This window comes from Poecile atricapillus, chromosome 2, assembly GCF_030490865.1.
Source record: "Poecile atricapillus isolate bPoeAtr1 chromosome 2, bPoeAtr1.hap1, whole genome shotgun sequence".
NCBI classification, from domain to species: domain Eukaryota; kingdom Metazoa; phylum Chordata; class Aves; order Passeriformes; family Paridae; genus Poecile; species Poecile atricapillus.
The window spans coordinates 131,642,622-131,786,800 of NC_081250.1; the positions used below are offsets into that span (position 1 = coordinate 131,642,622).

General features: G+C 39.5%; 4 protein-coding genes and 1 non-coding gene across 10 annotated transcripts; 2 read left to right on the plus strand and 3 right to left on the minus strand.

Annotated features, from left to right (window-relative positions):
• Positions 1-11,864: 11,864 nt before the first annotated feature.
• MATN2 (matrilin 2) lies at positions 11,865-81,759 on the plus strand. 5 transcript variants are annotated; one of them, XM_058833241.1, is made up of 27 exons: positions 11,865-12,073; positions 22,049-22,210; positions 36,636-37,205; positions 41,224-41,346; positions 44,678-44,800; positions 50,714-50,836; positions 54,859-54,981; positions 58,866-58,988; positions 61,185-61,307; positions 62,198-62,320; positions 62,487-62,609; positions 62,983-63,105; positions 63,193-63,315; positions 63,525-63,647; positions 66,781-66,903; positions 66,998-67,120; positions 67,214-67,336; positions 67,504-67,626; positions 67,831-67,953; positions 68,093-68,215; positions 68,381-68,503; positions 70,463-70,876; positions 73,364-73,516; positions 77,536-77,607; positions 78,153-78,257; positions 78,500-78,595; positions 81,422-81,759. In XM_058833241.1, the coding sequence occupies exons 2-27, from the start codon at positions 22,084-22,086 to the stop codon at positions 81,472-81,474; spliced, it is 3,804 nt and encodes a 1,267-aa protein (XP_058689224.1). In that variant the 5' UTR covers positions 11,865-12,073; positions 22,049-22,083; the 3' UTR covers positions 81,475-81,759. The 5 variants fall into 5 exon arrangements, with proteins under 5 accessions (XP_058689224.1, XP_058689220.1, XP_058689221.1 ...); XM_058833237.1 differs by lacking the exon at positions 11,865-12,073 and adding an exon at positions 12,776-12,843; XM_058833238.1 differs by lacking the exons at positions 11,865-12,073; positions 67,831-67,953 and adding an exon at positions 12,776-12,843.
• A 1,002-nt stretch (positions 81,760-82,761) lies between these two features.
• On the minus strand, positions 82,762-86,660 carry RPL30 (ribosomal protein L30). Of its 2 annotated transcripts, none has more exons than XM_058833250.1 (5): positions 86,558-86,660; positions 86,406-86,456; positions 85,371-85,516; positions 84,131-84,261; positions 82,762-82,869 (listed from the first exon to the last, which is right to left on the minus strand). In XM_058833250.1, the coding sequence occupies exons 2-5, from the start codon at positions 86,424-86,426 to the stop codon at positions 82,820-82,822; spliced, it is 348 nt and encodes a 115-aa protein (XP_058689233.1). In that variant the 5' UTR covers positions 86,427-86,456; positions 86,558-86,660; the 3' UTR covers positions 82,762-82,819. The 2 variants fall into 2 exon arrangements, with proteins under 2 accessions (XP_058689233.1, XP_058689234.1); XM_058833251.1 differs by having other exon boundaries at positions 86,569-86,636.
• LOC131576802 (small nucleolar RNA SNORA72) lies at positions 83,107-83,241 on the minus strand. Its single transcript, XR_009277080.1, has one exon. It is a non-coding gene; the product is annotated as a small nucleolar RNA SNORA72 (small nucleolar RNA).
• A 24,612-nt stretch (positions 86,661-111,272) lies between the features above and the next one.
• Positions 111,273-120,084, minus strand: RIDA (reactive intermediate imine deaminase A homolog). Its single transcript, XM_058833249.1, has 6 exons — positions 119,929-120,084; positions 115,600-115,705; positions 114,995-115,049; positions 114,083-114,151; positions 112,500-112,555; positions 111,273-112,070 (listed from the first exon to the last, which is right to left on the minus strand). Exons 1-6 carry the CDS (start codon positions 119,988-119,990, stop codon positions 112,008-112,010), a joined length of 411 nt encoding a protein of 136 aa, XP_058689232.1. The 5' UTR covers positions 119,991-120,084; the 3' UTR covers positions 111,273-112,007.
• Positions 120,085-120,187: 103 nt separating this feature from the next.
• On the plus strand, positions 120,188-142,139 carry POP1 (POP1 homolog, ribonuclease P/MRP subunit). The gene is made up of 15 exons (XM_058833242.1): positions 120,188-120,426; positions 123,079-123,246; positions 124,077-124,252; positions 126,605-126,853; positions 127,432-127,519; positions 127,811-127,986; positions 128,607-128,857; positions 128,987-129,080; positions 129,841-129,952; positions 130,908-131,027; positions 136,019-136,134; positions 137,418-137,609; positions 138,462-138,616; positions 139,360-139,701; positions 140,502-142,139. Exons 1-15 carry the CDS (start codon positions 120,306-120,308, stop codon positions 141,160-141,162), a joined length of 3,021 nt encoding a protein of 1,006 aa, XP_058689225.1. The 5' UTR covers positions 120,188-120,305; the 3' UTR covers positions 141,163-142,139.
• Positions 142,140-144,179: the final 2,040 nt, after the last annotated feature.

Below are 144,179 nucleotides of genomic sequence, written 5' to 3' on the forward strand. Positions count from 1 at the left end.
AAAGAGGGCAGGAAGGTTATGGTATCAAAACCATGGCATTCTTGCACACAGAGTAAATAGCTGGGTAAGAGGTAACAGATAATGTAATACAAGTTCAGTTCTGGTGACGTATCAGAGGATCCCCATGAGAGATTAGTTCCATGGCTCCCAAACAAAAATGAGATTCTGTGGGTTACATGAAGAGATATGAACTCCAGCTGAAGGAGTTTTATCCTCAGATGTTGAGTTAATTCTCCATTTCCATGTATAATTCGGGGGAATTTACACCACAGCTTTTCTGTAATTCATTTTTTAATAGTCATCTGTGACACAGAAAACCCATTAAAAAGCTGGCTTCTTAAGTCTCTGTGTTTTGGGAATTGCTTACTCCTAACAGTTTTTTCCAATATTCCTTGCATTTTTTCCTTTCTCACAGATATTAGGAGCATCTGCTTACTCAAATGCTCTCCTGGTTTTGTATCTGAAACTCTAACATAGCAGCTTTTTATTAATAGTTTTTAGTAACTTACTAGTGGAAAGAACATACTTTGAAGAAATGTTGACATGAAATGTCAAAAATACCAAATTTCAAAAGCAGCAAACAGGAATCTAAACTTCGATAGTACCAGAAATATAAGTAGATTTTTTGCTGAAATCTCTTCTGGGTTGTTGTTTTGTTTCTTTTATGTGTGTTACAAGGTATTGCAGGCATCACAAATCCTACACATGCTAAGGCACAAATCTAACTTTTCTCATATGTGCCTGACCCTTTTATTCCTGATTGAACAATGCAGCAATGCAGCTTTCCTTCATTCTACACTCATCCATGCATCATATTGGAGAAAGCAGTAAGGAATTTGTAGTGGTGACCAAGCAGTGTGGCACTTGTGCTTTTAAGCACATGAAGTTTTCCAAAACTATTACTAATGAGCATCATTTTAGGTGTTAACTGGTCTGTACTTCTTTAAGAAAGTGTCTGGTTGGTAAAAAGAATCCAGTATGTTAACAAAGGCCACATCGAATCTATATACAGCCAGATAAAATCTTGGCAGAAGGAAGCAGAGCAAATGATATCCAGTCAACAAGTTCCAAACAAATTCCAAATTGTTTCAAATTAGGGCATTCCTCACCACTACCCTGTTGGCTAGGGACACCATGGACAGTTGCTAAGTCTGTGCACACTGGTGCTTGGAATGTGCAAAATGGAAGACTTGGCTACTGCTAAGGGCAGAAGGGAAAGAGGAACGGGAGCAGAACATGGGAGGGCAGCATTCATATACATCTTTTAAACAGCACAAAAACAAGGTTCACTTCTGCAATATTGGTTGACTTATGTGTCCTTTCTTCTCTGCTATGGTCAGGAGGAAATATAATTGCTCATGTAACCTCTTATATTAGCTGTTACACAAACTCTATTCCAGAATTCTATCACTGAAGTGGATTATACCTTTGTCTTACCTGTTTTAATGCAAGGACATCTACAGGTGAATATTTGTAAACCAAAAGAAGTATTGGTTAAATGCCTGCCAAACTATCTAGGCAGACAGAGGACTCCAAACTGCTCCTCTGGAGCTGGGTTTTATCCTTATAGACTTCTTAGATATTCTCTCCATAGAGACTGCTCTCCTTAGATGCTGCTTCTCTGGAGCCAGGTTGTATTTTTCCCATTTAACTGTCTCTATTAGCTGTAGAAACTGCAGTCAAAGACCACAAAAAAGCATTTCTGGCAAATTCACTATGGAGATGTTTCAACACTATCTCAGTTCCCAGCTCTGAGAAATCCAAAACAGCAGCTATAGCTATCTAAAGGGAGACTTGGCTCTGATAAATGAGGATTAGTGTTCTTCCAGAGAAAAGACTCTGGTATTTCTAAATGATGGCTCCACACCCATGGGTTTGACCCGGAATCATTCTGCAATGTGGCCAGTTTTTCAGCTGAATAGCTCAGCAGGGTGTGGAATACAGATCTGTGACCTTCTGCCTGCAGCCTGTGTCTACCTCCAGCAGAAGAGGATATTCTAGCATTGGGAGTCAAAGCCTCATTGTCACCCAGCCAGCAGATACAACGATATTTCAAAGCAAAAAGGCAGTTCTACAGCTATACCCTGGACAATGAGTTACAACAGTAGTTTATTTTAGTAAAGAACCTTAGTGAAATTTCATGCAGTAAATTATTTTCTTTTTCTTCAGAGAAATTAACTCTGTCACAGCTGAAATTAGGACACAGATTATTCAAATGTTTTAGACAGGAGAGTTTTCGGGAAATAATGGAATGTTCTCATTTGTAGCCAGAGCTGGACTTAACTAATTAATCTGAGTGGAGGACACAGGGTCACTTGAAAAGCTGAATAAACAGCAAGGAGATGAATCAGGCCTGCAGCAGGGCTGGCTACTTGGCTTCCATGAGAAGCTTGGCTAGCCAGCAGAGACAAAAGAGCTGTGAAGCTGCTCTGAGGGAGGGAGCTGCAGCACTGCAGAGTCTCTGCAGGCATTTCAGAGGACTTCTGTTTGCTCTTTGAGGTCGACATGAACAGCAATAGGAGGGATGAGCCACATACAGATTTTTAGCCTGGGCTCCATCACAATACCTATGTACACCCTGGTAATAACTCTAACAAGGCTTCTGTTTCATATAAACTTTCCCTATGTATGTAAATACTTCTGGTTTTTGAAGGTGTTGGGGATTTTTTAGATTTATTTTTTTAAATGTAATATTGATTGTGTTTCCCTCTCCAAAACTCTCCATTTCAGGACCCTTCATGACAGTAGAGGAAAGCATGAAATTAGAGGTCAAACATGAGTAAACTTTTAGTATCAAACCTGATCCCATTCAATGCCAGGATGGTCAAGGTGTCCTTCAAAATCCAGATACCATCTTAATAAGATATGTTCTACTTTATGGATGGAAGATATTTCAGCCTTCATTCTGTGCCAGAGGCAAGCACAACACAGGCATCCTCTCTCTTTTGGAGAAAAAGTGCCTGGATAGGCAAGTACTTTTACAGTTTTATATTATCTATCACCAACACACCAGTTTAAGATCAACAGATAAAAAATAAATCAATGGGACACTCTGGAAGATTGATACAATTTATATGAATATGGTCATTCTTGGCAATATCAGATACATTCACCTGGGGCAGCAAAGACAATAAAAATAAAGGAACAAAGGCAAGAGCTGGCAATTAGTTAAAAATATTTATCTTTTGGGAATTTATAAGTCTTCTGCCCATTAAATCATTAGAAAAATGGGATGACTTTTTTTCTCTTTCATTGCATTAGAGCAAAGGATGAAATTAGCTTTATCAGTTGGACAGAACAGCTTAAATTTCCTGCTATTGTGTGATCCTGCTGCTTTGCTTCTCATTAAAAAGAACAGCTAAGGAAGTTCAAAAGACTCTTAAAACCAGACTATTTGATCCACTAGTTTTGGAGATTTTTTTCTTTGAAAAGTATTGAACTTTGCCTATTTTTTAATGCAATTATTTTCCTTTTAAATACATAGATATTTAGCTACTGTATCTGTGGCCATATGTTTATCTAGAACTGACAGGTTTCTGTTTTAAATTTATATTTTCATTGTGGTTTTTCTCTTGTGAATTGTCAGGAAAAAAAAAAAAAGCCCAAAGCACGACATAGTATATTGTTTTTTGGTTTATAAAATTTTGATTACTTATTCCTCTCTGTACTTCAATTTTTCAGCCTGGATAAAAACATAGTAATGTTTTTTTTTCCCTAACATAGCAACTGGGACAAATAAAGCTCAAATAAAGGTAATGTGTCATTACACTCAACAGACACTGTAAGCACTCCAGGGGAGTTTGCTTCAAATTTTATTCTGAAGTATTTAGTATTATTTGGATCAGAATAGAAGCTGAGATGGTATTTGTACAAATCATGAGGGTCCGAGTTTTTTATTGCTTTTCAATTTGGTATACCTGTGTTGGGATGGAAATAGTCTCCTACCCTTGATGTGAATGTGTTTTAAGGTTCATGTCTCCCTTGTTTGTAGTTGCTGCAACCCTCACTTATTTTCCTGCCTTTGTCTGTGTTAACTGTAATAAAATATTTATAGATAGCAAAGTCTTAAGAACAGCATAGACAAACAGAAGCAAGATGGATTTCTTAAGGACACAGAATTTTTATTAGTTTCTATTGCCAACAGGAAAAATTGAGAATTTAGTAAAAAGTAGTTCAAAATAAATAAATAAATTTAAATGGTTGTTAGTGCAATAAAAAGTCTATGTCTTTTACCAGTGGAAGAATTCAGCTTCTTTTCTATTGACATGCAAGATTTGAAATGCTTATCAATAAGATCATAATGCGTTGTATTAAATGTGTTTATTAGTCAACAGAGAAATCAAACCATAGTTTTTAAATAGTTTAAAAATTTGTATCTGACAGCCTTATAACTGGAAATCTAGAATGTATGTGTAATACTAGGTCATAGAGTTTATAAACCACACTGTACTGCTATTAATCAAGCAGAATTTGCAATGTATATGCAAATTTGAGTCTATCAGTGGAAACATCAGTCTTAATTGTATAATTAGAAGAGACACCCTTTCCTGGGGCCAGTGCTTACTGAAATCAAACTGTCTTGGTTGACTCCTGAAGTGCCAGATCATCAGATGTTTGGTATCTTAAAAAAAAATAAATAATGCAAGTTCTTGCTAGTTACAGTGAGTTTTTTTATTTCCTACAATATCTCAAAAGTAAAACTTTATCAATCTTTTCTTTCTCTACTACTCTTTTGAAATAAAGACCTTTTTCGTTTGGTTGGGGTTTTTTTCTTTGTTTGTTTGTTTGTTTTTGCTTAGATGTCTACTATGGTTCAAACTACCATATCCACTACATATACCACTACATATGGTTCAAACTACTGTCATATAAAGCAGGTATGTTACATTTGGTCAGAAACACTCTAACCAACCATTACTGGTAGTTTGTCAATTACCTTATGTTTCTCCATTTTTATCACTTAAAAATCACTTAAAAGATAATGATACAGGGTTCGAGGCTAAATCTAATCTGTTTTCCTGAAGTAAATAGATCATTTGCTCTATCTCATCATCCCTCTAAAAACATCATCCTTTTGCTATAACCACAAGTTCTGCTTTGGATGTGCACTTCACTTTTTTGTTTGCTGTTTTGAGCATCTCTTCCTATAGCTAGACATCTGCTTGACACTTACATGATTCTAATTTGTACATGGTACATTATATCACCTCTAAAAGGAAACAGATATTTTCTGTTCTGTAAAAAGACAGATATTTTGCAAATCCATACTGTTTTCTTACTTGAATCCTTTGCATTCAGCTGACATTTTCTTTAATTCCAGGAACATGCTGCTGGTTAAAAAGAAATTCAGTAAAGACTCCAACATGGATGTAATGAGAAGTGTTTATTTCTCACTTGTGGTAAAAAGGACTATCTTGAGTGTTAGTGATAGGTCAATGATACATGAACTTCACAGTTTGTTCACAATTCACTGTTTGTAAACTTCATTATATACATATATATAATGAACTGAAACAGATCAAAGGGTTTGAAGGAGAATAAATATAAATATAAAAGTAAAGAGCTTGCACTTCTCTCCCACATTTCTGTGGTCATCTTGCTGTGTTTCATTTTCAGATGTTTGAGAATTAGAATCTTGACATGCTTGAATCTAAGAACCATTTCACATTCTGAAAGTAAATGAAAAAGGCAAGTAACTCCCTGGTGTACACGGCTGGACATACAGGCTCGGATCCCTTTTGCCTTGCTGTCTCTGAACCACTGCATCTTTCTGGGTCCCATGGATAGCAGCTGGCCACAAGGGCTCGGAGAAATGAACAGGAGGCAAAATTTTGATTGTTGAGGCCCACATATTGCAATTAACTAAGTTCTTCCTACTGAAACTCTCTTGGAATCTCCATTTGACTCTTCAAAATGTTTTGGAACAAGAAAATCAGAACTCTGGAAGATGGTAACTGAAAAGCAAGCATTTGCCTTATATGTAGGTTACATCTTTTCTTAATTTTCTTCAGAACTGTATGGCAGCTTATGATTACCATCCAGACTGGATAATGTTTTCTGTGAAAAAAATTTGATATATGATATCATCACAGGCAGGACTCAATGAAGTTATATACTGTTGATAAAATGTATACTGAATTCATCCACAGACAGCATTCACTGACTTTAGCCAGCTGAAAAATTGTCCTGGGATTGCTACTCTGCCAAGTATATTCATAAACTTTACTTCTGCTTAGCTGTGATCAGGAAAACTGCATTTTCAGCATTTCCCTTGGTAATTTAAGCCATGCCATGCTTGAATTCAACTCTCCTTCAGAATCCAAGACAATGTTTTCTTACTCAGTTCTGGGACAAAATTGACATCACATACACAAGAAGCTCAACTTAGATCTTACAGCGTTATCCAGAAAGCACGCAAATTGCTAGCTCTAAATCAGTCCTTGCACAATGAAGAATATTCTAAATGTAGTAATGTACTAATGTCTTTGTGTCTGGATCTTAAATGAAATAACAAGGTTCTTCATGAATCTTATGTAATGTCTATCTATGTTGTGCTCAAATAAGCATGCAAATATCATCTGAATTACAACTTTGGTAGAATTTAGGCAGTATGGCAGTATGGTCTTCATACAGAATTATATAGATCAAAGAATAAAAAAATAAAATTATATCAACATTTAAAATGTGGTGTTTCAGATGCCCAGCAGCCAAAGGTTAGCCAGTCCAAACAGATCCCTGGGGGCTTTTGTGGCAATATGTGCAGCAGAAATACCTGCCTAATCTGTCATTGCATTGTCCTGGCTTGAGGTGTCCTCTGATTTCCTCTTTAGTGATGATAATACTTTTAAAAGGAAAGAGACTGTCTTGTAGCACATATCAACAAGAGTGTGGTACTTAAACTCATAACTACATATTTAAAAAAAAAATTAAAACAAGAAGTATAATTAATGAATATTGTCTGGCTCTGCATGTCTCAGATGAAATATGTTCTGTTAAAAAGCCATTATAATTTATTAATATACATTATAGATTTATTATCTATATTATATGTATTAATAAACAGAATATATGTGTGCATATATATGCATATATACAAAAGCTTTGGTGTTGATTTGGTGGTGTTGTGTACTGGAAGTGGCTTTTCTTTTGGCTATGGTACAGCTGTTGCTGAGCCACAGTTAAGTCTGACTCATGAACCGTTTTGAGGAGATAACAGGAGACACCAAACTCTGTACTGAATTTATATTTAAAAGAGATTTCTCATGATCTTCAAATAAAGTATATGTTCAGAGGCTTGGGTGGTTCCTCAAAAAAAATCACAACCTTAAAAAAATATTTGACCAAACTGGAAGTTTGGTCCTGCAATGCCTAAGTTTGTGGAAATCGCCCCAGTAACTTGGTCTTTCATGAAGTTCATAATGAAATGTAAATGTTAATCCCTTTGTTGCCAGTTGTATTCTAACATCCAGAAGACAAGGAGTCTGGATTTGCTGCCAGGGCTGTGCAGAGAACCTTGGGAGCCAAGGAGGGTTGGCAGGTCTGTCCAGCTCTCTGTGAGACCTTGTGCTGGACACCCTGTGCTTGCTCTTGTGGACAGATGCTCCAAGCCTCTGTGTAAATAGCAGTTAGCAGCAGCCAAGCCTCACCTGCACCTCAGACTGTCCTGCAAAAGACATTAGGAGACACCTCTGCATTTTGTGAGGAGTAGATTTCAGCTGGTTTGTGCTGGCTGTGATGTAGGAGCACACAGGGGAACTCAAGCGGCCAAACAGCTGCAGGGAGCTTGTGCATGAGCTGGGCACCAGCCGGCTCAACCTTGTCCAAATTGGTGTCTTTCTCCATACCAAATTTCCCTCGGGTCAAGGCAGGAGGTGAGTGCCAAGCTCCATGGGCTGGAGAAAACGATCTGCAACGCAGAACTGCAGGCACCAAGGGAGCAGTGAAACAAAGCAAGATGAAGAAGGTTGGACAACCATTGAATATGCTGTCTAGGCATCACATTTGGAATTAAAATACAAGATCTTTTTTGAGCCTTCAATATACAAAAAGATAAAGAATTACCCCAAACTGCTTATTTTCTGCATTAATTTATGGATTGCCTTACAACAGCAGTTCTTTATTAGTCAAAAAATTGCAAAAGAGAAAAAAAAATCCTTATAAAATGTTATCAAATATGAAGGATGGAGATATAGATAAACCAGCCTGTTTCTAGTCTGATTTTTCTATCTGCAGGTTTCTATCATTAAGTGATATTGCATTTCTATTGGCTGCATTGAAGACACCTTTACTCAAGTTTTGTCCTTTATATACTAACTTATATGATGTCCTTAAGTCACCTCCTAAATCTGGGTTATTAAAGGCATTGCATTTCCTGAGTTTTTCACTGGATGGCATGCTTTCCAGTTCTCTAATGTTTCTTTCAGTTCTTTGCCATCCCACTCCAAGGTTTTTTAAACATTCTGCTTGAATTTTTCTGAGGTGTAGCCAACATAGAATATGTTTTCTTTAATGTTGTGGATAAGGAATTTAAAGCACTATGGAGTCAAAAATTTATCCTTGCAGAGTTTCTCTTGAAACACACTTACTTAATAAGTATTCTTCGCTCACATACAGCTGAGATTTATCATCTATTTGGCAATTTATTTCATATGTGCAAAGCTGTTGCTGCAGCATTATAGCTCCCTAGTCAAAATATTGTATTATGTGAGTGCCTAAGAAATGTCCAAGTGTATAATGTTTACACTCAACCCCATATTGATCCATTTCATAGCCCATTAAAAAGAAAGAAAAAAATGGTATTTCCCTAAGCAGTCCTGTCTTCTATTACCAGTTATGTGGGTAATGCACTGAATGAGAGTATTATGGAAATATTTATGTAGGAAGTGACCAAAAAAAATTCCCCAAGGATGGTGTCCAGCATCTCTAAGTTATAGCCTCATATGATGAATCTTCTGTTTTACCTGAAGTCAATAAACTTTACCTTAGGAATTCTCCAAAACTTGTTTTTTTTAGTGCAGTCACTGATGGTGGTGGTGGTGGTGGTGGCATTTGCCAATATTTTGGCTCTGCACCAATCACTGTGTTTTAAAAGACTGAAGAGAAAGAAAACTTTGAAAAAGAAGTTGTAGTGAAAAGATGAAGGATGAAAGGCTTCTTGATAATGCTACTAGATACTAGTAGATATGATATTGTAGGTATAGAATATCTTAATTTAATGTGTACCGGGTAATGTTGGGGGAAAAAAACCAACTCTCCCTGCCCCTAAATATCTGCAAAATCCATTCAAATGTAAGATGATATTTCGCAGAAAAATGCTTAAAAGCAAAACTGAGTAAAAGAAAAGGTATGAGACACTACAAAAGATCTGTAGTAATCTTGGTATGGTTTATTGACAAGTTAAACCTGGTTAGGTAGTGAAAGGATACTTCTAATACTGCCACTGAATCCAACCCAAAGGAAAAGTTCAAATCTTTTTTCTTCAAAAGATAGAAAATTTAGTCATCTACTTTGTTATCTGCAATAAGTACAATTAGGAATGATAGTTAGAAACAAACAAACAAACAAACAAATTAAAGAACTAGAAGAGAGATTAAATACCATAGCAAAAAACCACAGAATTACTGAATCATCAAGGTTGGAAGAGAGACCCTCAAGATCATGTACTAGAGAGGATTAATAGACTGGAAAAGAGGTGCAGCTGCAGATATAAATTGAATGCAAAGGTGACCATCAGATATCAGTGGTGCTGTGGCCACTGAAAATGATAATGAAATCCTTGACCACATCAGGAGAAGTATTTTAAATAAACAGAAATTATGTGGACAGGGTTTGCATGGTGTATCATGTTTAGTTTTGTCACACACCCTTCTCAGGAGCCACATGCACAGCAAGAAATTGCTGAGTGAAACAAGAGTGAAAGCCGAAAAAGAAAATGATTGCTGTCACTAAATGCCCTAGGTAGACAAGCCTTAGAGAACAAAATTATTTCTTTAGGTTAAAAGACAATGTTGATACTAGGAAACAAATACAAAATGGCTATAAATACATTTAGACTGGAAATTAACTACCATGAAGGTCTGAAACAGCAGGAGGAAAATCAATTCACTGCTGTTTTACTTAAAGCACCTGCTTATAATGTGAAACCCACTTTCTGAAATGTGGTTTTTATATTAAGTGATTGCCTGTGATAACTGAGAAGCAGCCTACATCACTGGGAGCTTCTTCCAGATTAAGAGTAATCCTTCCAGGCACTAAGAGAAGGCAGGAAATGAACAAAAGGACTCAAAGCCTCAGGTATCTAGTTAGCAAACTTCAAGAAGCTTAATAATTGCTTGGGGGGTTTTTTTGTCAGATTTTTGATTCTTTGCATATAAAAGCATGGCTTGATAGAAGCCTCCAGATCTTTCTTACTTTACATTTTCCAATCTTCCTCTACCCATGGTCTCAAATGTTGACAGACTGAACAAAGGCTCTCCCAAATCAAAAACAAGTGACACAATAGGAGTGGAGGACAGAAGCTCATCATTTAAGAAAGGACAAGTGGCAAAGAGACTGAGACTTTGAAATGTGGGGATTACACAGTATTTCTGGTGCGATATTAAATAAATACCAAAGTAAAATAAAGTGAAATAAAAATCCTCCATCTTCTGTGCTTTCTCTTATGAAGAAAAGAAATGCTTTGTACTGGCTTGCTGCCATCATCCTTTCCTCCAGTCTCCCGCTCATCAATCTCCACCTTCCATGTGCTCAACCTGCCAACAGCAGCAGGCTGCACGGCCTCTGGGAAGAGCACTAGTGATGGGCTCTCTTATGCATAAACTGGAGCTAAAGCCACCAGAGTTACTCTGGGCACTCACATGACCTTGTCACTACAACATTTTCTCCTCCTGACTTTTGTCTTCCTCTGGCAAATCAGCTGATGCCTCAAGCCACAGCACAGTGAAATGGAAGCATGGTTTCTGTATTTTAAGACAGCAGAGCATTAATTAGGACCGTGACTGGGGCCTCATCCTATGCTACATTACAAGGATGAAACAGAATGGGTGAATTGTTCTGCACTTGGCTCTGCTGGGTTTGCTACGTCTACCAGTGCTCAGTCGCATTTTTATTTTCTGCCTTTTCTCTGGCTGCAGGAAAAGTTCAGGAGACAGTGCTCAGAATTAAAGATAAGGTGAATCCAGCAGCCACTTTCAGTTTGAGATTTGCTTGTTATCTATATGCTTCCTTTTAGAGATTAGATTTTGTACACCCACATCACAGACAATTGTGCCTTACAAAACTTACACAAAGTAGCTTTGCTGATTGCCAGACTCACAGCAACTCTGAGGGGTACAAGTCTCCTCTGTCAGACTCCTCTGGCATCTGATGTACTGCAATTGGCATGGTTTGGCGATTTATGTCTTTCCTATTGGACCGTGACAGTGAGTCCGGATCACCTCTGCCATTTAAATGGTTTCCACTGTTGTGGTGTGGTTTTTTGTTGATTTTTTTTGGTTTGTTTTTTTTTTGTTTGTTTGGTTTTGCCATGAAACAGAAATAACAATTGCTTGGGAACAAAGCAGATATTTTATTTTTCCTTCTTCATACATATACCGTAAGTGTTGCTATAAACCCCACACTTAGTTTTTCCCCCTGGACTATTGACCGCGCCGCTGCTGTGTCAGCTAAGAAACGACGGTCCCTGCTACTGGGCCAGCTTATTTCACACTTCCCTCAGCGCTTTCCCCGACGGAGACTCCCACCGGCTCGCCGCGGTGGCAGACACCGCATGAATCACCAGGGACTGTTTGCCTTGGCCCGCGGGTCCTGCGCGCGGGAATGGGATTTCCATTCCCCGACGTTTCCCTTGGTCGGTTTCCCTGGAAGGCTGCGGCCCGGGGAGCACGGCGCTGGCCGGGGAAGGATGCGCTGAGCCGCCAGACAGAAACCGCACCGCTTTTCCTCACCCACGGCCCCCTCGGGAGAGCCCGCTCGGCCGGAGCAGGCGCTGCTCCTGGGGCTGCGGGAGCTCCCCTCGCCGCCCGCCACAGCACAGGGACAGCTCTGGCAGGGAGGAGCCAGCAGAGGGGCCGAGGTGCGCGGGGCGGCGGGGCCGGGCCGGGGCCGCTGGGGCCGGGAGCCCGGAGGGGCCGGCAGGCCCTGTCCCTGACGGGGCAGGCGGGAGGGAGTGGGCACGACCCTCGGGACCCGGCGGGAACGCCTAGGGCCGACGGCCTGTGTCCCGCGGGAGCCGTCGATTCCCTCTCTTTCCTCCGGGAAGGCGGGAGGCATCGGGAGAGCAGCCCGGGTCCCATACACGGGGCAGGCGGGAGGCAGCGGGAGAGCAGCCCGGGTCCCTTACACGGGGCAGGCGGGAGGCAGCGGGAGAGCAGCCCACGGAAAGCAGCGGGACCGCGTCCCTCACACGGGACGGGCGGGAAGGAGCGGGTCGGCAGCTCGTGCCCCTTAGCGGGTTGTGCTGGGATACAAATATCATAAAGTCACCCCAGGACAGGGGGAAGGAGGGAAGGACCAGGATCGCGTCCCTGACGGCAAGGGCGGCTGAGGAGAGAGGAACGCCGCTCTCCGTCGCTCCTCCCGCGGCCTCCCGCGGTGCCGCTCCGGCTCTGGAGGTCTGGGCAGGGCAGTCGGTGTCGCCATAGCGGGAGTCCCCCCTTTTCCCTCCCCTCGGTAGGGCTGAGCCGGGCTCCTGCCGCCGGGGACGGGGCTGGCGGGAGGCGGCTGCTCCCGGGGGGCGGGCGGGGGAGCGCCGTCCGGGGCCGCACCGAGGGGAGGAGGCTCCGCGCTCGCTCCCGGCCGCCGCCGCTGCCCGCGCCGAGCGGAGCGGCGCCGCCAGCCCCTCAGGTAAGCCCGGCTCTGCCGCCTGCCCTGCCCCGCCTCGTCTCGCCTCTCCCGCCCGCCAGGCGGGTTCGCGGCGCCCCGCCCGGGGACACCGCACCCTGCCGCGACCCGTGCCGCCCGGCGGGGCTCGGCATCGCTGCCACTCCGCCTCGTCTCTGCACTGCCGGCGGCCCCCCCCCCCGCCCCAGGCCCCGGCTCCGCGCAGGGACGGCCCTGCCCCGGGGGCCCCTCCGGGTGGGGGGCGGCCGGGAAGGCCCCGCGGGCGGCGGGGGCTGCAGCGCGGGCGGCGGGGGCCCGGCGGGGAGCGGGAGGCCGAGGCGAGGGGCCGCGGCGGCATCTGGGGCTGGGTTGGATGTTCGCTTGCTGGGTCCCGCTGGAGAGGTTTGCTGGTGGTGGTGCAGCCCGCAGGAGAAGGGTTTCCCTTTCCTTTGGACTGCGTGGGTCTGAGCAAACTCTTGCCGCAGTAATACATTTAACAGTGTATCTGCTGTAAGGAGCCCCCTCCCGCTGTATTGTAAGGTCAGTGTAGCATCGGAACCAAACTTTGCTTAGAAAGGTGTTCGAGAGTAGCCGGCAGGTGTCTTCACCAGTTCGCAGCAGCGCGGGCTGCGGCTGCTCCCCGTGCCAGGGTACAGCCCACAGGTAGCTCTAGGCAGCTTTAGGGGTCACCTGGGACATGCAGGGTAGGGGCTGCCCGCGGTTCCTGAGAGCCCGGGTTTGCTGGAGGTGGTCCCAGAGCTGGGGACGGTTTGATGAGTGTAATATACTTACCCGGGAAACCCTACTGAGACGGTGCTCAGCAATCTGGTAAAAATGATCACGACATCTTTAATGACCACATGAAGCTGGCCTGCTAAACTGTAGAATATTGACTGACAGACAAGAATGCAAACTGCTGACTTATGTAGTACTTCCTAAATGCTTGGGTTTGCTTTGTGGGACCATCATTCAAAGGGTGGATAATCCTGACTGAGGTCTGAAAAGGTGACGCTGTGTTACATGTTATAGCTGTGCTTCTGTCAGACAGCTGACTACTTCAGAAGAAATTACCAAACCGCATCTCATAAAAAATTCTCCTTAAATCAAGAGCTAAGTAAAATACACATACGGCTTTCCCATTAAATCCTACAAAATCTAAAGAATAATTTTGGAGTATTATGCTTTTCATGTAGATGTCTCAGCTTTAAGCACAAGATTTTCTAAACTTTTCCTCATGTACTGTGTATCGCTGTGCTTTTCATCAAATTAAATTTGATTTATTTTATATCTTCAGAAAATGCAGCACTCAGTTACACAAAGCTGCAGTTAAGATCCTTAATCCTGCACTCTATTCACACCTAATTATGTGAGTCTGTCCATTGACTTCGCTGGGATTTCTCATGAACAAGGGAATGTACATTCTACTGCTTATGGGCTGGGACTCAGGGGCCCAGCTGTGATGGTAAAAGATGTTTTAGTCAGTCCAGGCAAACTAGGGAAAGGCTAATCAAATCTAAATACTCTCTCATGACTTATAAACCATCTCCATAGGAGGGTTAAACAGTAAGCACTATTTAATTATATTGTGGGTATCATTAACAAGCTCTTTTTATACAGTTTACTCATTGTTAGCATTTCCTTTATGAGCAAAGGGTATTTGGAATGGAGTGAGTTTAATCCCCAAATTATTGATTTACAGTGGTGCTGGTTCTGAGGTCAGTGTGACTTGCAAATAAGTTTCAGAACTGTTGCGTCCTTTTTTTTTCCAAACCTTTCTGTTTGCAGTAAACAGTTATGGTTTGTGACTACTTCAGAGACAAAACTAAGCAGCCTACATGTGTATCATATGTCATATAATATATGCTTTCATTTAAATACCTAGTCTGCATGGTAAAAGTGAATTTTCTCTGTTTTCCCATGCTACTCTTCTGGGCACATTATGGAAATTCTGATGTCTAGATGAGATTCAGTACCAGAAAGTGCAAATGAGTCTTTCTCAACAGAACAAGATAATGAAAAGGTCTATTGTCCAATTGGCAACTGAAGAAAATCATGGCATGGGGATTGATGCTGTCATAAAATAAGAATTCCCACTGCTTGCTGTCTGACCACTGGAAACTATGCAGAGTAAACCATACTATGGATGTACTGTTCTATAGCACCACCATTAACTTTAATGTGGTGAGTTTTTGGAAGTTACTGAAATGGTCCTCAACGTCACCTCTGAGCAGAATTTGGACCTGATAGCTTACAGAGGTCCTTTCTGACCTAAATCATTCTATCATTATATGATTTAGTAGTTACTCATTTCACAACAGTGATATCAGGAAGTCTGTCATTCAGATGGATGACTTTAAATTAAGCAACAGATCCCTTAGTATTCTTCATTTCATTAGAGCTGTAGAAAATTAGGTTATATATGTGGTACATATACTCTAAACCCATTAAATAACAGAGTCTCTTGTGTAGAAGTCTTCTTATGGTATTTACACCTGACAATAAAATTGAATGCTGATGTCTCCTCTTTCTGATATGCTGTATGTTTAAGTGTCTGAACTCATCAATTCATGTGTGTGCTTCTCTGGCCTCTGTGCTTGGACAGGCAAGTTGTCCTTTCCCCATCCCAGCGCTCTTTGGGCAGCTTCCAGAATGTGGTTGCCCTCCTGTATCCTGTAGCACCTTCGGTTATGCTCTGCACATGGGTATCATGTACAGGGTTGTGTTTGTGGGCACATTTGGCTGATTACCAAAAGTCATTCACCTCCCCTTCTAGGAACTGCTCTGTAATGTATTTTGGGTCTTCCCTGTACTGTTTCAAAATCTAAGTTAATTTACTCTGCTGTCACATTTGATTTTATTAATCCAATTTACAACTCCGCTGTGGGATTTTGCAGCAGCAGATGGAATAAATAGGTACTGGTGGAGATTCAGCTGCAGCCCAACTCCTATGCAAGGCAGGGGCATCTCTCAGTACAGAAAGCACTGGAATATCTTTTAGTTACCAAGGTAGGGATATGTGCTGGATGAGGAGGACTGTGTGGACGCATATGAGAGAAAGGTGGGAGACTTTGTGAGTCTGTGGTTGTCACCCTGTCCCCACCACTGTGCAGACATATCTGGAACAGACATTGCTATCACATTCTAGGATTGTGCCCTACTGCGAACACAAAACAGCAGCCTGTGGCCATGAAGCTTCATGGACCCATGCAAAGAATTTGTCCCAGTCTTCTCACACTGGAGTATGCAACTTCTGGTCCTAAATCCACTGCAGATTCAGGTTACTCATACTGCCTGGACATTCATTATTTTAGATTGATGGAAGACTGATGTTGCCAAGTCAACAGTTCCTTTTGTTATTGTGGTGGCTTGCTGCACTACTGTGAAAGCTGTTTGCAATTGGGTTTGCTGTCTCAGAATACACCAGAATTTCTAATTGACTTTCAGATAATGAGTTTCCCAGATTTATCTCATACTAGTGACAAGATGAATGGTCCAAGGTACCCTCTTAAAAGGAGCTAAAGAATATTTTAACAAATGAGTACTGCTCTGCCGCTTTGCAGGACATGGTGCAGTTGTGGGTAGGTTCATGGGCACCTAGTGCCTGCCATCAGGGTTGAGCAGCATGTGAGGAATTTACAAACTTACAGAATCTGCAACCTCGTTTCTTCTTAGTGATTTAACTCTATTGGTGAAATGCAGTTGATAGTCATGATTTAGAATAGGTGTCTACCTATCCTGTGCTGCTAAACTTAGTGAAGCCTTCCTTGTGCAGCAAGGAGTTACAGAAAATCCAGTCCATCACTTGGTGAAACAGGATGACAGTAGATGCTCCTTTGTAATGATGAAGGCAAGATGGTGCTTCTTACTGATGTGCTAAATATCACCCTCCCACCTGCCCCCACGCAACACCTGTGTGGCTAGGGACAGATGTTTTGTGATGTTGGACTCTATGGGTCTCTACATCTCTGTTTTAGAGCTGGCAAATGCCTGTATCTGTAGCTGGTCCAGAAAGAGGAAATTATTAATATTCTATGTCCTGATGCCCATGCTGCACAGTGATTTTAATGAGTAGTGAACTAGTAATGCATGTGCTGGCTTTTGGATAGTGAAGTGCTTTGGAATATATTGTAACTGATAGTTAAAAGGGCTTTGCAGTGCCTGCCATCTATTTTTTTTTTTTTTAATTTCTGAGATGGTGGGATTGAGAAAGAGGTATTTTGTGGCTTTCATGTAATAAGACCTCATTTATTTTTCCAAGTAACTCACCATGTTTGCTAATTTAGGGATCCAGACTCTGATTTTATTGACTCACATAGATTGCTTACAGTTCATTTACCTTCAGTGAAAGTTTTTGATTTGATCACAGTTTCCTGTTGTCTTAAAAAGGGGGAGATAGTAAGGAATGCTGAAAGAACTTCGGAATGGTTCTCTTCTATGCACTTATGTTCTTTATAACTTAAAAACACTGAAGTTGGGTTTGTTGGAAGCTTAATGAGAGTAAATGGCTGTCTCTTTTAGCTATGAAACAAGAAAAGCCAAGGGTTAGCCTCTGGTGCTTTTTTGTCTTCTCTTTCCCTCCCATCTATCATGACAAATTATATAGGGTTAAAGAGAGAGGATACCATTTACAGGTGTTACTGTTCCACATAACTACTGAGAATTTCCCCTTCTGTGCATTGCATCAGTTTTGGTGGTATCTGGAGAAGGTAGAGAGGTAGGGATTTGTAGAGTTTATGTTTCTGATTTAGCCTTGGAAGGAAACTTGTACTACAAGACAAGGAGGAAGACCATACAGAGGAGCAGAAGGTATGAGCTGAAACACATTACTACCCTTATTTTCCAATTTGTTTTTCAGCATGATCTGATCAGCAAAGACAGGTACATTTTAAGGTACATGAGTGAAAAAAGGTGATCTTCCAGGCCAGTTTAAAAACCCAGGAGAGGTTTTCTGCTTCTCTGTAAAGGAAATTTTCCTGAAGCATGGTAAGAGATGGAAAGACACTGACTTTGGCATAAGCCACAGAGCATCTCTTTTCCCTTGATATTATTTAAGAGTTATCACAGTGAAGAGAACAAATATTAATAACTTGCAACAGGCAGTGGAGAAGGTCACTGGTTTATCACCACTGACACTGAGTATTCAGTAGTGTCTCTGCCCAAAACAGCCATCAATCCCTTACAAGGAGACTTCCATGGAAATATATTTGAAAGCATAGAAACAGGCTTTTATTGTTTCACTGCTGTCCAACAAAGGAAATAGGTATTTTAAAGATGAAATCTCAAGTTTATTTTTTAGTATTCCTACACTGTGGTTCATGAAGGTCCATAACAGTGCATCAGAAAAATTACTCTGCTGCATGAGTATATGGCTAAGCTAGCACTGGTAAAACTGATAAGAACACACCATGGCAATATTCTGCTGTTGACTAGCAGCCAGTTAGAGAGTGAGGGAAGCCTTAAAAGAACAGAGAGCCTGTCTCTTTTGCCATCTTCTAGGAGAATCTCCTCTTTCATACCAAATTTCTAGACAGCTGCAGATACTGCCATCAGCCCTCACCAGATTGTACCTCTGTGAGCAGCAGTTGTCTCTTCTCTGTTAGCAGCTTCTTCACATGTTCAGCACAGCACTGTGCTGCACTGAGTGCTCCAAGGCTTTTTTGAAAGCCCTGCTCTTCTTGCTTTCACTGTGGGTAGAGGAGTGGAGCAGTGGAAGCTGGTGAATCTGGTGGTGCTCAACCTGGTAGAGCCCCATGGACTGCCAAACCTCCTCCTACTGGGTTTTTGTTCTGTTTGGTTTTTTGTTTGGTTTTTTTTTTTGTTTGTTTTTTTTAGGTTTTTTTTTGTTTTTTTGGTGGTTTTGTTTGTTTTTGGTTTTGTTTGGGTGTTTTTGAGCAGTTCAGGATGTTTGTCTTGCAGTGACTTCGTCTTGGGTCTGCCCAGGGGAGTTGGTTCCCAATAGTATACTGCTAACAGCAGGAAGCAAAATGCCTGAAATATATTCTCCAGGTAGTCACAAAAATATGACTTTCTAAGTTTGGCACTTTGGGAATGTGTTCTCAGCTGGTAGAGAAAGGGTTAACCAACAGTGGGAAGATACTGCTTTTGCTGTGGCAGAAGGGGTTAGCCTGCTGGGAAATGAGGTGTTAAATACCAAATGTGGAGCAGTAAGCACCATCCAGCTTCTAGAGTGAGGATAGGAGACCTTGCAGAAGACACAGAAGATAAACAGAGAACCATAGAGAGGACTGTATGTGGAGCAGCCATGCAACCACAATACAGACTGGTCATGTAAGAATGCAAACAGCAGAGGACACAAATATGTACCTGGAACTAGAGCAAAGCACACAAGTCCGGGCTGTCATCACCTCAGGAAAGCAGCACAGAAGGTTTCAGTGTGGATGAAGGGGTGACAGCAGGCTTGGATCAGCGTATGTTTTCACATATACAGCCTTTGACTTTGGGAATTTGGGTTTGGGGTTTTTTTGTTCTTTCCTTCACACTGAAAATGGATGCAATTTTGCTTACATTTTTATTTTAGATTATATGTTGTGGTTTTTTTGGGTTTTTTTAAGATGAGGCAACTAAAGCTCTTTGCTGTTAAGTATAGCTTTTGTTTGATACAGTATTTTAAAACACTGTTTGTGAGGGTAGGATATGTCATAGTAGATTTTATTTTAGCAAGAGTTGGATCCTTTTTGGTAGATCTCTAAGTAGACTTCTTTTCTGATTATCAGACTAGTAGAGATATTGATATCTGAGGATCTAAGGTTTTTGAATCCAAAGTAAGTACTATTGAGCAATATGTTATTCAGTGGTTCTGTTTCTTTACTTTTCAAAGGGACTGGTAAAAATTACACTAAATTGAAAAGATACTGCTTTAATGTATTTCAGAAGTCAGTGACAGCTCATGAATGATTATGAAGACATCTCAGTTTATATGGTCAGCTAATCATATGGTATTTGCTTGCGATGTAAATGTTTTCCTCACAGAATTCAAAGACTTAAAATCACAACGAGCACTTTTTTTTTCCTTATTTCTGGAATTGCTTTTGGACAGATGTGAGTTTAGTGAATTTGAAACTATGACCAAATATCAAAAACTGCTACAAAGGTTTAAAATATGTTAAGTATCAGAATGTAGGAGGGTTTAGTTTGGGGTGAGACTGTCCTGAGACACTGCTTTATCAGCATTTCCTTTGGCATCCTGCTGTTGCTGGGTCATTTAGTAATGTGTTGTGAAGGCTCTTCCACATTGTCCTTGGTTCTTTAATGTGCCATCAGGCACAGGTAAAATGGCTTTACTTGAGAGTTTAGTGCCATCTTCACAGCTGTTTAGGGTGGATAGAAAGGAGGGATGAGTTAGGCCTCTGAGTGTGATGAGTAGGTAAGAGCCAGAAAGCCCTCTTGAACATTCTGTCCATGCCTAGTTCCTGTAACAGCCTTGAAAGGAGGATATTTCTCTACTCTCCTTAGCCCTGAGAGCATGGCTTCTTATTTTCTAAAACACCAGTGGTACAACTGGCATGTATCCTTGCTTGGTGTGCTGAAAGAACAGGTCTGAGCAAGAGGAGACCCCTGGCACAGCCCTGTCTGTGTTGATGTTCTGAGGAGTGTAGAGACCACCTGGGATTGGTAATGTCCAGATGTAACAACTGTTGCCTCCAGTGAAATTTAGTCCCATTTCCAGTAGTGTGGGCTGTTTCCAGTGTTCATCTGTTTCTACTAGAACACTGGGAAAACTCAAGCAATAATACCATCCAGATGCCCAAAAATTTAATTTTTTTTGTGGCCATTTTTGTTAACACTGGTTATTTCCATCTCTTTCCTATTTTGAATGTCCATAAATCATATATTGCCCATTACTGGATAATACTGAACACTGAAGTAAGGCTGGGCATTTTGAGTGCAAAGACTCATTCTGGCGTATGTACCAGAACACTGTGTCTACATTTGGAGATGCTGAGTAGGATACACAAAAGGAAAAATAGATTGATTATCAGAAAAATACATTATGTGTAGTGGTTGCACGGGAAAGACTGAAAAATAATGAACAAAATGTCTTTATTAGAGAGAAAACATTTATTCAGAATTTTCCTTTCTGCCAGTGAATACCGCATGGTGGGAAAGAAAATTATATTTCAGAACTAAAGCATTCGTTACCTTCTGTTACATATGCAAATATATATTTTCAAGTCTTAGTTACTTCACCAATAATTGCTATTAAAATTTGCACTGCTTCAGAAATTGCACTCAGATTCAGTTAAAAAGTTCTTGTTATGAAAGTGGGTAGTTCTATCCATTTCTTGCACACCTAGGGGAGCTCTTTACTAAGTTTCACCATATCATCCACTCCAAGACTGAATCTAGCTCCTGTGGGATGCTCTCAACCACAACAGTAAATGTTAGGGGCAGGATAGAAGTGGTGTCTGTCTGAGGAAGCCAACAATGGGGAACACAGCTAGAAAATTAGTCTCTAGCATATCAGTCTTTGTTTTCTGTTCATGGCAGAGTCAGCCATGGCTTTTCATGATGCATTAATGAGCTCCTGGTCAGGAATCATCTCTTAATGTAGGAATTTTGTCTGTCAATTTGTTCTCTGTACGATAAAATTTCTCCAGAACCTATGGAAAGCTCCTTGCCAGTCCTCAGGAGTCTATTCCTGTAAACATGATTAATCTCGTGCTGTTATCATCATGTTAGCAACCATGGACTGTCTTCTGAAAAGTAAGCATGAGTTGCCACCAGTTCACATTTATAGTTGCTGTTTCTGAAATATATTTTCTTCTCTGTCTTTTAATTCTCCAAGATTTTCTGAAGCAAGAATCCCTCAGATTACAGGAACCATTAAACTTCTGAAAAAAAACATGCAAAGGAGTGCTGAGTGGAATAACAAAAATATATTTGTGTCCTCCTCAAACCTGTTTATGCCGACAGGCTGAGTGAAACAAACTTCCTTTTCTTGGTTTAAAAATACTTGATTATTATGAATTGTTGTCAATGTTAACTATGGATTTCAACTAACAATACTTACAAATGCTATACAGGGACTGCCAACTGCTATGTTATTATGTAAACCTTATTTCTTGAAGTTGTTGGTATTATTCAGTGCCAGTGTGTCTGCGTGCTTGTATGTGATGGAAGGGAAACAATGCTGCCGGGTGACTGATATGGTTGGAGTGCATCTTTTTATGTAATCAAATAACTTGTCTCCTTCTCTCCTCTACTGCAGTTTTACATCCTTGTGTGTCTCTCTGTTTTGTGAAGATGACGAAAATGATTGCATGTTTCCTTCTACTGTTTGTACACACTCTGCTTTCCACTGTCATGGCAAAAGATCTCCCGAGAAGACATTTCACCCGAAGAAGGGATGTTAACACACAGTCTCTGCTGGGTAAGTTACACACAAAATACCCCAAACACCACTACCAAAAGCTGTCTCAAATACAGATGATAAAAGGCATAAGCAGCTGGCCAAATTACTTGGCTGAGTTAGTTTATAATAAGGAGATTTTCATTTGCCAGCAAGTATGTGATAAAGTATGTTGACCAGGTAGCAGCTGTTGAATGAAGGTATATACTTTTGGGGTACCAGATTTACTTTATGTGAGTGGTGTGAAATAAATATTTGCTACTGGACTGTTGGCTTGAAAAAAAACAACAAACCAACTTTATTTTCAGTACTTAGAGAAATACATGCTAGTCCATGGAGGTTCTGTCAAATGAGCCTCTTACCATGCTGGAAAGTTTTAGTTGTCTACATGTGTGTAATGTGCATAAAGATGATCGAATGGAAACCTGTGGCTATTGAAATGAGGCTTGTCATTACATTACTTGATGCTAATCTCTTTGTTTTGTCAGATTTATTTATAATAAGTAGCTTATTTTATAATTAGTTATTTTTTGTAATGAGCTAATTTCTTCCTCTTTTGCCAAAAATCTTAGGACAGGGTGTATCCATTTCAGCTTGTGGGCTGTCACATTTCAAAATAAAAGGTTGATCTCTCTCTTGTTGGTCATCACCTGTGCATCACCAAGCAGTCAACTTTTTCATCTAACAGTTTGTGACTAACTGTCTTTTGCTAATTGTTTAAAGTAATTGTCAGGTTATGAAAACACAGCATGGATGGGGTTTGGATACAGCCTATCATTAGGGATTAATGATTCACATGAGTAGTAGATCTCATCAGATACCTTTCTCCAGCCACTGGGATGCTAGGTGGACTCCATAAGGGTCACCTAACCCTTAGGTGAATATGAGGAATGTGAAATGTCCTGCAGAAGATATATTGGGAAGAAAGAAGAGGAAAGAAAGAATTTGGGAGAAGGGGTGACAGAGACAAGAGCACCACCAAGTTTTATCACTGAAATGCTTCTCTAGACAAAATGTAATCCTTTAAATAATGGATTCGCAATATGTTAACTTAAAAACATTGGTTTTCAATTCCAGTAGGACAAATTTAAAACTAAGGACAACAGAGTTCCATTTCTTATTCATTGTCCCTGAAATAGATACGGTCCTGAAACACTTGGGGTTCTGCCACTGAAAGCTAAAAACCACAGCTCTGGAGACCTAACTCACAAAAAACATGGATATAGAACAATAAAGATGAATACCCACATTTACATCTTACTTAACAAGAACCTCAAACTTTCTAAAATCCTAAATTCTAAAATGTTATTATATATCAGTTCTTCCCAAACCTTTTAGGGTTCCTAGCAAATATCCTAAGTGAGCTTATTACCTTAAGAAATAAACTGCCCATCCCTCTAGAAAACGAGTGCAAAGGCTAGGTGTTATGAGGAGAAACTGGAAGTGCCACATTTCTCCATTGCCATTTTCCCTGAGATTTTTAAAATTCCTTTTATAGCCTCTCTTTCAAATTTAAATAGTGGAAAATATATGATGGGTTTAGCACTCAGTATAAATAAAAATGTGTAGATTAAATTATTTATTTTTTCAAAAGCCAAGAGATTTCTGGTCCCTGCATTTGAAAACCACTGGATCCCTATTCAGTTTGGCATGTGCAGGATGCAAACAGTTCTGTCTAAAGGAACTTTTTCAAGACATTAAATGATGCAAAAAACTTGGAACGTTCTCTGATCCAGCCCATAAAAGTACGTGGCAGTTTGGAGCCACGCTCTTGGGTCTTGCATTATGTTTCAAGAAATTAGGTCACCAGCTTATGTGTAGCAACGTACAGAAACAGCAGCATGGTAAAAACATGCCTCTCTGTAAAGAACAGAATGTGTAAAGTGCCACTGTGCTGGAAAGTTGAGTGTTCCTCAAATGGCATGAGGAAGAGCAGGGCCAAAACATTATCTCAGTGACATCAAGTAATAGACTTATAAAATTACTCCAGAATTCCAGCAACTTAACAGGGATTAGATTGTCACATTCTATATAGTATGCATATTATAAGTAGTGGTGGTGATGACAATTGCTGCTGTTGTGTAAAGACTTGCTTGGCAGGCAAAATGGAGCAAAATAGCTGCAAAGAACCAACAGATACCTGGAAAAGTAATAAAAATTAAGGTTGGGGGTTCAACTTTTTTGGATGGAAGTCCTTTTTCAGGACTAAAATCAATGTTTATGCTATGTAAGTATAACAGTATTAAAATAATTTTATTCCTTTTTTCTTATTTTCACCATTTTTAAAACAAAATGTACTGCTGTGATAACTAATTACTGGTAAAATACCAGTAGTGTCCAAGTAGAGAAGTAAAAGTAATTGTTCAAGGAGACTGACAAGTTAAATAAGTAAAATGGAATGGGTGAAAAATTCTGTAGGATTGTCCATGTAGAGAGAAAAGTACTTTGAGACCCAGGATGGATCCAGTAGGATTTAATTTTTCATCAGCCATGCACTAATACTTCAGAGATTTCTTAATAGTCTTGTTAGGTGTAATTACCTATATTTTAACGAAGTCTTCTGAAGGAATGAGCTGTATGAAAAGATACATATTTTTCTTATGCCTCAATTTTTCAACTAAATCTCAATGCACGTTGTTTTAATTTGACAGGTCTTTGCATTGCTTATTGCTGTTTAAAATTATTATTATTATTATAGCTAGTAATTTCTGTGAAAGAGCTGAAATATTTTGTTCAAGGATTTATCAAAAATAGAGTTTTTGGAGCTCTCACTATGTGGCCCTTGAAAGCCAAACTGCTTTGCAGGTTTTTCTTTTATTAAACATTGAGTATTCCCATATTAAAAAATTGTCAATTGTGACAAATTAATTAACTTTTAACATTTTCTTAAGTCTTTCTTGCAGCATATTAGATATGCATGCATTTCAGGTAATAAAAGAATTTGTATTATATTGCTGGAAGATGCTGTTTTCATGCAGGTGTATTTATGTTGTAAAGAACTGTTTCCATAGTTGTGCAAGATCTTGTGAAGCAACAGAAATAAATAGGATGGTCAGTTTCTCTTTTCTGTAATAGATAAGAGTCACCTTTCCCCCTATCTGACATATGAACTAAATTTTGCCTTCTTTTTCCCTTCATCAGTACTTTGATCCAGAGTTTGGATCAAATTTGGCTTATCCTGATTCGTGAAAAGAAAACAATACTTTGTGTTTTTTTTCTAAAGAAAAGCAGTGATATACCTGCTACATGGTTATAAAGATAAAATTATGTCTGTTAGATTAGCTGATTCCTTTCAGATATAATGAAATGGACTTCTGCACCTGAACAGTCTGATGAAGAGCAGGGTCAGTTGTCCATAGAGGTGATTTCCATACCATGTTTGCTAGGTCTGTGAGAGGTCCATAGCACCCTTGAGCAGGTTTCATGTTGCTTTCTAGAAGCAATATGTGTCCAGTCCTTAGAGGATGTAGTGCCTTTTTGGTGTTTGAAGTTGTGGGGTTTTTTTCTGAAGCAGATTTGGGACTTAGGCCCTACTGCATCTTAATAATTTATTATAAAATAAAGCAAATCAAAATTCTCACATTGTAAAAAAGAAAACCCAACAAGTATTTGTGTTTTCTTTTTTTCTTGATGAACTGTGTTCTTGTAAACTGGGCACGTATTTCATATCACATAGTTATACTTTTTTGGAAAGATCTGAAGTGAATGCATGAAAGCAAGTAGTGATTATAGTGAAAGATGTAGAACACTGTTCTAAGCAGTAACATTTTTTTTTTCCTTAGGAATATGAAACATGCAGCTACATGATTTTGAAAATAACTATGTAAGGAGAAAAACTAATTTAGGGGGCATTCCTTTAGATATTACATGGTACCAGAAGAAACAACAAAAATTAACTGATACTGCACAAAATTAAAACAGAGGGGAAAGGAGGCCAAGAAGGAAATGTACTTGGCTCCAGTTCAGTGGAAGCTACTGCAAAATGCAAGTGCCCCTGTCTGCATTAAATTATATTTTGCAACAAAATATACAATGGTTTGTCTCTTGCTTGTATATGTATAATTCCACTAATAATATGAAGTGAAGTAATAGGAGCTACATGGAACACTCACTAAGTTTGAGTCGCTTGGTACAGCCAGTTAAAATGAATCCAAAGATTCTTATACCCAACCCAGTTCTTAAACTTGAGTGTATTTAACTTTAGGGCTTAAGACATTATCAGGTTAATAATTCTGTTATTTTAGCAGCAAATTAGAGGAGAAAGTATGTGACAAAAGGGAACCCAACTAATGATGCTTCTGTGGAGCACAGATAAGATTCCTGTTTAGTTTTGCTTTAATTCATTGTATATTTATACAGTAAGAGCTGACCAGGAATCTCTAAATTCTGCTAATATGGACTGTTGAGCCAATGTGGGATGCTTTCTGCTGTAAGAAACTAATTCATAACCTCAGTGTATACCTGAATGTATTATTTCTTCACATAAATGTAACCCTGCCAAGTTTTATGTCCTCAGACATAATCCTGTCAGAAAGTAGAATTATTGTAACTGAAGTACTGCAATTGAAATGAGAATTATATCACAGAAACTACATCATGTATTAGACATACTGAACTGATACAGTACTCGGGGAGATGAAAATTCTCCCATGCAGCAGATGAAGGTAGGAACTGGTTGCAAATTTCATCTTTTGAATTACCCCATAGTTAGTTAAAATACAAGCACAACTTTAGCCAAACTTATGTAAGGATACAGGGTAATCAAATACCTATCCATTTATTTACCTATCAGCTTTCTATTCAAAACATGAAGTTGCCATATAAATATAAACATATGTTTGGAGAGAGAGCAAGCAAAGCAGTTTACAGCTTGCAAAATCACATGTTTCTTCCTTCTGAGATGTATAGATACATACTGCAATCTTTGTGCCTCAAGGCAATATTAGCAATGGTGTTGTTTTGCTTCCCAGTAGTGCTTGTTTCAATAGCAGAGAGGTCACCCATGAACTTTATGCCAACTCTCAAAACTTCAACTTTCATCCTAATCTCTCAGTTGTTGGCCTCTCCCCCACAGTAGCCACTTTTTCAGATTCTGGAGTTTATGCACAGTAGCACACCCTCTCTCTGTGGCTTTGAGGCTTGGTAGCCTGGTTTGTGCTGAGGTTGTGCCTCCCCAGCCCCTCACAGAGGTCCTGGAGTCTGAGAAGAGAGATCTGATCAGCAACCATATCCCTGGCCAGGCAGTTGTTCCTGAAGCAGCTGTTATCCCTTAAACAGCCCTGGCTAATGAGCCATGAGGGCTAGCTGGGACTGTGACAGGCCTCAGGGATTTATGTCCTAATCTGAGTATGCTCATCTGCAGCCAATTATCATGGAGATCAGAAAGTTTGGATTTTGGTCTGTGCTAGTGTTTTTTAACCACAGAACAACAGTCTGCTTGCCAATTCTTTATTTAGTATTCATTATTAATTTTCATGTATTAAAATCACATTCACTTTTAAGCCAGCTATGGGGTATTTCTGTAATTTAAGTTTTATGAAATATAATTCAATTTTCACCATCAAAAGAAATTGTATTGTATTTCTTTGATGTGTATTTCCTCCAACAAAGACTTTTCCCTCTTTCCTCCTTCTTCCCTTCTTTCTTTTTGTTTTCTCATTCTTTTAATTTGCCCCCCCCCTTTTTTTTTTTTCTTCTTTTTCCTTTTTTTTAAGGCAATTTGTAATTTTTCCACAGGATGAAGGAATATCTGCTGTTACAGAAAAAACTGAGTCATGAACTAAACATCAAATGATCTTTGTATTTCTGAGTTTGTTAGAACCCCCACAAATTACTGTGAAATACCATTTCTGTTTGAAAAAGAGTTTGCTTTGACAATAATTCAGTGAGGAAAATTACTGTAAGTAAAAAAACTGTTTGCTATGAGTATATTCTCAAGGAGCTCAAAGCCTCCTCTGTGTATTATGTCTTGAAAAAAAATCAGGCCAAAAGAAAGAACGCTGATATTCAGCAGTGTGCTGGTTTTGACTTCCTTTTGAGCGCTATGCCTTCTTAATTAAAAAAGTACGTATGTGCAAAATTAATTTGAAAATAATGGAAACAACATTAGCATGACTTAAGGAACATCTCATTTTATAGGCATGAGTGGGTAATCAGGTACTATTGTGGATGAAGACAACATACCTTAAATTGCTTTGGAATCTTGAAGACATCATCTTATTTAAGTACTGCTGGAGTGGAAGAGCTTCTGGTTCACCAGTGGACATGATGTCCCACATGGTTTGGGAGACAGGAGGGAGTGGTACACAGCACTATCCCCTCATGCTGTTTCTGAATTTGTTCTGGAAAAGAATCTAATACTTAGACAGTTACCAATAGATAGAAATATGTGGTTTCAGGTCAGCTGATCAATGAGTAATGTTGAGGTTGCTAACAGCTTTCCCCATAAACAAAGACATGGGAAACTTAAAAAAATAAGTATGGATAGGAGTTTTTAAAATGTTAAGCTAATGTCCTGGAAGCAGGACACCACAAACTCAGTAAGGTCACATTTTTTCTCTAGATTTTCTATGCTGCTGCTAACAATTGTTTACTTTCTGTATCTATTCTTTCTCTGATTTCTCTGTCCTTCCAACAGCGCCCTAAGTAGCTCAGGCAAGATAGGAGTCTCAGATCCTCAAGGAGAAAGATACAAAGATATCTTCTCCCATACAATCGCCTTTTTCATGTTGGTTGTGATTTGATGTTTTACAGGCGAGTGCAGGAAAAGACACTCAAAAGTGCTTCCAGACTGCTTGTGGGAACAGGATACAAAGTAGCATTACTGTGTGTACCACGAGTTTCCCCATTGTGGCTCAGAAAATAAATTCCTCATCTCTCATGGGTGTAAACTGTCCTTAGCTGAGAGCATATAACATTTGTTTCTATCACGAAGTGGTGGGTAGATTTTCATGTTGTCTTGTGCATGGGGATATCAGGATGCTTTTTCTGTCCAGGTGTTCCACTGGCTGCAGGGAAAACAACCTGCTCCCTGGGCCTCCTGACCATGGGAGCAGGTTTGACTCCTGTCAGGAGACCAAGCAGTTTCTGTCTCAGAACAGCTGAAATATGAAGAAAGAACTAAGAAACTTGAGACTATTCCTGCACCATACTTTGGCTTCATACCAGAAGTATTGGTAAAGAAATGAAGAAATACTAGGAGTAAGTTCTGGGAGTCTGGATTTAGAGATTAGTGTTAATAATAACCCTGTTATTTTGAAAAGCATGACAGGGAAGGAATAAGAAATAGTGAGGTGAAATGAGAACAAAGTAATAAACCCCCCTGCAGTGACTAATAATGAAGCATTTGCATGTAGAAGGAAATGGAAATCTCTGGACAAGAGCCTCCTGCTGTACAGTTCTCCCAGAAGTTTTGGAAGTTCAGAAAAGATTTTGTCAGAGGCAATAAAAAAATGTCTGGAGGCTGTGCTCCATTTAGAGATTGTTCCCAGATGAAGAAATTTATAAAGAAAAATGGGTGAGCTGCCAAACTCATAATAAATGTTTGGGTTAGGGCCATAGGCCTGTGTGTCTGGGGAAAGATTCAGAGCAAGAATGGGGCCAGAGAGTTCAGGCAGGTCTTGGATCCATGGCCTGTCCCAGAGCCGGGAAGACGTGGTGTCACCTGCAGAACCAAGTGCAGCATGTATGTGTGGCATGAAAGGGAGTACTGAGCAGTTTCTAATGTTTGCTTCAGGAGCTAGGTATGACTATATCTGAAATGTACCACACCATACTTTGCTCATCTTTCGATTAAAGTGAAAAAAACCCAAAAAGAATGGGAGCTAACTTGCTCAAAATGTCTCAGTAGAGACAAGAAGTGCTTAGAATAACTGCACTTCTTCATTTATTTTTTTCAACAATCACAAAATGTGTTTCCCAAAGTATTTTGCTCTTGGTATGTTTATGAATTAATTGGAAATTTGGCTGTTCTTTACTTGTATAATTTTATGATAAGAAGATTAAACCTTCTTGATGACCTAGGAAATCTTTTGGAATTATCTGAGAACATTGTCAAATACAATCTGGCTGGATATTTAGCTAGGGAAAACCAGAATTCTGCACTTCAATAAAAAAATATTTGACACCTGGCAAGTTCATACATCTTTTAACAAATTTCATAGGAGTTATGCAGAGATTTATAATGAAAGAAATTGTAAAAGGAAGATGGGCAAGTAATATTGAGGGCTTGAGGGAAAATTAATTAATAAAATAGTAAAGAAAGTAGAGACATTTAGGAAGAAGTTGTAAAATATGCTAACAGGGAGAATAGTTTTCTCCCCCTTTTATTTAATTTTGAGTGAAGACTTGTTCTGTTACTCAAAGATAAAATTGAAAAATAAATTTGGTGCTACAGCTGACAGTGTCACAGAACATGTAATTTTTGTATATACATTACTGGGGAGTGAGCTAAGAAACACAAAATACTAAAATTACTATTAAAGTCTGCTCAGGCAATAATTATTCTATGATCTCATTTTTTCTTAACTGATTTAATCCTTCCTGTTTGCTTGAATTGTCATTATCTATGACACCATCTTCATGGAGCTAATATTTACTTGTTATAAATTACTTTTTCAATGTCCAAACTTTGCTGTAGTGTTTACCAAATTGAATTAACCTCCTTTTGCTTTGCATGCAACAATATCCTTCTTTAACATTTATCCACTCTCATCTATTAGGATAAAGGCCTACATAACCAAATAAGTAATATCTGGATTAAAAAAAATAAAAAAAAAGAAAAAAGTATTAAGGAGTCATAAAGACGTAGGACAAAACTGGAAAATAATTAATTCATTTTTAAAGGAGCAGTTTTTCCAAGACAGCCAACATGTGAAAACATTTGAAAAATCACCATCTAAAACTTGTGTCCTTCGAATGTGTTCAGTTTGAATATCCCCAGATGGAAATGTTTCAGGAAATGAAACAGTTCTTGGGCATTGGAACTCCACCATTGTTGTTGCTGTTAAATGGCTGGAGCAGTCTCTGGCCCATAGTGACCAGGAATCACCATGCATGGTTCAGAAGGTAGAGAATAATCTCCACAGGGATTGCTCCCAGGAGGCCTCTTGCATACAGCCACTCTGTTTGAGCAGGACGGTGAGTTTAACACTGTGGGTGGAGCCAGCTGGCCTCTGAGCTCAGCTGGCACCTTAGACTGCTTTTTGGTACTGAGACCAGTAGTACAACGTAGTCTGCTTCTGTGCTGAGGAATAACCTGAGCTCACAGACCAGTCCCATCCACGAAGGATGGAGCCCTGGCTCACGCTACTTCCCATATCATGCCTTAGGACTGTGTGAGAAAATGTGAATTGTACTCAGACAACAGTATTGGGAACTGTTCTAATGGTTTAACAGCCTAGAAGGGTCAGTTCAAATGCCCAAGAAAGCTCCCTAATGCTACTTTAGTTGTTTTAAGGGAATGAAGCATTAGTGAAAAAAATGAGAGGATACAAACATGTTCTCAGACACAGATCCTGTGGGGGTGAGCAAAATCAAAGTAGTATGAGCTTAGTTAAAGCCAAAACAGGCTGAGCATAATTTGCTTTGAGAAAGGAATAGAAGGAAACCTGCTGTCATCAGATAAAATGATTTAACAGAATTTTCAGCTTTAAAGGAAATTAAGGTGCTCAATATTATTTTAAGCTTTGTTTTATGTATCTCTCAGTAATTGGATCCCAGCTGGATTCTTCCCAGTAGAACTGAAATTTCCTTGCATTGTTAGTTTTCCAAAGGTGGCATCACTGTAACTGCCATTTAGAAAGTGGGTATTGAGTAGAGAAGGAGAACATATTTACTACTGACTTGATCTTTCCTTCTGATCTGTCTTTGTCTTGCCTCTCCTGGCTTTCCCTTTGGATAATGCAACCCACACTGAGGGATTTTTTTAACTTTGTGTTTGCAATACAAGACCTCTGCTGACTTAGAAGTAGGTTTATGGATGAGTAGCTCTTTTCAATGAGTATGTCAATTTTCATAAAAGTGAAAGGGAATTACTTTTAGTTATGAAGATGTTTGCCAAAGTTGTGTGAAAGTTCACTGTTCAAAATGAGATTTGGTCAGAGGAAGAGATTATAGTTTACAGGACAAATGGAGAAGCATGTAGCTGCTGAAAAGCTATCACTGAAAATTTATCTGAGGGGATGAGTGTTTAGATCTGTTAGTCATTACTACTGATTGTCACTCCTCAAAATACCACCAAGCTGGATTTTTTATCTGTAGAAGAGTTATGTATTATTTTTCACTGAGCCCAAGTTAAATCAACTTTAATAATTACAGAGTTTTAAAAAAAAATCATACCAAATCAGAAGACAAAGACTTTAAATACATCTTAATTCGGAAATGTTTGGTATTTCTATAGATAGAACTTTGATGATCAAAGTAGTTTTGAAATACACTGTGTTTCATTCAGATGAATAGATTTTTCTAAAGTAATTTCTAAAGTAATTCAGCACAGTATTGAATGTGTTTCTGGTACTACTATCCACCAACGCTCTCCAAGCTTTTTCCCACCAAGATTCCTTCCAGACTTTAAAATAGACAAATGAGTCTCTTTATACTGGGATCTAAATCTTTATATTCCAATTAAAAGGATTAAACACCATGGCTGTAGTTTTGCCTTGTTTTCAGAGAATCACAACATGGCTCAGATTGGAAGGGAGCACAGTGGGTTGTCTGGTCCAACCTCCTTGCTCATACAGGGCCATCCCAGAGCACATAGCACAGGATTATATCCAGGTGGTTCTTTAATATCTCCAGTGGGGGAGACTCCACCACCTCTCTGGGCAGCCTGTTCCAGTGAATCTGCACAGTAAAGAAGTTTTTCTTCATGTTTAGGTGGAACTTCCTTTGCGTCATTCTCTGCCCCATTGCCTCTTGTTCTATTGCTTGGCACCACTGAGAAGAGCCTGGTGCATCCTCTTGACACCCTCCCTTCAGAGACTGAGAGATGTTGATGAGGTCCCCTCCCAGATGCCTCCTCTTGAGGCTGAACAGGCACAACTCTCTCAGCCTTTCCTCATGAGATGCACAAGTCCCCTCATCATCTTTGTAGCCCTCCTCTGGACTCACTCCAGCAGCTCCATGTCTCTCTTGTACTGGGGAGCTCAGAACTGGACAGAGCATTCCAGATGTGGCCTCTCTAGGGCTGAGCAGAGGGGCAGGATCACCTCCTGGCAATGCTCTTCCTAGGCCACTCAAGGATACCTTAGGCCTTCTTGGCCACAAGAACATGGTGCCAGCTCATGGACATTTTGTTGTCCTCCAGGACCCCCAGGTCCTTCTCTGCAGAGCTGCTTCCAGCAGGATACTGTGCTGGTGCCTGGGGTTATTACAGGACCAAGGACCCTGTACTTGCCTTTGTTGAATTTCAGATGGTTCTTCTCTGCCCATCTCTCCAGCCTGTCGAGGTCCTTCTGAAGGGCTGCACAACACTCTGGGGTGTCGACCACTCCTCCCAGCTTTGTGCTGTTGGGGAACTTGCTGAGGAGGCCTCTGCCCCTTCATCCAAGTTATTGGTGAAAAGTTAAACAATGCTGGGCCCAGGACTGAACCTTGGTAGATGCCACTAGTGATAGGCCTCCAGCTGTCCCACTGATTAGGACTCTGGGATCTGCTGTTCAGCAAATCAGTCCACCTCTCTGTCCACTCACCCAGCCCACACTTCCTGAATTTGCCTGTGAGGAGCTTGTGAGAGAAAGCTTTGCTGAAGTCAAAGTAGACAATATCCCATGCTCCCCCCTCATCCATTCAGGCTGTTATTGCTGTTATTTCATCATAGAAGGCAATCAGGCTGGTCAAGCATGATTTACCTTTAGTGAAACCAGGCTGAAGTGTTTTAAGGGAAATAAAATAGCAGCCATTTTACCCTTCTGCCTTGTCTGTCCTTCCTTTCATACGCACACACATATTCTTAGCATTTTTTTTTCTGTAATTATCCTCCTTTACTATTGCTCTGCTCCCACAAATAATAACTTAGCATTATCTTTGTATTGCTGGAATAATTCATGTTGTATTAGTAAAGAAAATTTGTAATTTTATATATATATATAATTATAATGAAGATAATAAGGTGGAAAATAGTTACGTCAAGATATCTGTATTCCATTAGAACTGGAGTTTTGTTTCTGCTCAGCTTGGCTTATATTCAACCTGCTCTGATTTTGAAAGAATAAGCAACCCAAGCATATTCCTACGCTTATGAATAAAGCTGTACTGTAGACTGCACATGAATAAATCCAGGCAGTCATTTTTATTGTCATTAGACAGCATTTTTATTCTATGCCAAAAAATGTTCTTGGTAGTCTATGAAAGAGGCTTCTGAGTTAACGAGTGAAAACAGGCATCTTTCTCACCCCCTGCCTTGGCAGAAGTGCATGATGAGTGTTCGTCAGCAGTCACAAGTGAACTTGTTTAAAGGACAGTCTGCAGACAGACATTTTTCCAATTGAGTCCTTGATTGGCCCACTTGTACTAGTGCAGTGTGACATGACCTTTGATTATACAGTCAGACACTACTTTTCCACCAAACATTTGCTTCATTCACTGCACAAAATGGATGACGGTGCACTGGGAATTGAATTGGGTTTGGCACTATGGGAAACTACTGATTAGGGGTGTCTCATCTTAGTAAAATGAGGGTGCCACTGCAGTCTAATGAGCATTCTTGCCATCTTTAATCTTTCAAGGCAGGCATACAAACACAACTAACAACACAGGTTTATTCATAGCCATAGGAATTTAAGTAGATGAGCAGACATAATGATTGAAGTCTATCTAAAGCTATATTCTGTCTCTGACAGAGGTCAAAAGTAGATGCATGTGGAATAGTTTAAGGACAAGAAAAACACCTGTAGTTATCCCCTGAACTTCAATGCTTTTGTGACTCAGGGATTTCCTATTTTGGAGGAGTCTTTAGTATACATGTTAAACCTCTATTGATTTCTTTTCATCAGCATCCCATCAAAGTATTTTTAATCTTTTTCCATATGCTGTCTCCTTCTGTATCAAGTCTGAGCTCATCTGGCAGGCTTGCCTCAAGCCTGCCATGTGCTGGTTTCCTGTGAATGGTCAGTCCCTATCCATTCTCATCATGCACCTCATGCATGTGTCTCTTATTTGTCATATTCTTTCAGAAAAGGATGGTGAGCAGAAACCAGAGGACACACCCAGGGTCCCAGAAACCTCGTAGGATGCCTAGAAGGCAACCAGCCTTCACTTCTCCTGCTATCAGTAATAGCTTGGCCTGCCCATCTGTGCCATTGCCAAATATAGACATACTCTGTCTGTAATATTTCTGCTTCAGTGACTTCTAGAAAAAAAGGCTTCTGACGGCTGACATAGATTTCAGGGGGTGCTCAGTAAGAGTGTTTTTTTGGGCTGAGTGGAGTGCCACTGTAGACAACAGGATTTTCTCTCCAATGCAACCATAGAAGTTGTCTGTGATGCTGAGCTAGTCCAATGCATGAAACTTTCCCCAGATGGGTATTAATTACATGTTTGAAATCATGACATTTGTTTTGTAGAACTGCTGAGCACTCACAGCTGCAGTTGACGTCATTGAGAACAGTACTTTGTACATACAAAGTGCTGCTTACTGCCAACTTCCTTGACAAACCAGTCCCTTCACATCTCTTACCAGTCAGTGCAATTAACAGATGCTTTTGACTTGTATTTCTTTCACTTATATCCCCCTGACTTGTCACAGTATTAGATTTCTAAATTTGAAGGCCCTGCCACAGAAAGCATCACAGTGCAGCCCACTTAAATAGTAAACTGTCATTCAGAGAGGATTTCCACCCTGCATGGGGAATGAGGTAAAAATCTCAACGATGACACAATACCAAGTAACCTGAAGAGTGACATTTGACAAGGGCATGTAGTGGTAGGACAAGAAGTAATGAACCAACAATAAACTAAAAGAGGCCAGGTTTAGATTAGATATAGGGAAGAAATTCTTTATTTGAACAGGTTTCCCAGATAAGTTGTGATGTCCCATCCCTGGCAGTGTTTAAGGCCAGGTTGGATGGGGCTTTGAGCAACATGGTCTAGTAGTGGAAGGTGTCCTTGCTCACTGCAGGGGGGTTGAGCTACATGATATTTATTGTCCTTTCCAACACAAGCTACTCTCTGGTTGTGTGATTCTGTCTCGCCATTCCACTACCATTAACCATTCTGGGCACTTAACTCACACAAACACACACACACAAAAATACGTATAATGATCAACTATCAGGGAGTTTTTGTTATTTACTAGAGAACAAATTTATATTGCCCAAGTAGTCTTAATTGTGGTATCTTCTCTTTTTCCTGAATTTTCACAGCACTTGTCAGAGTGTTCTAGACAGTAAACCTGAACCTATTCACCTTTTGAAATGGTAAAGTATTTTTGTTTGCATTTTCCTTTTAGAAAACACTTGCAACAACAAACGTCTGGACCTTGTTTTCATCATTGACAGCTCTCGCAGTGTGCGCCATTATGACTTTGAAAAAGTGAAGGAGTTCATTTTGACCATCTTGCAGTTTCTGGACATCAGCCCTGATGCCACGCGCGTGGGTCTGATTCAGTACGGCAGCACGGTCAAACAGGAGTTTTCACTGAAGACCTTCAGGCGGAAGCAGGATATCGAAAGAGCAGTGAAGAGAATGATGCACCTGGCCACCGGCACCATGACTGGACTGGCTCTGCAGTATGCTGTGAACATTGCATTTACAGAGACAGAGGGGGCTCGACCTCTGAGGCAGAATGTGCCCCGAATTATCATGATAGTGACAGATGGGAGGCCTCAGGATCCTGTGGCAGAGATTGCTGCTAAAGCACGTAACTCAGGAATCCTAATTTTTGCCATTGGAGTGGGAAGAGTGGATATGAACACTCTGAAGTCCATTGGGAGTGAACCACATGAAGAACATGTGTTTCTGGTTGCTAACTTCAGTCAGATTGAAACACTGACCTCTGCCTTCCAGACTAAACTTTGTGGTAAGATTATTATCTATAGATTTGAATACACAGATGAAAGTGAAACAGAAATAATACGCATTATAATTAAACTTTTTTTTTTTACATGAAACCTCATCTGTTAGAACGTATGTATTGAAGGGAGATTAGCCAAACAACATCCAGAGCAGCTGTCACATGTGGGGAAAACTCGTGTTACTGTTAAGTGCCATAAAATGTGATTTAATTGCTCATGGTCATAAGCAGCTAGGAAAACATACATATCATGATTTTCCTGTTTATTGCATAATAGCAATAAATTTATGATCTCTGATATTTGAATATTAGATAATTTTTTTCATCTCTTCATTTTAAATGTGATCTCCCTTAGTAGTGAAACTTTAAACTGCTCAACTGTCTTTCAGTTATTTAAGTATTCTTGAGAGTCCATGGATTTCTCTTCCAAAGCTTGCATATTAATTCTATGCAAAGAATCATTTCTGTATATGCCTTGTGACTGGAAGTGAAACCATGTAGATGTATGCCATCTATTCTAAATACATGAAGTTAGGAAAAGCCGTTACAGTGATATTATTCATTCATACAGTAAATATTTTAATAGGTATTAACTTAAAACAGAGATATTACTGCCATCTATAATTCCCTGGTAAGGAATTATCTGTTGCAAATATCATGGCATTTGTAATTAATTTTATTTGAATCTGCATACTTAGTAGAGTTTTTTATTTTTTCCTGAGATAAATATGAAAGTATTTCATATAAATTTGACATTAAGCTGATTCATTTTCATTAGAATCCAGAAAAAGAATGCGTGGTGAGATTAAATGGTCACTCATGTCGTGGGATGCTTTTGCCAGAAAAGAGCTGCAGCTTATTGTAAGGATAGTCTGGAGAATTTTCCTTGCTTTATCTTTTCCAAAATTGTTTCAAAGAGCAGCTGAACTGCCTCAGCACAAAACACCAACACAGACATTCATCAGATAATAGATTTTTTCCCATTTCTTCCTTGCTGTATTATTAGCTGGCGTAGGAGGATATATTTAAAAGCCAAGAAAGAGTAAACTAATCATGGATTCGGAGTTTAAATGGAATGCAGAGCAAATGCTGATTTTTTAGATTGTGTTTTAGAAACAAATCCAGTACCAATACCCTTTACTTGGTTGGATTTTTTTTTCTGACTGGGCAGTTTCCAATAAATTTATTAATTTTTTAGCTCACTTTTAATCAAACACATGTTCCTCAGTAAAGCTACCACCCCACTGCTGATGGAGGACTGTGGAGGTGACAAGGATAGCAGTTGCCTCTTGCTCCCAGGGAATGCCTCTACAGGATTTGCTGTGCTGAGAATTCAAAGTGAGATCCTAAGATGTGTTTAAAAACTCAGACCCAGATTCAACAGAGGGTTTAAGCTGTTAGATTCATATGGATTTCAACATAAGGTATTAAATTGCAGGTAGTATCCAAAACATTTTATTTGCTCTTGATTGTGAAGCAGCATTCAGCTTACTGAATTTCAAGAGAGCAATCATAGCCTCTGCTTCCACTCACTCCTCCAGGAAATGTGGTTAGTTCAAGTCCTTCCAGGTGTGGACCCAGAGTCAGTATCATTGTAGCTGAGTGGAACATCTGGACACCTTGTTTCTTTGCTAAAGCAATTGAAGGCACCCCTCTGGTCAAGTTATCCCGAATGCTGTCTGCTGGGCTTTGTGCTGTGGGAAAAGACCTTGGCCCCTGATCTGTCTTTGTGTCTGAATCACCCTTATGTCTGTCAGAATGTATCCTCATGGTTCCTATGATGACAAGACAAAACCATGGCCAAATTGTGAAGCTCTGTGGGGAAAACAAAAAGTAAGCCAAATTAACTGCTACTCAGTACTGGATAGGGGAGACTACTAAGTACCCAGTACTACTACCAGTACCAGGACCTTATCAGAAGAACCCCTGTAAACTGAATGTGTTCCATTCTGTTAAGTCAGAGGTTCCCTACGGTTTCTGCCCCAGACTGCTAAAGATTTGGGCACATCAGAAACACCAGTTGAAGCCAAGGACCCCTTTTTATTACTAGTCAGCAAGGTAAAACAGAAGCAAAGAGTATCCTGAGGGATCAGAGGCATGAAGAATAAGATAGGAGTTGAAAACTCAGAAAAAAGTCAATGGAGATGGGAACAGAATCCAGGAAAGATGATGGAGATTAGATGAAGTGTGAGAAAGATGCTTGGAAAGAAACTTGGAATGGAGCAGTTGGGGGCAAATAAAGACATTATATTCCTGTAAAATAGATAGTGGTGTCATCCCCATTTTACATTGGAGGAATGGAGGCAAAGAAACAGGGTTAAGTTTGTCAAAACCACCCAATAACTTTAAATATTTGACTCAGTGCAATCCCTGTGTGATTTTCAGGTATTTAACATTTTTGGACTTACAGAACATGTTATTCACAGATCTACAGCCATCACTTTCATTCTTGCAAATTCAGATTCAGATGTCTCTACCTGAACAGTTGCAGTGTGAAGGCTGATGTTTCCTTGAAGATACTGATATTATTGTCTTGCCCAAAATCAAATAAGGACCCTGTGATATAGAGATAAAATGTAATTCACAACAAGGTGTATGTTCAGATTCCTTAACTATGAGCTCACCCTTCGTATTACTTCAGTCCCTTCCTGTGATCACCAAACACCTCCTGCAACTGATGAGGTTGCAGAAATCATTCAGAGAGCAGACTCCACCACTGAAGTTGGTCTAGTGACCAGAGTATCACTGCTTTGAAATAGGTGCAACAGAAACACTTCAGAATATGTACACTATGCTTGTGTGGTAGATGGGAGGTTGGTAACAGACAGTAACAATGTACTTTCAGAAGGAACTTGGGTTATTGGGACTCATGTTGTTGAATGCTTTAATTTTCAGAGTGACAGAAAGATGACAAGACAAGAAGTCAAAGTAGGTCTGTGTTCATATAATTAAAAGGACTTGAGAAGTTTTATTATGAAGTTTTATTATTTTATTAAAAATTCATGAGATCCAAGAAACTGATTAAGAGATTAGGGAATTGTGGTGGTTTGTGTGTTAGCAATAAATACCTAACTCTTGTAAACATTCCAAAGAGCAGATATGTAGTCTATATATCTTAAAATCACTTGTGGGGTTTTTTTCCACAAGTATTACACCTAGTTCAGTGAGTTATTTAGCAGGCTTCTGTTGTGGCTTCTAGAAGATTACTGTTAATATCCATTCCATAAATTTTGAGCTTTGTCAACCCGGAACATTAAGGAACGCATCAATCCCTAATTGCTGTTGAGCAAAATAGGTAATTTTCCACACAATGTTCTCTGACAAGTAATTCACCTATATATTATAGAGATTACTTACAAGCAATGCTGCACTGGAAAGGAAACATTAATTTCTTAATCCCCAAATACTGCTCTGGAGAAAAATAGCTCAACAATGAATTTGACTGAATGTGCCTCTATTCTTTTTCTCTTTTATTGTCTTTCTGCTGCATTTTAATACTTGCTATTAGAGACATAAAATACAAACAGAACAAAAATAGACTCAGAAAGACTTACTGTCTGGAGGTAGTGCAACTCAGCTCCTGCTTAATGAATCTTGGAGATACATCTCAGTGCCATCATGTATTATTTGCACGTTCCTCAGCATTAATAACTAAGTAAGCAAAACAGTCTCTTCATTAAGTTGTTTTTTTAGTCATTCTCCTTTATTATTGGGTGCTGTGTGGTGATTTCCTTCATGCAAGAAATTGAATGTCCTGTAAATCAGCTTATACTTAAATTTCATTTATTTTCTAAAGTTGACTATAATAGGCTTGTTTCATCGTCTACATGGGACCACCAAATAATTAGTTTTTTTGAGATACTCCATTGTGTATTTTTTTAAGCTTTCATTTTTGTCTTTACTAGCAACACTTAATTTGAAATTTCTAAGTTACTTCACTAAACTTTTTTACACCAGTTTTTTTCAGTTGTGATCACAAGTAAATAAGACCAGCAGCTAATAATGTTTTCCTTTTTCCTTTCAGTGCCTCATATGTGCAGTATAGTTGAGCATCACTGTGATCACTTCTGCATAAACACACCTGGCTCCTACCTGTGCAGATGTAAACAAGGATACATTCTGAATGCTGACCAGAAGACTTGCAGCAGTATGTTACCTTTCTTTTCTCTTTTGTACTCCCAAAAAGTGCTTAACATCACTTACCTTTTCTGTTGGGCTCATGAAGAACTGAGGTCAGTACATAAGTAATGATAGTCATCAGAATGTGTCTAGAAAGGTTGAAGTTTTTCTTGCTTTGTGTAAGTGAACTTTTAACAAATCTTTCTGAAATACATCAAGCTAAATTTTATACACAGCTCTGCAGAGGTATACTGTAATTGTATGAAATTGCATTAAAATGTTTTTGGTATATCAAGTTCAACAATGAAACAACAACCAAATAAATAATTTTATCATCTCAAATTAAGTGAATTTAGATACTTTACTAACTTGTCCAGCTAGCAACAGTACTGAATGGTACAGAAAGGTGCAATAAACCCCATGCTAGAAAACTCTGAAATAACCTGGCATTCTGAAAAGCTCTTTCCAACTGCTGGTGGAAATACAAGGATTTGCAACCTTTCAAAGAATGGTTTCAGAAGTCTTGCTTATGCTCTCATTCCTCTCTTTAAAAGTGTTGACTTTTTTTTGGTTTTGAGTAATTTGCTTATAGTTTATAATAACAAACTTTATTTCACTTTAATTTTAATATTTGTGATCAGTATTTCATTAGTCCATTTAACCTTGTTTCCTAGTAATTAACAGCAATTTACATTAGACAGATATGCCAAGTTTATTTCTGTATCCACCTTATTTTAAAGAAATTATGTAACACTACCTTTAATTACTTGTGGAAAATGTACTTGCTAAAAATTTAAGTTTTTATCACACAGCAGTGTACAGATTCAAATGAAAGCGCATGGATTCAAATTAAAGCTGCTCAACTGATTTTAGCCAGAAAAGAATTTTTGGAAAACGTCCTTTCAGAAAACGGTAGGAAACAGTCACCATGACAGCAAAGGATGTACCCTTACAATCAATAATTTAGAACTAAGGTGAAGACTGCAGGCTCAAATCCTATCGTTGTGTTTGATGTTCTGTATCTCAGGAGAGTGCCATAAAACTACCAGGTATCTTGAGATTAGTGGATTCTTAGTCTCTCTTGCTTAGAGCTGTGTTTAATATCAATTACTAAGCACCAATGAAACAGTGAAGGTATGTGAATCAACTTCAAAAAATTTTAATTACAAGTATGAAGAATTCTTTCTTTATTGTCTCTTTTTCTTTTTACTCTGTTACATTTCCATAACCTTTCTCAGTCAGTAGTTCAGCATTTGGGCGCTGCATTGCTTCAAATACAGGTAAATTTCCAAGAGTTTTGGAATTGTGTGTAATTTTCCTGCTGGTGACCCATGCACAGCAGCCCTCAATATGCTCCCTCTCTACCATTTTTCAAAGCCCTTTGCTGCATTGCTTGATGTTCTTTTTTTGCTATGATTTTTATCGGTTTTCCCCATTTACCTCTCACATGTTTTCTTTGATTGTGTACCTGCTTTGATCATCAATCAGATGACACCAGATTGCAGTTTGATCAATATGAAAGGGAAATTACTCCTTCAATGTATTTGTAGCCATTTTTTTTTTTTTACATCACCAAATGATAAACTACTTCTAGCAATTAGCGCTGGAAATCTGAAAGTCATCAGACTGTGCTTAAATGTCTTAAATGTGCTAGGATGGTGCAAATCATTGGTGTAGGAGAGAAATGATGCACTATCAGTCTAGCATTACATCTAAAACCCCACAGAGAGGTAACTGATTTCATGAGGATAGGGAGCCAAGCCTGGACAAAGTGGACAGCTTAGTTCTTTCTGGAGGTAGGGGAGCCACAGTGAAAGAAAAATGAACAGTCTGTATTTTTGTTACCTTCACTAGCTGTTATTCACCCACAATTGCACCAAGAGACCATGGATTCCTCACTTGACATCTAAGTAAAATAAATCTTCATCATGTTTATGTTAAGAACAATACATGATCCACATAAACCAGATGTATTTATCTAAGGTTTGGATGTATTCGGCAGCTCTTCCATGAACAAATAGTTTCCTTATACGCATAGTGTAACACTTTCTGAATTAAACAGTGCAGAAAAGATGAATGGTATGTACCTAATGTTAAAGTCTCTTTTCATTCTTTTGTACCTAAACTTAGACTGTTTTTATTCTTCTGTTCACTTTTTTTCTAATCTTGTGAGAGTATATGCTATCAGTACTGAGTTCTTTAAAGCCCTTAACCAAATGGCTTCAATCAGCAATGAAATGACAACTTTGCTTCAGGCTGGGAAATGGTTTGTTTGTTCAACTTAAAATATTCTTACATTTGTTTATGATGGTTTTGCATCCATGAAAGGATGCTCCTTTTGTGTACTGTGGTCTAACTTTTCTAGAGAAGAGTGTTTATGTCAGATAATGGGTGTTCTTTACTTATTACACTGTGTTTGTTTAACTAATCTCTCCCATTCTTCTCTAGAGATGCTCAAATCTTACATTAATAAACAAAATAATACAAAAGAGGAATGTAGCTGAAACAAGCTGGAAAATTATCTATTTGTGGGTGTTTACACTGGAACAAAAGAGTTAAGCGACTGTTTATGCTGTTCATCATGCCGCTTGATATGAAGCAGACAGCTATAAAAGAAAATTTGTTTTTGCTTGGCTGATTTCCTCAAACATGTTCCAAAAGCCTATTTTGTAGCTGTAAATGACCATTATGTGCTGAGCAGTCTTTGAGCAACACAAAGTACTCTGCTTTCCAGAGCTTTCGCTGGGGAAACTTGGGGTTCTCATAGAGCTTTAGTCTGCTGAAAAGAAAGCCCAGTGTGCTTTACTTGGCTAGGTGCTGAACTGGCCTCATTTGTCATGGTAATTTTTTTTGAGATCTTTTGCATGCGAGAGGCAACTCGCTATGGCATTTTGCATGAAACTGAAAAATTCTGAATCTCAGAAATTAAATATCTCCAAGTTTTTTGCTGTTTGTTTTCCTTTTCTTTCCCTTTCCAACCTCATCATCATTCATCTGGTTATGCAAAAAACAATCCCCCAAAAATACACAAATAAATGCAACTACTTTTCTTTTTAAAAAAAAAAAATCCTGAAGAATGCCCTTTGAACTTTTTAGGGAAACATACATCAAGCAATTCTACTAGGCACCATTGGTCCATTAATAGTCTTTGCCTTCAGCTGAAGGAATGAGTGCCTCAGCTTTGAGTGACAGATCCTATTGGCTTTCACTGTTCGACAGAACATTGGCATGATCTGTGTTAAAATGAGCCCATCTCTAAAGTGCTGTCCATACCTTCCTGAAGTTTATTTTGATCTGTAGTCTACCTGTGCATTGTAGAAGGTCAAAGAATTTCATACTCATGCAATTATGTGTTGTAGCTCAGGACCTTTGTGCTGTGGAGAAGCATGCCTGTGAGCAGATCTGTGTGAACACACCTGGGTCCTACGTCTGTCAGTGTTATGAAGGGTATGAGCTTGATGCAGATGGAAAGAGTTGTCTTGGTGAGTATGAATTCAGCAATTCACATTTATCTCTTCACACAAACCAAAGCAAAATTCAATATAAATGAATATTCTCTTTAGCCATAGACAATGATGTTCTCCTATATAAGTGGTAGATGAGAAAGAACACATAATTAACATGTTTGTAGGCCTTTACTGATAATGAATGGTGTCTTGGGAAAATTGTTCCAACCAATTTCACACAGAATGATTTTCCAGTCTGAAACAACACACCTGATGTTTTATTCAAGATCCATGTGGGTGGCCAGCAACATACTGGCATGACACATATGGCCATTAAAAAAAAAAAGGTGGACAAACTTGGTAGCTTCTCTTCAGGCAGAAGTTATGCACAGAAAAACTTGAAAGGGGACAATTTCTTGATGTTTTTTCACTTGATTTTTTGGGGATGTGAGGAGAGATTTCAGCCCCCTTTTGGAAGGATGACTTTAAGGAAAGTTTAGACACTTTAGGAATCCATCCACTATGTTCTTTTAATTTTCACTGTGGGCAATATGGAATTAAATATCAGCTCCAAAAATTACAGCTCAAAAGAGAGAGTATGGAAATATGGTACAATAATTTTTTAGCACAAAACATACTTCTCTCTCTATTACTCTGTAAGTACCTCACTTTTCTTCCCTGTTTATATGTGGTAAATACTTCTAGTATAATCTCTTTTACAAGCCTATCTACCTATTCTTGTAAACTTTTCATCCCATGCTGCATTCTGAGAAAATACTGTCTTCTAGTTTCCACTGCAAAAAGCCTTAGTGAGATCTGGATAAAAAATTACATTGTTTGTTAGGTATTCTCTTCAGGCAAGCATTTAGATGCGTGCTTAATTTCAAACACAAATTGAAATACTGTGAAAATGAATCCAAGTGAATCGTTGGCCTCAAATCTGCCACAGGCTGCCACAATGCTTTTCTCCAACACCCTACTCTTTCTTGTCATTTTAAGACAGCTCCAACATTTCTTTCTCTTATTACCTTCAAAGAGCTATTGGCTTGCAGGATAACTCTGTTTTGAGATGCAGGTGACAATTTATGGAACTTTCTGCATGTAGCTTCACACAGGACACACAAACAAGGTTTTGAGGTTTTTTAGGCCCAGTATAACATGAGGTCTTGAAGAATATTCACTCTGTGCTTACTCTTCAGAAATATTTCCTTTACTTGTAGCTTCATGATTTCAGTATAGGAGTTTTTAAAGGTCTCCAGCATAATCTGGCCACTTGTATACCATTTTAAGAACCTGCTTTTTGAAGCCAAATTGTTTTGAAAATGTAGATAATACTGGTTATTTAGGCAAGTTTTTATGTTCTGGCTCAAATTTCTATATCTAATGTTCGTCTAATAACCTTAGCTCACTCTCTTGACTCTTACTTGTATTAGGATAAAGGATATACTTCTGTGCTATTTATTTGACTATATCCTGAGACAGAAAATCTGTGACTTCTGTTGGTAGATTCTTTCACCCCCCAATTCTTTCTTACAAAATATTCTAATCCGAAATATTCATGCTCAGTGTCATCAGGTGTTGTTACTCCTTTCTATTAAGTTGAAGTTTCTTGGCAGCCCAAGATATTCTTACCAGGAAGGTTGCTACCAGGGCATCATTCTGGTGAAATTCTTTGTATGTTAAGTCTGTATTATCCTTTGTAATAAATACAAAGTCTGTTTTTGTTATTTAAAGCTTCAAAATATTTCTGTGCCATTTATTAAATTTCTTGCATTGGTATTTGTTTTTTTGCCTGTTAATAACTTGTCTGCATATTCTGTGGAGAGTGCTGTTTAGAGGTGTGATAGATCTTTGACTTTTTTCTACCTCTGTTGCCCTGAAAATGATGCCTTCTGATAATGTTTTCATAGTTTTAGTTACTTTCCCATGAAAGTACTGTAAACGCAAGTTGTTTATCACATTCCTTCTAAGAAAAGTCTTTTGATGGACGTTTCGCATGAGCAATGTGCTTGGGAAGGTGGTAACTTAATTATCCAATCCCTGGTCATTGTCAAAAATCTATAAATACTGGAGTCAGAAAATAAAGTCACAGGATTTTGTTCTGACACTGAGTGTGGTTGTGTGAATCATTTCATGTCCTTTAGCGACATACCTCCTCACTGACTCTCTTTGGCTTGAAGAGATATACATTTACTAAAAGCGCTGTTGTTGACATTTAAAGATTTCATAATCTCTCATTAGTTATTTTCAAAATACAGCATGCATGGGTTCACTATCTTGAATTTTATAGCAGTTTTTCTTCTCCACTTGATTTCTATTCATTTGTACCTTTCAAAACATGAATACATGCTGTTCATAATGTAATAATTAGCAGTATTAATTAATAATATTAGTATTAATAATTAGCAGTATTAATAGGGATTTTAAAGCACATTATTAATATTTATATTTCTTAGTTTTCTTTTGCAGTTGGATATTTGACCACTTAACTTTTAAATTTCTTACTGATGTACAAGAATGGTTCAATGGATATTAATTATATTTCATCTATGCAGAAGTCTATTTTCTCTACATTTCTTGAACAGGAAAAGCTGGTCTGGGTAATTTTTGAATATGATGCTAATTTGTCTGCAAATCCTATTGTCAGCCTCCAGAATTTGACTTCTCAGGTTTGAACGGTTTGAGATTTTTGAGGAATATGCTGCTACTAAGATGTACAGCTTCTGCAGATGCGATCACCAATGAATAATCATCCTTGCTGAAAAAATTTTTTGGGGAGACTATGTTTAGTACTGAATCAGTAGTGATAACTCTCAGTTTTCATTACTCCTAAGCTAGTTAACCCTTCCTTTCTGTGAAATATTTATTATCAAATGAGCAGGATTAGAAGGAAGATCTTGATGTACACATATGCTAGAGATCAGTGAGAACAACAACAATTTTGCAAAAAACAGGGACTTCATTAAGGTTAGTTGCTCCTCTCCTTTCAGATAATGAAAAGAGAATTTCAGTAGGAAATACACGTTGCGATATTCTTGGAAGGAGTCAAAAGTTTCCATCTAAGATATCTAAGACTTCTAAAGTTGTAACTCCAGCACAAGCAAATGAGAAAGTGCTGAAACTTCATTTCACAGGCATGTTTATTACATTTTTCTGATGGGATAATTTAAGGATAAGTGGTGATACTAATTGCTTTATTGACATGTGCCAGCCAGTTACCTGAATGGCAATAATTATATGAAATCTCACAGCCAGAGCTCACAACGTGTCCATTCAACCAACCACTCTGAGTATTTGCAATGCACAGTTTATGAACAAATTTGTAGGCTAAACAACACTTGAAACTGTCTGCTCAGCAGTAAATCTGGCTGGCAGGGCACTATCACTTTGCCTTTTTTTGAACTGTTTTTCATATGGACAAAGTCCTGTCAGTTGAAGTTTGGTGGTAATGAGCCACCCTTTCTCCATCATGCTGCTGGACACCCAGTCTCTCCTCTCCAGCTTGGTGTTGTCTCTTTCCACACATGCTGTCCTCTCTTTCCTGGCACCAGTGCTAGACTGTCTCCATTTTGCTCCAGCTGCTAGGCTTGGATCCTCTTTTCCTGGCAGCAGTTTGGCTGCTGGCACCTCTCTGCAGTCCTGGCACTGCTGGATTTTTTGGCTGTTTCTTAGATTCTTATGAGTCTTCCATGAGTCTGCTTTGTTCTTCCCTCACATTCTTTTTCATTCTCCTTATGCCTTTACTTCTTTTATACCTTTTTCTCTTACCCTTCTCCTTAACTTCCTTCATCCTCCCAAGCCTGAATAACCTCTATAAACATCATAGGGCTAAAACAACCCCTTATGAGAAAGGTGACCCATGCAGTCCACGGTTCAGAGAGGGCAATGTAAGCACCCAGAGCGCAGAACTGGTAACTGAAAGTAAAAAATGGTTCTCATCGCTTACTAATACCAAGTGAGAAAAACAAGGTGGAACAAATATGCAGAGATGACAACTGAATAATAATTAATAGTTTGCTCACTAAAAAGGACACTAATAAATCATTTAGAAAAAATTCTTATTGAAATAGACGTGAGATAAAATTCAAAACAGTGAAATCTCAAGTTTTCACATTCTCATGTATATCTCATGACTCAGCATAGAAATATGCTCTTCTCCCAGGGATAGCACATGAGGGAATGGTTCAAAGCTATGCCAGGGGAGGTTTAGACTGGACATTAGGAAGCATTTCTTTAGCAAAAGTATAGCCAAACACTGGAACAGGTTTTCTACAGGAGGTGGATGTTCCAAATCTGTCAGTGCGTAAGAGGCATTTGGACAAAGCCAGCTCTGAACTGGTCAGGCAGTTGAACTAAATGGTCATTGTGTGTCTTTTCCAACTGAATACTCTGTTCTCACTGCATACCGTCGGTTGGACAGTTGTAGGTATTGCAGTAGAAATTAATTCTGTTAAGTTTTAAATGCAGAGGAGGAGGTGACTTTATAAAGACATCCATATGGGTTATTTCCCAGGCATGATGCTAAATAACATATATTCTTTGGCCTACCTATTTCTTAATGTGTCTTTTAAACACTTGAAAATGCACTTGTGGTTAGAATTAATTTAAGAGGAAAGCAAATTGTATGACACATTATATCCTTGAAACATATATTCTGTAAATAGGTTTTAATATGAATCGATTCAGTCTGGAAACCGGAAGGTTCATGCCAGGAAAATGATAGCCTGTAAGTTTTTTACTTGATTCAACACTAATATTCTGAAGGGTTAAAAGGGTTACTCTTTCAAAGTAACTGCTTTCCTAACCAGATGATCTTGACGTATATAGTAGCACACCTGAGTCTGCATGATTTACATAGGTGGGGCAACTGAAGAAGGAATTGATTTCATTAAAATAAATTACTGTGTCTTAAAGAAATTTGTGAGGCTCAGCAGTATAAAGTAGTGAAAAAATTTACTCAGTTGTCAAAGAGGAACCTGTCTTGGTATGAAGCTAAGCACATTACTGTCTTCTGCAAAAAGAATCAGGTATACTTTCCTGATGTAGGCCTGGTAGCTCTTTGCAGGCAGAGCACCAGCTTTGTGATTTCAATTTCTTCTAAGACTTTTGTTGTGAAGATGAAGATTAACCTGCAAAGAAATTTTTAAAACCCTTCAATTTCTTTAGCAACTTTGAATGGGCTTGACAGAGTAAACTCTGAAGTATTACTTTATTACTCTTTGGCAATCTAACTTTTAAATATGGATTTGTGTAATAAATGACCAGACTTATGAAATAAGTAACTGAACACAGTGAAAAACATCTGTGATGTTTTTTTTTTTTCTTTCAAAAGGCATTGTATAAGCAAAATATCCGTGGTGAATGTGAGTCTGAACCTCTCAGACTTTGCAGTTGTAGCTGCTTTGTACAGAACAAATCTGGAGCACATTAGAGGGAATGAATGTACTGTGACAGTCCTCAGTGCAGAAGATAATGGCAGGATTCTCCTATAGTAGCCTGAGTACAGGCTACAAGAACAGCTCTTATGAATTAATACAGCTGGGAGGGAACTAAGGAAAAGTAGAGTAATTCCAGAACTGGGACTTGAAAGACAGAAGACAGAATTAAATCAAACAAACTTTGCTATGCCCTGGCCTACACTGTGAACATCTGGACAGTTTCTCACTGAGGCATGGTTTCCAAATCTGAGAAAACATGTTGAGAAGGCTCCTGACAATCTGAGAGCTGATAAATGTTCAAAGTTGAGAAATGATACAGGACTCATTTAAGATCTGATTTACCACTGGTATTGTACATGCACTACATTTTGCAGGCAGGCTTTTCAGGACAGAAATTACATCAGCTTTTCCTTTTTATATAGCTACTGTGTGTCACTAGAACCATAATAACTATGCATGATAGTTCTGATTTTTTTTCCTGATTGCACATGTTGGTCTTGTTCTTTTTCAGTTGTAGACTACTGTGCTTTGGATAACCACGGTTGCCAACATGAATGTGTTAACACTGAGGACTCCTATTATTGTAGATGCCACCCAGGGTTCATTTTAAATCCAGACAAAAGAACTTGTGGAAGTAAGTAGTGATAACATTGAATTGTGAGCCATTTGCACTTCTGTCTTCCAGCTCTCAGCAGTATTTCCCCCACTGGTCCTGGGAATGCTGACTAATGCATCAGGTATAGAAAATGGTGGAGTGGCCTGGAAGCCAAAGGTCTTGAAAGCAAAGCAAGTTGTTTTGAGGGAGGACCTAAGGGTGAGGGTCCCTCCTATGAACAGGAAGCTTTTAACATTAAACTGAGCTCCTTTTCAGCAGCAAAAAGTGAAAGCTTTGCCTTGGATTTCTCTTTGATTTTTTTTTTTTTTTTTTTCCAGTTAGAATGTAATCTCCCTAGCTGAGTAAACAAGCAAGTCTGTGCAAGACAGTTTATAATCAGTTGCTTTGTAAGATGATCTAAAATAATGAGTAGTTTCCTCATCAGAGGAAACATTGCAGTCAGTTTTTCTGTGGATTTTTCTTCAGGGTGAGTTCTCTGATAGTGTGACAAAGCTCTGGCAGTATCAGTATCTTCTACCAGGCTTCCATGTTACCACCAGTTTATAATAACTTTATGGCTTTGCTTGTTGGTTTGTCAAATTTGATACCAGGCTAAAAAGATCAAAAATTACTAGAGTTAGGAATGGACATGAAGTGGAGGGGATATGACAGACCAGAAAATATTCATGCCAAGGCCTCCCATAATTGGGAAAACAAGTTAAAAGCTCCACAGTGTTTAATGTCTTACCTCTTTTTAGGAAATGTCAAGGGAAAACCTTAATGTACCTTCCTAGTTACCTTTCTTCATAACTGTGGGCTTTGATAAAGAAATATTACTATTGTGCCTGTAAGCAGGAAAGCTCCGTTAGTTTTAGATGATTGCTGCTGCCAGTGGTGAATTTAGCCCATATAATTGAACAATATGTTCAAACATTATTTCTCAAAAAATCCATCAATGTAGCACTGCATTTCTGTGTTTTCCCAGCCTGAGGGGCATTTCAATACTTCTGGTGAGAGACTTGGTTAGCCTATAGACTGTATCTATATTGTGTATTATGCTTGATATCTATTCCACTTAAATTTAACATTTAGGAAGAAAACATGTAATCCAGGCTGTACATGTGTTCTTTCCATCAAGGGAAAGAGATATACACTCTCAAAGATGATTGCTCCCAGTTCTGGCACAAATTTGTGGAATGCCTGTATTTTCCTTGAATATATAGGGGGTCTGGATGACTTGCCAGACTGGACACATAATTTTTAGATTATCAGAGTCAGGGGAGATGAAATTTCTGCTTCTCGAGGGCCAGAGTATTTGTAGTGATTAACATCATTTGTAAATTGTATTAACATTCCCATTCATCAAGTATCTGTCAGCTAAGGGCTGGCTAATTGTACTTCCACATATACTTCCACATTCATATATATATTTGAAATATTAGTGTGCTTTCCACTGCCTAAGCACAGGTTTTTATTAATTTATTTGATTTACAAATGCGGATTTTAAGCAGTGTTTTCTCCTCCACTTTGAACCGAAGAAAGTCCTTAAAAGTGCATAAACATTTTGTATTGCCTTGACTGGTTTTTAGTTTATGGCCCAGTGGTATGCATTATTTTTACATGTTTAAACTGATGATTCACAGAATGTTGACATTTGAGAGAATATTTTGGGAAAGTAGTATTTCAGGTTTGACCTGTCTCTGTCCTCTATCTGTTGCTTATATTGGGCATAAGTAAGCACAAAAAAGACTTGCTAAGCCACTATTCCTAACACTTTATATCCTCTGAGCCTTGCTGATAAATCAAAGCATGAGTGAAAGAACTGTAGCTCTTAATGCTGCAAAAGTCAAGGCAACATGAGAGCTCTTCAGAGCAAAAGTGTCCCCTAGTTATGAATCACACTGTGTTTGAGTCTGCATAAACAATGCAAACAAACTACAGATCACTGGATTTAAAATGTGACTTTCAAACTTTTAACATAAATTTCTACATATTTGACTCATGTACTGAGTCTCAGGGATGATGGCCAACTAGTCAAGACTCACAACCATGCCAGACCAGTTCTCTCCATCAGCAAGTAGTCTTGAGGCACCCACTCCTGAGATCTCATGATTGTCTCAGAATCCTGACTTCCCTTACAAAAATAGAAAGTAAGCCTTTATGCTCATGGCTACAAAGAAATGTTTGGAAATATAAGTGTTGTCAGTATGGTCATGCATATCTAACAAATGTTTTCTCTGGGAACTACTCCAAAGTTCTTAGAATGAAACACAAGGAGTAGTGCTCATGAAGGCAATCTTGCCAATACCATCAGAATGCTCTATGGCTGGAAGAGCACAGCAAATTTGCTTTATCAGTGAGGCAGGTGGAGCACATTCAAGCTACTATTAAGGAGACTCCTGCCACTCTCGCTGTCCTCAAGAGGACAGATGGCAGCTTCTGCTTGTACTGGGCATTGCTGAGCCTCAACTGCTGTTCTTTATTAAAGGCTCATTTGAGTTCTGTATTCATGTAATTTGTAATTGGGCAAGGCTCTGTTAACATCCTTAATCTGGGCTGTTAATGAAGCCTTGTGAAATGTGTCTTCAGTGTCCCAAACAGAATAGCCTCAAGGTTTGAACAAAGATAATACATATTTTTCAACCCTTTTGGTCATCTCCAGAATCAGTTATCCAGGAAAAGTCTCTCCTGCACTCTTGAGTGAGCAAGGATTTGAGCAGGTAAATGCCCCACAGCACTGAGTAGCTCCAGAAAGCATACAGCTGTATTCCTCTGGTGTACACATGTGGCTTTATGGGTTCTATCTTTTCAGTGCCCTCTTGAAGAAAATATATTTTCTAATTTTTATTTTACTAAACAGATATCTCCATGTTATATATATATATATATATATATATATATATGTATATGTATGTGCATATGCTGTCAGAAAAAAGCTTTGGTTAAGGAAATGTTAATTAATGTTATCAATGTTAATTAATATACAGAGTGGTGTTCATAAATTATAGCATAGTCCTTCCTAGTTTTCTAAGAAAGTCATATTCCACTTGGATTATTCTTAAAATACAAGTGGTTTATTACCACGAGGGGCTTTCATCATATATAAAGACTCGATTCCATTAACCTGCCAGAAATCCAAAGAAGGAACTGTCCATGCCTCTGAAAGCAAATCACCTCTGGGAATAATAATTAATTAGCTTCAGGGAATAATAAAGCCCCCTGAGTTTTCAGGTTTTATAATGAGGTGTTCAAAAGTGCCTGGATATTTTTTGAAGCATGATTCATGTAATTTGTGACCTGTTTATCTACTTTTAGCAGTGCTGAGGGATTAGCAGTATTTTTCACTAATATAAATTAACTACACCAACACAAAACTAAGTGATGGGCAGACACTGCATCCAAGTGAGTGTCAGGTTCATTGACTTCACCAATAATGATAAACTCCATATGGGAAATATCTCAGTGCTCAGTGCACAATTGCTTTCCTTTCTAAGGTACTTTTTCCATGAGTGGTAGCTGTTTCTAGACTGCCCATCTTCTCTTCCATGGGCATTTCAAATGGAAGAATTGTGAAGCAAGCACTCAGAGCTGTTAAAAACGTCCACACTCCTGATGACCTGTTTGTCCTGCTGTGATCTAATGAACAGCATTCAAAAGCGTGTTTGTGTGTTTATTGCACATCATGTCTAACATGCTCTGAGTGAATAGAGGTAATTTTCATGAGGCAATGTATAAAGTTTTGCTGCAAAATGTTAAGAAATATTTAAGATTCTAACTTCTCTACTGCATGAACTGTTTCTGTTCTCTAATAAGTCTAATTAATATTAATTATTAATTAATTAAATATTAATTAATAAGTCTAATATGCCAGCTGTACATCAGTATAGCAGATATTTGGAAAAAAAGAAACATTTTATTTTCATGGTTCGAAACAATATGGTAAAACACCAAAATGGTGCCTAAGGGAAAAAAAGGCAAAAGGAAACAAACCAACTAATTTTTACCTAGCTTATTTCTGAGAAATTTTATTACTCACTGACAGAAATGTTTTTGTTGTTTAGAACCAGACTATTGTTCTCTTCAGGACCATGGTTGTGAACAGGAATGTGTTAATACAGATGATTCCTATTTTTGTCAATGCCAAGAAGGGTTTATACTTAATCCAGATAAGAAAACATGCAAAAGTGAGTAATCCTTTGGACATAATAAAGTTCATCTGCTTTTATTTCTTGAACCTGCTGTGAATTGTTTCCCTTCTGAAAGGATGGAAGTTTTCTCTGTAATTAAGGTTGAAACAAATGTTTCTTTATAAACTTGAATTTTAACTGAATGAATCATGCTGGGAAAATATACATTTCTCTGTTTTGTAGATTACTTTGTATATTAGACATTTTGGAAGACTTTTATGAAAACCTGAGGACTAATATAGGAACCAAATTTACTTTAAAGAAAGTTCATTACTTATTTGAAACTTTCTGGCCTTGGCTTGTAAAGACACAAGCAGCTTTGAAATTAAAAAAAAAATAAATAAAAAATCACCTTGTTTTACCCAGTTGGTTTAGCCAAGGACAGATACATTTCATCAGCTTGGAAATGTACTGAACAGACAACACAGCTCTCAAAATCAACTTAGGGTCACATATGAAACTTCACAGTTTCCTAAAAATATTGTAAAAGCAGCATGAGCAATATCAATGTTATAAACCAATCACTCATGCTATTTACTTTAGAAAGACTTAATGTTTTAGCTCTTCTTGAGTGAAGGCCTGAAACCACAGAAGATTTATAATGTAGTGTGTTAAAGTTTAGGGAGAATATATTCAGCAAAATTAAATAGCTGATCTCGTGACTGAGTTGTTAGGGGGAGAAAATTGTGTTACTGATAGTTTATGAATAATAAACTTGTTTGGAGCAGTGTAATTCTATTTCTAGAAACTCATAAAATGTATCTGGTTTTGAAACTGTATTTTTGTTCAGTCTCAAAGATACAAAAGCATTTTTGTCTGCACAGTGATGTTTTTGCAGTAATCCATGCTGTTCTACTTTTTATTATCTATATGCTATTTAATACATTCAGGTTTTTATAGATTCAATAGCCTTGGTGAGCAAAAGAACAGCATTGTATAAAATATTTATTGCCAAGAATGCAATTGCAAATTAAAGGCAAATTGTAATTCCCACTTGGAGTACTTTTCCTTATGAGGTTTTGGATTTGGCTGCAGATCTGGTGATGTTTCCAGGATTAGGCTCCTATTCCAAATCTTGCTTTAACAAGGGTCATGTTAGCTAAGCTTGTAAAATAAAGCAGAATGTTTGCATATATGCTTTTTTTAGAAATCAGGGACAATAGGTGAGTGTGATACGCAGTAGATGTTTCTCTGTGACCACCATGTGTGACTTCTGATGACTACAGGAGATCTGTGGGGATCAAAGCGAAGCCTTATACACAGCTGAGTGTTTGCAGTCTGCTCTCAGATCTTCCTCTCACTGTCAGCTTTAGTAGGTGTCCAAAGCACAAAATCCAGTATTGTTTAAGAAAAGTGAGTTTTTCTAAGCTGTTTTACTTTAGAAGGCCTTATGGCTGGCTTCAGTTTTTCTCTCCATGGGAGTCAACTTCTGTACTTTAGGTCAGCACGACTGTGAACTTGAATGTGTTAACATGGAAGAGTCGTTTGTGTGCAAATGTCATCCCAGATACACCCAAGAGCACCATGGTGATACGTGCAGCAATGAGTGTGTCTCATGAACTGCAGTGACTAGTTTGCTGCAAGGCAGAGGTGTGAACAGAGTGAAAAAACATTCCTGGTCCCTTTTGAGATATTTCTGAGTCATGCAAACCTATGTTACTGCAAAGTCCACCACAAGCCAGGCCTAGTGAAGTAATGCTATAATGAAATCCCTGGTCTATAGAGAGCTAAAGCATCACTTTCTCCAGTCCAAATAACTGAGGAAATGTGTTCAGGCATTTCACTTAAAAGCACTGTCTAACATGAAGGAGTGCTTGCTACTGAACATCCTTTTCATTGCTATGGGCTGTGTAACCTGCACACCTCATGCTGCTGTATGCTGATATGTGGGGATATGAAGAGACCCATCTCTTCTGTATGTTTACCGCTTCAGTGATCTGTTCAATGAAGTGTCCTTTTTCAGAAGAATGTTGTGAAATGAAGGATTGGTGTTGCCCCAGAAAACCCAACAGCACTGCCCACTTGGCATCACCCAGTTTTAGAAGATAGTTTTATTGCAGAGAGCCATTTTACATTTCACCTAAAATATTGGCAGCATTTTTTCCCGATGGACTTACAACGTACATTTCCAAGGGAATACTCAGTCACTGAAATTTTTAAAAAACTTGGTAGGACAGGGAATAATAATTTTTAAATAAAATGTGGTAAAGCCATATTTAAGGTAACCTAGATGAGTTGCAACATTTTGACAATTATAGTTTTAAACTATCTCAAGTTGAATTTCTAAAAATTAATATATTGTAAGACATTCCTTCTTTGTAAAAATTGTGAACCTCCCCCAGTCCTTTCCCCTGCTTGTATTTTTTCTTACACATGCAATAAAGCACATATGATTATAAAATTTACAGTTATAATGATTTCCAAAGCCTGGTAAATAGCACCTTTACTTGTGATTATTGCACTCTTTGAAAGAGTGTGCTACAAAATTCTGCATGAGAGCTCCAAATATTTAAACATTAAAAATTCATGTTGGTGTGGGTGTTTGTATTGAAAAGATGGAGCCAAACAGATGTAATTTTTCACAGAGAATACGGGTATTTTCTTTTTTTTTGTTTCCACATTTTTTGTGTGCTCTGAAAAGTTACACAAGCCTCTTCATGATGATGTGAACTCTTGGAAAAAGGAGAAGGTTCCAGCTGGAACTTGCTTTAGCTAGTAAAAACTGACACCTCAGCTTCATTTGTTCAAACCGACGTTGTCTCCCTGTCTATAATGGTAAATGTGGACTAATTACTCCAAACTCGTTGCTTAGTTAAATAAACCAATAAACAGAAATATTTAGAATAAGTGATTTAACGTTAAGTACAGATTTTTATTTTTTTTAATGTAAACAAATTGCTGCAGACATGTCTGCTCACATCTGTAAATGATTTGCAAAGGAGACATGCGAGACTGTGTTTGTGTCTGAGGGAACTCCACTACTTTTGATCAAGTTAAGATAAAATGATTTGGGCTATAGAACGAAAACTAGCCATTAACAAATCAGCAGTAAAACACAGTGAGGAAGTTCAAAGCTTTTTTCCTAAAAATGTCCTTTTCCTATACTCACAGAGTCAGCAAATTCCACAGTACATGTGCAAGTGCACGTATCTCACAGCTTTGCTGTCCATTGTGAGGAAATGTATTTTTTTAAAACTAGTTCACACCTCTCTCCCTTCCCCCACCTTTTGTCTTTCACACAACTAGTTGCATACAAGACTTAAAAGACATATTCCATTTTATCTTACTTGGAATAGGTATAGGAAAATCAAAGAAATGGAACATGTTAAGACACTCTCACACTTGTCATTTCTATCTGTCCTCCACGAGGCTTTAACTACTTGAACCCTTTGGCAGGTTAAAGTTTTAAACTGGTGATTTCTCATCCTGTTGAAAAAAGAATTTAATCTTTCTGAAACAATCTGGAAGCCATAATTTCTATTAAAAAATTACTAATACTCATATTTGAGTGAGTAATGCAAAAATTTAATGGTGAACGGAAGTGAGAGTCCTGCTTTTTAAAGAAGGGAAGCATGATTCTATGGGTGAGACCAGACTGGGCTTAAGGATTCTCCCTTCTCTCCACTTTGTGTTAGTCCAATGCACATTTCAAAGGAAATCTGCACTTCACCAAGTTTTCTATATGCCAAGTGGGGTTGTTGTATTAATTTCACTTAGGTGTTAATTAACTCAGGTTACTCAAGCAGGTGGGGATACTTGCGTAAATAAAAAGCAATACTGATCTCTTGCTCTACAAGGGCAACATGTACTAACTACAGTGTCATAATTTATGTATCAAAAACACCAATGTGATTTCTTTAATCATTAACACAAATCAATAGGAGTGGACCACTGTGCTGAAAGCAATCATGGCTGTGAGCAACTGTGCCTAAATACAGGTGACTCCTATGTCTGTCAGTGCTCTGAAGGATTTGTCATCAATGAGGACCTAAAAACCTGCACACGTGAGTCTTGCATCCTTTATTTCAAGAACATCCTTTATTTCAGCTCCCTTGGGAAAGGTTTCTGTTTTCATACAGGGAAAAGGACTGCCCTTCAAATTATTCTTACAGTCTGCATTTCAGTAATACTTTAGTAATTATTTGAAAGCAGAAACAGAAAAAGTATTCATGAAAGAATACATGTCAAGATAACTGTTAGTCCTCACATATTCAGAAAAGGTTCTGAAGACCTATTCATCCCCAGGTGTTGAGGACAGTTTCTCAGGCACATGACAGATGTGTCTGACAGGTCATCTAGACAGCAGTGTCCCCAGGGCAAAGTGCCCCACCTTACATGGGGCAGGAGAAGAACTGGAATCCTTGTAAGTGAGCAGTTGTCCTGGCAGCTCTCCGCTCTTTATAAATCTAATGATCATTGAGGGTTGATACAACTTCACAAACAGTTGAATTGCCTCCTTCACTGGAAAAATAATGTATACAAAGGGCCAGAAGAAGAATATGAATACATTTTACCTGTTGACTTTCTATAGACCTCTTTGGTCAGAGTGTTCTGTCCACTTTTTCCAGATTTTGAGGTACATTATTTTTCAAGCTTGTAGAATGTTGGAGCAGCTCCAGAGTTCAGCCTTTTTCTTGCTTTCAGGCACAAAGTTTTAAGAAAACTCAAACTGCAAGTCCTCAGTCACAAAAATTATCTAGAGAGAAGTGAGGAAAATCAGCAAAGGCAATTTGCCTTTGTATTTATCCTTGTTTATCTCCATACTAATCTTTTTAGCCCCATCTGATACCTTGACAGACTTTGCTTCTGTCTGCCATTGCAGCACTCTAGAAAGGCGCAGACAGTAACACAGAAGTATAATTAGTGTACATGTAACAACAGTAGAGTCTACTAAAAACAATTTTTTTAGATATTTATCCATAGTACTACTGACAATCTGGAAACAGCCAAATATAATGGCATTTAATCAACTTGCAAATGGAAAATCCCTTTTCCTTAGTAGTAACAAGAGATGATTTTTCATTCCTGAGTTATTTTCCTCCAGGCTGTACTTGGAAACCCATAAGCAGCAGAGTTCAAGAAGCATTTGGACACCATTCTCAGGCAGATGGTGTGAGTTTCGGGGTTGTCCTGTGCAAGGCCAGTAGTAGGACTTTGATTGGTCCTAGTAAGTCCCTTCTAAATCAGGATGTTCTGTGATTCTTTGAAAATGGTGCTGAGTGCAGTGAAACTGAGCTTTTTTTTAATAGCTCCTCTTCTCATAACCCTGTCCTCATATATATTTGGGAAAGATTTGTCCTATTCCTGAGCTCTAGATCAGATGTTGAAACCTCATGAACATTTTCGGGCTACCACGAAGAGAGTTTCGGAACTTTGCAATTTCCTGAATGATAAGTTGAATGGAAGGGATTAGCATTTAACATATACCAGTCCTAGTGAGAAAACATCTGGGACATTCTAGTATTATATACACTGGCTCAAGGATCCTAAGAAAGCTATGGGAACACCTGAACTGTGACCAAATCTGTACTCTGACAACTCATTACAAAAAAATGTGTTGTAGCCAATAGTAGCAAGTCCTGCTTGCAAAGTCTCAGGAGCCCTATGTCTTTATATGACAGAAGAGAAACACTTGGGAAATTTGAGATGAAAAGTGGACCATATTTGACAGTACTTGTCATTTGCAAGTCTTTGTAAAATCTTGAATAGTCCAAGCCAAGTCCCACTGACATCTGAGAAGTTTTCTTCTTGCTGCCACAGGAACTGGGTCAGGTCCACAAATGAGTTCTGGGAACTGCCACCTTCACTTCAGGCCATTTAGAGACTATTTAAAGAATGTTCCCAAGGTAGCTTTTGTGTCTTTGCCAGTGTCTTGTATAAAATCATTGCCAGAGTATTTTGTTTTGTTTTAATACACTTTAATCCAATTCAGACATGGATTCTGTTTAGCTATGTTGAGCACAGAAAGGTATGATGTCTCAACTCTGCTTAAAGAAAAAAATTAAAAATAGGACCTCTACGACCTCACTAGGATCCCTTACATTTTATTGAAGCTTTATAACCAGATGAGAAACTGAATTATTGTTTAAGCAGTTAAAGATATTTATATTTACTTGTTTATACAGAATGCAAATACTAAGATGAAAAAAAATTGAGTCATTATTGGTTAAATTTTTTTATGATTTTGATTGCTCCTACAGGAGTTGACCATTGTGCTCTAAGTGATCATGGCTGTGAACATTTGTGTGTAAATGGTGACAGATCTTATACTTGTCAGTGTTTTGAAGGATACAGGCTTCGTAACGATGGGAAAACATGTAAACGTAAGTTATTATTCAGCAACTCAGAGTCTAATATGACACACATAGAAGAAATCTGTAAGGTAAGATTGTTACTGCCTAAATGTTGCAGGCAAATGCAATTTTATATGTTCAAGACTTTCAAGAGGCCAAATTTCCCCTTTGGTGTCGTATTTGCCAGCAGTATGCTGATATCTAGGATATGCTAAGGTATCTAAAATAGTACTGAATGCATACTTTTGGGCACCTGAATCACACCCTAAACATCTGTGCTATTTAAAAAGTAGCCTTGAAATTGGATAGCTGTGGATCCAAAACTATCCAGAGCTGGGACAACTTTGATTTTCTTCTAAAATTTCAAGACAAAAATATATGAAGTTTATAAAGTCTTACCCAGCATGAAGCTTGTAACATTATAAATGGAAGGTTCATTTTGTCCAGCATAGGATAAGGATGATGGCAACAGAAATGTCATAATTGTGTTACAAATTTGACTACATTACACTGTTACGAGTGGCAGATATCAAGAAAAAAGACTAATAGCAATTTTTTCTCAACTTTTCTCAAGTTTTATAGCATAAATCACCATGATCAAAAGAATCATGGGTAAGTCTTGGAAAAACTCACGGACATTCAGTATTTTGTACTGCAATCCCCATAATATCTAGTATTAACATTTGCTGTTAAAATGTGTTTACAGAAAAAAAAAATTAAAGGCATCCAGATATTACCATGGTGAATGAAAAGCTTCTTATTCTTAGCTGGTGTTTCACAACATCACACTCTTTTGTTATTCTGTGCAAACAGAGACAAATTATGCCTGTCTCAGAAAGTTAGGATACACTAAAAGCAAGTTAACTTTGAACATACTGCCCTTAAGTAACAGAATTTTTTATATATTAAATTATTCCCAGGTAAAAATATCTGCAAGTCAGTCAACCATGGCTGTGAGCACGTTTGTGTTAATGCTGACAATTCCTACATCTGCAAGTGTCGTGAGGGATTCATACTGAGAGAAGATGGCAAGACCTGCAGAAGTGAGTGACTGGTATCTATTGAACACTTTTGCATGTACATCAGGCAAGGAAGAAAAGGGGTATTTTTCACTTCTTACTGGAAAAGAAGTAACAGACTTCCTTTTGATAGCTACATTTCTCTAACATGTTTTCATTCAAAACATACATTTAAATCAATCATTCCCAGGACAGGACATCTGCAAATCAGTCAGCCATGGCTGTGAGCATATTTGTGTTAACGAAGATGACTCCTATGTTTGCAAGTGTCATGAGGGTTTTCTGCTGAGAGAAGATGGGAAAACATGCAGAAGTAAGTACTCTGAGAATTACTCATAGAATTTTATTTACAGTATGTAGATCTGAGAAGCATTCGAACAAATACAATTTAGTGTCACAATAAAGTAGTCATCTTCATATGTTTGATATAGGAATATATTTAGACCTTCCAATGCTTGTAAGAGACTCTGTGGCAAAAATAGTGTATTTTAATAGATCAACTGACAGACTGGAAACAGAAAATACTCAAAAATGTTCTGGTACCAAGAGTTAAAAGTATTTGCTGCCTAAAATTTAACCTATTGATTCCAGTGGTATCAGTAGACCTAATGAAAGCTGTTAACTTCTCCCTGCATGATACATGTGCTGTAGATGTGTTTTAACCAAATATCATCAACTGTTCTTAGATAAAGATGTTTGCAGTTCAGTTCACCATGGCTGTGAACATGTTTGTGTTAATGCTGATGAGTCCTACATCTGCCAGTGTTATGAGGGATTTGCACTAAGGGAAGATGGAAGAACATGTAGAAGTAAGTATACTTCTCTTTAGCAGATTTTCTTTATAATCTGCACATTTGTAGATATATTTTAAATACGGCAATCTTATTTTTTAACAGATAAAGATGTTTGCAATTCTGTTGATCATGGCTGTGAGCATATTTGTGTGAATACTGACAGTTCATACCTTTGCCAGTGCTATGAGGGTTTTGTATTGAGGGACGATAAGAAAACATGTAAAAGTAAGTTATTTTAATGTTACTATGTATTTTATATTCAGACATCTACAGAAGAAACATATTATTTAGAGGCAGTTCTTATAGGAGATTTTTCCTTGCAAAAAGGAGAATAAATTCTTTATTTATTATGAGATTACTACTGTTAGTCTTTAAAGTTTTGGAAATGTTCATTTTCATCAAACTTTAGTAAATAAAATCTAAATTATTCCTAGATAAAGACATCTGCAAATCAGTCAGTCATGGCTGTGAACATCTTTGTGTTAATAATGATGATTCATACACTTGCCAATGCCATGATGGATTTGTACTAAGGCAAGATGGGAAAACATGCCGAAGTAAGTAGTTAAATAACACGAGAAGAAATGTAATTTTTGTCTTGTTAGAATATTATTCACTGGTTCATAATAGCCAGAATGGAATATTTTTCTCTATAGATCATAAGACTTGTATGAATTAAAGATTGTTTGAACAAAAGCTACATTTCAGAAAAATCATACAATTTTAAGGTTTGAATGTAGGTTTTAAAATGTTAACTTTATTTCCAGATTAAGTATATTGAGTTTTAATCTTGAGCATAGCATGTTGCTGCATTTCACTGTAATGGCTTAAAGTTCTAATTACCACTGTGTTCTTCTGTTTATATTCATGCAGATCATGACTTCACTTGTTCTGTAACCTCTTATCATGTTCTTTTGTAAATTATAAGTAAATTAAACTCCTTTGGGCTTTTTATGTTTTCTAATTTTTTTATAACTTTCTTCTTGCTCCCTAAAACTTCTGCTGTTTATCAACATCCTTGTGGATGCACCACAGTGAAAGAAAGTCTTCTAATAGAAAACAAAGCAGGCTCCAGGGCAGAGGAACAATAAGCCATCTAATTCTTATTTCAATCTACCTATCTTTTTTTTATAATTTATTTTTTGTTTAATCTTTTTTTCTTTTTGACAAAAAATAGTTTTAGTCTCTGACCAAAACATTCTGCTAGTACTTGTGTTCAATTAGTTATCTACCGTAATCAAAAGTTATTTAAGAGTCTCAGTATTACATGTCCTGTAAGTACAGCCTTCATTCTTTGTTTCTAAATGTATAATCCTTAATTCTGCCTATTCTAAGATACATATGATTTGCTGTTATCCAAAAATATTAATGTTAGCTTATATCAGCAGCTGTTTTATATTTATTTGCTATTCTCTCAGAAGTGGAGTAAGGTACAAATTTTGTTACAGTTTATTTTGCTTAAAATAAAATAATCAGTAATTGTGTAAAACATTATTTATGTTTTATTCTGGGCTGTCCATAAAAATATTAAGTAGTAGAGAAGCAAGGCAAATTCTTAGAAAGAAAGCTATTTGATAGTTGCTCATCTACAATTAGTTCTGAAGCCCTTTCTAGGCAGTGTTAATTGTTGATTCTGTAGTCTGTTTCCTTAATCAAAATAATACCAAGACTGCTGCCTTTTTGAATCCTGCATTGTCCTTCTGAATTGAATCCTTCTACATTGAATCCTTCTGAAAGCATAAGCTTTCAGAACCAGCCCCATCATCAATTAAGAAAGACATTTATTTAGTTTTTCCAGAATTTATTTTTCCATAACACCAAGTTGATTGATATTAGTCCTTTCTTTGATTTTACTATGACTCAAGTTCCACATTATCTGTTGCATTATTTTAATTCAGATCAATGTCAAGCTGACAGGCTTACAGTGAACCACTCATCTTTTTAAACATTGGAACCATAGTACGTTTTTTAGTGTGTGTGCATACACTGGGAACAGAGACAGCTCAGTGTTTTGGGGCTTCCTCAGAGTTCTAGGAGTTACTGAAAATTAACACTAAGCATCCAAGGTACTCTTCAGAAACCTCTTTTGCAGCTCTCTGCTGCAAATTATCTGGAGTTACTGATTCAAAAATATGTGTGTGTGTGTGTGTGTGTGTGTTCAGTAGATGCTGTGTGATCTACTTCACACATGTGAAACTCTTCACTCCAACGAGATCATCAGTAATCTATTTCATAGGTTCACATCTGAATACACTAAAACATTCTCTATTTCTGCATTAAGATTAGCAGTTCTACCTTTCTGTCAATCAGTTAATAATACATTGGTAGAATGCTTTTTGTTCCTAAAAGCATTTAAATAACGTAGTCATACTACCCTTTGTTTGGTTGGCTGTGTACCCCCTTGTCCTTTATCTTCTTATTTCAAGTGTTTTCAAATTCCTAATTTTTTCACATTCAGTAAGTACTGTGAATGTTTCTTTCAGTCTTTTTCAAATCTTATATCTGTTTTCAACTTCAATTTCTAGATTTTTTAACTAGCCTGGCATTCTTTTTAGATAGAGACTACATTTTTGGGGCATGTCTAGTAAAATAAATAAATAGTGTAATCATTGATGATTTTTATTACTATTATTATTTCCCCCCTGTATCCCAAAGTAGTCTGGCTCATACTTACTTTCAGCTATGTAAAATTCATCCATCTGAAGTAATAGCCATGTCTGCTGCTGGTTTGTATTTTATTCTGTTTAACATTTAAGCAAATGTTTCTGAGTTGTGCACAGCTGTGTATAATGATGCTAATTTTTACTTACGTTTTAATTTCTCCCTTATCCACTATGACAGGATCTAGATTAAATTGCCATGTCTTAAGTATAATTATTTTTCAGTTAGATTTTTGTCTTATGTAGTAGTTTTTGGAATTTTTTGTTTTGGTAGCAGGAGACCCTGATGAAATTTGGCTCAGGTTGAAGTTCTTAAATTATAAACCTCAAGAGTCAAGTTGAACTTGGCTCTCAGGAGGCAACTTCTAGTGTAAAGGTAGTTCTCCATTAGAAACTGGTATTTTCTTTTGTGTTGCATGAAGAAGAAAAAGGGAATGCTGATAGATGGCTCCACTTTCTTCTGCGCTTTCTTCCCATCTATCCTTTTGAAGAGGTTTTAACCAACTGGTTTAACATTGCAGTCATACAAGTCCTCACATCAATTTGCAGCAATCCAGCTAGATTTTGTTTATCGTCTTAAATAAGTAGTTCCTATTTTTCAGGTTTTGTTTATGCAGATTTTTGGCACTGATATAAGAATGTTAAGAATTATGGTTTTAAAGCATGTTCTGTGTTGTTTTTCGTAGTTTTGTTTTTACCAGCGTAAATTTGTGCTAAATGACTATACTAAATTATTCCCTTCTTTCACTCTTAGTGCTTTTAATGTAAAATCCTCCTCCTCCTCCTTAATCTAGTCAGATTAATCCTAAAATGGTTTCTTTTCAGTTGGAGGTCATCCAAAGCATGAAGTTCTGTCAGATGATAAAGACTAGATAATCTAAGATAAGATGTCCATCATTTAACTAGCGAGAGATTTGCTTTCAGTATGCAAGCTTCCATCTTTTTTGCTCATGGGATTAACCCCCCCAGTCTTTGTATTTATAAAAATTTTAACTAACAAGCCACGTAAATATTATCTAACTATTCCCAGGCAAGGATATTTGCAAATCAGTCAACCATGGCTGTGAACATGTGTGTGCTAGTGCTGGTGATTCATTTGTTTGTAAGTGCCAGGAGGGATTCCTGCTAAGAGAAGATGGAAAAACTTGCAGAAGTAAGTGGACTGATATTTATCAACATACTTCTTATCTGCAGCTTGTGCTTGTGTAGAAATGTGCTAACCAGCAAAAGCTGTTACCTGTTTTCAGATGCAGATCTTTGCAAATCAGTCAACCATGGCTGTGAACATGTTTGTGTTAATTCTGGTGATTCATATACCTGCAAATGCCATGATGGCTTCCAACTGAGAGAAGATGGGAAAACCTGCAGAAGTAAGCAGCACAAGAGCTTTATTGGATGAATTACACATACAATAATGAAGGCCTCTGCTGATGTGTGCTGACTACCAACTCTCCTGTTTGCAGACCAGGACGTTTGCAACTCAGTTGACCATGGCTGTGAACAAGTTTGTGTGAATACTGAAGATTCCTACATCTGCCAGTGTCATGAAAAATTCATACTGAAGGAAGATGGAAAGACCTGTAGATGTGAGTAGCCTGAGCTATAAAAGTATGTTTTTATTTGAGGCTTTCAAGTGTTGTGGGTGTGAGTGCACATGTGTATGTTTGTGATTTCCAACTATTTGGGCTGGTTAAAAAAGATATCATCTCTCCCTCACAAGCCTCACCTCACAAACCCCATCCGCTTTTCTCAGATAAAGATGTTTGCAACTCAGTTGACCATGGCTGTGATCATATTTGTGTTAATACTGATGATTCCTATGTCTGCAAGTGTCATGAAGACTTCATGCTGAGGGAAGATGGAAAATCTTGCAGGAGTAAGTTATTTAATCTTCATTTTGTACTTCCTGATCTGTTAATGAAACACACTATGCAACAGTAGTGTGTTATTTGTGTCTTTATTATAGAATCAGCTTCATGTAAGTGAGGTCCTTCATGGAAAATTATAGCCAGATCTTTTATATTTCGTGGAATTTATTTACTTAACAAACTGTGCTAAATACAATTTTCATTATTCCAAGGTAAAAATGTCTGCAAAACAGTCACCCATGGTTGTGAACATCTCTGTGTTCCAACTGGCGATTCATACGTGTGTCAGTGTCATAAGGGATTTATATTGAGGCGAGACAGGAAAACATGCAGGAGTGAGTAGCTGAAACTTTTATGGGGAATATGTTTTTCAGTCTTAAAGAAACAACAGATTTAATTTCTCTCAAAGCTTGTTCATGGCAGTTTTGTATTTGCAAAGTGGTCTAATAAGGGGATTCTCTTAACAATTCTCAGATAAAGACCTGTGTAAATCCATTGACCATGGCTGTGAACATGTGTGCATTAATAATAACAACTCATACAGCTGTCAGTGCCATGAGGGCTTTGTCCTGCGACAAGATGGGAAAACATGTCGAAGTAAGTAATTCATTATGTCTGTCAGCCTCTCTTTTCTGGCATTGCTACATAAATGAGCAAAAATGTTCTACTCCTTTGTCACATGTTCTTCAGATATCATGTTTGGAGTCTTTGGATTTATAAAATGTTACATTGAATACAGATAAATACTTCAATTTTTCCTAGGTAAAGATGTCTGTAAATCAGTTGATCATGGTTGTGAATATGCTTGTGTTAATAATGATGATTCCTATATCTGCAAATGCCAGGAGGGATATGTACTAAAAGAGGATCAGAAAACATGCAGAAGTAAGTATATTTTATTTAGAAAGCATTTGTTTCTTTTATTTCTAAAATTAATTGATCTCACTTCAAAAAAATTATAGAATCATAGAATAGTCCAGGTTGGAAGGAAACTTATTAAATATCACTTAGTTCCATCGCCCTGCTGATGGCAAGGACACCTTCTACTAGACCAGGTGTCTCCAATCCAGCTTGGCTTTGAACACTGCCACAACCTCTCATTTCAAACATACAATATTTGAAAGCCCAGGGCATAATGTGTGTGGCAGAAAATGTCTCAAACAACTAACTTGATGCTCTCCTAGCAAAAATCTGTATTGGAAGAGTTGTTTTAGTATAGCATCGAGTACAACAATAATTCTTTTGAAACATCAGGAGAAAGCCAAAGGGGAATATTACTATCAAGGAATGTGCATTTTAATCGAGTTCATATACTGTGGGTCTTTTATCTTTATGTACTATATTTTAAAATACCATTAATTTTATTTGCTTATCTTCCAACATGACATGCTTTTATCTCATTGTCTCTTAATACTTGGAGGAGAAATTCTATTGGAACTCAGTAAAAATATTTATTCTGCCAAAAATGGATGCCTTAGTTGAGGAGACTGTGATTACCAAAAGAACAGTAACAAGTTCTGGCTGTTCTCAATCCTAATTGACACCATGCACCATGAACTGCTGCCCTTTCTTGACTTATGCAGTAGTATTGAGTGGTTCTGATATATATATATATATTCATTACATTTTCATCACCTTAGTATATGTGAGGTGTCTTTTTCTCAGTTGACTGCAAAAAAGAATTCTTGAGCAGTTTTAAAATAAAATATTTTCTAAGAAGGAAAGTCCAGGCTTTAAAGCTGAAAACCCCTTATTTGTACATTGACTTGGTAACAAGCATCTCTAGTAATTTCTGCAGAGTAATTTCTGCTGCATGATTCTCTTTTGTGTAGTGCTACAGAATTCTCCCTGTACAAAGATCAGAGATGAGTGGAGGTCAAAGTTTATTTGGTCCAGACTATGTAAGAAGCTCTTACATTCCTTAGTATGGCGTATTTGCCCTGGAAGCTACATTGACCCAATAGGAGCTGAGCACATCTGCAGCTATCCTTTGCACAAAGCACACTAATCTCTGCCTGCTGAAGGCAATTCCTTCCCACAATAAAAAAAAACCAAACATACCAAAACAACCCACCTGGCAGAAGCAGTCTGCAGCTTGGAAGACATTCTCCAGTCTCTAAATTCCCTTACCTCATTATTGATGCCCAGTGCCTACAAACTACTTTGATTTTTGTATATGCATTTGCCAAAAAGTATGGGAAATACAAATTTTACAAATTCGCCTGTCTTCTGACAAACTCCCAGCTCTAATGGGTAAACCAGAAAAGATTAATTGCAGCAATACATAAGTCTTCTAGTTACAAAATTGGTAGACACTCAAAAGCAAAAAAGCCCTTATCTAGCCAATTCTGATTCTCTCAATAATTAAATAGTTTTAAAACTATTCTATAACTCCTGCAACACAAATGCAGCTTCAATGATTCTCTTCCACGTCTCTCTGTTTGCTGACAAATTTGACAAATGCAAAGTTAGCATTCTACTCTGGAAGAAAATTATGGCAACTCTGTCTGTGTTCTAAATATGTTCTTGAGTTCTCTCCATTTAAGAGTAATTCTTAACATTTGCTGATTGTTTCTGCATTTTTTAAGAGTTGTAGTATTCTGCAAAGCAGATTATGTCTCAGTAAATATGCACCGTAGTTATAATTTTGTTAAATTCTCAGTCATAGGCCCACTCTTAGCTTTTGTGACAGACTGTACACATCTTCAAACACAATGGCACAGTAGGACAAGCCAGGAACAGGGTACTTCAGATGATCCCTGAGTTTTTGCCAGGATACCTGGCTCCATTCCCAGCCTTGTGGAGCTTTTTCTTGATCTGTACGCTCTGCTCCTCATTTCACAGGATGCACTGAAGGCCCAATTGACCTGGTGTTTGTGATTGATGGATCAAAAAGTCTTGGAGAGGATAATTTTGAAATTGTAAAACAATTTGTCTCAGGAATCTTGGATACACTTGAGATTTCACCCAAAGCTGCTCGAGTTGGTTTGCTTCAGTATTCCACTGAGGTTCGTACAGAGTTTACATTAAGGCAGTTCAGCTCAGCCAAAGACATGAAGAAAGCTGTATCACAAATGAAATACATGGGCCGAGGTTCCATGACAGGACTGGCACTGAGGCAAATGTCTGAGAGAAGCTTCACAGAGACAGAAGGAGCAAGACCATCTTCAGCAAATGTCCCTCGAATCGCCATTGTGTTTACTGATGGACGGGCCCAGGATGAAGTGTCTGAGTGGGCTACCAGAGCAAAGCAGCGTGGTAAGTGGAGATGGTTTTGATGGCTCATTCTAAAAGGCAAATATTGTTAAAGATGTAGTAACAGTCTGGGTGTGCTCATTGAGAGTGTTTGCCAAAGCAGCCTGGCCAGCACAGTGACCACTGTCCTGCACATCAGATCTTTGTGTTCACAAGGGCCTCTGCTGCCAGGCGTGTGCATCATCCCCAGAGCAGGACCCATGGGGAGTGTCTCACTACAGGTAGTGGTGTCACCCACCTGGCATGTCCTGAGTGCCCTGAACTTACCTCTAAGGGTGGACATTCGATACAGAGATCACTGTACAGGGATCATTCGATACAGGGAACACTGGGAACTTCATCAAAAATTCTAGGAAAACAATAAAAGAAACCCCAAGCTGTCTCTTCAAAATACAGTGACCTATTCATGTGAGAAATACTATGGTAGTAATTTGCTATATTTTTGTTTACAGGGTATATTCTTTATTTTTTAACCAGTTTTATAGTGCTAAGTGTGTTCAGGAAGGAAGATGACTCTTTTTCAGAGAATATAGCTATAGTACTCTCTGTCTTACTATTACTACATGCCTATATGCTGAAATGTGACAAAAAAATGGTGATTTTTAACTTCTAATATGTTTGGGCAGACATCCATCCTTTAGGACACCTGTACCACAAATCAGAAGCATTTAATCTGTTTAGCAGAGTCAACTAAAAAAATTTCAAAACTTCTCTAGAACCAAAACAATCCCTCTTTTCTTTGCAAAAATTTTTATTTTATGAGAAACTGCTTTAAAAGCCATGGCTGATGGGCCACAACACAGAGAAAATAGCCAGATTTTAAAAGATTTTGCACATCTATTTTTCTGTGCTTGTTTTATTGATTTGACATATTAATCAGAATTTGATACAGGATTAGTAGAGTATTGATCAGGATCGGTATCTCTCTGTAAGGAGAGAAGGGAAGAACATCCAAGGATATGAGAAGGGCACATGCTAACAAGAGTGCCATTACAATGAAAGATAAAGTGGTTTTAAAATAATTTTTAAAACCCCAAATATTTACAAGCTTACTAGTGACATGAAACTACATGAAGGATTTACAGAAGAAGGAAGGAAGTACAAACCAGCTTTCTTACTTGCTAAATGAAACCTCAGCTCTGGACTCCTTACACTGATTCTGCAATGCTACAAAGCCAAACCCATCCCTTGTGTAGCAGCATAACCAAGAGTAATGCTCAATATGAAATAGACCTTGACTACTTTATCACTGATATCCCCAAGTCTTTAAACAGCAATAACTTCAGCATGACTGGTGCATTCATTAAATTGAATCAGCTTCACACTTTCCTTTCCTGCAATGGTAGGCAGATTCATTAAGAAAAGTAAGGAGATACTTATACTAAGTAAAAACTTGGAAAATGCACATTTTGTGGTATCATCAGGTCCATGATTCTTCAACAAAAAGGTTAAAAGTTGCAATTGAGGGAGTGTGCAGCAGTTATCACCTCATGTTAAATAAAGATATCAAACCTCCTCATCCCAAGTTTTATCTGAAGCCAACCAGAAATGCAGCTTCTTTTCTTGAGTCATATAGGAGCTGTGCAGCTCATAGCTGTACTATGAATCACAAATTAAGTACTCACTGTGGACACTTTCCAATCCAGAACTGGTATAAAGAGAAATGTTGTATCAGATCGTATGCTTACAAGCATAAAAGCATAACTGCTGAAAAAGAGATTATTAAAGATCTTTATGTTTTGTATTTATTGCTTGTTTAAAATCCATCTGGTGAGAGAGCTGTGAACCACTTTCTCCTTCCCTGCTTCAAGAGTTAAGAAAACTACACATCCTCACTTACCTTCTCCCAAGCCACTCACTGCGGAAATGCTTGTCCTGAGTATCCCTGTTGTAAGCCTTTTTCTTTTCTAGCCCCATCAATTCATTGTTTTCCCATTCTTACCCTCCTAAGTGGGCCTTCCAGCCTGTTAGTGCCCCTTGGAGAGCAAGAATCAAGTCTCAATGTGCTCTGAGGATTTCAATGAAACACTGAAGTATTTTTCTGAAAAATTACTTCCATCTTTCAGGATTCTGCCCCATTTACTAATATGTAACAGGTTTTCCCATCAGCCCAGTAATCAGCTGCATTGCATGTACCCTACAGACACACACAAACCAGGGACTTGCAGTGCAATTGTGAGGCCTGAATTGTGCAATTCTCTTGGATTGTTTGTAATACTTTTTCTGGGACCATTTACTATCAGTAGTGGCTAGGCAAGTGTAACCTCTTTAACAAAACCTGTACGTCAAATTACAGCAAACAAGAGAGTTTATGCAAATCTCCCAGTAATTAAAGCATATTAAGCCTCTTCACTGATTTTGAAGTTACATAGAATATACATTTATTTATTGGGCCCTCCCTTTCTCTCGTATTTTCTTTTCATGGACGAACAAGTGCTTAGAATTAGAACTGCTGAAATAATAAGTATGTGCAATTTCTTTTGAAACCAGGTATAATCATCTATGCCATTGGAATAGGAAAAGCAATTGAGGAAGAACTGCTGGAAATTGCTTCTGAGCCATCATATAAACATCTCTTCTATGCTGAGGATTTCACAGCTCTGGAGGACATAAGTGAAGAGCTAAGAGCCCAAATCTGTGAAGGTAACAAAATTCCATTTTCCTTGAGATAGAAGTGAATGTGCTGCTTTTTGGCTTTTTCTGCCCTTTAATGCATGAAGAATATATACTGTTAATCCATCACTGGGTAAATGTAATCATCTTCCCTTTATTTTCATGAAGGCTGCATAAGATGTACAATTCTATGCCTAGAAGAATGAATTGCTTCTTCTCTTTTCTATTTTCTATTTAGTCAGGTCAGCCATGCAATGCACACCCCTTTCCCCCCCCCCCCCCCCAACCCAAATAAACGTGATCTATTTCATTTGGAATGTGGGAAAATAATCAGGGATTTGTTATACCTTAATTAAAATTAAAAAAAAATCCTAAGACCGGCAGCAAAAACCCAAACCACAGCAAAATAAATCGTCAAGAGCTGTTGTGTGTATTTATAGAAAACTAAAAATATTTCATTGAACATGCACAGCTACAAAGAGTGGATTTCAGTTATGAATAAGCTCTGAGTCTTGCTACACAAATGTGGAAGGTTTGTTTCAGAAAGCACGCTTCTTCATTCTGGAACAGCTCGTATATAAACATTCCCAGATGAAGTTTTGCAGGGGGAAGGGGGAATCTGAGCTGAGATGAAAGCTATAGAGCCAGAGAGAGGACAGCACCTCTCCCATTCACATATTCCCAAGATTTAGTATTTTTTTGTACATTCAAACTGGTATCAGAAGCAAAATTCAGAAACAACACGTGGAATGATGTTAGTCATAGGACTAGAATTGTGCAAAATTATTTAATTTTCACTAGCTTTTATCTGGTTTGGTTTTTTTCTTGGAATTAAAGGCAAACAGGTTTACCCTTTTTTTTTTCTTTAACATAACATTATTGTATAAAATTAGCTGCAGGATATTTCTTTTTACAGATCTCAAGGAGGAATCTGTAAAAAAGACTTTGAGGATGTTTCTTAGCTTGCATACTCTTTGTCCTTCAGTCCTAAGAAGTCCTAGTTTCATCTTTCTGAAATACTAAATACTATGATAATATAAAACCAAGTCAGTTCAATTAACCTTATTAAGCAGATAATCTTCCAATGACAGCATGTCATCTTAAAAGCTTTTGGAGATGCTAAAGCCAAAACTATCCGGCAGCCAGAACAATAATTCTCACTCATTAGCAAAGCCCAGTATAATAAATCTCACTGAGCAGCAAACCCTAGAGCTCAGTGATGGAAATGCATCCTTCAGATACCCACAACAGTGGTTAAAAACCACCATTTTTATTCCTTTTAAATACATTATTTACAGTATTAAAAAAATAAGTAAATCCTGCCCCTTTGTGGCCGTTTCTTGTCTACACCTCTGGTAACTGGGCAGTACTGGTGCTTCAGCTTCTGTCCTCCCCCTCTCTCAGCAACGGGCAATGAGTGCCTCATACCTGTGAACTGAGGACTGACCCAGCCTTGTTTTTGGACACTCCAGGACTACCTATTACTCAACAACTCACTCCACCAGAAATTCAGCCTCCAAACCTCTTACACAATCTCCAAGTTCTTTTTTGAAATTCCTTCTGTTGTATACAGCACAATTTTTCTCCTCCATTGCAATAATAATGACTTTTATCTTTATCTTTACTCCAGCTTAGCTGAGATCTTCTGAGCCTCCAGCTTGTAGGACAGTAGGAGATCCTGTCCTCATGGACTCCACTGACAGAACCTCTCATCCCTAGTCCCAGCTGTGGATGCACTGCATGTTTCCAACTACAGTAGAAGCCCTCCAAATGTTTTTTGGGGGGGTTAGGCTTTTTTCTTTTATTCTGCAAGAAAGCATCTGCCTTGTAAAATAGTCGCTGATTACTATTAATTATTCTTGATGACTAGTAGTAAAGGCAAAAAAAAAAAGGAGGTTTTTTTTTCTCTTGCCTCTTATTAAGAAGAATTCATTTGGAAGGTTCCCATTCATTGCCTTGGTTAATGTTAATTTCTCATCTGACTGGAAGCACTAACGAGGCTCCAGCAATGTCATACATAATACACACTCAATATGATTGCAGATGCAGCCCTGTTCTGAGCATGTGCATTGTGGGAGCTTTTAATTACATGGTCATATACTATTTTTGTCACAAAACCCCAGCCCTGATCATATGACAGTACTCAGCAGCCAGCTGGTTAACATTCTGTTCTCCTTCCAAATTGTGGATCATTCTCAGTTCAGCAAATATTCAAACACTGCTTTCGATGACACTTTCTCACAGGCTCCTCCTAACAAATTACTTGTGTTTTTTAACAAAACTGAGCACTAAAAATGAACATCCAACCTCAGCACTGGTCCCCAGCAAATTTATTCATTGCACTGACTTCACCAAGGGATTCAGGGTGATCAGCCTCTGTCACTACTTGTGTGTTTATTCAGCTTCACAGAGGCAATGAGATCAGAAATCTTAGAGCCCCAACTAGTTTATAAAGCCTGAAGAGGAGTTTCTGAAATGCCCAATTCCTATTCCAAACTGGAGACCTCCTGCCAGACCTCTACCAGTGCATTTGTCCTTTTTCTGTCTCTAATTATGTGTCCAAACCAGCCCTGTGTCCAAAGCTCAAACATTTTAGGTCAGTTCCTCTGCCCTTCCTAAACAACCCCTTCATTAGCTTGCAGCTCCTGAACAAGTCATTACCCAGGGTCAAACACTCAAGATTCATCTTCCCTGCTCTATCTCTCCTACAACAGAAACCTTCACCATCCTTGCTCCCACTGGATCATTCTTCAGCTAGTCTGCTTCTCATCTGTTTCATTCCCCTGTGATCTCATCCCACACCTCTCTGCCCTGAACTCTTCTCCAAAATCTGAGCTCCTTCCAGCAGCTGGGTCCCATGCAGACTGAGGTATCCATATCTACCTATATCTATCTCTATATATAAATATTGTAGTTCTGCTGCCTGATATCTGGTCTTATGCAACCACTGACCTGTTCTTCCCTGATATTCATGCTCAGTAATTCCAACATCCACTCAAGAGGGCTTCATCTCCTTCCCAGTGCAATTTAGCACAGCTGTTTATTATTGTGCATCTCTCCAAACTGACTAAACCAGCAGGGGACCCCAATAGTTATAGCAAATCTAGATGTCACAGAAGCATCTTCCACCTCCCTACTGCATCTTCATGGTGTATCAGGTGAGTTTGCGCTGTCACCTTTTACCCCATGCACTTTCAGGGAAGGAGCTCTGGGTTCCAGAGGATGGAGTGTGTCCCAGATGCTCCATGCACCCTGGCGTCATCGGTCACGTCGTGCAGTTGTTAAATACCTGCTCTTTAGCTCTTCTGGGCCATGGAGGGCTCCGGAGTCAGTCAGTCGGAGGCGAGGTGCTCATTCCCTGTTGAAAGACCCGTGCCCAAGGAGCCGCAGCTGACTCCACACTGCCCTCTGGCGGCAAGAAACGGGCAGGGCACACAATGGCTGAGGTTCTACCTCAAAAACCAGGTTTCTGTTTCCTCCCAATCTCTTGACTAAAAAGATCGGGGTGTAGACTCTGAAATAAATCCTCACATTTCAAAGGCTGTGCTTCATGAATTAGAAACGTGTATTTTTGCTTATAACTGTAGTTTATCAAATAGACTCTGTGGCACCATTCTCACCTAAAAAGCTCCCAATTCTCTGATCAACATTTCCCATTATAAAGAAAACCTAAGGACAGGAAGAAACTTTTTCTTTCTCCAAGCAATATTCTTATTCAGTTCATTCCAAAGGATGATGGATAATAAAACATTAAAGAATTTTCACTATAGGATGCGAAGTAGATTGCTGACATTTCAGATTGCTTCACTATTATTAAATATTCACTTCTGGTTTTGGAGGAGTTCCTCTTATAGTCTGAGTTGAAGGGCAAGCCCTGGAGTTTCCATCAACACTGGACTCCTAAATTGCACAGGTATGATGCATTCTCCAGGTGTTACGAGAGACAAACACCAAGTTACCGGCAAGAAACATCTTCAATTCTAGGGAATGTGAACATTTTTATTGCTCCTTTTGTGATATCATTTCCTTTGGCAATTTCTATCTACCAGCCTTGAAAGAGTCACATCACCAGCAGGATGCATCATCTGGGAGGCTTCATAAGACTGGTCCACAGCCTTCAGGTTGGCTGGTTTAACTCAAGTGTCCTCTCCTTCTGCCTTTTCATGCTTAATTTCTTCTGTAGAGAACTATCACAATTCAGCTAAAATGGTTCATCCCATGTCCCTGCCTCCTTGCCTCTCCAAGTTGCCCTACTTTCTGCAATATGAAAAATGGAGATTCACTGTAACAAAAGCATGGCTGCATGCTTCTTACATCATCTGAATGAAATACTTCATGGGGAAGGTTATATTCCAACACTGTGCTTGACACTTTAAGCATGTTCAGCTTTCAATTGCTTCCGCTTCAATTTCTTCCGTTCCGTGAAGGACCCTTCACAATTCCCTTTCAGTTCTACAACCCAGAATTTACATCATGTATACAGTAAACACAGCCTAACAGCTTGGTTCCTTCACATCTTTGTATCTCTAGTCCTTTCCTTGAATGACCCTCACTACAGCTAGTGAGATTACTTACTAAATAAGGAGAACTCAGTGCATGCGAGTAGGAAAAAAAAAAGTATAATTTAGCTGGTCTGATTTTTAGATTTTTGGGGGATTTCCTGCAGGACCTGAATCAACCACAATAACCATCACAGATGTCATTGACTGTCCACATCTTGCAGTACACCACAAGTATCTTTTTGAAGACAGTCACGTTCACTCAACAACAGGTAATTGGGTTACCTTTGTTTAGAATAACCCAGACTGTTCTTTGAACATAGAAGACTACACACTGTACTATTTTCCAGTACCAACAGAATCTGCCACAGGACGTTCCTTTGGCTGTTGACCTGTTTTGAGAACAGGAAGCCGTATTGAAGCTGCTCTGCATTTACAATTCCTTGTCATTTCCTCCCTATCCTATTCAATTTATTCAATATTTAGCCTATGCTTAAATGTTTCTATTTTTCAGCAAAAGCCTCAAAAGATAATGACCAGTGCAAATGTGAAAACCTTGTAACATTCCAGAACTATGCAACCAGTCAAGTAAGAAAACTCACCCAGCGATATATCCTTTGAGTAACTGTTTCTTACAGGTAAGATAAGAAAGGCAGGTTAAAACAAACTAATTTTTGCAACTGCCTCCACAGCTAAAATCAGTTTATTGCAATGAAAATCTAAACCATGTAATAGTTAGTTTCCAAGAAGCAAGGCCTTTAACTTTTAATCTGCTTTTCCTTCATAGAAGGAACCAAAATATTAATAAGGATCTTGAATTTTAATAACCCCTTACAGTAAACACCTTCAGGAACAGCAAAGAAACAGCTGGTCAAATTCAAGACTAACATGCTTTGCACCTTCAGATGCTACTGAAATAGTATTACTGGCTACAGGTGTCAGAGTACAGGAGATGTTTCCCTGCTGAACTGCTTGGTGAGGCACCATATGCAGTGAGTCATTTAAAATCATACTCTAGATGCAGAGGAAATCAGAGGACTTATGTTTGGTTAATCTTGCATTAAAAGAAATGCAGATAAAACTTAGCAAAGTGCAGACAAGTAGCTTCTGCCACCCAGTTAGTCTGTTTATTTCAGGGGAGCTGCTAGTGCAGCAGCCTTTATGCTGCCTGTAACATTCACATCTCAGGAAACAGCAGCAAACTGGCACTACAACCCGTCATGTACTATTTATGCAGCAAATTCTTATTTTCTTCATGAAAGTTGCTTCTGATCAAACAAACAGTAAGAAGACATCACATCTTAGACTTGAGTTGTATAACTGTGTGCAAGAGCAATAAGCATTTATTCTCTGCACAGAAGAGTGCAGTGATACCAGCAGCTCATCACTGTACACTTCTAGACAGGAACAGCTTCAGACTGTGAAGAGTCTGTCCAGAGGAAGGCAGGCAGAGCCCTCGGTGGCTGGCAACCTGATGCAGAACACTGCCTACCTGTTCAGACCTTCCCAGCAACAGCCAACCTCTCTCTCACCTACCCAAGTGAATCCTTTGGCAGAGACTTTAAGGAATTATGTTCTAATCACTTGATTAAATTACTCCATGCAAAACAGATTTTCATAAAGGAAGAGAAAGCCATCATACAGTGTTATTGCTGTGTGTTTCAAATGCTCATCAACATACATACTGTTCTGACAGGACTTCTCCAAACAACTTTGGAGAAAAATTTCCATGTCCCACATCCTTAAGTGTTATATGACGTGCAGTGTTCCAACCTACATGCTGACAAGAAAGGACACCAACTCTTGCACTTTCAGCTCTTTACTGCAATCCCCTGCAGCTGGGCTATGAGGAACTCTGAGCTTACTCAGAATCAAAGAATTTAGTTGCTAAGCCTAGCAATATGTGTTTTTGCTTTACCATTTGAGCAGGCAACCCTGTGACTTTTACTCCAATGGCTCAAGGTGATAGAAAACCTGCAAACACTGAGCCAGAGACTAGGAATTTTTATAGGAACAGTGCTAAGCACTTCCTTAGAGCACTGTGCAGCCACTGCATAGAAGAGTATGAACCATCCAGTTTCCTCTTTATTAGAAACCTCCTTTCTCTGCCTTCTCTCAAGAGCAGCTCAGGTATGAGGTGATATACTAGTTCTTGATAACTGCAGATTGCTGTCTAGTCCTCATCCAGAGATCTGGAGGGTGGGGGAGGGAGAACTGGCTACAAAAGTAGCTCGTTACACTACAAATTTAGAGGCACCAGTCCAAACTGTTTTGTGTCCAGCTACGCTAACTTCTATCAGTAATTGAGTGCAGTTTCACTGCTTCAGCTTTGCCTCTCTGAACACTTGAGAAATATGGCTGTTGAAGAAAATGCAGTTCACATGGTGCTTATATACAGAGTAACCTTGCTGCAGCAGACAGATGAGAAATTACCAAACACAATATCCAGGCAGACCCACAGAAGCAGGATATCCACTCTTGCTCTGTACTAGCAAGAGATTCTCCTGATGTCGATGGGGGGGACACAGTACACATGGCAGATCTGGCCAAAGTCAAGAGGCCAAATTCACTTTGCCTGTCTGCCCTAAAAAATTCCTAACAGCAATGTGTCAAAGATCCCAATTTATATGCCCAGCTCCCCATCTTCCCTTGTGCAAGACTGTAAAATGTTAAAATCAAGACCCTAGTCAAACAAGCAAGGAGTGGGGTGCAGCAAATTCATCCTTCTGAGGTAGATCTCAGTGCCTCCAGATCTCACTTAATGCTAGGCCTCCTCTTCCTCTCAGCTTCCCCTGGCTGCCTTTCCATGGCACACAGAGAGAAGTGCTGAAGTAAGTAGTACTGGTCCAACCTCTTCCTGCAGGAGACAGCATTCCTGCCAACTGGAAGTGCTTATCAGGAAAGGGATGCTGTACACTACTTTGTATTGCTATAGCATCTTACTGTAAATGGAACCAGCCCTATGGAGTTTGTTGTGCTCTACTCCACATTTGTCTGGAAACCACTGTCACAACTGTGGACAGGAACAGATCATGAGGAGCAGACAGACTTACTGGGGTCTCAGAGCCCCATAGTTTTATAACCCACTGTTAGATACAGTTTTCCATATGGTTAAGTGAAACATTTTCTAAACAGCATTAACTAGATAAATATTTACCCTTCCTTTAAAATAGAGAAAATAAATCAATTTGTAGAACCAGCCTTTTTAATAAGCTGCAGTCTGAACTCCATGTAAAGGTATGCCTTCTAAGGAATGGGGGTTTCACACAGCTTTCTCAACTCAGCTGATCAAATCTGAAGAAAATACAGGGGAACACTGAATGAGAAACTACTGGAAGAGGAACAAGAGAATGTTTATGGACCAGAGCAATCAGGTAGCTGACTTTTTCTATTAATGCCTCCTATCAGTAACTCTCTTTCCTTAACTTTTATCTACTGGAAGAAATGACGAAGAGAATGGAAGACTTGGAAAACAGGCTAAAATACTGATCAGAATTTTAAGTGTACACTACACTGTATATTTATACATTCAAACTTGTCAGAGCTATTTTCTTAAACTGGTTCAAAGTAAAATAACATCTTTGTGTCTGAAGTGGAAAAGACTCTTTTGGATCCTTGCATTTATATGCCATGTGTTGTCTTGCATTGATTGCAGATAAGAAATGTTGAAAATTTTATATAAACAATTTAGTAACTAGCAAAAGTTCTAATTAAGCAGAACAACTGAAATAAGCTATGCAAAATAATAAAATGGTGTTATTTTTTGAAATGAAACCTCCATGTTTTGAAGTATTTTTAGGGTATGAATTTACCTGGCTTGCTTTTATGTATTTCCCTCCTCCACTCTTATCCACTCTTAGTATTTTAAGCACACAGTCTGTGTATGTGTATATATATATATATAGTTCTATGTATACAGACATATATAGAACAAGTGGGACCATTTTATAACAGAAGTAGTTGCAGCAGGACTTAAGTGATCTCAGACAAGCCAATGAGTGTGCACAGATACACAACATCAAGCTTTGAAAAGTACCCCGTGCTTCAGCACAGTTTCAAATTCTGCAAGGTTACAGGTACATTCTGATTTTCATTAGGTGTTTGCTTTTACCATGTCAGAAAATCATTGGCACCTCAATTAACAATCCCTAATAATAAGGAACATCCTGTAGCCATGGTGTCACACAAAACAGGCACAAATCTCTAAGATACTGATGTTCTCAGCAATTGTGACTTGAGAACACCAGCTCATCTGCCTCTAATATCTTCAGAAAACTAAAATGAAGGCTACTGATTTAAAAACAGCTTTGTGAAGTTCACTGGTATTTTACTGAAAGCCTATGTTACACATCTAGAAGCTATATCCTGTTTGCCTTTTTACAGATATGTACTCTTGGAAGAAAAGCAAAAAGGGAATAACACACATTATTACTTGATTCACTTGGTAAAATCAGTGTGAATTATTTTAATGCAAGTAAACCTTTAGGGTTCCCCACCAACATCCCAAATTTGCTACTGTCCCTCATGTTATACCTTGTGCTTGCATTAGCACTCCAAAAACAAACACTAAGGAAGCCCTAGCCCACTGGAATTTGTCACCACACTTGCCATGATCAACCCTTCCTTCACTTACCTCCCAAGATCCACAATGCCACAGAAAGAAAGGAAAATTTTGCCATGTGAGGGTTATTTCTAACAGAACAGGAAACACAGCAGTGGTAATGAATCTTCATTTATATAATCTGTTCCCTAAAACCAACAAAGTTATAATACAAATTTTTCTTTAAAGAAAACTGTAACCAGTTTTATTGTAGAAATAACACCTTTATAGCATTTACTTCTCACTGGTTTGTTCTGGCATGCTTCTAATGATGTCAGAGTCACCTGTAAAACAAAAATGTATTGTTACAAGAGGACCCACAGAAGAATGTTTTTAGGAATAAAAACAAGAAAAAAATCCCAATCCATAAAAATCACCACAGAGATTCTAAAAAAAGAAAACAACCTGAAAGCAACAGACAGTCTGCTTACCAAAAAAAGCAAATAATTTTGATAAAATTGATAAAAATACTTGTAACTGTGTCTTTCTAATCCAAATACAGTATTTTCCAGTAATTATACATCTGTCACCAGCATTTACAAAGCCAGGACTAAAACAACAAAGTAGTCCTGGAGGACACAATGCATAGTTTTACTATAGCGAATGTCTAGCCTCCCCTGATCACAGAAATATCAGGACAGCGAGAATATTCGCATTGTTAGCTACAGAGCATTAGGATTTACTTGCAGCTCCCACCCCACCCAAAACCAACCCTGAAAGTGGTATTTTGAGAATTAAGTTTACAGCTACTATTTGAATACAAGCAAGCTAAATAAAGTTTTCTGAGGAAGTAGGAAATTCAAATCATTGTGACTTGGGGAACAGTTGGTTAAAGTTATTACAGAAATCATTAAACCTATGTGCATGCATTCTGGTCAACAAACAGAACAAGGGACTGATTCTGCTCTTAAAACATTCTGGAAAGAAGATGGAAAGTCACCTACTTAGCATTCTAGATAAGGAATTTGAGCAACTCTCTGGGACAAAGACTGTTATCAAACCATAGTAATTACATAAAAACTTACAGTTTTAAAATAGTGTTTAATATAATTTTCATTTCCTTGATGAATATCCATCTGCCTATTGGTTATTTCTCTATATACTATTCTGGAAAGCAGGACAAGTCACAATCCTTTGTCTCATATTAAGAACAGTCAAACAGGGCTGTTGTAAACATTATGTTGTGCAAGCTCATGTCCTAGCCAATGGGTTCAGAAACAGATCCTGTACAATTGTGCCCCAGACACTGAAACCTCCCTACAGACTGACAAGTAGACAAAATGCTCACAGGGCTCAGCAGTAAAAGAGCTATGTGCAAGAGAAGCAGCAGTGCTACCAAGTTCACAAAAGAAAAATGTCCTACTAGGACTCACAAAACAACAGGATCTTGGTCAGTGGAAATTTCAAGTGTTAAATCAGATAGAAAAAGGTAGTGAAGTGTGTCATCACTTCTGCTCATTGCTTGCTCAGTGCTGCTACTCACAGGAGAAAGGAGGATCCACAGACACCTCCTCATTTGATCCCTACACTGCAGGAAGGAATTACCTGGGTCAATGATGGCCAGTGTGCACACTCTGTAGTATTTTCCACATGCTGTGCCCAACTCAATGTTGTTCCCACTATAATGATGGACGCCGGTCTTGGCAAGCATAGCGTAGTACTCAATCTCTGATTTTCTGAAATCAAAAAACTGGGTGTTAACAAGACCCACAAACAATTCTGACCAACTGCAATATAGGAAGAGCAGCTTTAACTCCTACCACACTTCAACCTTAAGACACTTTTCCTTCCCAGCCAGAAAAACACAGGCGGTTTTTGAGAGGCAAAATCACTTCAGGGTTGTGGCTCAGGAACCTTTATTTAGATGTCTGCTGAAGGTTTGTACACACTTCTCCTTCAGGAGACTGGTACTCCTTCAGGTACAGCCTTCAGGCTGCTCCTACACAGGCTCATTTCTACACGGTAGAAGGACTCAGCGCTTGCAGATCTCTGAAAGGCCACAGGAGCTGTGCCAAAGTGCGCAAACTAAGAGAGTTAATGTTGATGGCCCTTGGTGGCCAGATGCTGAGCAAAGACACAGTTGTTGCAGCTGAGAAATGAACAATGTATATTAATTTAAAATAAAAAGTCCATCCCTCTGACTCCCACTAGGAAGGTCTAGCAGTCAGGGCTGTTTCCCAAGCATTTTGGGATCCCTATTAATATTGGGGATTGCTGCCCACTGTAAGAGTGCTGCTATTCCTCAAGTATCTAATTTCTGGATTTCACATTTACATTTTCTTGAGACTGTCAATATCCCTTGACAACAAAAAGGGCCCAGATATTCAGTGAGGAAAATGTCATGTTATTAGTACAGTTACACTCGCAAAAAAGCAGTTTCACTTGCCAGGACCCCAACTGTATAACTAACTTCGACAAATTTTGTGTGCTTCAAATATTTTAAATCAGTTATCAGTTTTCCTAGCTGTAAAATTATTTTCCAATACACTACTTAGGAAAAACATGGGAATTCAGCTCCATTACACTCTTAGTGAAAGTTATCAAGTGTGAAAACCTTCCAATGCTTTTTCTAGTGCAAACTCCTTGAATTAGACCTGGAAGCACTTCAACACTTCTAGACTTGAAATCATTGCACAGCAAACCACCTATCACTTTTATTTCAGAGCACACTAGAACATGCCAGCAAAGCCCTCTGTATCAAGTCTCTGGAGCAATTAGTGTGAAATACACACTGCATTTGGACAAAGAACCCATCTCAGAACTGTTCTCTCACACATCTGCTTACCTCAAAGCAGGACAGTTGTTGGCGAGGATGACCAACTTGGCTTTGCCCTGACGAATCATTTTCAGGGTCTGTTTGTACCCAAGCACATATTTGCCACTTTTCATAACCAGCTGAAGCCTGGAGTTGATGGACTCCAGGGACTTTTTCTGAAGAAGATGAAGAAAAGCATCAATCATTGTGTTACTTCACACTTTTCAAACAATGGAGAACCTAATAGAGACATTTCAAATATATGCATTTTTCATAATCTCCCTATAATCTAAAAAACGGAATAAGAAAGGCCAGTCAGTTACCTGAGTGTAAGAAAGCTTATGGATAGGGGCATTGCTGATACTGTGTTTTCACGAGTTCAGAAAGTTCTCTCTTACCCCCGTATCTCTCAATAGGAAAATCTATGTCAAACCACTGCTGTCTACATAAATCAGTGACATCTCCGTGTATCTGACAAGCTCTTATCAAGCTCAGCTAGCCAAGCCTAAGTAAATACCACTTCTGCCTTGCAAATCTAAGCCAGGCTTAGAGTCTGTCTCTCCTCAAGGCGCACACTGACAATGTTACATGGGCAGCAGAAAGAAGTAATTCTGTGCAATATCGAAGTCATATTACAAGAGGAGAGCGTGATGCTCATGACAACAGGTTAGGTGCATCTGACAGACGAGATCACCACCTCTAAGCAAGAAACCCAGATCCGTCAGAGCCACTCTAAGAGAAAGGCCCGAACCTGAACACCACTTTCAGGAAAGGAAAAACCTGAACAACACCCGCACTAGGACCTCGGCACCACTTCTCCCTTCCTTCCGCCATCTCAGGAGCTCTGCAAGCACCCCAAAACATCGCACGGGGGGAACCCGAGGATACCGAGCCCAGCGGGAGGAGGCCGAGGGGCGCGGCCAGTGGCAGGAGGGCACGATCCGAGCTCTGAGGGCCGCGCCGGCCTGCGCCCAGGTGACCCCCCGGCACCCCCGACCGCCAACCCAGGCCATGCCGGGGTCCTCCCGCCGCGCCACGGCGCTGCCCGGCCCCGCTCCCACTCACCGTCTTCTTCGCGGCCACCATGTTGCTGCCTCGCCCGGGGTCGGGTGGTAACTGGAACACAGGGGGATGTAGGGGAGTGGTCAGAACACGGCAGCAGAACCCGGCAGCAGAACCCGGAGCGGCCCCCGCGCCCCCGGCCCGGCCCCGCTCACCGCAGACGCACCGCCAAGATGGCCGGCCCGCCAGAAAAGAGCGAGCTAACACGAGGCACCGCCTGAAGCCGGCAGCAGTTCTCGCGAGAGTCAATGAACGCGGCCCACGGCGGAGGGAAGGGGCGGGGCCGTGCCCTGCGTGGGCGGGGCCGCACTCAGTGGGGGCGGGTCGCTGCTGATGTGGGCGGGGTCTGGCTGAATGACGGACGGGGCTTGGCGGGGCCAGGGGCGGGCGCGGCTGAGGGGCGGGCACGGCTGAGGGGCGGGCGCGGCTGAGGGGCGGGCGCGGCTGAGGGGCGGGCGCGGCTGAGGGGCCTCGTCCCTCGTTCCACAGAGGGGGTTTGAATGCGTGTTGAACATTACAGCCTCGCGGAAGGCGTCAGGAGTTGATGCGGAGGAGCCGTAGCGGCCTGAGCCTCCCATCATGGAATTACAGAATGGCCTGGATTGTTAGGGACCTTAAAGCTCATCTAGTTCCAGCCCTGCTGCCGTGCCATCTTCTGCTAGAGCAGGTTGCTCAGAGCCCCATCCCACCTGGCCTTGAATACCTTGCAGGGATTGGGGGACAGCCATAGCACCTGTACCAGTGTCTTCACCACCCTCACAGTAAAGAGCTTCTTCCCAATATCTAATGTAAACCTACTCTCTTTCTGTTTGAAGCCATTCCCCTTTCTCCTGTCACTACCACTACATGCTCTTGTAACAAAAAAGTCCCTCTCCATCTTTCCTGTAGGTTCCCTTCCGGCCACAATCAGGTAATCCCAAAGCCTTTTCCAGACTGAACAATCCCAATTCTCTCAGCCTTTCCTCATAGGAGAGGTGTTCCACCCCCTGATCACGTTGGTGGCTTCCTCTGGACTCGGTCCAATAAGTCGATGTCCTTCCTGTGCTGGAGACTCCAGAGCTGAACACAGTACTTCAGGCCGTGTCACCAGAACAGTGTCCCTGGGGACTGTCACTTCTGACACAGGGCTGATGGGGAAAATTATGGGATAGAGAAAATAAACCTCTTGGGCACCGCAAGGCACCAGCACAGGGGACACATGTGGTGGTGTGCCCGTGTCCCCGCTGTCCGCACTGTGCACACTGCCTCGCTAAAGCAGCAGCACCTGCCTTCTGTCCTGCACAGCAGCCCCTGGCAGGCCCCCAACTCTGCATGAATGGCCTGTCCCGATGGGATACAGCCCCGAGCCCGAGCAGACACACAGGTTTCTTGCGTGAAACCAGCCACTGAGCTTGGGAATAGAGTTGGGCCCGATGCTGCCTGTGTTAGCAGGTTCAGCTTTGGGCGCCCTCAGTGCAGCTCTGACTTTGCTGGGGCAATGGTTCTGCACTCCCAGCAGCTGTGCATTGTCCTTAGCCCATCCCCAAGCTGCTGGGTCCATAGCTGGGCAAGGAAACTTCCTCCTGCCCCCCATGCAGGAGGGAATCTGGAAACCACCAGCTTGAAAACTATCCTGCTGAGCACACATGCACTGCATTGTTTGGGACTGGGGCCACGACATGAGGCTGCCATTTTCAGGCCGAGGACATTTGTTCTCAGTCCCACAGTGCTGTCCATCCTAGAACAAACACCCCAGACAGGCGCAGGGAGGAGCAGAGTGCAGCGGCAGCTCAGCTGGCGCCTGCAGGGATGAGCAGTGCAGATGTTCTGAGTTTGAGTTGTGGAGGGTGCCTGTGACATCCCCTAGAGGATGCTCAGGGGTCCAGCCACAGGACAAGTTTGCTGCTGGTATGACATTATGCTCTTAAGACGCTGCACCAGAAAGGCATCGCAGGCTGTACCTTTCTTAGGAAATTACAAACATAGGAGCTTTGCTAGACTTGCCCAAGTTAGCACAAGCATGGGAAAGTGTTGTGCTTGTTGGGTTTAGGAAGTGTGATGCCTTTATCAGCATGAAATATGGAGCAACAAACTAAAAAGCCAAGAAAAAACATGTTGTATTCACTTATTCTAGTATGCTTATATTAATAGATATTATTTCAAATTAGGGAAATAATTTATAGCAATATATTGCTATATCCTTCTCCTGGTATGGCTACCTTCATAGTAACGTTTTCTGATGTGTGACCACAGACCTAACCAAAATATTTCCAACAGGATAACCTTCTCAGTGACAGGGAGCCTTTTGTCAAAATGCAAACCATCATCCCAATCATTTTTTTCTGGGTAACAACCTTGAGTTTAAGCAGATCAGTTTAAGCACCTAAATTAACATCTAAACTTACACGGAGACAAAGGTATGTTGGAAAAAAAATGTTACCAAACTTAAGTGGAGCTGAAATATCACATGTGAAATTCTGACATTGGTCCCTCTCTAAAGGTAAAGTTCTCCAGGAATAATATCTCTCTTAAGCACATAAATGATGCATGTAGTATATAAATAATAATATAAAAATGTTACATTTTGATGTGTCTCTAAAGTCAAATTTCTTTTATTGAAAAAAAAAGTAATTTCCATCCCTTTACAGAGCATGGTTAAATCAATTTTGAATATACTTCAAACTTTTCTTTGGCAACTGAAAAGTAAACTCCATTCTATGTCTCTTTCTCTTCCTGTTCCTCTTTTTCCCCTTCTCCCAGCCCTCAGGTGCATTGCTGTTCTTCCCCATCAAACTGTGACTTTGCTTTTAGCTCTTTCTACTTTCACTCGGTTGGTCGTGGTCTGGTGAAACATTCATCTTTCGTTCTTGTTGAAATTACTGGCAAGGCAGTATAAAGCTCAGTGGGCCTCGTGAAGTCCTGGGTGCCATTCCTTTTGCCTGTTCCGGGTTTTATGTCGCCTTGCAAAGTGCGGGAGGCATGCATGGCTCCGGGAAGGGAGCTGTTTCCAAGGGTACCCTTGAAGCCTGCACTCACCTTAGGAGAGAACAACTTTCCTTAGCTGTTTATAAAACTAGTTCTTTCCAGTAATGTGCTTTTTAAAAATCTCTGCATTTCCGAAAGAACTTTCTGACAGACACTTTTAGCATTGAACCCCAAATTCTGTCCCTAAATCTAGGTGGAATAAGGATTGGGTTGGGGGTGGTGGGAATACATGCAGAAATTGGCACTATTCTCTCTCTCCCCCCAGATCTCCCTTCTGTGAAAGCCTCTCCTGGGGATCTGTGCTCCATAAAATGTCCTTTATAAAGACAAAGGGCCAGACCAAATCAGATGAAAATTACACTAGAAGAAAGAAAAGGCTTTGACCCCACTAAAATTCCTTAATATTATACAGCCACTGTTTTGTTAGAAACAGAAGCTGGGAGTGGATGGGCCTTGACAGCAGCTGTTTGAGAATTAAGGGATGGGGGAAGGTACATCAGGGAGAGTTTGGCTCCCAGGCACCCTCAGCACCCTCAGGGATCTTGGGCTCTCCTCCACAATGAGGCCATGATACAGCAGAAGTAGAAGAAAGGCAGGGAAGCAGCAGACAACGTCTCTATCTCCAACAAACAAGTCTCAAGATGGAGCAACCCAGGGAGCAGCTGGCAACCTCAGGAAAAGCAGCGTTACCTCTGCCAGCACTAACAGCAGGCACTGTGGTCTCATCCAGCCCCCTTGCCTGCCCCAGCATGCTCAGCCAGGGAGGTCAGCTCCTTCTCGGGCTGGGTCAGGTGTTACTCTGGCTCTGGGGCTCTGTGGGCTGGTGCTCAGTTTGGCAGTGAAGATGAGCATGCAGGGAATGCAGAGTACTTGGGAAAAGCAGGTCCACTCCTCACCCTGCCCTAACTCTGTGCTTGCCTGGTGAGAGGGCAGGAGCAGGGCTGCCAACAGAGAGGGAGAACTTAATCCAGAGAGCAGTGGTCTTGAAATTCTTTCACCACTTTTCCCCACTAAAATGCTGACAAGGTTGTGTAAGAAAGCACCCCGTACCATAGAGGTATGAAGAGGTAGCAGAGTCATAGCACTGTGAGAAAAGTCACTGGGTGGAACACTGACCTATCCCAAAAATTAGAAAGCAACTTCATCTTTTTGGGGGAATGAAATCAACTCAGTGTATTTAAAATTAAAGTCAGGGTGATGCCTTGTTGGGATTAATTAAAAAGAGAGGCCAGACAAAACTAAGGGAATAAAAAGCAGTTATATTTATTGAAGGACCTTCAGGCAGACAAAGCCTACTCAGGGGCTACACCCAAAAAAATGGACAACGGGTCATGAGTTTTCATTCTTTTATAAGTTTGGTCCATTTTCATATTGGAGGTTAATCTTCAATTACAGGTAATTCAGGTAATGAAGTAATTTACCCCAAGTTTTCTCCACCCCCAACTCTTGTCTTACATATTTCAGGGCCTGAGACAGAAAGGTGTCCTTGATTCCCAGGCCTAGAGAGAGTTTGTTTTGTCTGACCAAAATGGGAAAGCTGCACCTAACACTCTATATGGAGTTTAGATTTATACACTAAATAATTGCAGGATTACAAATATATGAAAAATATAAAAGATAAAATCCTAAAGCATCAAGGGACTCTCCTGTAGCAGCACTGACACCAATGCCAGTGTATCAGCAAACAAGCCATGCTGGCAGGGTTACACATACCTGAGGACAAACAAGCAAATTCATGGAGCTGGCCAGGATCACCCGTGGAGTCTCTTGCAGCAGTTTGGCTGCAAGGAATCAGCACTGGACAGTGAATATGTGGGCTCATCCAAGCAGCATACATTTCTGTAGAGAAATCCCAAAGCAACTTCTTCTCTGTGTTGCAGAACCCCAAGAACTGCCCCTCCCCAAATGCAGTGGTAAGAACATCATCAGCTTTATTCCTTACTCATTGGAAAATCCAGTGAACAGTAAAATGAGGTACTAAAAAACCAGGTATGAGTGCTAATGATGTATGCTGTTGTTGACAGTGTATAGTTAACTGAGAGAAAAGGTTGGAAAGAAGAGAAGAATAAGAAAAAATCATTCCGAAGTCTGAAAAATGGGCAGTGGCCACCCTATGAAACAGTCTGGGATGGATCATTCTGTTAAATTCTCTGAACTTCTGAGGTCTTTATAAGGTTGGAGTGGCAGCACTGCTGATCCTGAGAGATAGTGGGGATCACTCTGGCAGCCAGAGATGCTGAGGAACATCTGGAGCTGTACCCCTGCTTAGCCCCTTCCCCTGAGTGTCAGAAGGAAATGTGTAGAACTCAGGACTTGCTCCTTGTCAGAGCTGCCAGGTGCCTGAGGTGGTAACAGGTACTGACCTGTTATCAGGAAAGCTGCAGTAAATGTGTGATGTGACTGGGAGGGATTTCAAATTGTAGCCTCTGCTGAAGCTGCTGCAAGAGGGACAGTGTGTCTATAGCCATCCTTCAGGTGCCACAGGTCATATGCTAACCCTGAATGATGAGATCCAATTTAAAAAAGAAGACTGATCTGCTGACAAGCTAGGCCTATATCTTATTTTACCAATATGGATAAAACATGCTATTTTTGTAGGATGAAAATATGCAAAAATTCAGTCCTGCTTTGATTTATAGTCTGGTCAAATCTGCACAATTACACAACAATGTTGTGTGAACACCTTCAGCCATTATTCTCTAGTTTTGCACATCAGGGCTATTAAAAGTGACAGATTATGTTCCCTGATAATCATTGCATTTACAGCAAATGCAAACATGTTAATCTGATTTTCACAGTGTCATGCACTGAACTATCCCCTGTATTGTCAGGCAGACAAATGCAGCTCTTTGTTTCACATCACTGGGAACGTAGAATCCCAGTAAGGCACAGGTTCACTAGATCTGAATTAAAACATTTCCTCAGCCACCCTTGAAGCAGCTTTACTATGAGAAAGAAAGGAAGGAAAGAAAGAAAGGAGTTGTGGAGGAAAATGGGTCAAATGCAGAAAAGTTGTCTCACTGAGGAATAAGGAAAACCTTGAGGTTAAATACCATCTGTTGTGAATACCTGGATGTCTGCAGACCTGGATAGCTTTTCAGCCAGTAAAAGCATGTTAAGAAGTATGTGTGTATGCACGTACATAAATATATACATGTATAAATACATACATTTGTATACCTATATGAGTAGCCAGCTTAAATCCAGTGTCAGTACAATGAGAAACTGCATTTTCTAAGGGACAAATTGTGCAGAAATCCACAGGTGCAGATTTCTAAAGATAGTAATTTGATGATAAAATCTTCAGATTGCCTCCTTTCCAGCAAATTACAAGGCATGTACTAGGAGCTAAGTTTCAAGGTCATTGCCATCCCAGGCCAAACAAAAATAGCTGTTTCAGAAGGCAGGTCTCTGAAGTTCATAAATCAGCATCACAGAACAGCCTTCGATGTGTCTACAAATTTTGGATCAGTGGAACATTTGGCCTGAATTACTTGACACAACAATTCAGGATATTTTGTTACTTTTTTAGGTACTGGTTGTTCTGTACACAACAGCCAAAGAGCTGGGAAGAGAAGTCACAAAAAAATAAAACTCTTGATTAATATACTCTTTTGAGAAGTCACTGTGATTTATTTGAAAAGTCTCAAGATTTGGGACTGTCAGAAAATAGATATAAATTTAATAGCTGCAGCAGGAGTAATATCTAAAATACTCAAAAATCTTAGCAGCTCTGGAATGAGTGCAACAAGTTTGCTCATATAGTACTGGCCTGGAGAATTTAATGATTATCAGGGCCTTAGAGAAATCCTTGTCAAGTTTGCTTTTGGAAGTATATTGCTGATTGTATATAAGAGGTCATAGGTATTTGTTGCTTTACCTCTGGATATATATCTGTCCCTGAATACTCATAGTTTACATTTAATTTTCCCAGCTTGTATTCCTGAATAAAATAACTAGTTCAATATAATTGTTTACTTTATTTACTCTTAAAGGTTTGGGTTGTTTTTTGGGGTTTTTTAGCTACTTTGGTACTGCCTTCATTTGGGGAAGTACCAGGGTGGTACCTTGGATTAGAGAAGGCAGAGAGTCTGTGGAGAGGTGCCCTGCTGAGGGGAAGGGGTGGAAAACCTACCAAGGATTTTTCATCTGCCAACATCATGCTGCAGCCACTGTATCACTCGCATGAATTTCTTCGTGACTCTGTACAAGCTGTGTACAATCCTGTGCTCCCAGAAGGTAGGACGGGGCAGAGAAGCAGTTTACATTTATGCCGAGGAAATGTGTTTGTGCCGAGCGCTCTGCAGAGGGCGCACGGTGTCCCGGCCTGCCCTGGTCCATGGCAATCCAGCTGAAACGCTGAGGTGCAGCCCTGTCCCGGCGTGGCCCTGCCCCTGCCCAGCTCCAGCACTGGCTATGGTATGTCCAGCCTTCCTGCTGAAAAGATCCAACTGCTCCTTCATGCAGGAGGAGGGAAGACCATGGCATTGTTATTTTGTGATCGTGGGAGTCACCTGCCAAACGGCCCTCGGGTTCTCATTTCTATTTCTGTATCCTATCCAAGGCCTGTGTAAAGAACATGAAATACAGAGCAAACCCCGGTGAGCCTTGCTGCCAATACACACTGTCTCATGTTCCCTCTCTCTGGCTTTGCAAACCTAGAATTCCTTTCTCTGCTGTTTAAGTAAGCTGCACTCTGCAGGACACCCTTTGGTTAGGACATGGAGGGAAGCAGGTACGAAGCTCTGCAGGCCAGAGAATGAACTGAATGTTACCTTTCCTTTTTTATTTTCCTCAGTGCCCAGTGTCTGATGAGTCCTGGTGGCCCATCCTCCTTACTTTGTTCTCTGAAAGATCACAGAAGAAAGGTGGGATACCAGGTATGTTTCCTGGCATGTCAGGCCTCCTCAGCTGTCAGTACTCCTCCACAGCCACAGTCACTCCTATTTCCTCTCTGTGTCAGCAGAGCAGTGGGATGCCTGGGTGTCTTCATCTGTGCTGTACAGGGAATCCCCACGTGCTGTCTAGGGAACTGACCTTGCTCCCACCACAGCAGTCAGGGTTTCACACCAGCAGCAGGAATGTTAAAAATATCTGAAATTAATTTTTAAGTTGCTAAGCCCTTTGTTGCACTTCTACTTTTGTTGTCACACGGCAACCTGTTTTGCTAATCCTAAAGTTACCAGCATTTCAGCATCTAGAGTCTCACAGAAATATTATATATAGCCACAGAGAAATCTATAGATGTCGCCCTGAAAACTCAGCTTCTGAGCTTGCTGACATAGTTTTCTAAAGACTTTCCCAGGACAGTAACTGTAAACATAGATTTGTGTATGTTATTTCTGATACACATCTTGTGATGGGCATCTCTCATTGCCAGTGCAGTGGGAAAGTGTTATCCTGACCATCCAATCCCTGGCCATGGTCAGAGACCTATAAATCCTGGGAAGAAAAATAAACTTTCTCTTCCTTTCACCACACCTTGAGCTGTGTCCGTGTGATCTATTCATCTTCAGTGGCAACATATAGAGCCTACAGTGGATTTTTTTTTTCTGATATTTTTTAAAAGCATCCTGAAAATTAACTCAAACTGAGGAAGCAGAAACTATTGCAGGAATTATTGGAGTTATTGCTACTGTTCTATCTTGGCTGTGAAACATCACAAACCCTGGACAAATGTCCAAATACAATATAGTTTGTCTGAATAAATTTCTAGGTGGATAAAAAATGTTCACGATGAAAAAATGTTCATTTAGAAGAACATATGATTAGTCTAAATTTGACATAATCAAATATGTCTTGGGTGCAAAAAATATATTATCTGCTTATGCAAGCAAATGTGTGGTAAAGATGCTTCATTTTTACTCTCTGAGAAGTTTTTAGGCCACCTCAACTTTCCTGGACATCTGTTGATTTGCCTATATGCAAATATAAAAATATTATCTTTATTTTACCTTTCAGGCTGATGGTAAGGATGTTACAGGTGGCCGCTGAACCCAGAGGGCTCTGTAAACCAGGGATTCCTTTTTGCCTCCGAGCTGCTGGGTCTGTCTGTGGCAGTCCCAGGGATGCACCCTGCAGCTGTTCCTGCGCGCAGGGAGGGCCGGCAGCGGGGCTGCGGCTGCGGTGTGTGCGAGCACAGCCCCCGGGATGCCCATTCCTCACCCAGGCAGTGCAGATAACCCAGCCCTGCGGCTCCTCTCCCCGGGTCCGGGCTGGGGCTCCCGACACAAACCCCACACCCTCAGTCTCAGGTTCACAAGCTCAGCCACATTCACGGGCCGCCAAACATCGGCGTGGCCTCCAAGTCCGCCTAACACCCCTGCCCAGACCCGGACCCTCTAACCCGGACTGTGGATCTCCTCTACTCGACGCTATCGTGGCTCAAAGCTTGCTGGCGAGGTTTACGTGCACACCCCCAGGGTTAAACTGAACCTGCAGTCCCTTCCCGCCTGCTGCCACTCACACCTTGTGGCACCCTCACACAGCGCAGAAATCCGCCCCGGGGCAGGGACGGCGCGGCGGTGGCCAGGGCTGAGCGGCAGGGCAGGATTTAAGGCTCCATCGCCGGGGCCGCTCTGCCGGCCCCCGGCTCCGTAGGTCGGTGCTGCCCGGCGGCCGCACCAGCTGCGCTCCGACCCGACCCGACCCGACCCGACCCGGCTCGACCCGACCCGGCCCGACCCGACCCGACCCGACCCGACCCGACCCGACCCGACCCGACCCGACCCGGCCCGACCCGGCCCGGCCCGGCCCGGCCCGGCCGTAGGCAGCGGCTGCAGAGCCCGCCGGCCCCGCCATGGGCTGCTCCAGCAGCGCCCGCAGCCGCCCCCAGGAGCCGCCGCTGCTGCCGGGTGAGCGGGGCCGGGGGAGCCGGGCGGGGCTGCCCGCAGAGCTCTTTGGGGATGCGGGGTGGCCCAGCAGAGCTCTTTGGGGATGCGGGGTGGCCCAGCAGAGCTCTTTGGGGATGCGGGGCTGCCCGCAGAGCTCTTTGGGGATGCGGGGCCGCGCTGCTCTCAGGGTGGTCCCGTCCCGTGGCGGGGAAGGCGCCGCAGGTGCGCGCCCCTCAGGAAGCCCGCGGGGCCAGAAGCCTGTCGGACTTGCCTCGGCTTTAATTCTGCCCGCGCAGTGGAGGGAACTGCGCCCCGTGAGTGATGGCTTCGAAATTCGTGTTTCTTGTGAATGAATGCCTAAGTCCCTTCCGCTCCGCAGGCTTTTTTTTGTTTGTTAAATTTCCAGAAAAGTCCTGCTGCTGGTCATGTTGTGTAGTACCTTGCCAGTCTACTGCCCTTTCCTTCCCTCCTTAAAAGAATAGTGAACTAGCAATATTCTATTTCTGGTTCTTCTGAACTACTATCCTTCCTTTTTCTTACAAAATCCACCCCGACATAGTGCGCAGTATCGGCGATGTTCCTGTGGCTTTAATTGGCTCCAGTCACAGCAGATTAATTTTGTGAGCAAGGCATATCTGTAGCATGTTCAATAAGAATATCCTTGCTATTCAGGGGAAGTAAAACGAAACTTTGTTTCTATATTCATATTTAACCCTTTGCTCCAAGGAAGGTTTGGAAACACATCTGTAAGAACCTGCCTGCTGCAGTTACAGGAATTGTCCTCTCCAGAAAGATATATCTTGAAGGCAGATACAAAAAAGTTGTTTGCATTTCATTTTACTGCATTTCTTTTCTATATTCTTGAGTTATGATCTGTTGTTGTTACTCTGCCTGCAGCATCCATGGTTTCTGTGTGGGTTTATATTGTGTGTGTTTTCTCACGGTGCTGTGACTGCGGAGAGGAGAGCAGGTTGTGTGGGCTGAGCGTTGTCTGTGCCACTGCAGAGCCAGCAGACATCTGCAAACCGAGGAGCCCTGCTGAAAGTATCAGGAGAAACCTCTTTATTCTGTACCTGCTGTCTCATTCACCTGGACAGTGTACCAGTTCCTCTGCCTTTCCATTCTCCACTGAAAGATACCTGCAGGAACACTGAAGGGCTCAAGGAACCAGCAGAAGTAATTTATTCTGAGTATTTCAATTATTCTGTATAAAAGCATGTTCATGGCAGGATAGGTCATAAAATGTACTAAATGCATACACCAATGTCATGGTAAGGATGAAGTACAGTTTGTAATTACAACTGAAAGATCTGCATTAATTTGGCAATTACTAACCAGATATGTTAACAATTTTCTAATTTACTTTAATGAGAAACGATTATTTGAAAAAAACCCCAAACTTCTCTAAATAAGTTAATAGAGGAAAATGTATTTAATTTTCTTCTGTTGATGTGTAACTTACAAAACTTTGAGGCTTTTCCAAAAGGAAAGAAGGCAAAGAGAAAGTACTCTAGCCATGGCCCACATACATTCACTGTGTTTTCCTTTGTTTCTGCAGCTGAAATAGTCTACAGCACGGAAAATAAAAATTTTAAATTTAAAAATAAAACAAAACTAGAAGGAATCCTAGGAATGCTGACTGCCACATGATATTAATTTTTCTTGGGGATAAAGGTATTGAACAGATTACTGAGAGGATTTATTTTTTCCATATTAGGGAATTCTCTGCATTTCAGATGAGAGCAGAGGAATGTTTCCAGGGTTTCCAGCAGCACAGATCTTGTGTTGCATGGCAGTATTTTATAATCCAATTTATAGAAAACATTTTGATGTAGAGAGGGCTAGCTGGAAGTTACAGGGCTAATGTTTATAGGAGCTGCAGGAGATTCTTAGTAATAATACATTTGAATTGTTTCTTTTACTGCTAACATAAATTAAAACTCTATGTAACATTCTAATTTTCATGGCTCATTTGTTTCTGTCCGTAGGTTTTAAAAGCTCTCTGTCCATCTGGCACTGAGCAAGGTGAAGGTATGAAAAGTGTCTAAAGGGATAAAAAATGAAAATGTGGAAAGATCAAAAGTCTGGTCTCTGAGCATGCATTGCTTTTTAAATCACTGCTTAGAATAGCTTAAGATTTATTCACTATTTTTCTGATTGGGTATCTATTTCACCTTGAGCTTCATTTTAGGAAAAGGAGTGCTTGGAAGACAAGGTGTGAGAGAGATCTAGAAAAAGTAATCAGGGAAATATATTTGCTGTTTCTCATAATGCAAGAACTGCCACTTGATGAAATGACAAGCAGCAGGCTTAAACCCAGCCAAGATGTATTTTACAGGGGATGTAAATGGGCTGCAGCCCTCATTACCATTGGATAGAGTGGAGATTGAGTGTAAACAGATTGAAAATGGGTTTGAACAGGTTGACAGAGGGATTCCACTGACAGACTGGCACCCAGCCCCGTGGGCTGGGGCTCTCTGCCCTTTCCCCTGCCCCTTGGCAGCTGTCAGAGGCAGCGTCTTGCCCTGGGGGGTCTGTTGTCCAAGACCCATAGCTGAGTTTATGTCCTGTTGTTTGAGTTGCATTATAAATTGCCATACCACTGTGGATTTGGAGGGACTGGTTGGAACTTGGATGGTTTGACAGTTCCTGGGACAAATGAGATTTTATCTCTCATAGTCAAAATTGCCTTCTATCTGTCTTAACAGTCCAGAATCTCAGTTTTGTCCCTTCTTCTGGCTTAGCCGTCCTTCCCTGGGTCTGTAGGCACATTCTGACTAGGTGACACTTGCTGGGGAGGTGTTTTATTTGAGTGTCTCAAAAGAGTTATAAACTTACTTTAAGGGCAGCAGTATTCAGGCAGATGTTTTAAGAGCAGAGTATATGGTATTTTTTTCCTGTTCATCTATGTCTGTATGAGCATATATAGATGTGTTCATCTGTGAACAGTATCATATGGTTCTGCTTTCTAGCTTTGATACTGCAATCATAATTTTCTCAGAAAATACAGTTTTTCCAGTTTTGTAATCATTATATAAACATATTTCATGCTTGAATTACCGGGAGTTTCATCCTGAGATTCTTTAGGAAAAGGTTAAGTACAAGATCGTGTCAAACTGAGTTTCATTAGAATGTTAGTAAGTCAGTCTGATACGTAGGTATAGCTCATTTTGAGTCTTTAGCTTTTATCCTTAAATACCTGTCAAAGCAAGTTTGTCAGTTCTTTATTCATTATTTTTTTCTGCCAAGACCCATTACATTTCTAGCCAATAAGTTGGTGAAAGATGAAAGAAGTGGAAGTTTTAATTTGTTTAGACTTCCTGTTACTGAATTTTTTATTAGACAAATCGTAGTATGAATGGTAGTTCAATACTGAAAAAGACAAAGTGTTTTTCATTTTAAGAAGATGGCACTACTCATCCTCTGGGTTCTCAGGGGTTTTATTCAGTCTACCTGAAGGTACCACCAGAATTTCTCACATGCAGCCCAGGACCACAGCTCCCTCACACTCCCCACATCGATCCTGTGCTTGGTTTGGGTCAGGAAAAGGTGCTTCCTTGCAGTGTCCCATCACCAGCAAACCATCTGCACACTGCAGATTCTTGAGGGAAAATGTAATAGAACATTGACCTCCAAGCAAGACTGCTGTCTTTGTATGAAAATATATTACATGCATCAAATGAAAAGTTTTAAGAGCAGCATTATCCTCTACTGGATATGTGTGGGTATGTGTAGCAGACCTGTGAGAGAGTATTATCTGTAGCCAGGAGGGAGCTCTTTGACAGGTAGTGCTTGTGTGGTTCACTTTGGGTTTAGTTGTCATCCAGCTCATATGCCCAGTCACCAATTATCTGTAATTCTCTTTTTCCTTTCCTTGTCCTACTGAAACTGAAAGCATCATCAGGTGCAAACACCCTGACTGCAGATGACTATGAAACTGACAAAACACATTTGGACCCAGCAGAGCGTGTGAGCCTTGCCTCTGAGGACACCAACCCAGGCCAGCAGCTGCCGGGAGAGGAGGGTTCAGCCACGATCCTGGACGTGATGGGGAAGACAGAGTCAGTCAGCAAAAGGGAGGAGCCAGAGGGCACGGAGCCCCTGCCTGCAGGAGAGGAGGAAAGCTCTGAGCTGCCCTCCGTGTGGCGAGAGGAGAGCAAGGGGCCTTCGCCGCCAGCACCAGGAGAAGACGCTGGGGCACCATCACCAGGACCAGCAGAGGACAGTGGGCTGGTAGAGGGCAGTGACAGCCCTGTAGTGGAAATTGTCGAGAAAGTACATACTACTGAAGAGGACCACCTCATTGAGGGTAATATTTGTTCTTTCATAAATTCAGGAGACCAAAATTTGCCTCCAGGGACTTCTGTGTGGGTCCTTTTGGCTTTACTAAGAGCCTCAAATGAGCCTCTGGAGTCAGAATTTGGTCCAGTGAGCCTGTACCATGTGAGGCATAGAAGAATGTGGCTGCGGAAGCCTTGGATATACAAGTCCAAGCTATAATAAATTTAATCAGCATTTCCACCTCTGCTATTTAATTTCATATGCTTTTTGTTCTTAGCAGGTAAAATGTCCCACCATACTCCTCATTTAAAACATTGTGTCCCTGGGTAGCTCAGACACATTCCTTGATATTTGCCCAGACCAAAGGCTCGATTGCTTAGTCCCATGTATTAATTATAAAGCAACTGTCCTTGCACACACAAAGCTGGAGGGTGCATGCTTGGATGTAGAAGTAAAAGCATCTCTTTGATGCACACTTGGCATGTCCAGTTTGTCCTAGAAGCTTGGCTACAAGACAGGCAGAATAGAAGTAGTAGTGGAGAGACATAGGGCTGTCTTTGCACAGATGCTTGGAGATGACTGTGTGGGGAGAGAGGCTGTGTGAGGAAGCGGTGGTGTCTGAGGTGATGGGTATTTCCATGTGCTGTGGAGGGACCTTCAGCAGGAGGTGTGCTCCTTCCTGGAAATTGCAGGCTATATTCATCTTTGGGTTAGTGCCCAGAGGACATGGACTGCTCATACAGAAGAAGAACACTTCGCAGGAGGAATCAAATTTCTCTTAAATGGTACAAAGTAGCTCAGTAAGGAATCAGATACATCCTGGGGTAGCTCTTCTTCAGGGGACAAGCAGGTGAAGCACATGAAGAGTATTTCTCTTCAGGGAGACATTCTCACTCCACTTTTGCCTTGAAGAAGTGCAAGGGGCAGAAAGACTGATCTGTGTGAAGTCCAGAGTCAGTTACACACACTCCCACTAATCCTGTGGCTTTGTGCTGCATGTCTCTGAACTGGCCATATGAATCTCATTTCTGTGCATCCCTGATGCATGTAGCTGAGCATGGTTGTAGGATTGCCTTGTCCTCTCCTGTGTCTCTGCACGAGAGAATTTTGTCCTCTACATAAAATGGGTATCTACCCTTTGGAATAAAGCCTTGTTTTATGTAAGCAGTAAATGACAGGTTGCTCACCTGTTAAACACATATCCTGCCCAGCTGCAAACTCCAATTTCATTATTCACCATTTCTAAGCCTCAGGGCAATGCCAGAGGCAGAGCAGCATGCCCTGGACCTTGCACTGTCATCTCTTGTTAGTGGAAACATGTTTACAGTTGTCTGGCTGGCTGAAGATGAGTTGTGGGGCTTTTAGCACCAAGTGATGCATGCAGGGCGAGTGAATGAAGCTTTTGGGGAAAAGAGTTTTGCTCCTATTACTTCCAAGGTAGAAGTAATACCTTAATTTGTATGCATTCTCTTTCCAGAGGCATCTGATGAAGAAGGGATTTTCTATTTTTATGCTATGGTACATATGATATTTAGCATTTGTTTTACTTTCCTTTATGCTTCTGTATCTATGGGAGGAAATGAGTTAGGCAGCAGCTTCCCTGAGAAAGCAGGGTTTCAGCCAGACTTGCATGTTCCATGTTTTCTGTTCCTGTTTTGTTCCAGTTTCAAATAAAACTACATATCTATGAAATAAAATCCAGGAAAAATAATTTGAACAGAAACAGTACTCATGATTTACTTTGGACACAGCATCACAGGGAGTTTGTGATAGCATTAGTAGAACTTCATGAGCATGAGGCAACCATATAGATGGATGATGAAAAGTGTTTGGGATCATCCTGTTTGTTCTCTATGGGTTCATTCAGAGGGTACTCTTGGTAAGGGGAATTGGAGAGCTGTCAAAGCAAAATCAAGTTTACAGAAAGGAGCTGGGGCACTTGGTGCTTTGTCTTAGTGGATCCTAATTTGATCTCCATGGTTACCATTCCCAGGTGAGACGGGAGAACAGGTGGAAACTGAGCTGCTCTGTGAGAGAGTAAGTGAAGGGCCTGAAACAAAAGAAGAAGAAACAGGAGAAGCTGTGGATAGTGCAGCAGCGTCAGAGATAGGTACGTTGACAGAGGAGGGAAGGACTACATGGGTTATTGTTTAAGAGACAGCAAAGACTGTGCTGTCCTTAATGAGCATATCTTGTTATTCCCCTGTTGGCACACAGCTGCTTTCTGCATTTTTACACAAAAGAATCAAAAATACTTTACATTAAAAGATATTTTTGGAAGCAATCAATTGGAAGTCATGCTTTTTACATGGGTCATCTTTAGATAATACACAAGCCTTACCAGTGATAACTTTTTCCTCTTTGGGAAGAATGATAAGACTGTAACATGCAGTCTTGGAAAAAAAAACCTTTGTTAAAATCATTACTCTGCTTATTATTATTTGCAGGTTTGTTTTTGTAAGCTAAGATTTAATGCTGCTTTGTGATTTCCATTGTGTGCCAGTCATTTTAGATTCCCTTGTTCTCCTTATCAGCTGAAATCAGCAGTGTGATGCTGTGGTGAAAGCACATTGCACAGCATGTTCAGTCACATGGTGGGAAGGAAAGGCCATAGGCCAACTAAAGTTCCTCTGGAAAACTGCCAGACCAGTGAAGAGGAAAATTCAAGGGGATAAGATTATCCCTCTGGCAGACTTTGAGATGATGGTCAAAATTCTGTCACCATATTCTTTCTACAAAAAGATTTCCACAAAATTTCTTCTTCCTCCGCATTCACTGAGAACCTCACACTTGAGTCTATCATGTAAGGTGTGTTCACATGCCCCAGAAAGCAGAATTAGAATCCTATTGTCATTTAGGATGGAAAAGACCTCTAAGATCATTGGGTCCAACTGTTAACTCAGTGCTGCCATGTCCATCACTAAATCCTGTCCCTAAGTGCTGCATCCACACATTTTTGGAACGCCCCCAGGGATGATGATTCCACCACCCGAGGTTACCATATGGTATTGCTGGAATGTGGAAAAGGATGAGCAAGCAATGCAGACAACTCCTCCTTTCCCCCAGCAAAAGTTATTGCAATAGCTGGAACCACCTTCTCCTTTCCCCTCCCTCCTAATCACTGGTGTACTTATTTATGCTCGAAATCTCTCTGGGCTAGCGAGTATTTCTGTAATTCAGAAGAGAAACAGCTTGAGCAGAAAGGGTGGTAGCTACCCTACACCAGTGTCTTTAATGACTTCCAAAGGAACCTCTTGCAGCTGGGGTGAGCAGTCTTTGGTTCCTTCCCAAGGCTAGTATGTGTCACAGCCTGAGGCAAGCCAGCATGTTGCACTGCTGGTTATGCTTCTGCTAGAGGGCTAAGGGAAATGGTTTTCAGCACAAGCACTGCAGTGTGTAAGACAAATAGGGTGGTGGTCAAGAAGTTTGGTCAAGGCTTATGTATCTTTACGACCTTGTGATTACCCAAGTAAAATTAAACCAGCAGTGATAAAAAAAAAATGCTCACCTCCCTTTAATTTTCATGTTTCACAGTTGCTTATCTTTACAGATTGTTACTTTTTATGCTGGCCTAGAGCTATGCCTAAAACAAGCAGTTGTTGGCCATTGACAACTGTTCTTTTGCAGGATCCTCAAATTTATGCCAGATAACTTTGCCTATAAAGTCAAAACAAGTTTAATCAATCAACTTATTTTTAATGTCTTAAAATTATGTCTTTTTTAAAAGCTCCTATGCTCTTGCAAAGCATCACCTCTCTGTGCGGTGAAGCCAGCAAAGCAGTTAGCTTGATTCTAGGAAACCTCAAAGAACACCTCCCTGTTCCTTAAGAGTAAGAGAATCAGAAAGGCTTGGGTTGGAATGATCACTTAGTTAAAGATCACTTAGTTTCAACCTTCCTGCCATGGGCAGGGATGCCACCCATTAGATCAGGTTGGTCAGGGCTCCAACTGGGAGCAACTTGGCCTTCAACATTTCCAGAAATTTCACCCAGTGATGGTTACAGCTTTATTGAAATTCTTCCTGCTTTTGCCTGCTTTGGCAGTATTCTCCCCAACAGTTTTGTAAGGGAGCAGAAAGAGCAGTCCTGCTTCTACATCTGTAATGCGTTTCACATGGTGGGAGTGCACTGACACAGCTCAGAGAGCAGCTGCAGGCAAGAAGAGCAAACAATGCTAAGAATGGAATAGGGACCATTTAAATCTGGGATTCTGTTGTGTAAGGGAGCAATTCTTCCATCTTGAAAGGATATTGAAGAAATAAAGCAAGATTCTGGGCAGGAAAGCAAGACTGCTTAAGGCAATGGAAAAATTCTTACTTTCAGTGACATCAAAAACATTCACAGCTTTATCTCTAGGAGTGTATGACTAAGAGGATGCAAACTGGTCCTAGTTAAAGAAAACAACAGGGCTCTAAAGGTAGCTGATGTCCACCTAAGAACTGGGGAATGCTCAGTGGCATGCTAAGTCTTGAATTTGAAATTTATGGATTAAAGGGAGCTGGTTTTTTTCATGTTATATTAACAATCTTCATAGTCATGGGGAATCACTGCAGTTGGATGTCTTTCATTGGTCACCTTCCTTCCCATGCAAATTTCTCACCTTTCCTGTGTTCCCTACCCACCCTCATGGAACACCACAATTCAATGTAAGGAAGTCCCACATTCTCATGTTCCCTACCCTTGCAGAGTCTTCTAGCTGGGAAAGAAGTAATTGGAGCTGGAATGGCCAGTCACTGTGATTTCAGACAATCATCTCCTTAGGCACTATCTTTCAGCTATCAAGTGAGCTCAGCTGCTGATGGCAAACAGTAGCTCCAGGGCCTGGACAGTTCCTCAGCCATACTTTGTCATGGAATAGCTGAGGTAGAAAATACCTCTGGAGCTTGTCCTGTTGAGTTTTGAGTCCCCAGGGATGGAGACTCCAACCGTGGGCAGCCTATTCCCATAATTGAAAGTGTCCTTACAGAAAAAAAAAATTTAAAAATCTTGTATTTAAAGGTAATACGCAGCACTTCAATTTATACTCTTTGTCTCTTGTCCTTATTTAGGATTTGCTGTCCATGAAATGCCTGCTTCTGTCAAATCTGACTGGAATGATGTAGTGATTTCAAAAGTTGTTAAGAGAAAAGGCAGCAGGGTGAGGAGGAGCTCAAGATTGTAGCAGTGACACACAGAGGTGATGTTAATGTCTGTAACAGGAAGACTGTGTATGAATGGGATGGGGGAAGAGGAAGGAGAACCAGTGGTTGCTTTTAGGTCCACACAGACCATTCTTACAGATGTGGGAGAAGAGTTATCCTGTGGTACTTCCAGGGAACTTTCACTTTGAGTTCCTGTCAGATTTAGTGAATATCAAGTTTTACCTTCAATTAATGGCTAAATTATTTTTTTCCATGTGTTTCAGAGACAGCTAATAACAAGGAATAGAAGTTATGTCTCAATGAACATCCTCTTCTTGGGCCTACTCTTCTGTTCACATGAATATTTTTAAATTTTATTGGGTTGGGAAAATAGAAAGGCTTTTATGGATTGAACCACAAGCTACAGACACATGAATAGGAGGCACCAGAAAAAGTTTTATATAATACAGATTTTTTGAAGTCAAGCTGCCAAGACTTCAAGTGTTTGAAACACCCAAACTTTCATCTCCCTGCCACAAAGTGCCTTCTACACACCAGGATAATTTTTCACCAGCAGTATGATCATTCCTTTTTCAATTACGAGTTTTTCCCAGGTTCAGATAACTGCCTTCAACCATTGAAACCTTCAACCAACATTATATAGGATAAAGAATAGAGTGTAGCTTTTTTCTCTTTAAATTATTGTATGTAGGCAGTTCCTCTGTGTGCCTGGACTATCAACATAGGCAGCTGCTAAAGTGTACAGCACCTAGAGGACTGGGAAAGTGCCCTTTTACCAAGCTCTAACTAAATGCAGAGGTGAGTTTTCCAGAAAATAGAAGACAACAGAGTGCAGTGTCCAGGACCAAGCTGTGTGCTGATCACTCCCCATTTCTAAACTCAAATATATTGAAGGGATTGTATTACAATATATGTGATGAGTTCTGCAGAAGCAGTGAGAAGAGGGCATTTTTAACTGAGTGGGAAGTTTTAGTTGTATAAATCCTAAAACTTCACAGCTGTTAACATTCATGGTCAATATTAACCTGTCTTTAGCTGTGTAACTTTTCTCATATGCCTTTGTGGCTTCTAAAATGGATTTCTAAGAGAGAAAATACAAACCTGTCTGAGAGACAAATACAAGCCTGTTCCCAAAGAAAAGGTTATCTATTATATTCCCCTGGAATGCTGTCCTCCTGGAGAAATATGCTAGCAGGGACTGCCTAGGTTATTTTCCAAAATGCTAAATATTCATTTTGGAGAGGAAGCTGATGGCCATACTTTCAAACAAATTTCCTGTGAAAACGGGCCCTGGATATGATTTGTGATTTGGGTAGAGCAGAATTTTTTTCTGTTGGTGAATATTGCAGGATCACAGAATCAATTAGATTGGAAAACACCTCAAAGTTACTTGAGTCCAAATGTTGACTGAAGACCACCTTGTCAACTAGACCATGGCAGTAAGTGCCACATCCAGTCATTTCCCATCCAGGGATGGTGACTCCACCACCTCCCTGTGCGTTCCAATGTTTAACTACCTTTTCAGTGAAGAAATTCCTCCTGAACCTCCCCTTTGAGGAGCTTTGAGGCTATGTCCTGTGCAGAGGGACTCTGTATAATACATTGCTGGAGACTGTGTTTAACATGGTTCTCTGGCATAAGGATGTAGGACATGGAGAAAAGGTCAGTTACCTAAAAATGGCAAGCACAATATTGCTCTTTTATTAGCTTTATTGTACAAAAGGACTTAACAAAAATCCTGTCACCAGTAAATTATACAAATCCCCTCAAAGAGATAATTTCATACTGCATGTACATGCCTGACTCTGGTTTGTATTAAATAATCTAACTGATATCCTTGGCTTATTAACCTTTTGTATAAGCTGATAGTTCTTGGCTGTATCACAAAATTTAAAGTTTTCTGCTTCGCAGCATTCTTATGAACTTGTCAGCTTCATTTAATGTCAACTTCCCGTAGGCAATACCATAAACTTTTAGAACCTAAACACATACCTTTTTTTTAGGGATTTTTTCTAGGTGGGTGCCATTTTTAATTCATTTTTTTTAGTTTTTCTAGCCTTCTGTAATGGAGAAGCTAAAACAAACTCCTTGCTCTATTAAAAAATCTATTGACATTGAAGTGAGCATCAAAAAGTCAGACAGAAGTAGTCAAAGTTTTTATCCACATACTCAAACCATTCCATGAAAAGAAGCCATGAAAAACAGCACCATGTACTTCCAAGAGCCGAGGAGTGGGGGAACAGGTACTGAGCAGAATGAGAGCACCCCAAAGTGACCGGGCTGAGTGTACAGCCATGTTCCAGGATGCCCCAAACACTGCCATCTTCAGCTGCATCTCATGGCTGATTTCCTCCTGTGAGCTGGGAATTCAGTTCAGCCACCAGCACATGTGCCAGCACAGCCCACTCCAAAACAGAGGAGATTAAATTGGCAGAGACAAGCTGACTACTGGCAAGATCGTGAATTGCAGTCTGGCAAGCATTGAACTATTTTTAAGCAAAAACCAACAAGAGGTTTGTGACAGAGATCTAATATTCATAGAAACAGAGGAGACTGCACTTAAATGTGAAGTAAGTGTGAATAAAATGTGAAGATTTTGACAAGGGAGTCAAAATGACCTGCTCACCTCAGAGTTATTTTTTCTAGCACTGTTGTAACAAGGAAGACAGGTGACTATGTATGTTCTTCCTCACTGTTCAGCTTCTTCAGGCCATTAAGCAATGCAGATGAAAACAAGAGGAATAAAAACCAGTCAGTGACTCAACAGTAACAGTCTTTCTCAATCATCTTCATCCTTATATATTCTATATTCACAATAGTGAATTCTCTTTTTCCTTTCCTAAAGAGGAAATATGCTTGATACTATGTTAAACATGAAAAGTTAAATCACCTAAATGATCAAAATTTGCCTGCTAGAAATATACTGAGCACTCCTGCCTTGAGAAAAAAAGATGTCTCTACCATGCAAATTTCATTGATATCTAGTATTCATTGTCTGGGAGCTACCAAATCATGTACTATAGATCAAAGGCCAGTGCCTGCAGTTATTTGCCTCTGCAAACCTGGGACTACATAGAGATTGCAAGGAGCAGAAATTGGTCTGTCAAAGAGCTTCCTCATGTTAAAGGCTGGGAAGAGGATATGCTCCAATATTTGTGTTTACAGGATACTCCTCCATATCTTAAGCAACATAATCTTTATTTTATTTTTAACACAGTCAAACATTTTTGATCATTCTTTTGTATTTCATCAAAAGCTAAACAATCCCCAGCCCTCAACTTCATCCAAAGTAGAAGGAGCCATTCCTCACTGCAGGGAGTGCTGGGGAGTACACTTGAAAGAACAAACTTAATTTCCAAGCTAACAAGAAAGTTCTGGTAGAATTTTTTTCTGATTACCAATAAACACAGCCCTAGAAGAGGTTAAATTTGCACACTGTCAGCTCTATGCAGACACATACGCTGTAGGATCTCAGAAGATCTCTGCCTGTCTGGCTGGCTGGGGTTTTACTCAATGAGGAACTGCTTTTAGGTAAACACTGCAGCAAGAGCAAGTCCTGGTAGAAGACTGGGGCTGTTTATGTGGTTTAAGAGAACACAGTATTTTTAAAACTAGGTACTGAAATTTATTTTTTGCATTGTTGAATCTACAGATAATATAATCATTTAAAGAAGAAAGGGTCTTACTAAAAGAAATGCCTGGTGGAACATACACATTTCAGTACTTCATATATTGCTTTATTTTTACAGAAAGAGACCTGTTTTGCTGTGGTTTTTCAGTTACATGTAATAGAAACAAATTTTAAATGCTGAAATCAGGATGCCACAAGCTGATTTTCAACTTTGTATTTTGCATGCAGCTCAGTCTAGCAAAGGAAAGAAAAAGCTGTTTTTAACATATATCTGTTTAAAACTGGATTTATTAAATGTCTATGTATTAAGTAGTTTGCAAATTAGGACCCAAGAGATAGACTTTTCATATTGGAGAATCACATGTGTTGGCCTTTTTGTTTTAAAGAATAGAATCATATAATATACCTCTGCTTAAATAAAATAAATGTCTTACGCTTCTCTGGGGAAGGCTGATTTTTTTATTTTGAAAACTACTATGCTAGAGCTGTAAATAAGAGAGTTTATTTCATTTATTCTTGACTTCCTGTACCAGAAGAATACATATCAAGAAAATATCTTGAATGTCTTTGATTTAAATATATAGTCTAAAAACTACAACTGTCTTCACCTGAAGAATGATCGAGCTAAAAGGGAACTTCAGTTCCTGAGTGTTTTGCAGAATGGCACCTACTTACTGATTAAAACACTTCATGTGTTCTGCCCTCTTGGCAGCATTCAGCATGGAACTTTTTCCAGGTGTTTCATTTACATTTCAGTTTCAGACTGTCCCTTACTGTGGAAAGCAATGGTGTATTCCCTCTCCTACCACCAGTCTCCCAAGGAGGGCTGCAATGGATTTACACCGGCCAAGAAAATACCGCTGCTGCCATCTCGTGTTGGGTTGGAGGTGGCACAAAGGCTGCGGGACACGGGTTAGGAAGGCAGAGGGGAACGGCGAGCAGTAAGAAGGGATAACCACCGTGATTATAAAAGACAACTTAGCCAATGTTCAAGACTCTGGAAATCAACTGATGTACAGTGAACTTGAACTAAATCCACTACAAATCAGTGAAATAAATCCCAACCAAGTAATTACACCTAAACAAAACTGTAACAAAGAAACCTAAATATAAACTAGGAATTAAACTACATTAAAAAACTTAAATGTAACTCAAATTAAATTATTATTAATGATTATTAATTGAAAAAATGAAAGAACATCTCCTTTAAGTTTCCTAGAAAGTCATAGCCATATTAGTTAGTACTAACTCCTTCCTAACAAGTCTGACCATGTTTTTTCTTAGGTGAGATTGCTTATGGAGTCAAAGCTATAGAGCATAAGTTGCATTATTAGTACAGTCAAGGAAATAGAACAAGAACAGAAGCCAAAACTAATCAAAGTTTACATATAGGAAGCTTATTTAGAGAAAAGTCAGGCATTTTTCAAAGGCTGGTGTTTGAAGTTTGGTGTTTGAAATAACAAAGGTTTTATCTTGCATCTAATAAATACAATTAATCTGCCAAAGAAAGCAAGATAATACTATTAAAAAATCCTTATATCTGCAAATATTTGCTGTGAAAACCTCATTATGACTTTTTTTTTTTTTTTTTTTATAATGGTACAATTTATAAGCTCTGTGAAAAGAAGGAATGGCTGTTTCACATCAAATCTAGGACTGGTAAGTAGGGCTGACTGTTCTCACAGTATCCATTTCTACCTGATAGAAGATCAGTACAAAAGGATGGGATAAGTTACTAACATCACCAGTTGGACTTCTCAATATTGCTTAATCACCCCATCAAACCAATACTTCTAACCTTAGTGGCAGAGGAAAAAATTATAAAAACTGTAATGACATGGCAGCTGAAAGCTACCTGTCCTGGAGAATTTAATCTGTAGCTATAAGGATGTAGATAAATAAGCCTACTCTTTTGGTTCAAATTATTTGTTATTGAATAAGCAAGCTGGAAACTTCTTTGTAATGGAGTATCAAACCACAGTTCGGAAAATAAAAGTTTGTTCCCTTAATAGACAAGCACATTTTTGCAGTTGCAATTATATTTTATTCTCATTAAACATTTTTAATTTTTTTTTTTAATCAAAACATAGTCAAAGTTGAAATGATATTAAAAAGATTACGAAAAAGGTTACAGGTAGATTAATTAATTTTCATCTGATTTATAAAGGTACCACTTCAGAAAAGCGTAATTTTCTTCTTTCTGAAATTAATATTAACTTTCTTAAGCAATTGCTTAGGTATGAAAAAATCTGAATCCTAACAGTAATCTGTTATGTAAAGAATGAGGTTAAGAAAATTCAGAAGCAAATAGAGTAAAACTCCTCAGCAGTGAAGAGGTATGCTAAGCAATTCAAGTGCTCTGTTTTCTCATTTCTGTAATTTTTTCTGATTTGAAATTGTTACTAAAAACCTACTATTACAAATCAGTATAGTTTTCCATGTCCAGATCACCCATAGTATAACTGTAATATATTCACACAGTTATGTACCTGAATGCCTGAATATCCAGTCACCTCCACAAAGGGCAGGTCCTGTCCTGCAATCTGGCTCAGCTGATTTTAGCAAGACTCAGGCACTTTTCAGGATTTGCCAGCAGAGAACTCACTGTGAGTGCTGAAGAAAGCACCTTTCCTCAGTAAGCTAACTGATTTCAACTGTGTGTAACTGCTGTTAGTCAGCTGTAGGAATTTGATATAAGGGAGAAGTATTAACTAAATGAAAACTGTCATTGTAAGATATCCAGTCTCCACTTATAGTCATGCTGAAGCATCTTGGAGAGGTCCCTTAATGGCAATAGCTTCAATCTCAACTCTGGCCCCCTGTGACAAAACAATGAAGAAATATATTAGGAATTTAATGTATCTGTTTTATCAAGCAACTGGATGAACAACACAACTTTGTAAGAACAGAGTGACATTAGAGAGAGATTGTATTTCTGACAGTTGTATTACAGATTTAGGTATGTTCAGTAATATTGTAAATTCAATTTATGCTTACTCCAGCATCATAACCCCTTATTTCTACTATTTCATCTATCTTCCACCATAAAGAAATGTGTATCTTATATTCAGATCTCTGATAACGTGTGGGAATAACAACAGTATACTTAGAAAATAAACTAATTAAGACTTCATTAAAATAATTGCAATCAAAGCTATTTCAGAATAAGAAAATCTGTCAGAATGCTTCAGTAGGAAGGTATTCCAGAACATTTTTGGGTTTTTTGTAGACAGAAAAGTGACACTTACTCTGGGCAAAGCAGCAACTTGATAGGCTGCTCTGGCTGGGAAGTTTGCCTTGAAAACTGTAATTTAAACAGAAACATCCAGCAATCATTAAACTTGACTTGATAAAACACAGTTCCAAGTAATCTATATAAAATGCAATCATTGGAACAGTTTCAGGTTCAAGGCTACAAGACTTCTATGCCATCTATCATTTCTTCCTTGTTGTTTTGTTTTGGTGACTGCTCTCAATATCATCAAGCCAAGCAATCAGCTGCAGTTGTGACCAATGGCCAGTGATAACCTGCATTCTGCTGACACTGCACCAACTTGGCTGAAAAAAGAAGATTAAATCAGAATGGTGATCAAGTTTCAAACACCAGGGAGTGGGAGATAGCTCTTGCACAGAAAGAGCAGGAGAGAGAAACAGGCCTCTGCCAAAAGAGTCATGAGCGAAGATCCCAGAGTCACCAGGAGTCCAACCTTACTCATTTCAAAGGAAAACAGAGGAAAAATAGGCCCTTCCTCTGTGCCCATTTAGACCTGACAATCACAGATAATAGAACAGGGGTAGGGCATGGGAAGGGTACTGGTAAAGATATAAGAGCTGAATTTATAGAATATTAGAATAGTTCAGGTTGGAAGGAACCTTTAAAGATCACATAGTCCAATGCACCACCATGCCACGGCCAAGAACATCTTCCACTCTATCAGGTTGCTCAAAGTCCCGTCCAGCCTGACAGAACATTTCCAAGAAATTTGCATAATGAAGTGAAAGTTTTACTAGTGACAGTTATCACAAAACCATTAATAATGGCAATTTTGGGGTCCTGCATTGGATAATAACTCCCAATCAAAGAACAGCAGCAACTCTCAAAGTCCAGGTTGGAGGCAGCAAGTAACCAAGCATGCAGCTGGTCTGGTTTTACCCTGCTTAAGCACACACACCACCCCAGTATATTTTGACATGTAGGAGATTGTGTTAGTTGCTCATCAATGAGATTTCATTCAAGACCAGATGCTGCTATCTAATGAAAAGCCAAAGCTTTATAGATAAAGAGCTCATGCAAATTGTCCCAAATTATTCTGCACAACACAGCTCATTGGAATCACCTGTTTCAGTCTTCATTCAGTTTTGTTGACCAAGCATTGTTCTCTTTTTTCTTCAAGGGGAGCAGCATGGCTCATCCTTGAATAAAGAACAAGCCCTGTCACAAAACAATGACCCTCAAATTGTTCAAAGATACAGACTTTAAAGAAATGGAGATATAAAATCTGTAATTCAGCATTTGAAGACTGCCTACAGTAGAATTATAGCCAGGACAGCAGGGCATCAAGCAAGATTAAGAGGCAAAGATCAGCCTGTAGGGATAGCAACAGCTGATCATCACAGGACAGTGAGTTAGTTAGTGGGATGGTGGAACACAAATCCAAATGAAATTAGGCTCTGCTTGGATTGATAGTTGAAAATTAATTTATTTTTTTTTTATTTCTACAGCAAGTTCAAAGAATATGGAACTACATCATCTGAATCATTAAAACACTTTGACTACCATGAACATGATTTGTTCCACAAGCCATAAAACACAAGCAAAATACCTACTTACATTGTTTGTAAACATCATTAATATCATTGTAGTCCTTCATGTCTGCCATCAAAACCGTAGTCTTCACAACTAGAAATCATATGAGTACAGTTTTTTTAGACCTCTGACTTGCATACAAAAATCAAAAAACTTTAGTGGATTTCTTGATTTTATTTCATACATTTCTCTCAAGTATTCTAAACAGTTTGAAAAGTTTTGCAGATATTGACCATTAGAGCTACAACCTAGGGAACCACCTAAAAAACCAGAACACCTAGCATGTAATAAAACTTTAAGGAATTAAGCCATTCCTGACTAGCTCTGAAAAAGCCAAATTCTTCCAAGAGGCACTGAACTGATAAGCAGATCAATAAAAATAGCTGTTGAAAGCCAGCTGCAATAACTTAAATCATATATAATATCTGCTGCCAGAAAAAAAAAAGGTCATAGAAGGTCTGAAAATATAGTCTGTGCTAGAATTTTTTTCCTAGGACTGCATAACCCAGCATTAATCCTGGTGTGGCTCCACCGGAAAAGCACTGAAAGTGACAAGAATATTAACACCACAAGCAGATAGAAACCTGCTTTCACCTGGGGCAAAGCCTAGGATGCTTAAAATGTATTTAAGCAATATTGTCTGTATCTGAGATTCCCCAGTTGGAATTAAAATATTAGTACCATTGTCAGAAATTTTTGGTGAAAGGCAGTGTTCTATTGATACCAATTGCAAAGACTTGCATGTAGATTTATTAGTTTTATTTTTTAACTTATATTCACAATTTCCTTTGTTTCTTCCAGCTATTGGTAACAACTGAATGTTCAGCAAATAGGTTTTGTTTGTTTGTTTGTTTTTTAAAAAGATCACTTGATTTCTTTATATTTTAATTCAGGTAAAAACAACCACCTGTTTGCCACAGTCACAGCAGCACTTACCATTGCCATAGTCACAGCCTGCAGCTTTCAGGATTTCTCCCATGTTTTTTAGAGCCTAAAGAAAAATGAAACAAAAGTCTTTTCGCTATCAGCTGGGTTATATTTATGTAAGTATGTAAATATGACTTAGCTGAATCCATGTTTTACTGTAAGTTCAACCAGCAAAACCTCAACTGTCAAAAAAAGACTGTCCTAAATAAAAATTAATAAAAGGGAGCATCTAATAAATATTAAACTGTCCATTCATTAGATGTAAATACATGATGCAGCTCCATCTCATCCTATTACCTCACTCCACCTCTTAGCTGCTGGAGGAGTAAAACTTTCCCTGACTCAAACCAGGGTTTTTATTGGGGTATGAACTGTTGCTTCAAACACTGATTCTTTCTTACTTTCCTACATGAAACGGATTTCTACCCTAACCTCCAAGTTTTCCAAGTTGTTGGAAAAATTACAGCACTAGTTAAGATGGAATGACTTCCTCCTGGTTTTCCCTCATCTGGAGGATGTGACGTGCTTTCTAGTCTCCTCAGTTTCTCACAACTCCACACTGAATTAGACACATGCCAACTTCATTACAAGGTCATAGCTGGAAGACTTCTTACCTGCTTGGCTTCCTCCTTTGCCCCTCCAGAGACAAGCTGCCCAGTGGAAGGTTCCAGCCCTATCTGCCCTGCAATGTACATCGTCCGGTCCACCAGCACGGCTTGGCTGAAAACACAGGTGACATTTTAAGTCTAATGCTTCCTCACAAGAACATTTCAAATTTCAAATCTGAAAGCACATTTCAAATTTTCTACAGTACTTCATAATGTATCAGAAAGAAGGCTGAGATTGTGTACATGCAAGTCTGTACATGCAGTCACACATCAATCTGCTTACACTTTTGAAGAGCTGGGATTACACCATCTGTGGAAGTGCATTGCTCTGCCCTTGAGGAGATAAACCCTGTTTCTTGCAAAGGCACAAGATATGAATGCAGCAACACAACATTAAACTGAGCTACAGGTTCCACACAGCAGATAGCACAGAGGGAAGGCAGGGTAAATAAAAACATTTTTTGCATCTGCCCAGATAAATATTCCATCGGAGTCTGAGAAGCAGACAATACTTTTCAACTACATTTCAGCTGCAGAGCAATGAAGGAAGGGAAAAAAAAAAAAAAAGTCAAAAGAGATTTAATATTTTTCTTCTTATACAGGCACTATGATAAAGAGTTAGAGCTGTGAGGTGACACCCTGCACACTGGTTCTCTGGCAGTATTCCTCCAGAGTAATGAATTTGGCCAGACAGCAAAACACCTTGATCACTCTATCCTCAGAACAATCACTCTCCTCTCACCAAATAACTTGAATGACTTCTTGGCTAGGTTAATTCAGAAGAATGCAAAATTCAAGCTATTTGCAGAACATTTATATAAAAATGTCAAGTGTGCTTTTGCTGAAGTTGAGTTGGCAATTATTAATGTCTCTACTATAGAGAGGTTAAAAGTTTAGAACAAATATTTAAACTACCTAGCAAACATTATGCAAAAGACACAATTTAATTCTCTCCAACCAATAATTTAAAATATTTTGCAAAGAAATTACAGAAACATTCTTTTGGAACTGTTTATGGCGTGTCAAGATTGTATTTCATATCTCTTCTCTTCCCACAAGAAAATGCATTGTTTTGACCATTTAACAACTGTCTCAAGCTACATAAACTAGAGTTAGGCACCTCTCTGAAGTATCTGAAATAGGAGGTTTGTTTGCCTTTAATGTCAATGGAAAAAGAGGGACACATTCAGAGAATGTTTTTAGTTTATCTCTCAACTGAGATTTACTCAGTTGGATTGTCTTAATCCATTCACCTCACAGGGGACCAACCTAATGTAGGGACTCAGTCAAATGATCTGGGTTAGGCAGTTTGAACAATGCCATCATTCACATCTTTTCTTTTACACCTCTCCTACATTCTCCTTTAATTTCATAAGGGGAAGAAATAGCCAGTAACCTGTCAGATATGATAAACTATCTTACATGGGGATTATTTCTTCTGTCATCAACTAACAAAACTGGAGTAAATCACCATTCAAAGAAGAAAAACCAGTTAAAGTAGTTTTCTAGCTGACAAAGTCTTGTGATAGAAGTGTATGCATGTACACACAGGCTTCTTTAATTTTCTTTCCTACCACTCCTGCTGTGGAGGGAGGCCCTCAGTGTACAAACTTGTGTTTCTGTTTGAAGCACAGAGAACTGTGCAAGAAGTATGGGATCTCCAGTACAAGAGATCATTTTGTACTGCTTATCACAAAGCAAATGACATTGAAATGTTTATCTCAACAGAGACCTCTGGAGAGTCCTAAATCATTAATAACTTTGGAGAGAACAAGCTGAAGCTTTCTGATACCACTGCCAGATCAACATCTGCAGCAGCCTTATTGGGTCCCCTGCCCTGCTCAACTTCCTCCTCTTGGCATGTTCAATAGAATCCTTCATTCACTGAGACTAGGAACAATTTACCAGCCAAGGAGTAAACTCCTACTGCATTTAAACGCTAAGTGAAGCTAAGGGAAACTTCAGCTCCACAAACCCCGCTAATTCTTTAGCTGCAGATGCACCACATAACTAGGGCAAATCACAGGTACTCATTAATCAGCAGGGATGTGAATGTGTGTCTAAAGTCATTCAGGTTTCAGTGTACCTAAATGCATAACTGGCCAGATGCTGTGACCTTAGAACAACATTGTCTGCCAGAGAGATGGCGTTAGGAACCATACTCTTTGTTAATCAGATCTTCTTTACACAAATGATTGTGGATTAATACAAGAACAGTATCTCTGCAGTGGGTTTTAAAAGGTTAATAACATTAATGGGATATATAGACCCATACACAGATATGTGTTTTTTTATATATCTACCTACCTATCTCAAGATATTGGCAAATGGATGAAGTAAAGGAAATAGAAAAATACAGTAAAAATAGGTCACCAAAAAGCATTTGTAGCAGAACCAGGAATGCAGCCCGCACATCCCAATTCTTCATTACACATTAAGCCCTCATTCCTGCATAAGCGAACTCAGACTTCACAGCAGTGATGTGGCAGTTATTTCTTGTGCAACTTCTGCTCTCTGGACTTTGACAAGCTTACTGAAATCTGATAAACTAAGTTAGCTATAAACTTACTGATGTTAGACCTGTCATACATTTAACAGGCTGCAAAATAAGCAGTATTTCATCAAAAACTAGCAACAAGCACAGCATTTTGGAGTGGAAAGCTATGTTGAAGGCTGGGACAGTGATGTGAGTGTGCAGACAAAGAATTGTTGCCTTCCTGTGTCTTAGATGTTCTCCTGATGCCAAGCAATGCCAGGCCCCTGGCTGCAATCCACCAGCAGTCAATTGTTTACAGAAGTTAACCTTCATGCCATGTCTCTCTGCTTCTACACTTTGTATTTTTCCATTTTTATAATGCCTGTAAGAAACACACAGTTTGAAGCTTAGAAAACTCAGGACACAAAGTAATGGAGAAAAAAATGCACCTGGAAGGCATGAAGATGCTATTGTGAACACAAAGCCTGAATACAGAATTAAGAATTCTTTAAAAATGTCCTGGTAAAAACCCCTCAGTACTTCAGCTCTCAGAATCTACTCTAATGACGGAACTTTTTTTTTCATATTCAAATTGCAAAGAGAAACCTTTCTCCAATTAAAACTGGGATGTTTTTAAATTTTAATTATATGCAGAACTGCTATAACATACTTGTGAAAATGTTGAACATCTTACATATTTTTACAGCAGTTAAGTTTTTAGACTGAAAAACATTTATAACTATTCAAAATAAGAAAGAATTTTCAACTCCTGAGCATTGAATTCTCCATCTAACCAAGCTCACCCTGGACTGGGCTCAGCCTTCATCCTCCATCACCAGCATAGTCAGCGTTTCTAGCTTCCCTACACAACATGTTTGTTTCTAGCCAAGCACCCTTTTCTAGACAACAATCATTCTTCTTCCTTTTTTTTTTTTTCATTTGCTCCTTACCACTAATTCCAGAATTACTTTCCCAAATTAACTTTTTGAAGTATATCCCCTCCCCTTATCAGGCTGCAGTTTGCTGTGGCACCACAGCCTTACTCGTGCTTTGGGACTCCAGGTGTCCCTGGAGGTTCCTGGTGGAGGGGGTACCAGGGCTGGCCCCTGCTCATGGGTCCTGCTCTCACCTCAGCCCCAGGCCTGCCTAACAGACCCCCAGGGACCAGCCAAAACCCTACCAGCAAAACTTGCTCCTGTGTCTCCTGAGGTGTTCCGTTCTCAAAATCACAGAATTGTCAGGATTGGAAGGGTGCTCTGGAGATCATTCACTCCAACCCCCCCGGAGCAGGTTACACAGGAAAGCATCCAGCAGCGTTTGGAATGTCACCAGAGCGGGACATTATACAACTTCCCTGGCCAGCCTATTCAAGTGCTCTACCACTCTCAGTATAAAAGAAGTTCTTCCTCATGAGGTGAAATTTGTGTTCTAGTTTATGGCCACTGCTCCTTGTCCTGTCACTGGGCAGCACTGAAAAGAGTCTGGCACTATCCTCTTGGCACCTGCCTCTGAGGTAGTTACAGGTGTTGATGAGATCCCCTCTCATTCTTCTCTAAACAGGCCCAGCTCCCCCAGTCTCTCCTTTTAGAGATGCTCCAAACCCCTCATCATCTTTGTGCCCCTCTGCTGACCCTCTCCAGTAGCTCATTGTCTTTCTTGTACTGAGGAGCCCAGAACTGGACACAGCACTCCAGATGTGGCCTCACTAGGGCCAGGCAGAGGGACAGGATCACATCCCTCGACCTGCTGGCCACTTTTCCTGATGCACCCCAGGAAAGCATTGGCCAAAAGGCGCTGCCGGCTCATGGTCAACTTGTTATGCACCAAGACTCTCAGATCTTTCTTAGCTAAGGCATTACCTGTAGGGACCCAGCGCAGGGGCCTTAGTAGTGCTGATTATTTTCTTCACGAGCGAGGCCATGGCTGGAGCCGGTGCTGAAGCTGCAGTAAGTGCTGGGCCTTCTCCTCCTGCACTCCCTCCCCTCAGCGCCCAGCCAGTGCACGCCCCACCCACCACCGCCCGCGGAGGCTCCTGGGAAATGTAGTCCTCCAGGGCTGTGCCTGAGAGTGCGCATGCGCTGTGCCGCGGTGTAGGTGCACACGTGTGCCGTGGAGGCCGCGCCGAGAGTGAGTGCGTGGTTGGGGTTGGTGCCGGGGGCTGCGGCTGCACCTGCTGCGCCCGCCGACCTCCCCCCTCCTCTGACCGCTACGGAGAGGCTCTGCAACCCCGCCGGAGATGTCTGGGGCGCGGGAGAAGAAGCGAGCCAAGAAGATGAGGAATCAGCCGGCCAGCGTCACGCTGCCCGCAGAGCCGGGGCCCTTCGCCGCCGGCGGGAGCAGAGCCTGCCCGCCCCCAGGTACGGCTGTGGGAGCCCTTCCCGGGGCTGGCAGGGTGATCCCCCTCAGGCCCAAGTGTCCCCCTCTCCCCAGCCCGCAGGGTGCTCGCCGTGGGAGTATCCAGGGCTTCCTTTAGTCCTGGTGCTGCCGTAAGTCCCGTTAATACGGAATTCTCTTTAACATGAGAGGCTTGTGGAGTCTCTGTCTGAAGTCATTCCAAACCCAGCCGGACCCGTTCTGTGTAACCTGCTCTATGTGACCCTGCCTTGGCGGGGGGGCTGGACCGGATGGTCTCCAGAGGCCCTTTCCAACCCAGACTATTCTGTACCCTGTGAGTATGCGCTTCTCCCTACCATCCCTTCGATTACCCTTCGAATCCCTGCAGTTCCTAGCCGTAAAATTAATTTGGATGTTGTACCAAATCCAGTTTCTCCTTTGCTTTTCCGCCACACCTGGTAGGAGGAGGGGCTGGTTTAGCCTTCTGGTGTTAGGATAAATGCGCCGATTTTCCCTCAGATCCCTCAGATCTGCATGCCCCAGTTTGCCTGCTGGGGCTTGTGGCTCCTGTGCCTGTGAAGGGAATTGGCAGGAGGCAGCAGGGCATGTCCCTAAAATGGCACTGTCCTGGGTCATTGCTGGAGCATTTTGTACACAGGTAACCTTTGCAGCTGAAGACTGCAGGATCCTGTCAGCTTGTATGCTAGATGCCTTTTTGGTCTTCGTGGTTTGATCTGCATCCACTATGCTTCAATAGGACCTCAATTTCCACCACCACCTTCACATTTAGATATTTTGTTGCCTGCATTATTTCTGTGAAAAGCCCCATGCATGAAAGGACTTGTTACTGTGAGGCCTTCAGAAGTTGACAAATGGCCTCTGTGATGAATGAAAAAACCCTTATGTGTCGCTGTGTATTAAGGTGACTGAAGAGTTCCTGAGCAGACAGAATGACATAGCAAATTATGCTCCTCCATGTCTGAAGATTTTGGAATGTCATTACAGGAGTACTGCCAGATTAAACACATTTTTCTAACTTTATTTGTAGCAGGGAACTTCTAAGATTACATGGTTATGTTTTTCCATTCTGTTAAAAGACATGGATTTTCATCCATGTAACATTCTTCTGTAGTGTCAGTATTGTAGGTTTACAGAGCTGTTTTGTAGAAACAGGAAGGAAAAATTCTAAATAGAAGTTACAAAACTATGGATCTGTGTAGTAGCTAAAATAATTTAAGGATTTTTTAGTTATTAAGTCAGTGACTGTTTTGCTAAACAATCTTCTGTCTTCTGTTTACAATATTTACTTCCTTCATTAAGAGGGTGTGTTTGTGATCTGAGTTAATTTGGGGCTGTAGGCCTACCCAGATTTACTGAGTTTCCATTCCTCATTCCCAGCTATTTCCTTCTGAACTCAGTGTCTGGACAATGCTGCTCTCAGGCATGTGGAAACCCAGGTCAGGGAATTGTTCCACATAAAAGCTAGTTTCTGCTTCTGTACCAAATAATTTTTAATATGGTATTAGTGCAGTTCTGCATGATGTGTGGTTGCAGCGGGCTACAACAGTACTGCTGCTGAACATGAAACTTCCATTTCTTGCTTATTTGAAATGGAAAAAGGAAAATTGAAAAGTTCTTCGCCTTTTTCAGTTCTCATGAATTGAGATGCCGCTGAATGTGAATCTGCTCCTGGCTGGTCTTCATGCTAGTGGTAGCATTTTTGGGACAAAGGGACAGGCTTGTTTAAGAAGCTGATCAACCTGAAAACTGATTTTTTTTAATCTCTCACTCTATTTCTGTGGACACAGAGGTTGATTTTCACTAGAGAAGCTCCCTGAATGCTATGGCCCCATGTTCTCTCAAGCAGTTGTCTTGATGTAGTGGATGGGGTGATAGGAATGGCTGGTTGGACCTTTCTTAGTCAAATTGTCTGGCACAAACTGCCTGAGAACCGTATCTCAAGTTGTAGTAGAAATCATAACTAAGGCTTAACTGAACATAAAGTATTCTGAAGTAATATATAATATTAGTTAGGCTGAATATACACAGGTCTTTGAATAAGGATTTCAAGGCCATGTGAAACTTTAGGTACTTGCTAGGTGCTTAGCACTCCTGAAAAGAACTGCTGTACCTTAGGATGCTTTATTGTAGGTTTTAGTTATTTAATTTCAGTATTGGTTTTAGTGCTGGTACCAGAAAAGTAACTTATTGTACCAATGTACAAGTATCATGCTCACCTTAATTATTGCTGTAAAAAAATACATGTCAGGCAAGAATACATTTGCTTATAGAAAAAAAAAAAATCAAGGGACAAGTGGAAAAAATAACTTTGCTGTTTTGTTACTAAAACTCTGACAAGACAATAATAAAAATTACTACGATGTTCCATGGACTGATTTTGCCCTTGGGGGAAAGTCTGGATTGTGTATCATTTTCAGAGCGTGCAAAAGTTACTTAATCTACTTCATGTTTGCTGCAGGGCAGCATAAAATTCTTATTTATTCCTGTAAGAAAGAAGTTAATTCTTCTGATTTCTGGTGGCTTTTACAGTTATGTGTATTAAATATAATGGGAGGAGTCTGCAATGCAGTTTTATGAGAAAAGACTAATAGAGTTATTGGTTATTCAGACTATTTCATGTTTCTCTAATCTCTTTCCATCTCTAAACCTTCCAGGAGATGTTCATTCTGAGCAGCAGCAGAAATTTTCAAATCAGTCATCTGGGCCTGCTTACAGGAAGGACCAATATTTTTCAAAGGGGCAAAGTAGAGGAGAGAGAGGCAGAGGAGCATGGCATGGAGGAAACCAGAGTGTATCTGAGGAAATGCCAAAATACATAACAGGTGTGTATATGTGAAAGGTCTTAATTTATCTCTCTGTGGCAATTTGCTGGTGATTAAGTTTGCTGTCATTATTTTTGTGCAAGAGCAAAAATTAGAACTGATGCTATGGTCTTCTGGTTTTCCTGATTTTCCCCAAAACATAGAAGTTGTTTTGAACTGGAATCAATGATTAGCTGTTGCTCAATGGGTCCTTTCAGATTTCTGAGTGGAAAAGTTACACCTTCTTGTAGTGAGGGATATGCATTTTGGTTTCTGTTTGCTAGCAGAATGAGTACTGACAGTCATCTGATTTTAATGTAGCCAGTAAAACTGATTTTACTCTGATGATGCAAGTTAAGGACAGCTTCTCACCTAACAGAACTTTTATTTAGGAGAGCAAATCAGCTTTGCAAAATGTTGCAGTGTTCTGATAGTAGATACACTTCCATAAACATGAAATGAGACCAAGCTCTGGATTTTTATTTTGTTTTTTTAAACCAGTCTGGAATATGTTACTGCTTCTGTTTTTTTTTCCATACTAAAGATTTTTTCGTCTCCCTGAATACCAGCTGAAAAAAATGCTGTTCTAATTTAACAAAAAAGTATTTAATGCAAATAGAATTTGTTGGTTAAACAGCTTTCAGATTAATTAATGTATAAATATTTGCTTGACCATATCTGTAAACTTCAGGATTTGTAAACAACTAATATTTCTTCAGTGTCAGTGTACGGTAATTAATGTCAAGAGGATATGGGACTGCTGTACTAGGAGTAATTCTGTAATTTACGTGCAGTATCCTCCTCTGGTTTATTGTTTGTCATGTCTCTGATGCTAGTTCTTTTCATTGCAGTGTCTACCTTTGCTCAAGCTCGTGCTGCTGAGATCAATGCCATGTTGAAAGCAGTTTCGCAGAAGTCTTCCAACTCTCTGGTTTTCCAGACCCTCCCCAGGCACATGCGAAGGCGAGCAATGAGTCACAATGTTAAACGCCTACCCAGGCGGCTCCAAGAGATGGCCAGGAAAGAGGTATAAGTGTGTTTTACAGCATTTCATGTAGTGGGCACAGCCAAAGCACACTATTCAGCTCTATATTTATTAATGTTCATACCTCAACTTCTACCAAACTTCCCTGAGCACCCTAAACTTTGACTCATGTTTGAATTCAAAATTTAGGATCACCTCAGTTTCAGGTTGTAGCTCAAGTAGGTCTCACTAACCCCCTGGTTTTGTGATTACTGGACATCTTGAAAAGTTATTAGAGTAGTGATAAAAGAGTCCATTGCAGGAGAGGCTGGGTGGTGCATTGGTCCAGGAGTCCTCAGTAAGAGCTGCCTTGCACCCCACCCCAGCTTTAGGATGTGACCATGCCAGCCTCAAGCTGATGTGATGATTTGAGTGTTACAGCTCAAATGTGGGAGGTACACTGGGGTTATTGGCAAGCTGCATGCAGCTTAAGTCTTACTAATTGACTAGTTCTAACCACTCATGAAAGACATTTTGTGGCAGTATCTCAACATTTAGTCAGAACATGCCTTTGGGGGTTTCTTGCTCCTTATTCACTGTGGCCTCCCTGTATGTTTAAAAAGGAAAATTAAAAATTGGTTCAGCGTAGTGTTATTGGGGAATGATCTTCCCAGTGTTTGGCATTGATCACTTTATCATCTCTGAGAATTCCTAAAGTGATCAACTGAGTTTGTTTGGTAAGTTTTTTGTGTACTAAGGTTGACTGATAAATTTATTTATTGCATTCTTTTTTTCTTTTGTGTTCTCTTTTGAGACCTTGTCCCCTCCACCCTGATTTCCTGAAGATGATTGTTCATGGTTCAGAAATTGTTTCAGATGCTTCCCTGCCACACACCAATTTCATGTTTCTTAGGGTGTTTATTGGATCTTCACAATATGTATCTTATTTTACTGTTTTGGTTCACATTTTTTTTGCTTTGTCAGACATGACAAGAGATGCAGTTTGGGCCTGTTTTCTGGGAACTGAAGGAAGAAGGCATGGGCTGTTTTGCATAGTTATATGTTATCCTTGTTAAATCTAGATTTTTCTAAAATTTGTATTTGGTTCTTTTGAGTCCTGCTTTTTTAACTCCTTTTATGTGACAGCCTTTCTAATTTCTGTGTACATGCTCACACATACTCTCCTATCCCTGTTTCCACGCCACATAGGATTCTTGGATTTTTGAGATTATTTAATTGGCCCTGGAACAGCTGTATTTCTTCTGCTACATTTTCTGTCTTCAGGTCTTTTGGTGTGGCTTAATTCAGGTCTTTTTAATGTGTCTGCACAGGCTCACATTTTCTTACAGCTTGTCATATCTCTGTTGCTTGTTTTTGTAAAGGTTCTCCCTATTACTTTTCAGTGTTTGATCTCCATCTTGAAAGGCATCTGTTTCAAATCCGCTGCATTTTCTTCATTTGTCTTAGATCCTTTATCACAACCATATTCATTGAAACATTTACCTGGATCATCTCTTATCTCTTCAATAAGCTTAAAGATGTATATTTTTCACCTACAGTGCTTTTTTTACTTTTTCTCTAACTGCCTTTCTGAACCGGTCACCTACCATTGATCCAGTGGCTTGTATTTCCTTCTCTGTGATGAATGATGGGTCTGATGGGAAGATACTTACTTTTTTTTTTTTTTCAGTTCTATTTTGATTTCATGGGTTGCTTCAGTGTTTTTGGTGTTCTTGGCACTTATCTTGCATCATTTTCTTTCCTTTGCTATTCTTGTAACCAGTGGTCTGCTGTCAAGTGTTTCTTGGTGAGCTTACAAAGGATATTCTAAGAATCTTTTTGTACGTCTTGTAGTCCTGTTTCTTTTTAGCACTTTTCTTCACAAAAAGAAAAATCAAACATGGAATCAAGCCTTCCTCTCTAGCCATGCATCCACATATAATAGTTCAGACCTTGACTATGTCTAGAATTTGGTCAAGATATTCCCAGAGTCCTCTGTCATCCACTTCTACGTGTTGTAGAAGTGATAGGGCCCTTTCTGTCAGTCTGAGAGTCTGTACTGCTTCTGTAGGAGCTCAAATCTCCAGGCGTTTTCCATGTCACATTGATTTGTTCATGTGAATATATTGATGTGTGGCAAAAACTTCACACAGGAAGTAGCAGCACTTACTGTTCATGATAAGTTTCTGAATATGTGGGGATTTTGTTTTATATATGGCTTTCAGTCAAACCTTGATATACTTCTGTAGATGTGATTTGTGTAGAAAATGTCAAAGTTAGTTATCCTCAAGAATGATCCAACATGGTGTAACTTAATGTTAGTACTTCCTGTATATTTCTTTATATTTCAGCCTTTTTCTTTTCAGAATTTTTTCTGTTGAGATTTACTTCAGTATCCTCTCTTCTAAAAAACAGGCTGAGAAAGCTGTACATCAGAAAAAAGAACAGTCAAAGACTAAATGCCGCAAAGCTAGAAGACGCCACATAAATTTGGTAGCAGAGTTTAATCACAGGCAAAGAAAGAATATTTGGCTGGAAACCCATATTTGGCATGCAAAGAGATTTCATATGGTAAAGAAATGGGGATACTGTTTAGGAAACAGCCCTACAGAGAAGAGCTACAGGGCTTGTTACCGAGCCATGACAAAGCACTGCCTTCTTCAGGTACTATATCTGCATATTTTATTTGATATTTTGCCAACCTGAAGTAATCAACTGCTTAGTTGTAATGAATATTTCTGTCTCTTTGAAGTACTGTTGTGTCAGCTATCAATAAGACTGCTAAGTATGAAATGAATAATTTTATCATTGTAATTCAGAGTGGCAAGTTTCAGAGAGAATTAGATGAACCTTTAAAGGAGCCTTGTGGTAACTATGACAGAAATACTACATTTTCAGTTTTCTCAAGATCTAAGAGATTAAGAGAATCCTTATATCATCTACCTGAGCAGCTATTGAGGAGACATAATTTGTTTTATGTCCTTTTTAATTCGTTTTAATGTTCTTGGTTTGAGAGGCAGGTTGGCCCTCAAATAAGAAACCACTCTCCTACAGCTATTAATTTTAAGTTACAAAGTTATTAATTTTAAGTTATAAAGAAACTCATTTCACTTTGGCAAATTTTAGAGAAGGAAGAAATTCTACTTAATAGAATTAATAAATTGTGAAGCCCTGTCTGATCTTTTCTTGACAGGCTTACTTTTAAGAGTTATTCTCACTTTGATACTATCATATTGTTTCAGGACTTATCATATTATTGTTGCCTGGAGTTGAAGGGTAAAGAGAATGACCTTCTGAAGCAACTTGCTCGAATATGTAGCATTGACTCAGGTAAAATTTACATAGTTCAAAATAAAGATTTGGAATAGACTAAAGGATGATCCATCCTTTTCCTTTTTAAATAATGTATCAGTCTCAATAGTAGTAACAGAGTTGATTCTGAGTTGTGATTTTGAGTGAAAAATGTACTTTAGGTGTCATAGTAGGACTAGACATTTCAGTGGTTTATTAATAAGCTGATTATGGTACTACCTTAGTCACTCAGCAGCCAGACAGAATTTCAGTTTTACTTTGTTTATTAAACAACATATTATTTTCTTCAATAAGTGTCTTCTTTTTTAGGATTGACATTTCAAGAGGCTTCTTGTCTGTCTGGAAGATTTGAGGGTTCCCTGAATCTTTACAGAGCAGATCGCTATCCTGAGGATATGCTTGGTCCAGTTACATTTATTTGGAAACCCAGGGATGGGTCTGAAAACAGACAGTTGTGGATTTGGGTGCATCCGGCTCTTAAGCAGGTGCTTTTTCCTAAATAGTTGAACTCTTATTTCTTTATGTATTGTGCATTTTTAATGCTGAAGAGATCATCTGAAAAGTCTGAAAGAAGTGGGTATAACACATGACTTCAGGAATTGAGAGTTGGAAGACTATTTCTACTCTTAACAATATTGATGTTCTGCAACTTGTTTTTGTAAAGCTTGTAGTGAAAGTGCATGGTGCTGAAGTGTTCAGTGTTTAAGCTTCTGAAAAGTTTTTTTAGTGTCAGTTGCTTCAGGCTACGTGTGCAATATGATGTTGCTTGGTGCATATCCTTTCCACTGGCATCCCCAGCAGGCTATCATCACAGATAATCATGATAATCATACTTAGCTATCAGTTTCAAAAAAATGAAAATGAGAAAAGTAAAATGTTGTGCACAGGCAATTTTTCATATATTAATTTTCAAGAGAACAAATTCTTAGCAACTTTCAATATTACTGACAGATTTTCTTAGCAAGCCCTTGACTTCAGCAGAATTAAATTTTACTCCTTAAAATCCATATAGGAAAATTAAATAATGGAGTATAATTTTTAGAAGTATATTTAAGGGTTGCAGTGCACTGCATATCATCCTAATCCTAACCTTATTCTTCTTAAGGATATACTTAGGGAGTTAAAAGCAATTTTTCAGTGTTCAGAGCCTGAAGAAATCTGTATTACTGAGCCTGTTATAACATCAATTCAAGAGGAAAAACAAGTGGAAGTTGTTACAAGCCTTGGCCATAAAAGAAAGAAGGAGGATAAAGAAGGAGAAAAAGCTGTGCCAGTGAAAAAAATAATTGGTGATGGCACTAGAGATCCATTCCAGTCCTACTCTTGGATCGCACGGACTACTGGCGTTGCAATCAGGTGTGTTCACAGTACAGTCAGAAACTGGCCCATAACCATGTAACATAGCTGCATTTCTGGCTTAACAGTACTGGGGTAAATAATGTGTGTTGTACAATTGTAGATTCACCTGAAACTTTGCTGTTTCAGTGACAGAAGCATGGAGATTCTCAGATACCGGCTGATTGGCCCATTATCACACTCCGTCCTTACAGAGACCCTGAAAGCAGCTTCTGTCCAAACAGTAAGGAAATTGACTTTGGATGTTAGTTTAATTTTGATAATGTTCTTAGAATGTGAAAGCTTGCATTTTGCTAGAAAGACCCATAAATCATCTAGCCTTACCTTTTATAAAGGCTAGCCTATGTATTACGCTGGTGGCGTCTCTGTGTTGAGCCTCTTGACTAATGCTGATCTCAGGAAGAACTCTCACCTGGATTTTAGGTGGGAGTAGGAAGAAAATAAAAACAGTGGTTCTGTTGAACAGGCTGTGTGGTTTCTGCTGAGAGGTCCAGAATAATTCATATTCTCTTTGAGAAACATCCTGTTTCTCAAGCAATCAGCTAGAGCACCTAGAACTAAAGGGCAAGACATGTAAGGTACAGAAAACTTATGTGTTTTCAATCAAGTATGGAGTTTCTCCAGGATTTAGGTTTTTCATCCACTTCTTGGCATATAGCATCACTGTGGTTTTAAAGGGGTTTTTTTGTCTCTTGAAGCGAACATGATGAGGCCATGAAATCTCTGGCTTTCTCTAAGAAATAATTAATAACAGAATTAGGAAGTACTGTAGATTGCTTTATTTCTTTTTGGAACACACGTTAAACTGTGCAGTTTATTAGAGATTATTGTAAACTATGGTATTGAAAACCAAAAATTACTTTGGTTTAAAACTTGAAGAGGAAGAAAGTGACTATAGTGGTTAAGGCAAACAGAAAGTGAATTCATACTGATAGAAAATAATGAATAACCATTTGAGTTTAATTAAATACATTGTTTTCCAGGAGATGGCAGATTCAGAGACAGAACTGAATAACTGGTGGGTAGAAAACTGCAAGGACTCTGAAAAAGTATCTCTTCATCAATGTCAGAGTGCTATCTTTGAGCTATTGGAAGGTATTTTGCATGTGGGTGCTATGGGTGGAATGGGGGGAAGCTTAAAATCTAATGGTCAAAATTTGCATGCTAATAAACTTGACTTCAGTTTGGACATGCTTATTTTTTGCATGATCAAGAGAGTGATGCCTTTGAGAAGGTGCTTAGGTACTTGCCAGGGCATGGCAAGGAATTGAAAAATGTTACATTGGGAGTATTTAAGGGAATTTAAATCCTCTGTGTAGTTCAGACTTTTAATAGAGAAACTGAATTTTGCTTTTTATCTTTGTGAACTTAAATTTGGGATTGCTGATGGGATATACAGTCTAATGTATCCTCTCATTCTCTCTCACCACAGACTTAAAATTAAGACAGTAAGTTGTACAGTACGTCCACAGATAAAATGGTAGCCTCCAATCCAGACTGAAAGTATTTACTTCATTTATATATGTTCATTTCTAAATTAACAGTTGTGTATTTGGCTGATTGTAAAGAATCATAAAGTTAACAATATTTCCTCAATTTCTAGCACTGAAGCAGGTAAGCAACTGGCTTTGGTAGATCTCAAGTTGTCTATCCAATATGAGGCAGTTAAGCAGAGATGAGGTAAAACTTTTACAAAACACTTCTAAATTTCCTTTCTCTTGAAGACACGTGTAAAACAAAGGTTGGTTGTTCTTTGAAATTTGTCAAATGCAAAGGATGAATTGAGTCTGTGACAGTGACCTCACTTATATGCTAAAGGTAAATGTAATTGCAAACCAAGTCGTGCACTGCTGTTGTTGACTTCTTTGTTATTGAACATTTAACAAGCATTGGTGATTTTTCAAAATATGTTGGAGTATTCTGGATTGCTTCACTGGCTTACAGTGGTGTCACATCCCTGCAAGCAAAAAAGCACAAAAATACTAGTGCAGAAGAAGATCACAACTTAATTGGTGGTTTCATTGCAATGTTCATCTGTGTGTTTTTAAAGGGATGAGCTCACCATCAGATATGCCAGCAGGTACAATACTTGGCCTCACTGTTGGAGATCCTCGAGTCAATTTGCCAAAAAAGAAGACAAAAGCCATGCCTGACTTTGAAAAATACCGAGGTAAAATCCCCTGTCTATTTTATATGAAGAGATTTAGTTTCTCTCTATGCTTTTGTTTTCATTTACTGTCATCTTCTATGGATTGTCTCCTGCTGTTTTCCTCTAGGTTTTGGTTCAAAATATTTCCCAGTTCCAGAGCACAGGCAGAATAGAAACAGCTTGAAAGTTGCATAGGTTTTAGAGCAGCAGTTGTGAGGGAGGGACATGCACCAAAGCTGGTCTTGTGCTCAGTGGAAGCCTCTGTCTGACCATACAGATGATCCAGGTTCGAATCCTGGCAAGGCCATCCGGGTGCTAAAAGCTCCATAGTAAGTTTCTGTTTGGTGTTTAGTCTTCCTGTTTATCTACCCAAGAAGATACCTGTTGTTTCTGGTTTATAGGCCTAAGATGTTGAAAGTTGCAATTCTACTGTGAAAAAATTTTGCAGGGTTAGTGTTTCAGATGGCCAAGGTAAATGAAAAAATAGAAAATGAATCAAAAATCAAATAGAAAATGAAAGATGCAGGCATAACTTCTGAAATTTTCATTTTAGTGTTGACTTACACGATGTTTCAGTGCAAAATTCAAATTCAGATGGATGTGAATGTCCTCTGAAAATGTGCAAAAGTATGTACAGGGGTTTGTGTACAGTGCAGGCATTCCCAATTAGGTTGACTGAGCACAGGCTGCCTCACCTAATAGGAGAAACATGATAGTCAGCTAGCAAGCAGCAGCAAATAGGACAAGTTGAAAGTTCCAGAGACTTCAAAATACTGAATTTCCTTGGTGGTCTGTTTGCAAGACACTGGAATAATCTAGTCTTACATATCACTTAAGTCAGGTTGAGCACCTCTTTCAGTTGCTTTTAGCTCTTTCTAAAATTCTACTATTTTCATTTTCTTCCATCCTCCTGTTCTGTCCTCTGTATCCAGAACAGCCTTTCTGTTAATTAGTTCTGCTCAGCTAACTTTCTCATCATTAGTGTTCCTGTTGGAAATGCTGCAGCATACATGACCTCTACTTTGGTTCCGTCCTGCTGAGAAGTAAGGTGAGATATGTAGCACTTGTTTACAGGTACTGGTTTGAGCTTCTAGAAGAGTTAGCAGCTACAGAGAGTGATTCAGTGTGTTTCATTCTGCTTGTCATGTCTGTGAGGATGTGTTTAAGAAGGCAAGATCAACAGAAGGCATTTAGGTATTTTAAATGTCTCATAGTAGTTTCTCTCCTGCTGCTGGAGCTGGTTTTCCCTCAGGAATGATGGCCATGGTAAAGAGGTAATGGCATAAGATAGGGAGTCAAGAGCACCTCTGTTTTTTCCTTTGGCTGAAAAGGAATGTCCATCTTTCTACCTGGAGTTATCCTTCACATGCAAAATATCTTCTATACCACAAATACTCAGAAAAGCTGGTGCTGCTTTTTTGTTTCTTTCTGAGTATTTGTTTTTTCTTTTCATCATGAACTTCAAACTGCTTCTGTCCTCTCTGACTTCTGTTTAGGAGATGGAGGAGGTCCTTGTTCAGCTAGCAAGTAAAGGTAAACGGCATAGTACCTTCAAATTAGGTTCTGCTAAATAACTTACTGTTACATGCAGCTGAGGAAGTTGAGTAGGCAGAAGGATGAGAGGACAGACAGTACTACTGTCTTCCAGTAGCCCCTTCTTCAGGATCTGTAATTCCATTTCAATGCTATTAATTTCCCCCTTCTGAAAAAAAGTAATTTTTTGAGCCTTAGAATTACATAAACTTTCTGAGCCTTGATTATGTTGTGAACTTGCTCAGATACAGTAATTTTGTGAGCAGACCTCTATTAAAAATGTTAATAGTATTTTTTTTGTCTTAAATCTTATTTATTGAGCAATAAAAGGGAACCATTGGTGTATTCCACACTTTTCCCCCCTTTTTTGCTTCTTGGACATTCAAGTACTTTTTAGGGTTAGTATTAGTAAGACTGAAATAGCACTGTATATGTTAGCATCCAGGTTCCATATGTATTTTCGCCTCTCTTATTCAGTGTTTTATAAAAGCTAACTGATTTTCTTAGATAAACTGTACTAATTTAAAGATGCATTGTTTGTCAAATGAGTGAATAGTTTAGGTAAGTTATGGCCATCACCTTTGCTGGGGATTGTCATACACACAGTTAGTGGAATGCTGCATACCTGTTCATATTGTTTTGGTTTTTTTCCAAAATGCTGTTCTGAGATATGCCTGTGTAGTTTTTCCCCGTAACACACTAACAAATCAAATGTAATTTCAGTCTTTCACAGTTACTTTATGTCTTCAGTACATATGTGCAAGCTGTGTCCTATGAACACGGGCTGATCAGATTCAATCAAATCAGCTGTCATTATTTCTTTAGGCTGGAGTCAAGACTCCCAGTAAGCAGTCAGTTCTCACATGACTGCACTTTAGTACTGTTCTTTTCTCCAGTTTAAAGTGCATTGCTGACATTTTGATACGTTGTTACCGTCTTCTCTTGAGAAAACAAATTCCACTGCCTTGAAAACATTTAACATGGAGTATGGTGAAACTTCTGCATAATCAGTGAATGAGATGCAGAGAAGGAGAATACATCATGAAAAAGTAAAGTTCCTGGGTCCATGCCTGTAAATGCACCTCTTGCAGAGATGTAGGTATCTGTCCCCATCTCTCCTGATACCCACCCTCCCTGCATACACATAGGACTCTCAGACTGCTCCTGGGCAGTGCTTCTATTTTTTGCTGCTTTTTTTTTTTTTTTTTTGTGAAAGGGAGGAAGGAAAATTTTAAATTCAAACTACTCTTGGGCCTGTCTGTAAGACAGATAATCAACTATGAAATCAGATCAATAGATTGAAATGGTGCAAAGTCTTCTATCTGCCTGTATTGTCTAAACACCAACCATTGACACCAGCAGAGGTAGCTTGTTGATGATCTTCATGTTCTTCATAGTGCAACTTCCTATTTCCTATACTAGCCCTAACATCTTACTTTCACTATTACCAGCAACTTATTCATCAGTAAGGTTATTTCCCCAGAAATCTTAAAATATGGACTGAAGAAAACAGGAGAGAGGTAAGAAGAACTGGTGTGCAGATTTGGGATTATGATTTGAAATATAGTACGCTTAGTAGAAAGAAAAGATTCTCCAGGTTCAGTGAGGATGGAAGAGAAGGAATGTACCAAGTTAGAGAAGAATATTTTAGGCTAATAAGGAGAATATTGGATGAGAGGTGGTGATGAAAAGACACTGACTTAAAAGGTCTTTCTATAGTGGGGAAACAAATATTCATACCATTACAGAACACAGGAATTGCAAAGAACTCTGAGAATATGACAAGGATAGGCTGCCTGAACTGTAGTAATAGAAAGAAGTGTTAAAAAAAGCAGAGAAATTTTCAATGAATAATTTTCAGTTGAAAGAACTAGAACATGTTTAAATAATTTAACATAAAGTGATTCTGGTGTTCAGAAATGCTTTCTGTACAGAAGATGGAAAAGGTACTATCCTTACTTTATGCTTGTAATTATGTGCCCTTCCCCTTTGGTTATCTATAACAATAATACCTGTAAGAATCAGGAAGTCATTCCCTACCACCACCACCCACAGTTTTGTTGCTCCCTTCTTTTGAGACATTAATACTTGCTTTATCTCCAAACAGAATGTGCTTTGCCTGTAGGAGTGTTGAGCTCTCTTAGGTTCCTGTTCATAATTTTTGGTCAGAGAAGGAATTCTGCTTAATGGGCAAGGATTCCCTTTTTAGTTTTATTGTTCTTAATTTGAAGGAATGCCACCGTAATCTGATCATTTCTTTTCCATTTCTTCTCCTCACATAAATCTAATGCATTAGGAAGAACGCATGGCTAGTATCAGTAACATCATCAAACTGTCACAAGTGCTGCAGTTGTTAATATTTCTTGCAAAGGATTTTACATCTTTTAGTAGTGGGTGCATCTTAAAGACTATGGATTTTAAATAAATAATTATTGCAGTTATGTTTGGCAGTACCTATTGCTAGGTACTGTTAGTACCACTGAATAATACAAATCTTGTCTTTGAGTCTTTGTCTACATTACCTGGAAAAATTAGCAGAAAAATTACATATTTTAAAAAGACTTAAAAAACTTTAAAAAACAAAACAAACCCTGTTAAGTTCCTTTAATATGTAAGACCTTGTGGATGATGAAAAAAAGAACAATCCCTCTAAGTTTTTAATCACAGAACTATTTATAGGTTCATTGTATTGTTCTTGATAAGAATTACTTTACTTAAATGGATAGGCATTCACTACATGCTGTACTGTACATTGAAGGCTATTAATCCTTAGATCACTAAAGGTAGGTACACATCTTCTTTGCTTTCCTTAGATTGTAAAACTGAAGAACAGATAGGTTATTTAATACTTCGGGAATCCATTTTAAAGCTACAATTGTTGTTTATCTTCAGTAATGTACATAACTGTTGATTTATGCAGACATAAGCAAGATTAGTACCCTTCTTGAAGCACACAGCCTGAAAAGAACCAGAGCAGGAAACTAGTACTAAATAAGTGTTGCATGCTAGTCATAGCCATACAAATGTTTCCTGTATGTACATTTCTTAAAGGCAGCTCTTGCTTCCCTTACAAGTTTATTTAGGCAGACTTACTTCAGGCTTTATAATGTCGTCCTTTCTGATTTTCACCAAATCTGTTGAGCTTCACACTCTGCCAGAAAGCCCAGATTCCAGAATATTAAAGGTGGTATGTAAAGATCAAATTTATATTGACAGCAGTCATGTCTTTTGTTAAGAAGAAATGCGGATGAGAAAATACCAGGTTAGTCTTTCTAACAGTAACAGTTGATTTTTATTTTGTATTTGGAAAAACATGTGATAGTAAGATATGCCAGAGGCAGTGATGCTTGTCAAGCTTTTAATAGGCTTTTCTTGGTTGTCTGCTCATTATACTTATGATATGGAAGTGGCTTTGATAATTTTGTACTCAAATCACAGAAATAATATGATTTTTTTTAAAAGGTTATTTTCTTTTATAGATAATGATAGAGTTAGGCAGCTGTACCTGAAGGGTGTACCTGCAGACTGTGCTCACAGCTTTATCTGGGACCATGACATCTGTAAGAACGTCACTGAAAATAAAATCTCAGAGCAGGTAACTAAGTGGGTGGATTGCCATGAAGGAAATGGGTAATGATTCATGGAGTCCATAGAAATAGACTCTTGTAATCTGTGTAAAATCTGATAAATCTAAGATTAATCAATAGCTTCCTTAATGTCATAGTATCCAGCTGCTGACATGAAGTGTTTTTTTGTAGCCTTTGCATAATGTTCATGCACAGCCATTGAGCATGGATTCAATTAAAAGAAAGCTTTATTGGATTACCTACAGGACTACAGTTGTGGGTTTATGTAACAGAAAGGTTTGGAATTGGATTTTCATACATCACCTTGACTCATGCAGCTGAGAAGAGTGACACAGGAAGGCTTTGGCCTTTAGCTGTAGTCAGAACAATTCTGATGATGAAGAGAACTGTGGAAGTTGAAAGGAAAGAAATCCTGTGTTTCTGAACTGCAGCACACTATGCTGTGGGTATGCTGGGCAATATCTTGTGATTTGTAGACAACTTCAAGTTTGCTGTTGTGGGTTTGAAGTCTCCTATCTAGACGTTTTCATTGACATTTTCATTGGAGGGCAGCCCATAAAATGCATGGATAAAAAGGTGATTTAGTCCCAAGAGATGATAAACTTTTGGCACCATTGTAATCTGACAGAGAAAACATTTGTGTGGCAAAAACATATTTCTAAATATTCTTTCTGAAAATTAATTTTGTGCTCTTTCAAACTGTCTGACAGTGTAAAAAAAAGCAGAGTACTTAGAAAATATTATACTAGTACATGACAGTTATCAGCACAATCTTTTTATATATGACAGTGTTCTTTATGCTGTCATGAAATTTAATGTTTACCTGATAAAACACAGGGAGTCTAATGGTCTATTTCTTCATAAATATATTCTTAATGTGGTACAATGGAATATAACAGCCGGTGATTGACAAAACCTCAATGCCAGTATGCTTTATGTGAAACTGATGACCAAAGCTTCTTCCCATCTCCTTGGACATAGTTCAGATTTGCTCCATATATTGACAGACTGAAAGCACCTGTTCAGAGTGGTTTTACCTCCTTCATCTATGTTGTACCTTGTACCTGCTCTTTATCAAGGACTATGGAAGTAAGAAGGGGAGAAAAAGGGTGCCTAATACTCTTTTCTAAAATAATTTTTCATGCCTTGATGAAATTCTGTTCAAATATATAGTGTATTACTGTATTTTTTCCTAGCTTTAAACTCAACTTTTCTCTGTATCTTGGAACGGTATCTGGAAGAGGGAAGAAGAATGGTTATTAACTTATGGGAAATGTCTCCTCCTTCTCAGGATTTAAACCATATGAGAGCTCAGTTACTGGTACCTGGATCACACCTTGATTTGGGTCCTTGTGAATCTAAGATTCCCATACTGTTGGTGCAGCAGCCGGGAAAAATGACTGGAGAAGATCGACCAGGATGGGGGAGTGGCTGGGATATCTATCTCCCAAAGGGCTGGGGCATGGCTTTCTGGATTCCTTTTGTAAGTGACTTTGATGGCAAATTGCCAGTTAATTTGATAATTTGTATAATTTAGTTTAAATTAATCAATTTTAGAGAGTGTACTTCATATTATATAACCAATTCCTAATTACAGGATCAAAATTTCACTTTAAAAAACGGTGTATGAACTGGTTCATGACAGAAGCTTGGTCTTCAAACTTAAACAATAGCTTTCCATGTATTTTGTTGGGTATAACTATGGCCACATGGCAGTCTAGAAGCAGCAAATCAGTGAGGAGTCAGGAGAGAAAGCTGAAGCTATACCTCTCTGTGTTTCTACAAGCATATGCCTCTAAAGAGAAATCATTTAGGGCCTGCTGCTAATCAATTTCCAGCTTGGCTATCTACACCTCTGTCACCAAATTGGTTGCCTCTGATTTGGGATAGAGCGTAAAACCAAGTTTGAGTTCAGCTCCTTTGTGCTGTTTGAAGTAACCTGCTTTGACTGTTTAGGTGACAGTTTTAATACCTTTCTGTAGTTAAAATTGTGCTTTTGAGTGTGCAGGGGATTTGATATTTGCAGTGTATGGTTAAAATACATTGAGCAGTGGCTGTTGAAGTAATACAACCTTCCTGGCAATGCACAAGAACCTGTGAAATTCTCTTCAGTTTTGTTGATAGTTTTGCAGAATTAAATTTAAAGAGCATAACTAACTTTTTGTTGAAATTAGCATCTAGAACTGTAGAAATCATGCTTAAGCTTATTTTTTAAAGGTTAAGTGTTAGACTTTCAATTTTCTAAGGAAGTACCTTTGGGCATTAATGTTTGTTTCAGCTAGGAACCCAGAATGAATTCAAACATTGCTTTTTGGGCATTTGGTTTTTATAACAGATATATCGAGGTGTACGAGTTGGTGGCTTGCAAGAGGCATTAAAGCATTCTGAATACCAAAGAACACCTCACACTCCAAATGATTTCCCAGACTGCCAGGCAGGAATGCAGTTTGCTAAAGAACTGGAAACCAGTCTTCTTGAAAAATTCAAACGGTAACATTAATTTAAAAATTGATGGGGAAAATGACAAAAATGAATACTGCTTAAAATATTCCCTTAGTTATCTTCTGTTGTGTTCATTTAGACTTGGCCTTTACTGAGACCTTTCACTGGTGTTTTAAATATTTGTATTATAAAAAAGAAAGGACTCCTAGATATATTTAACTCTGCTAAACAGGGCATATAAATTAAAACCTTCTATTCCCAGAGACATGCTCAGTTACAGGGCTGTAACAAGGCTGCATAACAATTAAAAAAACAAAACTATTTTGAGACTCCTGAGCAGCAAATGGGGGAGGAGGCAAGAGAATGCAAAGGAGTATGTCAGCGTATCTACCAAGTCTTAAAGAATAAAGTAAATTTAGAAGTACATTTTCGTATCTAATTTTAAATATCAGGTATTCTGAAGTTTACCTTCACTTTTACTGCAACAAAGAGAACTCTTAACTATGAGTTTGGAGTAGCTGGAAGTGTCCTCTACACCAGCTGGTGTTGGTTCTCCTCCCAGGTAGGAGGGGAAAGTACAAGTTCAGAAGAAGAGGCAGTGATGGCAGAGCAGGTAGATGTTTCCAGCATGGCTGAAAGGATATAGTGAACAGAAATACAGCAGCATTTTCTAGATAGTAATTTTAAAATTCTTGTTCAACCAGGTTAGAAAGTTAACTGTCGGTTCCCTTTCTGTTTTGAATACTTGATTTTCAAAATATACTTACCTGCTTAATTGATTTATCATTTAGACGTCCACCTGCAAAAAGGGCAAATTATGTCAAGCTGGGCACTCTGTCTCCTTTTATCTGTCCTTGGGGGCAGCTGACCAAGAACTGGGAAGAAAGAATGAAAGCTTCAGGAGGATTTTTATGTCCTTCTTCCCCACATCCTGACTGCTGCACTACTGAAGGGCAGACCCTTTGTGACCCCAAAGCAGAAGCGGTCAGAGAAGCTTCCCCTGAGACTGGTGAGGAAGAGGAGACCATGGAAATAACAAGTTCTGAAGGTGCCCTAAAGACAGAGGGTGTTACAAGCACCCAAGATTTTGGTGAGAGAGATGAAACTAAGACAAGTGACTTTATTGTTCTCAGGTATGTCAAAATAATACACACGTTTTATTTCTTTATTGGTATTTATTGAATTGGGGAAAAGAAGAGCTCAGCCTTAATTATATAGATGAGAGAATTATTTCATCCAGATACAGTGAGATTAAATAGTTTTGTCACTAATCAGAATCTACTCTTGAGTGGAAATCCTGCATTTTTCCAGCAAACTTGATGACTACATAAAGAAAACTCCTTAAATTATCTTAAATTTAACACTGGCATTTACTGTGTTCTCAGAGTTGGCATATTCTGTTCGCTTCCAGGTTGATGGAGCTTTTAGAGGCTCATATTTGTGACTTTAGGACTATTGCTGTGAAAATCATCTTGCATTCTCTTCCCTAATATATCACCACAGGTGGTTCTTGCACTCCTTAACAAAGTCTTTAGAAAACAGAGAATCCCCTGCATTCCAATGCAACACATGAGGGCAGCAACAGTATTGGGAAGTGCCTGAACACAGGTCTTTCATTTTTTTGTGGTTACCAGGGGAAGAAAACACTGAAAGTTCTGGACTGCATTAGTGTCACTGGAGATTTTAGTGTGTTTGTGGTTTTAGCAGGCTTTGGGGGTTTTAACATGTCTCCTTTCTTCTGAAGAAGACTCTTGAATTCCACTCACCAATGTTCTTTTTAGGCTAAGAGTGATACAAGTACCAGCTTGAAAGTTTACAGAAAGCCCCAGACCTTTTTTTAAGTGTGCTCTCGCAAATATGTGGGGTGCTGGATTTCTGTTGAACTGCTTGTTAATAACAATCTCTGATGTTTATTTTTGAACATTTTTAATAGGAGTGAGAAACTACTAATGCAGTTATCAGCCTGGTGTTACCCCACTGCTGGGAAAGATCGGCGAATCCGCCTTATTTCTCGTCTGGGACAGAAGGAAATGACTGAAGATGTTTTTTTGCCAGTCTTGATGAGCTACCCAAGGGCTCTCGTCTGGGTCAACTTGTCGCTCTTGAGAAAGGGGAACCCTGAATTACATGCCATGATTTGCATCCCAACAGAAGATGACTTGCTGCATCTAAGCAAAGACAAGCTCTTCTGTGGTCCACAAGAGCCCAAACATCGTGACATATTCAAGGACAAGGTACGGAAGCAAAAAGAGGAGAAGAGGAGGAAGAAAATGGATAACGTGAAGTCTCTAGAGAGTGACCCTGCAGGCATTCCAAATGAAGAGGCAACTGAGGACCATGAAGATCTCATTCTTGGTCTTTGGTCAGATGCTCTCCCAGATGTTACTTCCCACTGCTCCAGGACTGTCTTGGGGTATGTCACTCGAGGGGATTTTTCATTGGCTGCAGGCTGTGGAGAAGCACTGGGTTTTGTTAGCTTGACTGGGTTAATTTATATGTTACACAACCAGCCAGCAGATAAAAAAGGGCTTGTTTTGTTAAGGACTCCAGCATCTTTACAGTACAGATTTGCAAGACTTAATATTGAGGTCTAAACATCATTGCAGCGCAGTAGAATGCCAAAAACACCAAAGAATTTTGTTTTGTATTCTGTGGCCTTTCAGATTTGTCTTAAATTTGAGGTTATTCTGAGCCCAAACAGCTCTAAGATTATGAAATAATTAAAAAGCTTTTTAGCATTATTCAAGAAAATAACTAATGCATAAAGAGACTAGAATTACTTTTGATTCTGCATTGCTAAGGATTTCTAACAGATTATTATCATGATCTTCTTTATCTCTATGGAAGCGTATTCTTCATTTTTTCTCCTCAAAGCAGTGGATGCTATAACAATGTATTGGAAATCATCATCTTAATTTTAGAAGTCTTTGCTCAGATGGACTGTAAATTTACAGTGGACTTCGACATGTAACTGCAAGCAGTCTGATCCAGTGTATATAGCAAGTGGGTTTCCTGATTCCTTGTATCTGAATATATGTGGCTGCAGTGCAGCAGAGTTATGTAGAGAAAGCTGAATGCTTAAATGAAATACAAATAAAATACAGCTATGCCATTTTGAATTATAGCAGTTGGAAAGCATATCAGTCTGCCTCGTCTCCCTAGTCTGAAACGTAATAAGCCTTTCAGATGCAAATTGCCAGTGGTGGGTCAGCGCACATTTTCTGTTAATAATAGGGGATATTTTTGTTTTTCAAAACATGAATTTAGTTTTGTATGGAATGTGCTAGAATTGAAGGCTTCTTCATGTTACAGTACGGTTCATGAATATTGTTCAAACAATCATAAAACTTGTAAAATATGCTGGGGGTTAAAGGGAGAAAGGTGTTTGATTTGCCTGGGGTAGTGTGGATAGGTTGTTTGTGTTTGGTATTTTGTGTTTGTTTTTTTTTTTTAATGATAGCCTTAAGCATCTAGCCATTCCTGACTTAAGGAAATTGAAAAGGAATTTTACAGTAATACACTGTAGTTTAGTAGCAGCATGATACAAATATATGCCAGTTGGTAAAATTATCCTGAAATGATCATGTACAAATAAAAATGTAATGTATTCTTGAGTTAGTAGTCTATTGACAGTTTGATGCTTAGAGAAATTAAACATGGATCAGTTAATGACTTTTTCTAAATGTCAGTGTTCAACTTAATTTCCTTTTTTACAGTTTCATTTGAAAGTCTTAGGTGAATTTATTAATGTTGGCTGGAGTTGTTGGAGGAAAGATTTAGTGTGCCTTACCCCCAAAATTATTAAAATATAGGACCATTTAAATATGGCATACACATGGGGAAGGAAGAAGAACATCTGATTGCATGGGAAATATTGGAAGTTGGGCTGGATTTTTTTAAAAAGTCTTCAGAAGATGGATTGTAGAATGTGCACCAGCAGTGGGAGTTGTGGTGGCACGTGGGAAAGAAAGATGCCGTTTCCAGCACCACTTGGATTGCAGCTCCCTGAGAAATCGTGCTGAATGGCTCCTCACTGCTCACCTTTGATGCACCTGATAAAGCAATCATGGTCCCGGAAAGGTCCTGGGAAGCATCTGCAGGAAAGCCAGCAGATGGCCCCAGAGGAAAGAGCTTGGTGCTGGCAGGGCTGGGATTCACACGCTCCTGGCATGTGACTGTGAGTGCTGCAGCCTGTAGGTATGTGTGAATAAGGAGCCCCTTAAACTTTACTGCCTGGCTGCTCTGATCAAGTTCTCTCATGGTAATAATCCCGGATTTAATGAACCTTTTGAATTGTAAGCCTGATTGAAATATTTCTAGGATCACAGTTTCCAGAGCTGTGCTTCATGTGAAGAAAGGAGGGGAGGTGATTTTTATATGGTTTTTTCCCTCGTCACCTCCCTCATCTTCTTAATAGATGTGTATTTTCTTGCCTCAATAGACCTGGCTTGTATGTGAGAAAGAAAGAGAAGCCCCCACCCAAGCTATCGGTTTTTTCTTTTCTGCTTGTAGATCTTTTGTTCACTGAGTCTTTCCCAGGTTTTTATTTTTTAAAAAAAACATCTGGACTCTTTCCTTTTTTTTCTTCCTATTGGTAATTTCTGCCAGGTTTTCATTTTGACACTTCCTGTTACTTTTCTTTGATTTCCATTCTCTATTTTTGATTTATGATCCTTGTCTCTGGTGAGCCAGTGAACAGAAACTGGAACCCAAGCGCATCCTGTTCTGTATATCTTGTAATATTGTTACACAGTTGTTTTCCTGTAAGTCAATGATTTATGCCTTAAGACTTCACTCCTTGTAAAATACACTGCAAACCAGATAAGTTAAAAATGCTCAAAAATCTCAGCCAAAATTTGTCAGAAAAGTACTGTGACTTTATGTAGCTGCAAGGAAATTTTTATCTGTGGTTGTGATTTCCAGATTCTGGGTGTCTCAAGGGTGATTTAGTCATAAAAACCATGTCAACACCGGATAATCAGACTGTGGATAATTAAACCTGTGTTATCTGTGCATCAGCTGTACAGTATGTCTGTGCTCATCATGTTGAATCAGGTGTAGTTTACAGCCCACATCTGCTCTTACTGCAGTTGCTACACGTTGGTTAACTACCCCAGAGCATTTGGATCAGCTCCTGTGAGCTGTAATACATGAGCCTTTTTGGGAACCTAGGAAGCTCTGGCCTAGTGAAGGCAGCTCTCACAAGCTCTCCAGCTCCCATGCTTCCAGATAACTTTCTCAAAATGGATGCCAGCACAAACCCTTAGCTCTCGTTCTGTGCTTGGCAAGAGCTTTTGGAAGCTCAAATGAAGCACAGAAGGCAATTTTGGCATTCTCTGTAGCACAGTGAGGAGGTTGAATGGAAACACACTGCTCCTGTAGCTCTTTCTGCGGCTCCCTCAGAGCAGCTGTGTAAATGCAGCATTTGACTCACCTGGTGAAGGGTCTTTCCCCAGGCTGAACCATGACTTTTGTGGCACTGCCTGCTCTGCTGACAGGCACAGTGACTCATGGACCTACCAAGCTGAGGAGCTCCAAGATACACATTCTTTACCATCGCAAATCCAGAAAATGAGGTTGCAGAGGATGGTGGTGATGACTCTGTGGGATG

What these genes read in the sequence shown, in the direction of transcription:
- MATN2 (XM_058833241.1), top strand. Translation starts at nt 22,084, where the DNA reads ATGACGAAAATGATTGCATGTTTCCTTCTACTGTTTGTACACACTCTG. An exon ending in AGATGGAAAGAGTTGTCTTG is followed by an intron (nt 44,801 to 50,713) that starts GTGAGTATGAAT and finishes GTTCTTTTTCAG; the next exon opens with TTGTAGACTACTGTGCTTTG. An exon ending in GGACCTAAAAACCTGCACAC is followed by an intron (nt 58,989 to 61,184) that starts GTGAGTCTTGCA and finishes TTGCTCCTACAG; the next exon opens with GAGTTGACCATTGTGCTCTA.
- RPL30 (XM_058833250.1), bottom strand. Translation starts at nt 86,426, where the DNA reads ATGGTGGCCGCGAAGAAGACG. An exon ending in TGGTGGCCGCGAAGAAGACG is followed by an intron (nt 85,517 to 86,405) that starts GTGAGTGGGAGC and finishes CATCTTCTTCAG; the next exon opens with AAAAAGTCCCTGGAGTCCAT. An exon ending in AACAACTGTCCTGCTTTGAG is followed by an intron (nt 84,262 to 85,370) that starts GTAAGCAGATGT and finishes TTTTGATTTCAG; the next exon opens with AAAATCAGAGATTGAGTACT.
- RIDA (XM_058833249.1), bottom strand. Translation starts at nt 119,990, where the DNA reads ATGGCCTCGCTCGTGAAGAAAATAATCAGCACTACTAAGGCCCCTGCG. An exon ending in CCTGCGCTGGGTCCCTACAG is followed by an intron (nt 115,706 to 119,928) that starts GTAATGCCTTAG and finishes CTGTGTTTTCAG; the next exon opens with CCAAGCCGTGCTGGTGGACC. An exon ending in CAAAGGAGGAAGCCAAGCAG is followed by an intron (nt 115,050 to 115,599) that starts GTAAGAAGTCTT and finishes ATTTTTCTTTAG; the next exon opens with GCTCTAAAAAACATGGGAGA.
- POP1 (XM_058833242.1), top strand. Translation starts at nt 120,306, where the DNA reads ATGTCTGGGGCGCGGGAGAAGAAGCGAGCCAAGAAGATGAGGAATCAG. An exon ending in TGCATCCGGCTCTTAAGCAG is followed by an intron (nt 127,987 to 128,606) that starts GTGCTTTTTCCT and finishes ATTCTTCTTAAG; the next exon opens with GATATACTTAGGGAGTTAAA. An exon ending in AAGCAGCTTCTGTCCAAACA is followed by an intron (nt 129,081 to 129,840) that starts GTAAGGAAATTG and finishes ATTGTTTTCCAG; the next exon opens with GAGATGGCAGATTCAGAGAC.